Source organism: Rhea pennata, chromosome 1 (genome assembly GCF_028389875.1).
Source record: "Rhea pennata isolate bPtePen1 chromosome 1, bPtePen1.pri, whole genome shotgun sequence".
Taxonomy (NCBI): Eukaryota; Metazoa; Chordata; class Aves; order Rheiformes; family Rheidae; genus Rhea; species Rhea pennata.
The window spans coordinates 24,162,742-24,301,105 of record NC_084663.1 but is presented as its reverse complement, the minus strand read 5'-3'; the positions used below and the strand labels follow the sequence as shown (position 1 = coordinate 24,301,105).

General features: G+C 36.8%; 4 protein-coding genes across 7 annotated transcripts in view; all 4 read right to left on the bottom strand.

Annotated features, from left to right (window-relative positions):
- The window catches only part of SLC13A1 (solute carrier family 13 member 1), a 27,156-nt gene extending 10,631 nt beyond the window's left edge, over positions 1–16,525 (bottom strand). Inside the window, exons 1-8 of one of the 2 annotated variants that reach the window (XM_062601686.1) lie at positions 16,427–16,525; positions 11,690–11,818; positions 10,830–10,966; positions 7,564–7,751; positions 6,906–6,963; positions 6,756–6,816; positions 6,024–6,187; positions 756–875 (exon numbers count right to left, since the gene is read on the bottom strand). In XM_062601686.1, coding sequence (XP_062457670.1) covers positions 756–875; positions 6,024–6,187; positions 6,756–6,816; positions 6,906–6,963; positions 7,564–7,751; positions 10,830–10,966; positions 11,690–11,818; positions 16,427–16,525 — 956 coding nt within the window. The remainder of the gene's footprint in view (positions 1–755; positions 876–6,023; positions 6,188–6,755; positions 6,817–6,905; positions 6,964–7,563; positions 7,752–10,829; positions 10,967–11,689; positions 11,819–16,426) is intronic. The other variant, XM_062601695.1, reaches the window with a different exon arrangement.
- A 31,264-nt stretch (positions 16,526–47,789) lies between these two features.
- On the bottom strand, positions 47,790–96,632 carry LOC134154982 (V-type proton ATPase subunit S1-like). The gene is made up of 10 exons (XM_062601674.1): positions 96,520–96,632; positions 88,801–88,927; positions 88,627–88,695; positions 83,684–83,877; positions 82,367–82,410; positions 77,834–77,919; positions 60,934–61,175; positions 60,330–60,383; positions 52,916–53,153; positions 47,790–47,999 (listed from the first exon to the last, which is right to left on the bottom strand). Exons 1-10 carry the CDS (start codon positions 96,630–96,632, stop codon positions 47,790–47,792), a joined length of 1,377 nt encoding a protein of 458 aa, XP_062457658.1.
- Positions 96,633–98,990: 2,358 nt separating this feature from the next.
- IQUB (IQ motif and ubiquitin domain containing) lies at positions 98,991–127,173 on the bottom strand. 3 transcript variants are annotated; one of them, XM_062601645.1, is made up of 13 exons: positions 127,056–127,173; positions 126,172–126,671; positions 124,818–124,979; positions 124,556–124,731; positions 124,163–124,318; positions 121,875–122,085; positions 114,947–115,122; positions 109,893–110,063; positions 108,008–108,184; positions 106,129–106,377; positions 104,820–104,852; positions 102,564–102,749; positions 98,991–99,824 (listed from the first exon to the last, which is right to left on the bottom strand). In XM_062601645.1, exons 2-13 carry the CDS (start codon positions 126,635–126,637, stop codon positions 99,657–99,659), a joined length of 2,331 nt encoding a protein of 776 aa, XP_062457629.1. In that variant the 5' UTR covers positions 126,638–126,671; positions 127,056–127,173; the 3' UTR covers positions 98,991–99,656. The 3 variants fall into 3 exon arrangements, with proteins under 3 accessions (XP_062457629.1, XP_062457638.1, XP_062457646.1); XM_062601654.1 differs by lacking the exon at positions 104,820–104,852; XM_062601662.1 differs by lacking the exon at positions 124,163–124,318.
- A 6,417-nt stretch (positions 127,174–133,590) lies between these two features.
- NDUFA5 (NADH:ubiquinone oxidoreductase subunit A5) lies at positions 133,591–137,585 on the bottom strand. Its single transcript, XM_062583222.1, has 5 exons — positions 137,487–137,585; positions 136,965–137,009; positions 135,249–135,365; positions 134,347–134,412; positions 133,591–133,787 (listed from the first exon to the last, which is right to left on the bottom strand). The coding sequence occupies exons 1-5, from the start codon at positions 137,544–137,546 to the stop codon at positions 133,686–133,688; spliced, it is 390 nt and encodes a 129-aa protein (XP_062439206.1). The 5' UTR covers positions 137,547–137,585; the 3' UTR covers positions 133,591–133,685.
- Between the last annotated feature and the right edge of the window lie 779 nt (positions 137,586–138,364).

Genomic DNA, 138,364 nt, shown 5'->3' with positions numbered 1-138,364 from the left:
TTAAACAATAAATGTTCAAATACAGAGTGGTAAGCCTGGGATGCTTCTAAGTCTGCTTAAAAGTAGAACATCTTCTTCATCTCTTACCTCTGAAGTAGCTATCTGATTGTGGAAGACAGGCATCTCCACTACTATCCCTGAAGAGGTTAGTGAATGCATTGAGAGCAAAGAGAGAGTTTCAGAGAATCAGACTGAAAGAACTGCTGTTCTCTCCAAAAATCTTAAAAGTACAAACTCCAAGAAGTAAAAAAAGTATTTAAATTTTAGGAAGTTGAAAATTTTTGCTTTATGTTTATAAATGTAATCATCTAGTTCATAATACAGACACTGGTCAAGAACCTAAATCAAGCCCTAGCTTTAATAAAGAACTGATTATCTTTAATATTTTCAAGACTTGGACGACAAAGCCACAAGTTTGGACCACATGTGCACATATGATTTTGCACACATTCGATTTTGCACATATGCACTGTTTAATGATGATGTGTATATTTTACAGGAATGCATTTTTGATGTGAGCTTTCCACACTGGGCTGAGCAGTAAAGTATCCATATTTAACAGGACTCTTGGCTCACTGTCCAGAGACTCAGTTGTACTCACTCACTGTACTCAGTTTGCATCAAGGATGCAAAATCACCATTGCAGCATTAACTTTCTACTGAGCATATTAAATTTAGATATAATATTTACTGCCTGTACCAACTATTTCTTATATTATCAACCGTTAGTTTTATTGATTCCAATATTTACTTACTCAAATCCAAGGAAAAGCCACTGGAGCCAGACCCAGGAGAGCAGCAGAATAATAACTGTGATGGGGATGGAAAGGATAAACCAGGATCCAAAATTGATGCATTGACAATCTGGGTAACGTCTGGACAAAAGTTAAAAAAAAAAAAACAATTCAGTTAAACTTTAGACAGGAATGAAGTCTTGTCAGAAGTGCCTGAAAGCCCTGCTGCAACAGAGTTATTCAGAATGCTTCTGGTTGGCAGCTTCCTTCAATATTAGTTGCCTCTCCTGTCCTCTCCATCACCTTCCCATCTTGCTCCTAACCGTCGTGACTAAAGCAGCCATCTCTCCAGCTGTGTTATGATTATTTGAGCCTACTACAATGAGTTTGTGGGCCTGCCACCAGGTCTGGATGTCTCTAACCTGAGCTGAGGAGGTAGCAAAGGTCTCTCAGAGCATTAAGGGCCAGTAAGACTACAAAGAAAGAGAAGCGGCAGAAAAGCAATTCTTAGAAAGAAGACTTTAGCACAAGAAAACATACTTGAATAAATAGGCTTCTATAAACTTAGAAATAGAAGATGACTCCTATGGGAAATGGAGAAAGTGCTGTGAGGTATGCATTGTATAAGCTTCATAAGGGATTAATAGCTCATCAGAAACAAAATTATTACTAGTTTCCACAAAAAGCAAATTCATTTGTCAGGTAGATTGTCTCTCAAGTCACACTGTCTCTTTGAGGCTGACTTAATCTACCATCTACAGATGTGAGCCAATCATCTAGATCTGTCCCTGCCATATACATTTAAGGAAAGGAGAAAATTGCTTGGGTTTTCTCAGATAAATTAATTTATTATTGAATGAGACCAGGTAACCAAAAAGGCCAGATAAATGAATATTGTGTTTAGTTTTCCAATTTACTTTATGAATAATTTTTTTCTTCTTTGAGACCTTCCAGCTTTACTGAGAGAGCTTTTAATGATAAATATGAGAACATTCTAGCCTTTTTGAACAGCCTTCTCCCCCAATGAAAAAATAAGATGGAAGGAAAATGATAGTGCTCAGTCAGAGGCTACAATGACTATCTCCAATTATTATCTTTTTTTCCTTTTTATTTCAGGCTTTGCTAAAAGGAAAGGAATTGTGATATCCACATAGGTCTTTGAAGCTGTAAACGTTGATTTTAAATGTTATCTCAAGTGCTATGCTAATTTAAGAATGATCTATATTTATTATAATATTTATATATATTGTAATTAAAGTGCCAGCTGGGACTGAACCAAAATGCTTACCCATATTTTCAGGTGGGTTATCTAAATTGCAACTGTGCATAGTAATGACACAGTGAAACTAGAACAGGAAAAGACATTATGCATGCTATTATATTTAATTTACTGATTATGTGGCTATTTAGCTTTTATTACAAGATTAACCACATCATTTTTTGAATGTACGAATTTCAAGACAGAAAAAAACCCTGACTTCAGCACAGCAATGACTCAGCTTACTAATTTAGTATTTTGTCAACTTGTTATTTATCACCTTCTTTCCTGAAGTATACAGAATAAATTTTTATCAAGCACCAAAGTTCTTGAAAAGTTTATAGCAGAGTTAATTCTGTCATCAGAAGATAATTTTCTGTGGTCAGGTTTTACAATAAGTTAGTACAGGGCTGAATATATACATGAGTATTTCTCTTAATCTTTAATATTAATGTTACCTAATTCTAATTTCCATAGCAAGTACTCTTCTGTAGACTGGATGATCAGTTTAAATGACCCATTACATAGTGCTGCAAGATTATCTTCTACAGTTGGATTATCTATTATAGGTCTGTTCTGCAGCAAAGATAGACAGAAAGAAACAACTAAACTAGCTTTTTTTTTAGATCTATGTTTTGTGGAAGATACGAAAGTGTGATTGACTTCAACAAATCTCTGTACTACATTAACAATAAACTATCTTTCCAAGAACACATTACAAATACCAGCAAAACTTTGTTCATAAAACAGATCCAGACAAAATTATTCCTTTTGCTACTATTAGAAAGTTCCTCAAGTAGAAAATAATTTAATGTTGGCAAAGTTTGGTTCTTCATGTTGGAAGGTCAAACTCAGTTACCAGAATAGGATTCACATAACCTAGGAAACTGTGAGCCTGACTGGAGAACCAAAGGTTTCCCATGCAGGACCTGCCCCTCCTCAGATGTCAGAGAACTTTTTCTCCCCACCACGATGTCCTGCTGTCTGGTAACCCTTTCCCTTCTGTAACCCTCTTTGAGGCCTTCCGTCCACCCCGTAATGTGGCTGCCTGCACCCCCCAGATGAATAGCCCCACTCTGATACAGGCCAGTGATGTCACCTTGGCTGGCGCTGGGTCAGTCATGGGAAAGGGTTGTGAGAAACTCTGTACTGCAGAGCTATGCAAGATAAGAAAAGTAAAATTGCAGAGGTTAGATCACTGACATGGGGATTGATAGCAGACTCAGGGGTCCAAGGAGCAAAATATAAATACAAAATGGTATAAAATTCTAAAGGAAAAAAAAATTAGGGAGTCAAAAGAAGAAGATTCGATGCTATTAATGATCTGCTCCAGGAAGCAGTGAGAGCCAACCCTTCCCATCCTCCCTGACACCTCTTTGGCCAGTGAAGGCTTCTGGTATCTTAAGGGAGATGGTAAACAAACTGATGGTTAGCCTTGTAGTGGGTTAGGTTTAACTCAGTTGGTTAGAGCATAGCGCTAATAATGCCAAAATTGTGGGTTCAATCCCTGTACGGGCCAGTTGTTTCCCTGCTGAGCAGGGGGGGTTGGACTAGACGATCTCCAGAGGTCCCTTCTAACCTTACTGATTCTATGATCTATTAGTCACCTGTGGCTTCTGGTAGTCTTCTGTTATGTTAGCCTTTTTTTTTTTTTTTCTGTTGCATATATCCTGCTTTCAGTTTCTCTTTGCACACAGTAAAATATGGTTGAGGACAACAAACACCAATTCCAGGTACTAAAACCAGGAAGATATGATGAATCTGGAACCTTTCAATGCCATTTTAGCTATCCTGTCATGAATGGTAAACCCAAGAATATGCTGGACGTATACAGTTCTCTTGCCAAATTATCTCCCCATCAGATGCTTACCATGCATGAAGGTAGCCTGCAAACATATTCAACTCATGCTAACAGGTCAATTACCACTTCAGACAGGACATGAATAGAATTAACGCCTCTAAAAAGGAGGGAAGCAAGACACTTAAAAATATTTGCACAATTATGGTGTTGAGAAAGCTTCAGTTAAGGATTAGGCTCAGTGGTTATGTCAAGTTTAAACAAAACCCTGGCCTGATGTAAAACTGGATTACACACACAGTGTTCGGTGCATGCCCCATGTTCCTAGTAGAGGAAGATTCAGGGAGAGAAAAACAATCTGTGCGTGCATTCTTGAAGAGATTGTTAACATCTAAGACAAATTGAAAAATCAGCTGCAAGCCAGTTCTTCAAGTTTCCTACAACTTCAGGGTAATGAACAAACTAACTCTTATCAAGTAATTTTTTGAATTCTTCGAGGCTCCTGAGTAGGAAGCCTGCTGGAGCCAGAAGTTCTTATACATTTAAAAGTTTAAACCTAGCCAGCATAACAATTCCCCTACAAAATGCAAAAGACTGTAACAATTCCCCTACAAAATAAAGAGACTGTAACAGATTTGAAAAGGTCTTTTTTTTTTAGACCTTGGAAGGACAGATTATAATTTCACAGTCTGGCCTATGTAGTTCTTTGGTCCCAATAGCATGGAATCTCTACTATAATTTCTCTATTGCTGTGTTGGAGAAGCAATCTGGACCAGATCTTCTCTTAGCACAGGCTAATTTACAGACTGCACCACTTCAGTACTCTGCACTGTCATGTTGGAGTCAAATTTGATGCAGTCATGGAACATGGATAGAGAAAATCTATCAGTAACTGGTCTTTCAATCTGTTTTGCTGCCTGCAATACAAAAAAAGAAGGCAGAGAAGAATAAAGGGATTATATTTTGTTTTGTTCTATTTTTAAATTAGAGTGTGAATATTTTTGGCAATGAGTAAACTTGCAGAAGAAAAATATGCCAGTAAGACCTATGGGTTTTTCAAAAAAGCTTTGAAAAGAAATCTGCCAATTTCCATTTCAAAATAGTTTGACGTAGGAAAGAAAAGGAATATTAAAGAATATTTTAGTAATTTCAAAACAAAGTGTTTCATTGAATACAGTGTTTCAGATTGGTTTGAAATGACTTGCTTTTTCGTTGATTAACAGACTTAAATTTTACATTTCAACAATGCACCAAACACAGCCTATTGAAAGCACATATGCTAGTAAAGACACTCTTTGCTAAGTGGACCTGTATGCCTGCCTGCTACAAGTATTACAGAAATTTATGATAGACCGAAAACTACTTTTCTCCTCTCCACCAAATCTTTTTGTGTTTTTTTTTTCTTTTCCATTCTACACTCTACAAAATGGTCTTCAGAAAAGAAATAGACATTTCAGGGCTGCTAGTAAGCAATGTAGATCATATTCAAATATCCATTTATATATGACTTCAAAATAGAATAATATTAAGTTATACGGGAGAAAGATACCTCAGTTAGAACTATACCTGATATCCTATCTGCTGTTTAAAAATCTAAATTTTGTCGTATTTCTTACTGTAAGGGCTCAACTTTCAGTGGTACTAGTTTTTACAAAACACAGGTGGCAGACAGAATATTCCTCGCTCTTACAAATCACATTAGCCCCTTTGAAATATTCAGAACAAAAAATAAATCTGATCATCAATGTTGCTTAAAGAGATGTCAGGTAGTATCTGGAAGATTAAGTGATGCTGTTACAGGTACACTGGAATTAAAGGGAAAATAGAACTTAGCTCCTGCTGTACTTAGAAACGAGTAACAGTCCTTTAAAGCCAGATAGTGTCTCTCATCTTCATGGTAAGCAATATCTTGCTCCTCAGTCAGGCTCATATTTTTCCATGTAGCTATTCAAAGAGTAAAGTACTACTTAATCAAAGTATGTCAGAAATTAATCATCATTTGTATATTTGGAATAATCATGTCTAACCTTTCCCATTGTAAGTCAAATACAACCATATAATTTCATTGTATGTCTTTAACAAAAAATAACCAAAAGAAAGTGATAGAATCAAATACTGTCAAATCAAAGGGTAGGTTCCTCAGGCGTTTCAGGGGAACCATGTGAGAGCACAAGAAAGGACAGTTAAAATTCTGAATAAAAAAGGATACAAATAATTTAATATAGTCTCTTACGTATTGAAGTGCTCAGCAAAAATCAAATTAGTCGATGTTCCTGTGATTGTGGTCAACCCTCCAATGGTAGCAGAATAAGCAATGCATAAGCACATCACTTTGAAAATCCCATTGTATTTGTCCTCTCTGCTTTTTCTCCCTGTTTCAGCAGGTGGTAGGTTCTGCTCAGTAAGAATATACACTGATTAACATGTAAGAAGGCTCATCATCAAGCACAAAAGCAGAATTCAGGAATGTCCCAGAATTTCAGTCAAACAATTTGCTGGCAATATTACCATCTGCAGTATGTTTTGGTTTGCTGTTACAATTAGTCATGTGAAGGGAAAGAAAGGAGAGCCAAATCCTCAAGTCTTTTGCCTAAGTTGCTTCAGTTTTTACACAGGAACTTCCTTTCTCCCCTTCCGTCCCTACTCTGACGCTACTGCTACAGAATAAGATTGAGAAAATCCTGAGAAATTCAGTCTATAGATATTTCAGATTCTGGGAAAATCTGGTATCTACTATTTGTCCTCAGGTGTGATTGTTTAATTTACATGAAATAAATTTGAAGCACAAAACCACCAATGAAATAAGTAATAAGCACACTTTTTGCATACAAATATGCACATATATATCTCACAAGGAACTAGCTTCATAACTAGTAGCACCATGGCAAGTGTTACATGAGAGTGAGATTTAGGTTAAAACTATAATACACACATTAAATGTGTTAAAAAAAGACATTTTAAGTACCTTTTCTTTTTCTTTTTCCTTTTCATTTTCAATTGTGCACACAGTATTACCTGCGCCATATCTGGAAAAATGAAGGTATTTATTTTAATAAAGAGTTGTTCCATTTAGATGAATTCTTCAACCAGATGTTAAGAAATTAATAACTGTTACCCATTAACTTCTTTTGCTTTCTCTTTCCACTCACTGGTTTCACATTCCATAATATTTTCTGGAACACATTAATTGAAAGACAGGTGAGAATTTAGGGGTGCAAGAAAGAATCTTTTCCATGAGTATGTCCTAATCCGTGCAACAGCTTCCCATCATCGCACTAATAGATTTTTAAGAGTCAGTCTTAAAAACAGCTAGATTATGCCCTACTCCTTTGCTATTCCTGTTACCCTAGAATCCCAGGCTTCTCATGATTAGACACCTTTTCCTAATTTACAATGCGTCCAACTGTCTACATAACCTTTTTGGTTTCATTTGTTCTCCCAACATTATCCTGGAGCTTAAAATGCTCCCTCACTAATGTTTAACCTCTGGTGTATTTATACCCTGCAATCATGTTTCCTTTTAGACTTCATTTTACTAGGCTGAACAAGTCAGCCTCTTCTCCTCTTCTCTCATAAAGCTGCCATGTCCTGAACCTGTTCAGTTTTAATTCACCTTTGCAGACATTAGAGGCCTCAAACAGAGCACTGCAAGAGAGGTCTCACCATGAAATGCATGATGGTGGAGGCACTTCCCTACCCAGCCAACCTCATCTCGTGTGGTCTTTGCCTCACTGCGGAGTGTGGGGGGTGTATGAACAGCAGCATATACCTACCGTCAAGCTCCAGGGCCGGGTTGCTGGAGCCGTTAGAATAAGACATCTCCAGTGCATCTACTTCTGCTTCAGCCCTGATGATCTGCTGAGCCACAGCCTCTACAATCGGCATCACCATAGCCGCAGCAGAGGTGTTGCTGAGCCACATAGACAAGAAGCTACAACTAACCATGAAACCCAGAGTAAGCCTGGAATGAGAGAAAAGAGTCTATTACTATTACAGTAGCCCCTCTTTTTTCTTATAAATGGAAAACTTTTTCAACAGAAAGATATAATGTAGAAAACGCTAAATGTTTAGTGCTTATAATTGACTTTGGAGGCAAGTTGTGAATTAAAATGATCTTGATCAAAGATGTTTTCTCACAAAAATCATTATATTTTAGAGTTTTAATGGGCAAATATGTTATTATAAATTGAAACAAGCAATAATGTTTATATACATGCTTTGAACTATTTTTGATTGGAGAAATATTGACATGCATGTCACAAGTTCAAAGAAAAGTTAAAATAGCTGTGCTGCCTAATGTTATTAATCTTTTTATACTGTGCAAGATAGCTCAAAACTCTGGAGTTACTACTTTGACTGTCAGTCCTTTGGATAATAGCGAAGGTGTAATAGGAAGAAATATTAGCAATTCAATAGGTGGCACTTAACGTAGTTCTTAACTAGTGCCCCAAGACAGAGACTATTTATGCTTCAGTAAATTTCATACTTCCTATTAAAGAAGAAAGTAGAAGTCATTACAAAGTTTCGGTCTGGTCTTGGCACAACTTATGTTAGGTTTACTACAAATAAGAACTATATCAACCTTACTAGAATCACTTTAGTTTTACACTTAAAACACAAATTTTCCGTGTCACATCTGGTAAAGTTACATTTAGACTACAGAATGCATTATCATTTTTAATGCATCTGTTGGAGTTGTAAATGAGAATATTTTGCAAATGAGAGTATTTTCCTCACTTGCTGTTGCAAGGTGTTGACAGTGTCATTAAACACCTGGCATGCATCACCACACACACACAGAGAGAGAGAGAGAGAGAGAGAGAAGCAGTGAGGGAAGAGACCACAGTGCATTTCATTTTCTGAGTTCTTTGTGCAGTTCTCAAAGCTCTTTGGCTAACTTCTAGGTAAACAACCTTACACGAAATGTAAGAATAACTCAGCACATCAAGACAAGATTTTTGTATAAAAATAGTGTATTCCAGAAGCCTCTAACAGCCTTTCAATTCAGCTAACGGTGATAACATTTCAAAATTTCAAAAATAGGAGAAATTTTGGTGTAGAAAAGGCTGGTCAGGCCAAGTACATTGAATATGAATATTTACCTTGTAAATAAGTATTATTTTAGTATAATAAAGCAAATAAAACAAATGAAGACATTTGCCAACATCTGTTTCAAAACATTCATCACATTGCCCACATTTGATAGACTTATGTTCAAGGGATCGTTTAATATACTGCAGTGTCCTCTAATGAGTGACTCCAAAATTGATAAAAAAAAAAAAAATAGCAGAATATATCCTAACCTGTTTAGTCTGAATTATTTTCTCTGTCATATTGTCAAAAAAATATTCTGCATGGAACCTTGGAGGTTCATCTACAGTCAACTCTAAAGTCAATCTTTGCTATGCAATGCACAGTCAATGCTTTATTACTCATTCTAGGCTTTGTGGGTTGCATAGGCTTATTCACCTGTTCCTGCTGTGAAATACCTGCAGCTCCTCAGACCAGACCACTCAGATGAAAGGCCACTAAGGACTCCTACCATCAAACTTTCACCACCGTGTCCCCACATCCTCTACCTCAGAAACCTCCTACAATAAAAAGTAAAATCTCTGCCTTGGTCTGGATGTGGTTCCAATATGCAAAGGCTGACTGTGGATTCTTGTTAGCAGAGGCAGAAGGCTCCACACAAACATTTTGCATGAGCAGCAGATGCTGAGAGGTGGGAGGATCCTCTCCTTCACACATCATCTTATCATAGTCTTATCAGCCTCTTATCATAATCAAGAAAGGCGACAGAGCTGAGATAGGAGGGATATTGCCTCCTCAGAGTTTCAAAACTGTGGAATTGCTTTACACATCCTCAGCGGCTGGCTGCAGGTTTCTGTGTCTCTGTCTTCACTGCAAACTCCCCAGCAGCATTCAGCTTCGCACCGTTCACTTTCGTTCTCACTTTCAAGAATTCAGCCAAATGGCAGGGACTTAAGACTGATCAATAAAGAAAAGTTATTTCAACTATTTCAACTAAGTATACAGCTAAAGGCAGTGGAAGACAGTTGAATGTAAAGAACATTTTTTAAAGAATGAAAGCCAAAAGCTATTGAAAGAGATAGGAAAAAAATCAAAATGTGTGTGGTGTATTTAAAATTAGTGACAAAGCACTGAGGAATAGAAATAATCCAGTATTTCCAAAATACTTTATTAGTTAGATTATCCAAGATGCCTCTCATTTTTTCAGACCTAAAGCCTTTATTTTTCTGACTTTTTAGTTCCCATCACCTTTTGCTTCTTCAGAAGAACTCATAAGTGTCTTGTATTCTGGGAAACTAGACACACTCCAGAACATCTCTGCAGTCTTACTGATGTGCTGACAGATGAAACTGCTTGTCTAAAGCTCTCCTGCAAACTTTTCAAGCAAGTAAAGTGTTTTTGCTTCATAAGATACATGCTTATATTGAGTCAGTAAAAGAGTGTGTGATTTTTTTTCCTTCATCACTTCATCCAGCTGGAGAAGTTCCTATTTGTTCAATATTTTCTTTCTCCACAGATAGCCTCATAAGTAGGACATTATGCATATCTTTTTCCTTCTCTACCGCATTTTGTTTTTTATGACTTCTTTTCTATTTATATTGTGAATTCTTGTTGTATACTTGGGACGTGTCCAGCATTTTGCAAACTGTGCTGAAATACAGATTAATAATAAGCATAGTATGGATTTTCAGTTGTAGGCATTGATTATTTAAAGTATTAACCATCATTAAGAAATAAGAACCCTATATTCACAGATTCATCAGCTTCTCTGTTCAGGAGGATGCTTATTGTGAACAGAATCATTGCAGGCAGCTTTCAGTCTGATAATTAGGATTTCAGCAAAACAATAAAGTGTCACCTACAAATCAATCAAACTGTTTCATGTATCTACTTTTTTCAGTAGCAAAGAAAAGCTTGATTTCTACCACAGAATAAACAGGAGGCAATTATTTCTGGTATACCTAGCTTTCCAGAGGCATTAGCATCCTTAAAGACACTTAGCACGTACCATGCAGGGTTCACACCCACTAGCATCACCATTCTCAAAGCCACTCTTTTGTGGAAATTCCATTTTTCTATTGATGCTGCCAAACAAATCACTCCAATTAAAAGCAAATGGAAGTCTTTAAAGTAAGCAGATGCAACCTGAAATGAAAGCAAAAAGGATTTTGTAAACTAAATAGTGACTTTGTATTGGTATTTGCTATTGCCAGTTAAATGAAAAACACTTTCATAAAAATATACACCAAAATGCATACGTAGAAAGATTTTTTGATTAAATTTAGACTGTTCATTTCATTGAAATTGTTAATTTATTTTGACTCAAATGATGCAAGAGTAACTACACTAAAGTTAACAGTGTTAAAAATTAATGAAAAATAAGTCTTGTGGTATAAACAACCTAAGATCATCTGCCATATCTCATATATGAACTAGATCACCAGTGAAAGATTTTTTGTATTAATTTAATCATATATCTAATGGATGAAAGAAAAACTTTAAATGTAGAGACTTAGAATGTGATTGTCTGTGATGTTGTCATCTCTCTAACATCAAGGTGGATACTCAGCATTTTGCAGACGGGATCTTTAGTATGTCACATCTATTATATTGGGGATACTTTATACATGACTAGTGTTTTCCCACTGACTAACATCTAAGCACTGAATCACAATCTAGCAAAAAAATTAATTTAAAGAAATCAGGACGAAGTATGTGAGCAAATCTTGAGACCAGCCTGCTGTGATCAATACTCAGCAAAAACTTTGGATTAACCCATGAAGTTTCAGCCTTATGTGATTCTTTTTCTGGAGAGTTTGTGATTTATCATTGAAAACTATAATATAATTGAGAGAAAGATAAGGTTACCTGCTTGGATGCCATTATACCAAACAACGGGAACATAAAGGCAGGAAGCAAAGCAGAAACAGCCAGTGGCAAAGCTTCTGTGAGCCAAAAGATGGCAACTACAAAAAGCGTGTATGCACATTCTGCTTCCTAGAATACACAAGACATCAATAAAGCATGATTGAATCATCCAGAGAAAACAACAACTACTGTAAAAAAATCCAGCCATGTCAATAAAGAGATTTCCTTCACGTAGTATGAATCTAGGGACCAAGATTTACAGTACTTACTGTGTGATATTGATAATTCTCCTCTAATTTGAAAAGTATTAGGTAAATAATTTTTTTTAGGATAGTAAAATACAATTGTATATTATTATTTAAATTTTAATGCTTATGAAAGAAAAGGGCAGTTGCCTTTTTCTTTTTCAAGCACAATTAATCATATAGTTCATTCTGAGGCCTTCTCTGGCCATGAATTAGCAGCAATCGCAAACATTCTGCACCTGCAAGCAAACCTTTAGAAGCCTCGGAGAAGCTGCAATCAGTAATAGGTCAAATTTTGGCTCTCTTATGATCAATGACATTTTCTCATCAATAAGACAAGCATTTCATCTAATATAGTCAGCACAAGACTGACAAGAAATGCAGTTGTTCTTATGTTGTTCTTAAGTTTTGAAGTTTTAGTGAGTATCTTCTATTCAGAATCCTGGAAAATAAAATTTATGGCAAAGCTACCAGTAAAATGGAGCCACTATGATGCTGATAAAGAACACACCAGAAAAGACCAGGATGAAAGAGGAACAGGGAACAACAACAGAAACAACTGAAGCTACAGCCCAAGTCAGACTCCGGTGGGATGTGGTCTGAAGGTTTGAATTTATAATGAGATTGAGTGATCCTAGTTTAGAAACTAGTTTTGCATAGTTTCCATTTAAATTTCTGCTCTTGGGGAAAGTGATTTAGAAAATGTAATGATGTCGCTTGCTAAGGAATGAAGCTGCTCAACAGCAATAGAAATGGATTCTAGTAGCAGAGGAACAGCTTAATAAAATGGAATGGTGAATCTTTGACAATAAAACAGCAGAGTCCAATCCAAATTACTCTAATATTTAATATCTAATAAATGTTTAATCTCTAATAAATATCTAATATTTATTATTTGAGAAGTTTGTGGTATATATGAAGCGATCTGAGAGTGTCAGTTCAAGTATCATTTAGGAAATGTTCAACTCACCTAAATCCTACCAAATTAAAAATTTGACAGATTCTTAGTGCTCAGAGAGGAATAATGAATCTGTGACATAGGCGGTGTACCCACAATTTAACAGAGAAGCAAGGAATGGAAGTGGACTTTCATCTATTATCATACTCATTCTCCTGAGATTAGATCTGTACCAAACAGAAGCACTAGTAAAAATTTTATATAACTGTCTCATCAACTTGGAATTATTACAAAAGTCATTGAATGCCAGTAGAATGTATTTTGAGTAAAGAAAAACTAGGCTGCCATAGTATTTGCTATATTTAGGAACCAGAGGGAATTTCTTGGATCCTTGATTTCAGTCCCTTGTTATCAGACAACACAACATATGATAAACTTAACAAAATCCATCTTGAAAGTGATTAGGTATTTTGACTCCATTCTTATGTCTGGAAAATGGCTCTGATGTTCAGATGAAAAGTTTGTGTTTGTAAATTGCTTCTGTGAGCTGTAATACAGCTTAATATTGAAATTTGGTAACCTGATTTGAAACATACAAGTCATGTTGTAGCAAAGATCACAGTAACTTTTAAAATCTTTGTTTTACTATCAAGTAGCAGATTAAAGTACATTAAGCATTAGTATTCTATAAAGTTCTATGAAACCTGGTAAAATACTAAGAACTAGCTGCCAGGACATCCTTCACTGACACTGAAAATACTGATTTAGAAAAAAACACATAACACATAGTCCAATCAGTATATTTGGAAAATTATATCCATGCTGTACAAAGAAAAAAAGTTCATACGTTAAAACTCTCTTAAACTTCTTGAACTGAAAAAGAAGCAATCCAGCCTTTAGAGTCCTGATTCACATGTTATTTGAATGTAAATTGACATATACCTGACTACTTGGTGAATATTTCAATTTTTAAAAATTCGTGTATATCTTGCTGAACTTTGTCCTGACAGACATGAAAGGATTAGCACAGAAAGGATTCCGTTCTCCCTGAAAAACCACCATCATGCATTACAGCAGGCACAGCAGTTCAACAATGCAGAGGAATTGGCAGATATTCCTGCTAAATACACTTGCTTTCACTGTTGATCCTTTGAACAGTCTCAGAGTCAACCATTTAGTAAAGAACACAATGACTTTGTTCAGAGATAACGTTTTTTTCAGAGATATTTTATATAAAATCATATAAATTCTGGGAGATTTCACTATTTCACTTCAGATTAGTATATCATTTTTAAATTTTGTTTGCTGCTGGCAAGGATGGAGGCTTTTTTGAAAAATGCTCCTTACCAGTCACAAATAAAGGACTAATTCAAAAGAACAATTATAGATCAGTTGAGGCGACTGTGGAGCTATATCATACATGAAGCTTGGATAAAGTGTGTAGTGCAGAAAGTCTAAAATTCATTGTAATATAAAGTTCTAAGAATTTAATAGTAGTACTAAACTTGAGTTGAAATTTCCAGCACAATTCCTTTTAAAGGCTGCCTAAGATCATGTCTAAGACTCCTTACTGGCCATTACACAAAATTGTTTTTTCTTACTTGTAATTTTACTGAGTTTAACTGTTCAGATGGCAATTTTCCATAATTTTGGCCTGTGTAGAAGAGACTTTGATTTGTAGGGAGATAATAGAAATAATTGTATTTGCAAAGAATAAAGCTTAAATTTCTAAAAGATATTTTACTTCTTTCAGAGCTGAGGGAACAGGTCAGCAACCAACACCAATGTGAGGGGTGAGAATTAGACTTCTAACGTCAGAGACTGCTGCTCAGCAAGTCGATTGGGTCAGCTGTGGTGGAAAATAACACAATGTTTTCGTATGCACTCTTAAGTGCATCAGACAGATTTTAATCAGACAGATGTGCCTGTGACGTGCGAAGAAGATAGCTAGCTGAAAACTTGTTGCTAGAAAACGTTAAGAATCACTGGAGACCAGCCAGATACCTTACGACCTCCACTGCTACTGTTAGCTCACCTGGATGCTGAGGGAGGAAGGCAGGTCAGCCTTGGCCTTCAGCAGGACAAGGCTGCTGGGGCTGTCACTATCACATACTTCTCGTGAGCACTGCTGCTGCACTCCTGATTTTCAGGCAAATTTTGAAAAATTAAGTAAAATCTTGCAATTGATGCTGACAGAGTCAAAAGAATATTCATAATTTAAGTAAGGGCTATTTTTGTTTTACGTTGTATTCACAACTTCGAGTCTGAAATTTTTTTTCCTGGAGCAGATGGTGCCACTTCTATAGGGTAAAAACAATATAAAGTTGTCCAGTTATAATGAGTACTGGGTTGAATGTTTTTCTCACTCACCTAGTCAATCTATAACTGAGGGAAAGATCTTTTCACTATCATTAGTAGTGACTTTTAATAAATACCTTGTTTTGATAGGAACTAGAAAGCTACTATCCACAGTATACTGCATTAGCAATTTTTTATCCGTAAGGGACAAATTTAGTTTCATCTCAAGATGCAAAATCTATTTATTGTTTTTTATGCAAAACTGTCGAAGTCAATGCAAATCCTTTCTATTATTATATAATAAAAGTTAGTTATTAATAGTTACTAATAAATCTATAAATACACGTGTGTTGTATATGCATAAAAGTACTCCTTTCAGACTTTTCTGAAAATATTTATTCCGAATATCCTCTGAAAGTTTGAGGTAGACAGTGGAAGTGTAAGAGGGCAGAAAGTCATGGAAGTATAGGAAAAGATGAGAAATCTGCCACTTGTGATTTTAGAGTGCCTAGTTTTAAAACCTTCATTTATCCTTTATTGCTTGCTACAGGAGACAGGAAGGTAAGAGAAGGAAAGAGAGGGTACATTCCTTACATGTGTCCCAGGGTCATGATGTAAACAGAGCTCTGTGAACCTGATGAAGATGCATGCTCTCCTGCAGACTTTGTGCAATATCTTAGAATTGTCTTTTACTTTGAGGAGCAAAGTCATTATATTGTTTTTCCTATCTACTATATATCCTCATTGAGGGTAAAAACGCAACTCTTTTTCTTCAGTGTCTCCATCCTGCAAACAGGTCACCAGATGACACTTTTTTCCATGAGAAAGAAGAGAGACTCTCTTCTGTTTCAAAAATCTCTCTTCTTTAAAAATAGAAACGATACTAATTTTCTTTATACATCTTAAAACAACAAGGAAATTGCATCTTCCTTCCTTCCTTTTTTTCCTTCCATCTATATTATAAAACATACAGAAGAGCTCTTTAAAGCTGGCCAAAATGTCTCTGTAAGGACAGTATTTTCAAGGTAGTCTCAGTAATCTCTATGTTTAAATACCAGTGTTAAATATGAAAAATATTTTCTAAATAAGGAATAAAATATATTCAGGACTTGATGCAATCAGCACTGAAATTCACACTAAAACCATTTTCTTCTATCCATTTCCATGAAAATACTTTTAAGTTGACCAGAAAGAATCCCCACAATGAACACACACTGAAGTCATTCTGAAGAGATCAGGAAACTTACACTGGACATACAGGTGCGAAACAATTACCTCTCCCAGCAGGTCACTTACTTTGGTTCTGATGATAAGTGGTAGTGGAAGTAAAAGCACTGGGGTGAGGACAATGAGCAGGAACCTTCGGTAGACCAGGAGATAACTAAGAATCTTCATGACTGGTGGCTGGTGGTTGAACTTTCCTGAAGAAACTGAAAGAAAACGGGTCTGACTTTAAATAGTTTACTCTGATTAATATTTTCCCAAACTATCACCTTTAGCCATTGCTAAAGCAAGCCAGTAAACCAAGTTAAAATTAAATCTTGGTCTTTATTGTTTTAGTGACTTTATTAACAGTAGGGTGATAAGATAAGTGTTCACCATAAACCAAGGCAAGATGTCTGCCTCTTCATGACTTTCTCCCCCTGCCCTTTCTCATGACAAGTTTATGTAATCAGAATAGGTTTTAGGCACCCAGATAACCAAACATCTCAGGTATTCTCTCAGTCAGTGTTGGCTTCAGTAGAAAATTAAAACATCTAATCTACATAGAATATATATTTCAAGACCAATTACTATGTGAAAACATATGCAAGTTCATTTTACTGGACAGAAGGAAAAACTTCTTCACAATGAGGATGGATGAGAACTGAAACAGGCTGTTCATGAGGTTGTGGCATCTCCATCCTTGGAGATATTTGTTTGAGAAAGTTTGAGAAAAGAAGGCATGGAGCAACCTGATGTAGCTACACTTTCCTCTTAACTTAAACTTTCCTCTGCTTTGAGCAAGAGGTTGAATGAGATGATCTCCAGAGGCCTTGATCTTTCTATGCTCCTATCCTTCAAGAATTTGAAATATACGGGAAAAATAATTTTTCTCCCTCTTGCCTGGCAAGAAGTGTACATAGTTCCTCTTTTCTTCTCATGCAGAAATAGGGAAAGATATTCCAAACATGTCCACATATAGCCTTGATGACTGAGAATGGGAGAGCTTTTGAGACAAAAGCAAAGAAAAGATGAAATATTTTACCTACTTTTTCCTGTGTTCACTAAAAGAGAACTCTGTAGAGTCTTTGCAATATAACAGAACAGCATCAAAATAAGACAGAGAGGTAGGAAAGAATTTTGTTCACTATCTGAAGATAAAAGGGGAAAGAACATTCTGTTTCATGATCAGGATTTTATATGAAGCAGTAAATCAGAAGAGCAGACAGATGCAGGATTCTTTGAGCTATCATTACAAGCAACAAAGGTCAGGTAATAAGGTAGATTTTTACTATCTATAAAAGTTGTAGATATCAGGATACATACAAACCAAGTTCTCAGATTGCCTGTGTTGGGAATAGACTTTTGATTTTGGAAGGTGGACTTTGATTTTACTAGGAAAGTAGTATTTCAAATGTAACTGACAGGAAGTAATTGACAGAAACCCAGAGATAGAAGATAATTTGGGGTGAAAGTAATGATGAAATAACAGCCTTTGCTACTGGACAGGAAGAAAGAATAGGGAAAATAGCTTTGAGATAAGTCAGGAAACTGAGACTGAGATCTCCTGAGACGCTAATGTAAGGGATAAAGATATTAAGTGAACTGGAAGTTTTTGAAAGAGACTGTATTAAACATATAATAGTAAACTATTCTTGTCTGCAGGAGAGACAGCTTAGAGAGAAACTATGGCATCTGCAGCAGGAGAGCTTCAAGGATCTGAAAATGAAAAACGAATTGTATAAGACCTGGTAACAATGGCATGTGACTAGGGATTGCTATAAAGGAATAACACATATATGAAGGAATAAATTCAAAGATATTATGATGTGAAATATATTTCAGTTGGGAACATCAATAAAAATTTCTATTAAAATAGAATAAAAGTTTGTTCTCTTCAGAAGTAGAAGAGAACAAAGAAGAGCAAGAGGGATACAACAAACATACAGGGAAAGCAAGTTACAGACAATGCTGGAGTATCCAACACTTTCTTTTCTTGAGTCTTCACAAAGGTAAATGGCAATCAATTCTCTAATGAAAAAAAAATAACATGCTAAAAGGAATGCATATGGGCACTATGCTGGTAGCAGTGCTTAATATTTTGATTTAGCATATGCATTCAAGTCAACTGCCAGATTACATTATCCCATAATTAACAGGTATGAAATTAGTCTGAGAATGATCTTAGAATATACTTGAAAATATTCTGATATATATTTTAAAAACTGTGGAGCAGTAGGAGTTCCTAGAAAATTGATGATGTATATATGGAAATAAATATTGGCTAATATGTGTCATGTGAACTTAGTCTAATTTTCTTCTTTTATGGGGCAACTGTCACCCTCACAGTGAAGAAATTCCCCCTCACGTTCAGGCAGAGCTTCCTGTGCTTCAATTTCTGCCCATTGCCTCTCACATGGGACAACTGAAAAGAGTTTGTCCCCATCCCCTTGACACCCTCTCTTCAGGTACTTGTACACGTTGATCAGATCCCCCCTCAGTCTTCTCTTCCCCAGGCTGAAGAGGCCCAGCTCTCGCAGACGTTCCTCATAGGGCAGGTGCTCTAGCCCTCTGACCATCTTTGTAGCCCTACGCTGGACTCTCTCCAGTAGCTCCATGTCTCTCTTGTAGTGGGGAGCCCAGAACTGGACATAGTACTCGAGATGAGGCCTCCCCAGGGCTGAGTAGAGGGGCAGGATCACCTCCCTCCACCTGCTGGCAACACTCTTCCCAATGCTCCTCAGGAGACCACTGGCCTTCTTGGCCACAAGGGCCCATTGCTGGCTCATGGTCAGCTTGTCATCCACCAGCACTCCCAGGTCCTTCTCTGCAGAGCTGCTCTCCAGCAGGTCAGCCCCCAGCTTGTACTGGTGTCTGGGGTTATTTTTCCCTACGTGCAGGACTCTGCACTAGCCCTTGTTGAACCTCAGGAGGTTCATCTCTGCCCAGCTCTCCAGCCTGTCCAGGTCTCTCTGAATGGCAGCACAGCCCTCTGGTGTACCAGCCACTCCTCCCAGCTTAGGATCATCAGCAAACTTGCTGAGGAGGCACTCCGTCCCCTCATCCAGGTCATTGATGAAGAAGTTAAACAGGACTGGACCCAGTACTGGGGGGATGCCACTAGCCACAGGTCTCCATTCCTGATGAAGCTGCAGAAATTCCCATCAGAATAGAATCTGAAATCAAGACCTTCTGCAGATCCACCTTCTGCAGATCCCTGCTATGAAATTTGCAGTCAGCCACCAGAGATGGCGAGGATGAAAACCAGGCGCTAAAATGAGAAAGAAGGATGTTTCCTCTCAAGTTGGTGCTATTATGTGTTTCTGGAACAGTCGAGCCTTAACAGATAACCTAAGAATGGATCAACAGACAGATGCTCCACTAGACAGAAAATTTGTAGATCAGGTTTAGTGGAGGGAGGCTGAAAGCTTTCTACGAGACCTCAAACTTGAAATGGCACAAACTTGGATCTTTCCTTGTTGCTAAGGACCAGGAGCGACAAGCAATGGTGTTGAAAACTGATTACAAGGATCTTAAGCTCTGCAGGTGGAAAGGAAAGGGATTTTAATCTAGTTTTAAGACATCACTGAATGAATAGGGAAAAAAAAAAGATCAATTCAGTTTGCAAAAAATGTGTTGTCAACAATAAAAAAAACATAAAAGAGGAAAAATTTACAGGGAGAAAGACTATTCTCATTATACTATCCACTATTAGCTGATCTGGTTTAGTATTGATCTTTAACTCTGTAGCTTTCTCGATATGTTTTATTAATATTTTTTATGTCTTCAGTTAACTGTGGACATCTCCCAGGTATTTCTCCACAGCCAGTCTGAGTATTGTAGTTCATGTGCCCAGATTTCAAGAAAGCCTGCGGAGCTGATCCTTTCATCCTTGAAGCTTTGTGCTGTTAACTGTATCTGTTATTTAGCTGAGGAACACTGTTGCTGTTTCATACTTGACAAAGGGCTTGTGTACTCAGAAGTTTATCAATCTTTTCCTTGTGAGTGGCTTTATAATTTAGATTACTACTCTCTACCTTACCTTGCTTTTATCTTCTGACTGTTATAGGTATAATGGCAATACTATTGCATGAAACTAAGAGGAATAGTTCCTTTAAGTGACAATACCGGGGAAAAGTTCAGACGGTATTGTAAATGGCCAGCAAAATTCATTCTCCAGTTAAAATAGTGGATGAGAGAATTCCCAGCTGAACATGCATATTCAGAGACAAAAGGGTCAGCAAAGCACATATTTTTTCCTTCTGGGCAATGGAGTCATAGTAAGGGACTCAGCCCTGGTGAGGCCTCATCTCGAGTACTGTGTCCAGTTCTGGGCTCCCCACTACAAGAGAGACATGGAGCTACTGGAGAGAGTCCAGCGTAGGGCTACAAAGATGGTCAGAGGGCTAGAGCACCTGCCCTCTGAGGTACGGCTGCGAGAGCTGGGCCTCTTCAGCCTGGGGAAGAGAAGACTGAGGGGGGATCTTATCAATGTGTATAAGTACCTGAAGGGAGGGTGTCAAGGGGATGGAGACAAACTCTTTTCAGTTGTCCCATGTGACAGGACAAGAGGCAATGGGCAGAAATTGAAGCACAGGAAGTTCTGCCTGAACGTGAGGGGGAATTTCTTCATTGTGAGAGTGACGGAGCACTGGAACAGGTTGTCCAGAGAGGTTGTGGAGTCTCCTTCTCTGGAGATGTTCAAGGCCCACCTGGATGCAACCCTGTCTAACATGCTGTAGGTGACCCTGCTGAGCAAGGGATGTTTAGCTACTTTTTGACGGGACTGGAAAACAGCAGAGCTCATTTATATTGGTTAAAACCAAAACAAAAATTAAAGCAGACAAGCTAAAAAAAAAAAAAAAGCTTGGAAATGATGACCCAAAATGGAATCAGTTAATTATGTCAAATATAAATAATTTTAGAAGTGTCATTATGCCTAGTCTATTCCTTTTAGCTTTTTGAATAGTTATCATATCATACAGTCCAAAGACCATCATTTCTGAACAGTCACCAGTGTCCTCCTTTAGATTCATTTGGCAGTGTATTCTCCTAAAAGTGGACATGGAAAATTCCTTGATATTGCATGCAGGATGTCATATATTCATGTATAAAAGTAGATTATTTTTAACATTTCCCAGTCCCATTGGTTTATATTTTCTTTGCTTGCTCTAATTTTCCTTTTTTTCTTTTTTATTATTTTTTTGGTTGTAAAAATGCTGAGCAAATTATTGAAGTACTGCTCCCAAGAGAATTACTAATGTGATTTCAGAAGCATGTTAAGGTCTAGTGTAGCATTCAACTGGGCAGAATCATTGGAAATGTGGAGTTAGAAAACAGGAAAAAAATCAATATTTCCTTACCAAAGCTTTACACGTAATTAATAGGACACTTTTATAGAACAAGATAAGGTGCATTTTAGACTGGTATATCTAATCTAGCAGTAAGGTATTTGTTACACTAATACATGACTAATTATTATAATGGAAAGGGTGTGTATCACTGCAAGAACTGCAAGGCAGGACAAGATTCTGGCTAAAGGGAAGACATCAGTGGAAGAATAAGTGAGGTAAAGGAACACATTATAAAATAAGATTCTAAAAGATTTTGGGGGTATTATACTTTTTAAAAATGTCATTAATGAGTCCCAAAATGTCACTCATTGATGACAAAATTGATAAACATTATCACCAAGCTGAAATTCTTTAAATAAGAACCATGACAGCTTAAATACTGAAGTCATAGAAACACATAATGTGCAAAGAAGAAAGCTTCAGAAGTGGCCCAAGTGAGCACTGTGATGGGGTTGACTTCTAATTTTACACATCCGTACTTAAACTAGTTCCAGTAATCTTTTTTTCACAACCTACAGAGAGCAATAAACTACTTTCAAAGTGGATCCATCCTGCTTATCTGAGATGACTGTTGTAAAACGAAGTGAACTGCTCTCTAAAAATGACAGTTTCTCCTCACTAACTACAAAAATCCCCAGGCAACTGAGTTAGACCAAGACACCTAACTTCTAGATGCCAACTTAGGACAGATGTGTCCTGTCCTCTGCCTATTTGAGGGAAAAAAATAGAAAGCTGTCAAGACTAAGAGACTTGGGGCACTGAGCAAAGAAACAATTCCTGCTGTTAGGGTTTGTGAGTTCAAGGAAACAAAACGTCGTATGTACCCATCAATAAAAAAGCTGCATCAGAATAATTAACTTCATTATTACTGAATAATTAACTTTCAAACTTTCCTCATCATTGCAACAATTAGAAAACACCTCCAATTTTATTTGTATTTATCAGTGGCTGGAATCAAAAAGTTTCTCTATTGCCAGAGAAAAATTAAGTATCTTTAGTGTGAGCACAACACTGATTGCCACCTTTTGAAAGGTTGAGAATAAATGGGAAAGCAAGGAAATTAAATTGCAAGCACTATTTCCTTAAGATCTCACATATTCTGCAAGGCTTATATCCAGCTCAGGAAATTTTTGCCGCATTGTTTCCCATTTTTAATGCTCATTATTTTTCCTCAAAAGCATAATGACTTTGGGGACTGAAAATTCAATTTACAACCCCAGAAAGCACATTTCAAGAGAATGAAGCTCTCCCTCTCCCTTCCCTTCTCCTTGTTATAGACATGAAAGCAGGGAAGTAAAACCACACTTCAGAGCTACAACGAGGATCAGCGGGAGAACTGGCTGTGGAGCCACAGGTGTCTCTCACCAGAGACATAGGGTCTCCCATCAAATCAGTGGTGAAGTAAAAATATGAATGTGCTGGGCCTTGATCAAGATTCGCTTCTCTAAAAAACACAAGGGAGTCAAAGCAACAGATGTTTGGAAAATGTAACAGCACCTCTAGGATTTAGCACTTAGGGTTGGTGACAAGATGAAATCACATCCTAAAGTGCTCATATTTCTAAGTACATATCCAATACGATGCCAGACAACTGCTCCAACAACTCTTTGAATATAGTTAGTATATCCTTATGGAAATGCTATCTGATGCATTTTAAACTTCTTCTACTTCTTCCTTTTTTTTTTTTTTTTTCATTTTCTCACTCATCTTCTTTTTTTAAACTTCCTCCTAAGGATCAGCCACTTCTAAGTTAAGGTTGCTATCTGGAGAATGAAATTCATTTGGAAAAGAAGGAAAAACAAGATGCAGAGCACTCAGAAAAAAAGTATCTTTCTGAAACATTAATAAAATGAGACTTAAGAATCTGGACAATACAAGCAAGTTTTATCTCCAGCTGGGAGATATGATCTTGGCCTGAGTTGTCAAACAGTGTTCCGTTCACAGAATTAAATTAATGTTTAATCTGTTTTCATGATGTGATAAGAGGAGAAGAAACACATTACATACCTATATTCAACTTGTATTTCTGAATGGATGGAATTTGATATTTGCTGAATACATTTCCAGCATCCTTATGGCATTTAAAAAAGAAAAAAGAAAGATTTGAGACAATTTTGTATTTAAAATTTTTAAGAGGAAATATAAAGTTCAGTTCTGTTGGCCTATTCATTGTAAGCATATTACAGAAAAGAAAGCACCTTAAAGAACTCCTTTTAATTTTGGACAGAAACCCATTATGCCTGAAGGACATCAGTACCATGATTTTTTAAGATGACCTGTACTTACTTTTTCTTTGAATCAATTCAAGTGCTTTCCTCTTCAGCAACTGCTATACAATCTTCCATCATTCTGAAGCAGAATCCTCATGTCCAATGATACTAAATAACATACAGATCCTTCATTATATTCATTATTCATCCTGGATAAACTCCATTCCTGTGGGTCTCCCCACTGGAATCATTCACTAGTGGTAAATACGATATCACAAAGCAGTATTTCCAATTTGTAATTTACATGCAAACTACATATATTGTTTGGAGAATGTAAGATATGAATGAATAATGGGATTTTAAAACAATAAAGAACCCTTAACCTAGTCTCTAATAGCTGAAGCATGTCATGGAAGATTAGAAAGGCCCAATTACTTCAGATTCTTTAAACTAAGTCTGTCTCTATATCAATCTGCATCTCACAAATAACTCTTTAGTAACATTTCTCTCCATTCCTGAACTAGCTGCAAACAAGTTAGTTCCAGAACTGGTAACAATTTAGCTTCATCAATGCAACAAAGGTAAATTAATTCTCCTCAGAGTGTCATCTTGATGGAGCATGACACTAACCAAGTGAAACAGATTGCATGGCCCCCAAGAGCATCTTTATGTGGCACTGCACAACATCCCGTCAACTTGATCATCCCATTCAGAACAATGCCAGATGTTTACGTGGGCAGATACTTCTTTAATTTCTTTTTTGTCTGTTGACTCCATCCTGGCCAGAAGCTACTAGACTATAGTAAATATTTCTAATTACCTACATAAACATTTTCATTGATAAAGTCAGATCAGTATGCCCCATTATTATGCTTTAGTTCTACTTGTTTCATAATTATAGTAATTAGAGACCATGGAAACATATTTACTGCATATGCTATTATCCTTTTACAATAGTGTGCAATTAAGACACCGATAAACCTGTATTTACATTTCTTCAAAGTTTTGCATCATATACTTAATATTTCTCCTCCCATGTCATTATTGAAGTGCAGTATATAGATACCTTTTGCCCTGAGCCAACTGTCATGTCTCTCTGACTTAGTTCACACTTCACTAACTGCATTCTTTGCATAAATAATTAAAAAATTGGAAACACCATATTTATCTTTCTCCAAACTTCATTTAGCTTTGTGAGTTTGTGGAATGCTTCATACTGTCATGAGCAAATGTGGACATGGATGCACATGTTCTTTCACTCCTTTATCTAGGGCTACTTTTGCTTTAAAAATGTTATTTGCTTTGCTCGCATTCTGCAGAGTTGTGACCTTGTCTGGCACTAGCATGCCTGGCCTGGCACCTGGCATGTGACGTCTTGACCCCCAGTTTCCAACCAGCTTGAATGTTTTCAGCACCTCTAGTTAATATTCTCCATCCTAGAAACCTGCCTGGAGAAGCTGCCATCCAGCTTCCACACATAAGCTATTTTCTTGTCCAGGACCTCTTCAGGAGCTCTTGATGAAGAAATCGCCATACTTCCCCTTCAGGCAATATTTTCCTTTACCTTCAATCCAGAGACTTCACGTAATCTTTCAGCCTTGTATACAGCATTGTATACATAATACAATGTATATTGCATAGCTTAATGTCCTCCTTTCAAGGAGAAGAGTCGTTCTGCCTTTGGACCACTTATATTTGTGCTCCTAAATCCTGGCAAACTTCCCTTGCCATTTATTAGCATGATTCTGATGTATAACCCCCACCTTTCTGGCTTCCTGTGTTCCTTTCTTGCTGACTGAACAGGCAGCCTCTGGACTGAAATCACACAACTCAACCACAAAACCAAAACACAACCTCAAATCATTTATGGGCCCAATTTAAAAACATCTAACTTTTTTTTTGTCTCTCTAAAACATGTTTTTTTTCTTGCTGAATGGTGGCCGTATAGTTAGTGCTGTGTGAATTCAAGACTGCTGTGTTTACCAAAACATTTAACCAATAGCGGATCTGCATCGAAGAGTCTTTAAACTGGTAAAGATACCCTCAAAAGTCTAGGAGAGGCTGTACGCACTCTGGAGTGCCTATATTGGTAGATCCATTTGCCACTCACAGACTAATCCCTCAAGGGATTTTAGCACAGGATTCAGACTTCTACCCACTGTTAGATGTACATTCTCCATAGAACAAGGTGGTAGAGGCTACGCCAGAGTAAACATAAATTTTCAAGCCTCTTCATCTCATGAAGTGTTAATTATGCTCTTCTAACTTACAAAACACAAGCTTAGCAGGATATTTCAAAATGTATTTGTAAACATACTATGTGATTTTTCAGCAAATAATCTTAGCTACAGAAATTCAGGTGCTGCCTGATTAAGCAGCATATCCTGCTTTTGTCTTTTATCATTTCAGAGGAGGAATTTTGCTTTAAAATTAATTCCACGACATGACTCCTAGATTAGGATTTTCTTTCCCTAGAAGACTACTTGTGTACTCTCATACAGCATGCACGCCCTTCAAATTGGTCTGCAGTCTGATGGTAGAGTTGCAGGAAAAAGAAATCTGCTTAGAATGGCACTGTTGGCTCTAAAATATTGTTTTGTTTGCTTTCTTTCATGACAGCAAAATTTATCTTACATGGTAATCCATGAACTAAAATTTGAGTCGATGGGCTTGCAATATAATGTCTGTCAGGAAGTAACATGGAAAGGGAAAATATTTAAAGCATTTCTTCAGTTGTTTGCTAGCTTAGAGCTCTACAGATTAATTATTTCAAATGATGAAATGCTAGTGGGAAGTGGTATAACTACACTTTCTGCAATTGAGGTCGTCTGTGTGTTGCCTGATGACATGCTAATGTCATCAACCATGCTGACTTTTGTCTGAGACATTTGATCAGTTCATGTTATTGTCAAGGAAAGATATCAATCAGATAAAAAACATTATCTGGTATCTTTGATTTCTACTAAGATCATTGTCCAACTTCTGCTCCCTTGGAAGTCACTGAGGATAAATTACTGCAAAGAAGAGTACTACAGTTATTCTAGTGAAACAGAAATTGAATAGTTTGTCAAAAATATATAATAAGTTTTAATTGATAATGTCACTATGAGATTTCTTGGTGGAGTAATTATCCTAAATTGATCATTCCTAAATTTGGGGAATTATTATTTTACACTCATTAATAACATTAACAGTTTGCTGTCTCTCTGTTGTTCATCTTTTGCCTCATTTTAGCAAGTAATTTAAAAGCCCTTAAATTTATTTAATATTCTTCCATCATGTTTAACCTTGTGGAGGGGGAAAAAAAAAAAAAAAAAAAAAACGCACTTCTTTTTCCAGAGACAATTAGTTGGTCGATTTTCTGTCATATTAACTCTATATCCCATACATTCAAGTTATGGGATCATCATTGCATGTACTCTTTTTGGTGCAGACTTTCTGAAAATCTTTGTTAGATCTTATTCTGCCTCAGCCAAAAACTTCACATTAATACTTTATTTTCCAAAATAGTGTCTGCTGTTTCATAAATGTCCACATCTTAAAACATATAAAACAATATGTGTAAAGTTTGTGCTTCATATTACTTTTGTGTTTGGAAGTATATATTTTCTGTCAATATTCTTATGCACTTGTCATTATTATCAAGTTTATCAGACTGCCAGAAGAACTCATCCAAAGCTTCTCACAGAAAGGAATACATGAGCTGATCTTAATTCCCATTTTCTGTCCCTTCCTTCAATCATCCTTCATCTTTGTTTCAGTGATTAGGTTATCATCAACAACAAAATTATGGCAATCATTTAAATTTATACTGTCCTGAGATTTTTTTCTTTCGTTAATCTCATATCCAGATCAAAGCCAGGTTTTATCTCAGGCAAGATTTTGCTTTCTAATCTTTCACTGATTTTCAAACAATAAACACACAGACTCAAAGATGTCAAATTCTGTATTTGTAACCTGGACTCCCAGAAAAAACTTCTATAAAATCTGCTATCGAAACAAGTCTCACGAGTACTCCCATCACTGCAGCAGACTGACTAGGCTTCCCCTAAAATTTGTTTGTGAAGTCTTTGAAATAGGTTAATGCATTCCTCTTTTTACTGAGGCAGTGGAAATAATCAACACCTTGTAAAACCTGAGCAGGCTCGATATGGCAGAGCCTCCTGTGCTGCCTGAAAGCTGAGGGCTCGGCAAGTCGTAAATTAAGACCTGCAGTGTGCCCCAAGTCAGGGAGTCCTAGTGAAGGCAGCCAGAGTAATGAAGCAAGCCATAGCTTGAAGGAGGGAGTAAGGGACTAGCACACGTGCCACGTTACCAGCCCCATTCAGCCTGGACAAGGAATTTTTCTGTTAGTGAAGTTTAAAGTCCAGGCCGGAACTGCAAGGGTAATAAGAGGCTCTAGTTGCAGACCTTCTCACTGGAGACCTTCTCCTCACTCGAGTGAGGAGAAGTGGATGGCTGAAAAATCTCAGCTTTTGTGTTTATGCCCATGTCCACATGTACTTATTTTATTACAAAGTGAAATTAATCATAGAAAATTAAGATAACTATATTTTTAATAATGTGTCTTAGGAATAGTCCAAGTTCCAATGGGAGCTGTCTGCTGTCTACATTGCATTCGCTCAGTGTTTGTACTCTGCCTGCAGTCACAGCAAAACCCACCACTGTCACAATAGTTAAAAAAGAAGTCAACTATGAAAAGTAAACTCCACTTGCTAAAAATATATTTTCCTAGGTTATGTTTTCAGCATTCTCACAGGGATTGTCTGAAGGAGCAATGGAATGGTAGGAAAAAATCCTCTGAGAACTAGTTTTTAAAATGACTAATGCTTCTGTGATGAAAACAGATCAAGTGTAATTTATCTTACATCCTCAGAATTAATCTATGCCAATTAACAAGTCTTAGATAAACAAAGAGTTTACAACTTATATCCTACAAGAAGTTTCACTGAGTTTGGGAACAACTCCTTTAATGCATCATGAGAGAGGCAACACGAGATTTCCTGTGCCATGCTGCAAATGTTCTTTCTTTCAAGAAAAGTATTCCTTGTGGCATATAAGTGCAGTGAACTAAAGAACAAATCTGTATCAATATCCAAGGAAAGGAGTATATTTCAAAGGCTAATGTTAAAGACTACTATCCAGGTGTAAAATCACACCAGGAATCTCCTTTGAACCTTGTTAACGTACTTATTAAAGTAATAAAACAAAGATCCAGCAGAGAAAAATATTAATCAGTAGTTGCTTAAGTGATTAATATTTATCTTTTAAAATGAACCAAGTTCAGAAATCAGGATCAGAGTTGCACTAAACCAGATTTCAAGGGTCTTCAAAAATGTTACTTATATCACTTGAATTTGGATCAATATTGGATTCTAGCAGCCTGAAAGATCAGGCATTGCTAGACATGAGGTTTGCTTAGCACCATTCCCTTCTCCCTTACTCTGAAATAATTACTTATTTCTGATTCAAAGCAAGCCGTAAATTAATATTATAGGTCCATGTCATTTCTGAAGAAAGATTCAGAATTCTTCTTAACTATACCTAAGAGGATATGTAAAAATCACAGGAAGATGCCATTACTTTGTTATTAGAAGTACCTCTGAGCCTGTATTTAGGGTCTTAAGCTATTTGAAGAGGATTTTTTCCCTGCTCATACATTTCTCATCTTCAGCTCATTCAGTTCTTTCGGAGTCTATTGCTGTCATCCTTTGAAGTCAACAGGAGTTCTGAGTATAGAGTAGACACCTAAAAAATAACCAATCATCTGTTCAGTCATACTGCAGACATGGGGGATATTACAGTCCCTCAGGAGCTCACCATGAGGGAGGGAAGGATAGGATGATTCTCCATGGAGATGGCTAAGTGTAACAAATGCTGCAGGAGCAGGGCTAGGACCTTTGAAATGTTCTGCTTCTTTGGAAAGACCCCACACAAAGTCCTTGAAGCGTTCTTCAGAAGCCTCTCAGATCTGCTAATGAACTTTCATGAGTCTTCAGCAGATTCTGCAGAAATTGGTGTCCCAGCAGAGCCCGGGAGCGCTTGGGCTCCCAGGCCAGTCCTGTCGTGCAGGACATGTCAGCCTCCTGAGCCAATGGACTCTCACAAATTTACACCATTTGTGGCCAAGGCTTCTCTAATAATTAGTTTTAAGGAAGCTCAAGAGATGGATTTACAGCATGACACTTATGCAGTACAGCATATGCAGCAGATAGACGTGGGAATGACCTACTGTTTCTTTACATAAGGGAGGTGTGTACTCTAGAGCAATCATTGCAGCATCAATAACAGTGACTCCTAGCAACTTGTTCAGGCAGCCTGGCCAAATTTCCAGCAGCAGCTGTCAATGTCAATGCTAGCTGGACAACATAATTTCAGAAATACTTCCTGTTTTTTTTAAAAAATGGGACTTTCCCTCGCTTTAATTTCTAACCTGCAAGATTTTTCTTTTAATCTAGGGCCATTCTGATTCAGAACAAAAGTAAGTGTTAACATCACCATCTCCCATGAACTAAAAACACCATGCGTTGGCCAGTTTTGCAGATCCCCTCCAATGACCTGCCTGCCTGCAGGATCTGTTTGGCCAGGGAAGTCAAATCGCCATATCCTGTAAGGGTAAGTCCAGACAGAAGCGACATGAAGTATACTTTATGTTACTTCATAGCAGAAACTAAAAATGTCTTTTATATTTTAAAAACTAAATAGTACTTCTTTATTTTTATATGAAAGATTTTATTAGCCATATATTTCAAATTCCCCCCAAAATATGAAGGAGAAGGGTAAGAGATATACAGCTCCAAAAATATTGGAAGTAACACAATCTGGAGTATCTTACTGAAAGTAGTTATGAAAAGTCGTTAATCACTGTACTCTCTAACTTGGCTTGAGGTCACTACCTTTACTCTTGATCTTTGCAAACATTAACATTCAGCCAACTCACCTATATAGCTCTGTAAAAGTTTTACAGATTCAGATAGTAGGAATGAGCTCCAGACATCTCTGCAAGCTCCCTGTCTTTCTGATTCTTCCAAATTAAATTCTGCAGTATGTTCTCTATTCTTTTTTTAAAAAAATTATTCCAGACATAGTGGAATAAATAATACTTAATAAAGTTATTAGTAAGACTCTTTATAGAATTGGTTCATTTTATCTAAAATCCATCCTGGGTGATTATTACTGTACTGATGAAGAAGGGAGAGGCAAGTATTTCTGTGTGCTGCTGTGCAGCGAGACACAGCAGCTCCAGGCTCTCAAGGGTTGGATTCCCGCAAAGCTAACTAAATAGCATTAATTTAAATGAAGGTCTTGAACAACTGTTGGGTATATTTTAAACCAATTGTCAGCATCTCAATGAAATTAACCCCTTCTTCCCTTCCCTAGTTTGTGATCCAGTCAGTCACAAAAAAACCACCAACAAACAAAAACCCTTTGTTAACTTTTCATATTCTGAAAACCAGTGTCCTGCCAGACTCAACATTTTCAAAATCTTACTGTAACAACCCTCCCTTTTAAATACAAAAAATACTCCTTGAAAACAAGATTTATATTCTTGGCTCTGATACTGCAAGATTGACACTGCTCAGGCTCACTAAGCTTTTATCCCCCACGAGGGAAATATATCTCCCTTTTTACATCTCCTCTATTCAGATAGGCAAAGCCCAACAGGTATCCCACACACTGGCTCCTTCCTACGGGACATATCCACCTGCCAGTGGGGTAGAGATGTGGAGACCAGCCTCTGGCGCTGCAGACAGGCTTGGAGGAGGGATGGCAGCCTGAACTGTGGTTTCAGAGCCAGATCCATCTCTTTTGACTGATGAGGCCTAGACAGTGTGTAATAGAGCACCTTCTGCCTCATGTGTGTCAACAGAATTCACCAAACAGGCCCAAATTTCATTTAGGGCCTTTATGTTCACTCTAGCAACATATGAATGATGCTGCTGACACACTACAGGGAGGGTGATGATAGTTATATATGCAGTGTGTGTATATGCAGACACGCACCCATTTCCCATTTCCAAGGTATTCTGAAAAACGGTAATGGGATTTATGAGAGTTTGTGTTAGAATCTGGAAACTCTCTTCTCGCTATCCAAGTGATTTGTCAACCCCTCTGTCATAAGGTTCAGTGCCTCTGCATTCCTGTACAAAGTGCCAGGACAAGCTAGCAACAGCACACCTGCTGCAGATAGCTGCAGAACAACTAAAGAGGGAAATTCTTGGTATTATGTCAATCTGATCTTCAGATAGATTCAAGTATAGCCATATAAAAACATCTTGCAGCCTCATAGCTATTTGTCTTGCTGACCAAAAGCTTTGAAGTTCCTGCCAAATCATTTCCTTATTGTAGGTTTCCCCCAAGGCAAACAAGTGGCTTTAAAATACATGGCTCTCCCTCTGCTTACTCAGTCCTTTATTTTAGGCTTGATTTAAATAATTTTGTGACTTTCTGATCTTAGCAAATTCTGCACAGACTCCAGTGATCTGAAGAAGTTTCCTTTCTGGCCCCACTGAGGACTTGCCAGCTGCTCCTTGTTCCCCTCCACCGTTCCTCACTCAGGGTTTGGGCTGCTGGTTCCCAGCTTTGGCCCTTCTACTATGCTACCTATCCCAGAAAGAACTTGGCCATTCCTGCTCCATAAGCACACTCACTTGGCAGCAATTTCCTCTGTCTTTTTTCTTTCCTGTTTGCCCCTGGCCTAGTTTCTATTTTAAAAAATAGGATTTCAGGATGGAATCAGTTAGACCCAGAAAAGCAGCCCTGCTACTCAGCCTTGGAAGCAGAAGGTACTGCTGCTGCGAGCAGCCCAGACCCCTTCCCCGTTAATGCCTCCTTCATCCAGCTCCTTTCTTAGCAGGCTGAATAGCAGAGCTGGATCCCTGGGACACCGCAGAGCTGGCAATGGCACCAAAGCTGCCCTCCCGTTGCCACAGCTCCCTGTGGCAGCCACCACTTGGACCCTGGCCACTTTCTCCAAGGCTGGGGCTGGCTCTTCAGAGCCCAAAGTAGCCAGCAGCAGCATGAGCCCATGACACAAGCATCTGCTGGCTGCCCAGACCCGAGTGCGTGGGCAAAGAGCACAGGACTCCCTGTGCGTGTGTCCACTGCGCACATGGGGGTGACCTGCTTTGGCCCTGTCCCTGTGAGCAAACTCCACCAGGGCTGGTGCTCTATCCGAATCAAAATCCTGAGTCAGAGCAGCATTCCCGAACTGTGAGGAAGTCAGCTGCAGACCTGCACAGTCAGTCATGGGAAATGTGGATGTGAATTGCAACATTGCTATTTAGGCCCATCCCCCCAAAAATAAGGAAAAACAAGACCATAACAGCTGAAGCTGCAAAACAACATTCTTATTAAGTCTATGCCCTCTGTTACAGATCTGCAAGCATAATGGAAGCAATGCAACTATAATTGTTGGGTATAGGAAGTAAGAACCTTGCCTAACATGAATTAACGTTGGCTAATCTCTCTAGTTGAATTTGGTTTACAGCTAGCAACCACTGTGTTGCAACACCGGACATTTCAAATTCAGACAGTGTAGTGGTTATAGCTGAACACAAGTGAATACACACAATGAGTTCTTAGCAAATTTTCAGAATTCTGCATGCAGGATTCCCAAATGCAAATACTAATTAACTTTTCTTTTTTACTTATTTAGCATTTGCTTCAATTTTTGCCAAGGTTATTCTTGCAGAGATTGTTGCTCTGCAGATTATTGCTGCTATAGCATGCTTTGGCAAATATTTCTTAAGCGATAGATCAACAGGCTGTGGATACAATATAGTAAATCAATATTTCAGAGAAATACATACAGCACGTGCTGTATTCTTAATTTAAGCAACTACACAGATCATAGTCACAACACAGCAACATAAACACTATTTTTAATACCCTAGCAAAACTGTCTCATTAACTCTACTGTTATGAAAGCCAATAGAATTTGAATGCTAATAAAGTTTTGAACCTTCATGAGTTGAAAATATTTAAAGCACTTAAGGCGAGGTTTGATAAGATTGCATATGAACTACTGTATGGCATCAGTAGCTAATGAAAGATTTTTTGTTTTGAGGATGGTTTTTTGTTGTTCACTAATGTTCACAAATGACCCAGCGTGTTCAATTCCTTAAAAATCCTAGAGAACTTCAACAAGTAATGAAATGGAGTGTTTTGAAAGGCTAGTTTTGAAAAATCTCTCCTCTCCTCCTGAAGTAATGCTCTTTGCCTGACTATGGCACAAACCTACACTGCAGTGAAAAGAATTCAGCTGAAAGGGCTCGTCCTGTTAAGTAAAGAAGGAAAACATTTTTAATTGTGATTTTACTGCAGGCCAGCCTGTAGTAGACACTTTTCGATGTCTTGTTATACCCAAAAGGAAGAAAGAAAGGAATTTTAGTAAAAACCTATACCCTGTATTTATTTATGTTTCTTTTGTTAAAGATTCTGAAAAATTAGTACTTTAATAACAAAGCCATACACACACTCAAACTCTCTTCATTAATCAACTGATAATTACCCTCTGTATCACTGGTAGACTTACTCACTAGAATAGTCTTCAAGAGCATACAAAAAAGATAGCTCAAACATAGTCTTAGTAAATCCATTCATGTTACTCATTCAACTTTGGTTGTTTCATACATTCAGCTTTCCTTCTTCTGGTCAGCGGAACTGAGTCTCTCCTATTAACAGTGCTTTGTTCACAGTATCTGAAGTAGCTTTGTCAGAGAAGGAATGAATTTTCCTAGATTTTTTCTTTGATTGCCACTCCTCTTTTCATCTGAATTTTGGTTCATCTTATCTTTTCTTTCTCTGTCCTCTATCTTTCCTTTCTATCTATTCTGCAGTGGACTAACTGACAGGCTGGCCTGCAGTAAAATCACAATTAAAAATGTTTTCCTTCTTTACTTAACAGGACGAGCCCTTTCAGCTGAATTCTTTTCACTGCAGTGTAGGTTTGTGCCATAATCAGGCAAAGAGTATTACTTCAGGAGGAGAGGAGAGATTTTTCAAAACTAGCTTTTCAAAACACTCCATTTCATTTCTTGTTGAAGTTCTCTGGGTTTTATAAGGAATTGAACATGCTGGGTCATTTGTTTCTAAAGTATGCACAAAAAGCCCCTCTTAACTTTCATGTATTCCTTAGATAATGAAAATTAGTATCACATTCCTATGGGTCTAATTATTTCAGAAGGATACATTTTTTCCCTAAGTTTGAAGGGTAGCTTTCTTCTCAAAGGGCAGTTGAAAGAGAAGGACAGACTTCTCCTGCAGGAATAGCAAGAGATTAAACGTGCCAAAGTTTTCTTTGACTCAGAGGTTTTAAAATCTTTTCCATAAAAGACTGTTTACAATAAAAGACTGTTCACAGATATTCTTCTCTTTTTTTTTTTAGTTCATACCTAATTAATAAGTTTGAATATCCCTCTCCCTTCAGCAAATTATAAGGAACTAAGGTACTTGAAATATCTGAGGATCTGGTTATTGGTAATTACTGAATGTAGGGGTCAGTTAAAGCAGGAAAGAAAATCAGGGTGAAAGAGTTGAAGAAATGAAAACATCGCTACTACCTGACATGATGAAAAATGCTCCTAATACCACAACCAATTAGATAATAGAGTAGATGGTCAAGAAAGTTCAGAGGGGTGCAAGGTGGAAGCAGAAGAAACAATTACCCAAGGACTGAAGACAGTCTAAAAGATTATGCAGATTCCTTATAAAGGATGGTGACTCAATGAACAGCTGTTGTGTCTCAGTGTGCAGTTGGGGATAGCAAAGGCAAAGCAGCGGCCTCTGGTTGGTTGCCAGGGCAATATCTCCAATTTTCTCTAGTAACATCAAGGTATGTGGCTTTGTTGAGCCAATAGCTTCTATAGCAGTATCTAAGTTCCCAGAATTTCAGCAAAATAGGCTGCATGTTTAATGGAATAAATATGATTTGACAGTCTAATTTTCACAACCCTTTATTTTGAGTCCAAACACCATGATTTCATGCAATTTACTTATAAAAAAGAGGAGCCAGTCTCCTTAAGAGGACTACAGCTTAGTACCTTGTTTTTCCTACTAAAAAATCACATTCCTTTTTAGTTCTCAACATTAATTGTACTCAGAAAACTGTTGAAAAATTGTCTGAAAGTTTAGCACTCGTTACATATTGTAGATTATTGGTAGATTAAGTCACAGTCAGAAAAATTGGGTTTTCCCAGGTCTAACCTCTAGGTTACATTGCCTCCCTATTCCATAGCTTTCTGATGGCCTCTGTTTGAGGAATTACTTTTAGAAGCTTATTTTTTTCAGACCTAAAGAAAACTAGGAATTAAACATTTTGTCCAAAGCATCTACTTCATACCAAGTAAATTAGAAAAACAAAATAATAACGTAAAGTCATGAACATAAAACCACCCTGATGTATGAATATCTGTCAGTGACACCTACCTTCATGCTAGACCACCACTATATTGCACTACAGATCTCTGCGATTTCCAGCAATGGAAATGGGTTTAAAGCTTGCGTTGTTTCCTCATTGTGTCTCCTATGGTATGAACTAAGGCTGCTCAAGACAAAGAAAAAAAAATCCTTACAAAATGGAAAAAAAAAAAAAAGAGGAGCAGCAAGTTCTTTTCTTTATCCCTAAAGTTGCCCTAGAAATAGATTCTAGCAGGCTCATGGGGCAAATATCAGGCCATGCAAGGACTCCATAGGAGAATATGGAGCAGTATAATTCATAAGGCTGAAATGTCTCACTATCTACTCTTTCTATTGGTGTGCAGCCACTGAATGAGAGAAAAAATGAATATGACTCAGCTAAGATGGCTGATGAAGGACATTTCACTCATTTCTGCCTTCAGGTTCAAAAATCAAAAGTCACACTGAAATCTGACAGCCTCCATTTAATTTGCTGAAAAATGACCGGGTCTCACTCACTACATGTTCTCCTCAGGGTGAAGGTTATGCTGGCAAAGATATGACAGGAATTAGAGAAATTAATTTATCTAAGTAGCACATTTCTAGCAATAGACTTAATTAAAGTTTTAAAAGCTCAGGATTCACTCATAAAGCTACTTAACCACTTGCTAGAATCATAATTAACTCATTAACTGCTATTTGAAGTTAAAAAATAAACTCATCCTATTTTCTTTTGTGCATTTTTTTGCACATCATATTGCAGCAGCAATTTCTACTTCATTTACTGGAAATGCATGAGATAAGGGTTTATTAATATAACAACATTCATTTGTTTCTATGTCAGTATTTTCATTTAACACCTCTCCTTTTTGTTGCAGTATGTGAAAGCCTAATAATAAGCCATTTGATATATACGTGCTATAGCCCTATTTTGCTCTACCTGCATGAGCAAGTCAAAGAAATGGAACAAGTGGTACATATAGCCAAAGAGCCTGAGGTGTAAATAAGTCTCTTTCTCTCCCTGCCTGTGGTGAGAAGAATAAAATCTCAGTGAATAGATGTTAAGGAGTTTGCCCTTAAACACAGGAAGGTTCAAAAGTGTATCCCTCAACTCTACGTTTTGCAACCTGTTACTCAGTCTACTATGCTGTATTTCTAAGGTAAGGTCTGATCTGAAGGCTGTGGAAGGAGATGGAAAAATTCCTGATAATTCCAATGCCTTTGAACTAGATCTTCATTTCAAAGTAATTCTACTCCTTAAATATAGTTATCATTGCAAGGCATCTACTGGAAATTATGACTCATCTTTGGACAGTGCAACATGCTAGGAAGGAGAGAGGGACATTGCACTATGCTTGCGCATTCTGTCCTTACAGAAACAAGGAATGCCTGAAAACTGAAATAAATCAAAGCCAATTTGTTCATAACTGCTCACCACCGCACTTGCTTAATTGATTAAATTATCAGTTAACATAGGTAAAATACAAGAGTTAAATAAAACTTCATATTGTTGTTGTGCTAAATTTCTGTATTCATTTTTAAGTAATTATATGATCTGGTGAAGTCCTGCTTTGTTCTCTCAGAGTCTGTTGCCATGGAATTGACTGAAATATCACAAGTTAAGCATTATAACCTCTATTTCCTAAACAAATAAGCAGCTTTTCCCTCTGCAAAGGACTGCAAATGGCACTTATGCTGCTCTCAGATATGCATTGCGCTTGCCAAATGCTTTTAAGCATTGTGCTGGGCTCTAAGCAATTGGGTCACCCAACAGGAAGGACCAGCTAGAAGGTGCAGCCTTGTTTGCGGGAAGCAGGGGGTTGTTTTGGAGTTACAGACTTCACAGTGTTTCCAAACCCAATTCAGTCACCCCTTGCTTATGCTGCGACTGACAAAACAAGCCCATGAGCAAGAGTGGAAGATCAAAAGTCTTCACCACTTCTGCCTGTCAGGGAGCATGATGATACTTTCTTCTTCTGGGGAAGAGGGCTCACATCACTTGATGTGTTTTTTAAGAATACTCCCAAGCTGAGGAGCGCACAGGTACAGCTGCTGTGCCCAGAGCTTGCAGAGGTGGACAAGGGAGGGATGGACACTGCTTCTCCCGTTTGTAAAGAGCAATGTCCAGCAGGCCAGCTCTTGTGCCTCCAGGGGCTGCATCTACATGGCACAACACGGTGTTTGTTTTTACAGCTTAACAAGTTCTGAGTAAGCTAACAGGGGAACTGGAAGCTGTCTAACACTGCAGATACTCCCCTGGAGTCTGTTTTCAGAGAACAAATATAGCACTATTTCTGTACAAGCAGATCTTTCCTCAAAATAAAAGCTTAACTCAGAAAAAAAAAGCTGTTTGCATGTTGTTTTTCACAGCATATCCATTCCTTCAGAACTAAGTTTATGATGATAGAAACATTCTTGATGTTTTAAAACAGCTGCTGTGTTTTCCCCATTATTTATTTATGTATTATCCCTTACAGAAAGGGAACTGGGAAGAAGTTAGGAATTACAGCTTTTACTTGATAGGTATCTTATTTAAATGTTTGCAGGATTTCATATATTCCTACAGAAGCCGTCCATTCTCATTCATCCCATATCCTGTGCAGGTATTCCAATCTTATTTTAGAGCTCCTGAGTATAAGAATATATGTACTCATGTGAGTGTGTGTGTGTGCGTGCGTGTGTGTTTGTGTATCTTCCTCCGTCTTCTAAATAAGTTGGAATTTATTTATATGTGAGCAAATAGAGATTTTTTTCATCAAAAAACCTGTGAGTTGGTCCATGTCTACGGATTCTTTCAGCTTTTTGATTAGATTGTTGCCAAGCAGGTAGAAGTTCCGGATTCCTTGTGCTTGTGACAGGTTTACAAAAATTGAACTTTAGAAAAATTAGGCAATGACTCATGATCTCCAGTCCTAACCACCTTGGCTAGGATTAAACAAGCTAAGCAAGGTCAGACTCAGTCAATGAGATCAACAGAAAGCAGCTGTTGCTGGGAGCTGCACTGGTGAGCAGCACTGGAGTGGCAGTGTTTCTAGAAGGTGGCGGGAGTACCACACTGCAGAGGGAGACATAAAACTAAGGAAGCTTAATATTATCCAGTCAGGATTTGAGGGGAAAAAATGCTAATTTTAGTGTCTTGGCCAAATTATATGATTATACAATGAGTGTTATCTCAGATGTATGTTGTGCTCTTTGCTTAGTTCTTGCACGGTTTCATGCAGCTTTTCTTAGTGCTGTAGCACAATAGTAAATGAAGGCTATGTTCTGTCAAAAAGCTGCTGTCTTTCAGTGCAGATTTCCATACATGGAGACCCTTTCTAGATGAGAGATGTGACACATATCACTACCAGGTATGAGATGCAAACCACCACTAGTAGATCAAAATCACAAAGGTCTTTAATAGCATTAGGGGTAACTAACAAGCAATTGCATAACACTGAACTTGATGTTTAAAGTGAAAAGATCATCTTCCTTTCAGACCTAATAATAATAAATGACAACAATAAAATTATTTTAGTCAGAGCACAAATACACAGATATACCTTCCTCTGTTACAAGTGCCCTTTAGTCTTCCTTCCATACAAAGTTTATAAAGGGCAGGATTATATTGCAATTGAAGCTCTGTGAAGCTCTATGATAATACTTTTTGACAGGAGGCCCAATATAGTACAGTATCAACGGAGAAGAACATACGAGTCATAATTTTGATCACTATGTAATTTCCAGCTAGGTCAACAGTCTCACTATAAGCAGCTTTTAGAGTGAGAGCCCATCGCACAAAAGCAGAGTCCGGTCCTGGATTTGCAGCAGACACATACACTGCTGATTAGACAAGATGTAGATTTTACTTAATGAGTAACGTGTAATCTTACTAAATCTTTGAAGTGAAACCTTTGCCTATTCCAGCTGAAGACAATGACCCAGCTGGAGGAGTCCTTCACCTTTCCGATAAGGTAAGATGGTAGAAGTAACTAGCTCACGTGTTAACCAAAGGTTTCATAACAAACTGTGGTCATTCATTAGGCAAAATCTTATGTCCCTTTAAAGTCTTATACATCAATTTAATGCAGGCAAAAGTTTCAGATATTATAGTTTAGAAAACTGACTGCTATTCTTTAGCTCATTTATCTGTTGCTAGAAGTATTGCTAGAAGCTCAGCCTAACAATCTATGCCTACTAATCTTTTTTGCCCCCATGAGCTTCAGAGTGCCATAATACGATTATAGCAGAACTGGATTTGAATAATATCAGAACATGAACGAACTTTCATTTCCCTGACATATCCAGTAAAGAGATTTTTGTGCTATTTAAGACAAATAGAAAAACACATCTAGTCTTACTCCATTTAGCAGTCCAGGCGCTGCTATTGGGCCACCAAAGCTGGTGGCAGTAAGCCATTAAGCTGTAAATTCTACCTTCAGAAACAGCCAGTACACCTCACCAAAAACCTAGGAAAATGCAACTCAATGAAATCTGATGAAATTGTTCCACTCATGCTGTATAAGCACACATTCACAAAAGCCATAAAAGCAAAAACAGGCCATCTCTTCTGTAATTGTAATACTAGTTGGTTATAAAAAAGATATTTGAAGCCTCACATTTTTCCATTCATAACTCAATTGCCTGTTTAAAATACTTTGAGGTCCAACTGTGTTGTTCTTGGTTGATGTCAGGCAAATGCTGTGTAGTCCATGAAGAGTTCCCTTCTCCTGCTACTTCAGCATTGGAGGTACAGCTGAGGGGGCTCCTGCCGCAGTTTGCAGGGTGCACAACACAGAGCTCTGGGAGCACTAGAAATTTCACAGTGGTGAAAGCTGAAGACTTGAGGGGCCTTCCAAGACAGCCCAGCACTGTACAAGTGTGCACATCCAGACCTGGGTGGTGAGGCTCTTTGATGCCACCTTTGCTTCACTACTGGGGTATAGGACTCTGGCTGTCACTCAGAAAGAAAGGCAAGGACTCCCAGTCTGCCTCTTGAAGAAGACAGAATTACTCATATTGCCCCTCCTCTTCCATATCTTCTTTTCCTCTTTCTCACTAAGCCATTGGAGGGTGGGACATCTTGGTTCAATTGCAATCTGAAGATACAGAGTGGGAAAAGGCTACAGCTGGATCGTGGTGGCCTCTAAGTATCTTCTGCTGTGGACAGCCTTTAGGGGTCATCGTAGCAGACTTAAACTGGAACAATCCTGAGATTACCCTAATATATATGTTGTTAGCTGAACTGTGTTCAGGTATTCAGAGACAGAAAATGCACTCAGCTCAAAGTGGAGCTGAGTCCTGCCTCTCCAGCTGTCAGCAATGTGGTCTTTGACCCTGGCAAGTCACATGGACATTTGCATACTTCACTTTCCTCACCTGACATCTGTGGCAAAAATCCTTCCCCAAGATCTCTGTAATGTGTTAAGACCTCTGTGTCAGCAGTTATCATCTGTTTTGCTCCTCTGCCAAGGCTTTACTACCCAGCCGCGGGAAGGGCAGAACCAGACAAGCACCCGTACCTCAGCTACTCCAGTGCAAAATCTGATGTAGTTCATCCATGGTGGAGAAAGAGAGCACAGCTGTGTGCAGTGAACACATAGCAGAGGCACACGCACACATGAATGAAAGGCAGGGTAGATAGGGATAGTAAGATCTCAGACTGTCCCAGTATGCTTCAGCAAAAGATATCTGTTAAATAGCTTAATTGATCACTCTGCTATCCATTCAAGAAAAAGCAACATACACAGGATGCATAGATACATGCAGGATAAATAGAGTACAGAAAATTACAATTTTAATTTTACAAAAGTGCTTCAGCTATCCTGCCTCCAAAAGTACTTTTATGGAAGTGTTTGTTTTATGCTGCAAAAAATACTCTTATACAGTTTACATTGACTAAGGAAAGCTGCATATCAAGGTTACTATATATCATTCACTCTATGCTGCTTCTAGACAACCGGTTAAAGGAGTATGAGGACAGACTGCAGATAGATTTCACAGTCTTCCACTGGACACCCACACTGCCATTTGCAAAGCAGAAAAGAGATGATGATTCTGTAAGCTATTTTCTGCCATGGCAATAATGAATGATATACAAGATATAAGTTCATTTATAATAATTCAAGAACATACCCGATCCAGGGATTATACAGAAATCCAGCCAATCTAGAGCAGCGAACCTGTGTTCAAACAGGAATCATACAAAAAGCTGTGGTGAAGAATGGGAAGTCACTTCGTTTGTGGGACATCAATAGCAGATGATCTACTTTTGGACTTGGGCTCAGTCACTGTCGTAAGTCTCCCTTCCACCCACACAGGCAGAAAGACTAAGAAAGACACTGGCCCACACAGTGGAAGTGAGAGACTACTTACTTGTCAAAGGAGCAGGGAGGGAACCACCCCTTGGCAAGATCCTGTTTCTTTTTTCTTTTTTTTTTTCCCCTGCACTTCAATATTTTTTTCAGCTCTGAAGAAACAGTGCTTTCCTCCTAGATTTTACATTGATTTTGATAGGGAACAGACTGGTCTGAGAAAAGAAACTTTATTAGCAAACAAAAGAAGACCAGATTCCTTTCCTGGAAGTTTATTACACATCACAGTTTTTTTCTGCACTGAACAGAATTTTAAAGTTTGAACACTCTCCTTCCTTCTTCTTTTCCTCTGAATAGATCTCTCAAAATACTGCTCCTACTTTTTCCACTCTGCTGCATTCTTCAGCCCTTTCAAGAAGTGTTTCAGGAAAAAATAATCCATTCCACGTTGTAACCCAACACACTGCAGGATGCTGCAGGGCCTGTTGTGACAGTCAGTCCCTCATTGCTTGTGTTCCCTTTATCACAGCTTCAGAGACAGACAGAATAGAAAGACGAGGCTCTGGAGGCACCAGCCCTTGCTGTCTGAGAGAGCCGCAGGAGACTGACAGCGCTTTTCTGCCTGAAATCAAAGGACAGGGAATGAGCAGTTTTTAATAACACTGCAGGATAGAGTAAGACAAGGAGAACAATCTTCAAATAATCCTATAAACTTCCTGGCCGCCCTGTATTGCAGCTGCACTATCCCCTTGTCCATTCATTTGTGACTTTCCTATTGGACATCCCACAATGTTGCCAGACATTGATGTCACCTTCACCTTGGTTCTTTTGGCTTTTGAAAGCCCCAGAAGAATGAAACTTGAGAGGAGAAATAGTCATGGATCCTGTTTCTTGTCCTTTCTTCTATCACATATCCAGACAGCATATGATTGAGCAACACACACTAGCTCCCTGGCAGGCTTCAGAAAGCAATGTTCCTTCAAAGGAAAGTTCTTTTGAAGGATCCTCCTTCAAAGTCTCCCCTTCTTGACTTTTCCTTTTAAGTTTCCAATGCTTTGATCATCAGCCCTATAGTTAGTTGGTTTCCTCATTCAGTGCCCTTCTCAGGAGCACATTTCATTTCTTTTCACTGTGGGAGTCCAACAGGAAAAATAGCCAGCAGGAGAAGGCTCCCTGTCTCCCTTCCCGTTCTTGTGTGGGTGTGGATCATCTGCTACCCAATCTAATGAAAGAAAATTCCCATTACATTTGCTCCCACCACCATCACTACCTGCTCAGACTGCTGCTAGCTATTTTGCCAGCAATGACCAGCATCCAAATCAGGCTTCATCTCCATCTTAGGAGTTTGCTTTTTCTTGCCACCCCTTCTTTTCAACATCTCTATCTCCCTTTCATAAATGGAACCTTCTAAAGCCTGGACACTGCCTAATAATCTAGTTGGTTGATTTAGATTTGTGTATTAATTATCTATCAGGCTATGCTGAAGGAAAGGAGGAACCACTTACTTCAGTGAGTCTACCCTTGACATTTGTATGGCATGACATCTTCCTTTACTATCTACATAAAAATACTAGTTTTCATTACAGTTCTGTTCCATTACAAGTCATTGATGGGTTTCCACGTGGTTTGTGAATGAGGTCATTTCACAAGTGGAAAAATAAATACACCAGGACACAAACCAAAGCTGTGTGAGTAGAGGCAAGAGAAGTCAGATGTTTCAGATTCTAGCTCCATCTCTGCTCTCCCCTCCAACAAAGTGATCATTACTGCGTGGTTAGGAAATACCTTAAATACGTTAAGGGTTCAGGGCATTTTTGTTTCGGTTTGCTTTTTCTCTAGTTTTAATCCTCTTGATTTTTCATATTTAATTTGATATTTTTCAAGTTGTGCCATAATTTCAATAGTAGCTGCCATTTTTTTCTAATTAAACATTATTTACATATTTGAAAGAAAAAGAAGACTACCTTTTCAACTGTTGCTCCTTCCCATCATCCCTCGCCCTACTCTTTATTAAATTATTTTGTACTTTGTTGAGCTATAAGCTAGCACTCACTGAAGTAAGAAGCAATATCTGGATGACTTCAGCAGGCCTCAGAGAAAGACCTAAAGGCTCACACCTTCCAGGCAGAGCTAATATTTTTGTTGGAACAACTCCCAAAACAGGCATGTTTTAACAAGTATACCTGTGATTAAACTGCATTATAAAAACAGAAGTACACTGATCTAGGAGGCCCCTGACGGGTTTCTAACTTTATTCAGTAAACAAAAATAGACAGATTCAGCATCCTGCTAGAACTGCTTGAGGGCCAGCCCTGTTTAAAAGGCAAGAACCTAGCTGAAATCAATAACAAGCTGTTCATGTCTTTGGCGGTAGGGCAATGCAGCGCACAGCGGCAGGGGCTGACAAAAGCATTTGGACTCAGGCAGTGCACACAGCCCTGACCTAGAGAACCAGCCAGTGCACCCACTTGTAACAGGGACAGGCCGTGGTCCCCAGAGCCCTGGCCAGCCCCCAGCATGGAGTGGGACAGCTGCAGGCACAGTGACCTTCCTTTTCTACTCTTTCTCCCAGAACAACTCCCCACCCCCACCCCGAGTAATGCAACAGCATCCAGGGCTATGGTGCATGGTTTGAGCCACAGCACTAAAGGGTTCACACTACAGCCCTAAAGGCGGCAGGGATATCCCAACTTGCTATAGAAATAGACTATACACCTCCCACCCCCTGCAGGCTATTACAATTTGTCAAAGCATTCATATTATCACTCTCATGAAAGGCTAGAAGTAAAAAAGCTTCTACCTTCTGCAGACCACCTTCCCTTGCAGTATCAAACACAGCAGATTCAGTCTGGCCCTTTCCTGTGGGCTTCACTTTTACTGCATCAACAAAAAATTGTCCAACAAACATCTGTTCCATCTGACTTGGTATCTCATGAAATAGGCCAATATCTTTCCTATGGCACAGCCTTTCTGAAACCTTGTTTCCTCTTCCCCTTCTCAAAGGCCCAGTCCAGTTAAGAAAGGGAATGTACATGTATCCCCAGGGCTATTCAACAGTCAAGACATTGTGAGCTCTAGAAGAGTACACAGGCTCCAGGGGAGGCTAGAAAAATTCATTGAAAATAAATCCACCCAGAGTTACTAAATGCAGACACTACGTCTGGCTGAGGAAGTCTGTGAGCTTCAGTCATGTAGGCATGTGGTCTGCAGGAAGTATTGTTAGACACTTGCTGTACTCATGCTGCTGCTACAGACAGGATACTGAGCTCAGTAACGTTTTCATGGTACAGTAGTTCTTCAGTTCCTCTATATCATCGCTACTGAAAAAAATCTGTTCCAAATTTTGCTGATTCTAGATAAAGTCATAAGAAAGCTGTCTTCTACAAACCAAGACCTTTTTTAATCTCCTTCCTCTCTTCTAGCTATCAGTTACACTACCATTATTTCAATTTTCAATTAAGTCACATTCACATGACTTACTTTGAAAAGGGAATTAATAAAATAAGTCTTGTTGTCTCCCTTGGCAACTAATTTTTGCAAAGAAAAGGTGCCTTTCTAACACAACATTCTTGTGTAGCTCAACCTACGTTATTCCTCAAGATTTTGAATAATCTCTAGGAAAAATATTAAAGTACTGGAGTTACCTATCCTACTTTCATGCCAGTGTCCCTTTTGTTTTTCAGGTCAGGACAGAGCAATAGGTCAGGAGGAATAGCTTCAGCCAACATTTAATTTACTTTCCCTGCATATTAAAAATATGACCTCCAGGAATGATAGATGGAGATTAGTATTGGTTTAGTTAGTTCGTTGGTTCTATCCATCATTGCTCTGTATCATTGTCCTATGACACTGATCAAGATCACAAAAGTTAGGATTTTTTTCATGTGACCAATTTCATGTATCTCTTTATTCTGTTAGCAACTATTAGTAAAAGTACATTTATAGTAAAACATTACAGAAGAAAGAATGAAAATTATATTTTATTATTTCACATATCTTCTTATATCTTTCAAATAATAATTGTCATTGAAAATATTTTCTATTTTTTTCTAAATCAAAAATTAACATGACAAAAATCAAAAAATCATTTTAGCTCAAAATATGACTTGAGCGATAACATGTTTGATAGACATTGACTTGAATATTTTAATTCTGTGACAGTAAACAGTTCTTCATAATATTTAGTAATTCACTCTGTAGTCAGATTGCCCTGTGAGAAGACATGGTGTCATTGTTAATTGTCAAAGAATTCAGCAAACTCTGAATGTGTTCAGGCTTCTGAAATCATTGGGATCACCATAAACATGCTCAGATTTTATCAGCACATTAGCAGTGTTTCTTCTAATGACTTCACACACACGCACATACGCAAACACACATACCCAGAAAAGGAGGAATATTACAAAAATTATCTCTTTTAAGGTACTACCTTCAGTGGAACTGATTATGAGCTTGAAGAGTTGCATTAATTATCACAATGTTAAATACAATTTGTGATCAGTGTGGACAGGGACCTATCCTGATTAGTAACTCCATCACCTGTCCGTGGCTAAAACACACATATCACTGCCAGTGTTACTCAATATAATTCTTGGAGGCATAAACTGACTTTAGAGAGAAGATGAGCCTTAGTCTACTCCTTCTCTTTTGTGATACCATCTGAATAATGTGATATATTTTGAAAAAACTTTCCAAGATCATTTAGTTTAGTGACTTGTACTTTATTAGTTCTCTATATTTACGGATGATTTTTTTCAGGAGAAAACCTGACAAGAAGACACAGCTCAGGCTTCTTAAGTTGTAGCATTAACATGCTATGCTTATTAAAGACCACTTAAAGAGACTTTGGTGGCTGGACTATATGGTCTTTCTGAATAAAAAATTTATAAATGCTTCCAGTGTATCTCTGTTGTGATATCCTTTCTTTGACAGTAATATTTAACCTGACAGAAGTTCTTACTGGATAGAGTAATAACTTCTATGATCTCATCTCAGACCTTTAACAAAGGTAACTGTTAACAAACTGAGGTAATAGCACACAGAACTATTGTTGTTGCCAAACAAAAGGATCCTTTTATCTAGTTATTATCCCTTTCTGCTATGGTATCTCTTTAGGTTACATTTATTATAAAGTAGAAAAGTTATAAAACTATAAATGTCAGATCAGGAAGAGCTGAACAGGTATTAACTCAATCCACTCCTATTCTGTCTGAGGAACTGACAGAGCTGGACATTTGGGATCGTCAAATCTACTGTTTGTTGTGAGCTGCATGATCATGTGGATTCCATAGGCCAGGATCCACAGCAGAACCACAGAGGTCACCAAGCCCATCCAGATTCCGGGAGTGAAGAAACATGTACAGTCACTTGCATAGGAAAATTGGTTGTTTTGAATGTTGAAGCCTTGAATCTGAGAATGAAAAAAAAAAAATGCAGATAAATGTACAGCACAGACACGACTTTTAGGATATCATTACAAAACTTGCACCTCTGAATTACCACTCACACTCAGCCTGTTAAAAAAGACTCAGAATCAAATCCTTTGCATAGTGATTTTCCAGTGCCCCTTTCCTGCATGAGGAAAAGATGCATGAGTTACTTGTGCAGAGCACAGGAGCAAAGTTGTGTTTCCCACTTCAGGAATTTGGGCTACTTTTAAAAGTAAAGTTCCAAATGGGATGTGAAATCAGATTAGCTCAATGAACCACTTCAGAATCAGAAAACTCAAAGCACTCAAAAATATGTCAGTTAAGGATTCCTAAACCATGAAATTTGTTGAAATACCCTGAGATTTTTAAGTAGCAGATTTTTAACAGTAGAACTCCTGAAGCCTACTTTAAAATGTATTTAATGATTGATGACTTGTTTGTCTGAGTTCATCTAATCCTAGATATGGTTTTGAGCTTTTCCTAAATCACTTTAAAATAAAAATGAAGGCTGGTATTCTTATGTATTTACAGATTCTTTGAAATGTGAGTTCAAGGAAAGCACCAAACATCATACATCTATTAGTAAACCTTAAAACTGACTGTTTTCTATAAAATTGTTCTGTTTAAATCACTCCCCTCACCAAGCAACAAGTGATGAAGCAGATCATGTATTTCTTCTTTTATATGTTCCTACAGCCTGATTATTCCATGTTTTATGATGAATAAACTGGATAGCTTTGTGGCAATAAAACAGAATCTGTATTTCCAATGAAAAGTGTTGGTGCAAACAATGAAGAAATTAGTCTTTGGCTTGTATGCAAAGCCATATCATTAAGCACTTCAGGTCTGAGTTCACTTGCGGCTCAGGCACCTTAAAGTCAATGTGTATGCAATACACATTAAGAGTGATATCTTTATTCCCTCTAAAATGACGATTAGCACAACTATTGTCATATGCAGAACTACTCTCTGAGGATATGCAGGCACTATGGTGAAGATAAGTTTATAAACATACAGGTAAAGATATTTTTAGCAATACGAGCTTTCCTGAGCTTCTTGCAAGAATCTCTCCAAATCTTGTCATGTAGTTAACTGGTGCATATGGTCTGTTTTCCACTACAGGAAATCATAGAGTTCTGATTAAAGCAGGATTACAGAAAATAAACTTTGGGGTTAAATAACTATTTGCACACAGTTTTAGAGAGTACAGGTGATTACCAAGGCTTGTTAAGCCACTATTTAGCTAACAGAGGAGAACATGAATAGGAGTCATGAAATGTAATCTGAAAGACTTATTGAACGAAAAACAAAGAAAGCTGGTGATGATTTATGTCATTTTGGTCCACAGAAAAGAGTGACGTTCTGAAAAACAATATACTTTTGTTACCACGTTTACGAGAACTCTCTGAGGCACTTAGCAAGCATATTTGGTTTAGCAAGGCTTTACCACTTCTGATTTAGAGCCAGAAATACTGGGGTTCTTTTATTCAATCCTTTTCTTTTTTTTTTCTTTCTTTTTTTTTACTTTTTTTTTTTCTTTTTTTTTTCTTTTTTTTCCAAGTAGGATTATGCTTATTGAATCTTTCAGGCAAAAGCTTTAATTGCACATTCTTAAAATGCTATGTCTACTTTTCAGGAATGGGATGAAATATATTAAGGGTTCTTTTATTGTTTTTCTGAAGCTTTATCATTTCTGTGGAGGTGTTAGATCCCAGCTGGGAGATAAAAATGTGACTTATAGCAGTATTTCTACCTATGGAAAGTTAAAAATACTTAAATGTGATTCTTTAATTTTTGTGCTTATAAAAGTTTTGATAAAGACTGTCCTGTGTCCTGTCCAAAATTTTAATGTTTGGAATAGTGTCATTTGTTTTGGTTATAGTAGTCTACATTTCCTGTTCATTTAGAGAGTTTTTTTTATGGGATTTTCCTCAGCACTTGACCTTTTATAAAACCTTCAAGTAAAATCTCTGTTGTTTCATTGCCCTTAAAAGTACACTACATCTAATTACTGAAACTAGAGGTATTTAAGCCTCAACAAAATCTAAAATTTTTGGCTTCAAAGTTTTGGGCAGTTTCTTTTAAGAACAAAGGGGTTTCTAAACAAGTATCAAACAATCACAGCACCACAGAATGGTTGAGGTTGGAAGGGACCTCTAGAGATCATCCGGTCCAGCTGTCCTGCTTGAGCAGGGTCACCTAGTGCAGACCACCCAGGACTATGTCCAGGAGGCTTTTGAATATCTTCAGGATTGGAGATTCCACAACTTCTCTGGAAAACCTACTCCAGTATTCAATCATCCTCACAGTAAAGACAGAACTTTCTGTATTTCAGTTTGTGCCCAGTGCCTCTTGTCCTGTTACTGGGCACCACAGAGAAGAGTCTGGCTCTGTCCTCCTTCACACCCTCCCTTATGATATTTATACACATTTATAAGATCTTTCCCTCTTTAGTATGACACATACTAAAGAAAAGCAGTGCCTGATGGTAGCTTCTTCTTTAACTTCGTAGACTGCTCTGGGATCCTCAAAGAGATAGATGGTATCATTGCAGAACATTCATTCTCTCACAGCAAAACACAGAAGTATTGGTACTGTCCACAGCCGTGAGTGGTGACATCCTAGCCAAGGGCATACCTACAGAGCATCCTATAGATGTTCCTTCAGTGGCAGTGAGCAAGCTGAAATAAAGCTAATGGCTACATCAGTTCAGTCTAGTCCTGGAATAAGTTATGCAGGGCTTAGCTGTGCAGGTGCTATGTCCTTCTAATATAGCGATATTGTTTTCCGGACCCAAGTTAGTAAAGTGCAATTGTGCAAGCCAGGTTGGCACTGGAACCTGGTTTCTGATTCATTGCTTAACGTTGTCATGAAAAGCATTTTCCTATCAGAGTTGGTTCACAGAAAAGAATGAAGTTCTGAAAAACAATATATTCTTGTTACCACATTTACAAGAGCTCTCTGAGGCACTTAGCAAGCATATTTGGTTTAGCAGGCCTTTACCACTTCTGTTTTAGAGCCAGAAATACTGAGTTCTGTGTTGCCTACAGGTCTGTACTCATTGAGTACATCTCATGTACTTTCCTTTATCTTGCAGTAGAGCTTGGGGGTTTCCAAACTTTGTTCCAGGACAAAAACTGATATCTCAGCTGATTGAGTTGAGATAATTTGGATTTAACTGTGTATCAGTGGAAGGAATCTGGAAAGGCAGGCTCTGATTCAGATAAAGCTTAAATGTGGCCCCAGATGCTGAATTTCCAGTTTTACTAAGGTCATACATCAGCAATGATCAGAACAGGACTTTTCCGACTGTGTTTCATGGTTAGGATTTAGTGTGAGAAAAAGGCCTTCCTCTCAGTTCCAAGAGCAGTGAAAGAAACTGCTGCTCCAAAACAGTAAGGAAGCTGGGAATCCTGTTAATTCTGCTCTTGATCTAGACCCCAGTGAAAGGATGTCTGCTTAAGATGGAGGCCTCCATCTAAGCTTTGAGAAGATAACATATCAATGTATGCAGAAATTCTGAAGAAAGAATAGATTGTTGCAAGTGGCCACTTCATAGCCCCTGTAGCTGTGAAGGCTTTGCTTCACATTTCAAGGAGTTTACTAGGCAAAGTACAGTTACATGGACTCAGGTTTTCTTCAGGCCTTGCCATAAAAAATAACATCAGGAAGAACCTTCAAAACATTGGTGCCTACTGCTGTGTAGTTTCTCAAAAACAATGGGACTTGATCTTGGAATATGTGGATTTCTGTAAAGGAGACAAAAAGTAATGATTCCTAAGAAAGGCTGCCAGAGATACTTAGGTCTGGTGTTTTTATGTGACTTAATAATGATTAAAGATACTCAACTTGCAGCTATTTCAATTCTTCATTGTTTTTGTATTCTATCTTCTGTTAGATTCTGATTCTGGAAGGCGAGTAAGCAGTTATGTATGGGGGGGAGATGATGCCAGCACCAGTGCTGATTCTTTGCGATTTCCATTGTTTAAGCAGAAATGCCAAATACGGACTTAGATCACCGAGATTCTGTTTGGTATCCAAATCCTAAATAAAATTGTATTAGTATTTGTATATACTTAGCATGGCGTTCAGATTATCTCTGATAAATAGAGTCTGGCTTGGAATTATTTCTGTCATTTCTGTGATCTCTTTAATCAAAGAAATCCCTTGGTGTGTTTTAAGATACAGATGCTGATGTACTCCTCCTAAATAAAGATCAATGCTCAAAATAATAAAAAAGTAATCTGCACTTCACATATGTGGTCTACACTATTGCATTACATATACAGCACCTCATTCAAGGAAGAGCAAACTGTTTTCCCTCTGGGCCATGTAGGACCTAATATTGCAACCAATCGAAGTCAATGGCAAACCTTCCATTAAATCTAATTGCACTGGGCTTTGTTTCTGTCTGTAGGAGTTCAGATATTCTATGTTACTGAAAACCATAACAACGCTAAGCTGTACTTTCCTAGTAAACAAAGTGCAAAGAAATCAAATAAAAACAAAGTAAGCAGCATAAAGCCACACACTTAAGAGGTCCATGTTTCCAACAGCAGCCCAATTCATTAAGCACGCATGGGACTTAGTCATTCTTTGCCTGATTAAGCCCACTTGGTTTTATTGTTATTTTTTTTCCTGTGGACAGCTTCATAGTTGTTTTTTTTGTTGTTGTTTATTTGTTTTTCACAGTTGTGCTTTCACATTCTTACTGTTCAACAACTGCTTTCTCTTTTCCCCCCTTATTGAATAGCTCACCTAGGGGGAACGGCTTTTCTTTTACGTTTTCTTTCAGGCTGAAATGAAAGTAAGAGTATTGTGAATATATGCCATTTAGCACCTACAATAGCAAATAATAGTTCCTGGAATTATCTCTTAAATGGCAACATGTACTCACTTGAAACCTAGAAATGAAAACATCCCAGTTTTTTCCTTCATTGTTGGACGGAATCAGCCTTGCAGGATAGAGATTGCTTGTTCCCACCAGCTGACAATGAAATGAATACTCTGCAGGAGCAGAGACGACAGAAACATTAAACTTAGCAAACTTTTTGTCATCTTGTACAATCTCAACTGACTCTAAAGTGGACCAGTTTCTAGATGAGCCTCCGTAGAACATGTTGGTCATTAAAAATCTAGAAAGAAAACAGAACAAAAAAGTTAAAATGACAGAAGGAAAAAGTTAATATTCATTCGATAAAGTACAGGTGGCAGACAAAGATTCACTGTTACTAGCTGCATATATCACAATTGACATTTTGGCTTCCCATATCCTTAGGACAGTTCATAAATGAAGAGACTCTGTGAATGTGATTTTTATGACTTCTTAGAGTTTCATCTCATAAGCATCATTTTCCACAGCTGAGGCAGGCAAAGAGCAAGCAAATATGTTTTCATTTTTCAAAGGTCTCCACCAATACACTATTTCATCAGTTACCCATAGTTTATAATCAGTGGAGCAGAACCTAAGATACTTCAGTAGGCTTGCAGTAGCTCTCAATAAACATTTTATGGGACTTTTTAAAAATTATTTTTATGAAAGATATAGGCATGATAAACATTTTGATTTATTCTTTCAATTTTTGCTTGGCTTAGATGCCTAAATTGCCATTTGCCTTTGCAAATGTCTAGATTTACAATGGAAGACAGAGTTTTCTCTCACTAGGGACATGTGTGTGTGCATTGCCAGCCCTAATTTCCTAATTTTGTAGTAGGATAGGCATAAATAAATATAATATCTTTTTTACGAAGTTCTGTATGTATGTGTGATATTGCATTAGTTTCAAATGTCTTATAAACATGAGGTTTATATATATATGTTGCTATCAGTTCAATATGAGCACCTATCAAATACTCTGACAGAAATAATTGAGGAAACAATCTTTTCTCCTTATTGTATGCTGCTTAGCACTTTTTTACTCTATTTGATTTATTTATTTATTGCTCTATTGTTTACTGAAGATTTTTTTGGAAATACACACTAAATATGTAGTACAGGAATCTTTTCAGCAATAGCTGAGACTTTCTACAAAGAAAAAAAATGATCTAATATGTCTATCCACTATGGGTAGCACTACATGTGAATTTTAAAATTTGGGGTAGTATTTAAATGCAATTATAATAAGTTTAGAAATAGAACAATGACTATAAATGCTGCACAATATAGAATATTGCATGTTCTATAAGATATATATATATATAAAATAGTCTATATGATATAATATTGCTTGTTCATTTAAATCATTTGCTTTCAGTAGCACATCATCCATATCATAGAGTCTAAGCTCAACACAGACAATGCTCATCAGAAGTGACATCAAAATTTGGCAGGTTAGGTTATGTACAGTAATTGATCCATTTTTTAATATATGTTTAATATATGCTTTTGGTTCATATAACTTCATAATTCTCAAGAGTTTCAAAATCCTCAGAAACCTAGAACTAAAATGTCATGCAGGTGAGAGAAGGATTTTTTTCATAGCATTCCTGATTTGTTGATTCTAAACAGTTCATTTCATATAACATTCAGCAGTAAACATTCATCACAAACAAAAAAGAACCCCTTAAATTATATCTAATGCACATTCATCAATATTCATGAGAAAATATTCTATTGCTATAATGCTAAAGTTATATAAATTGAAACATATAGTAGCCTCTATATTAGCTGTTAGAAGAAAGGCCTCTCTCCTGAGGTACAGTATTATCTGAACCAAATTTCTATGGTGTCTAAGTAGCAGTATTATAGGCACTAGTTGAATGTCTTTGACCTTACGATAATGCCAGTTATAAAAATAAAAAAAAATACTTAAATGTTTTTGCCAACCATGGATGCTGGGTGTGTTCTGTACTCTTGCCAAGAAGATAAGCAAAATGGTAAACAAGGAAATTCTCCGGAGATTTGTTATATGAACAAACAAGTTTTATAGCTATGGATGTGAAGTATGGTCAAAAGTAACCTTCATAAAAATGCTGTCTCTCCACATTGTACCTAAGAATTAGACTTACACTTTGTTATTTACAGATTTATGAGAATTAAGATTCTAAGCAGTGAATAAGTTGAGTAAGATTAATATAACATTCCAGGCTTTTATTCTTAGTATTTTATCCAAATAATTGATAGTGAAGAGTCTCTAGCAAGCACAAGCTTAATCAGTCATAACTAATAATTGATATACCTATAATTCATTAAATTACAAATAAGATATTAAAATTGCAAGGGTTAATATGAATACTTAATTTAATTTAATATTCTTAGGTGAGTAGATAGCAAATAGAAGGAATACAGTTTAGCAAATGAGTGATAAAGGGAGGAGAGATGACAAAGATTTTATCTGAAGAACTGAAAATACCTCTAATTTTTTGCAGGAAATGTTGTGTTCATATTAAATACTAAAGCCAATACAGGAAACAAACTGCCACATAGCAATTGTTTACTTTATGTATCGTGGCACAAACTATTCCTGGACATAGGCCAGACTCACTTTGTACTAAGTACTACGTGAACTCTAAATACCACATATCAGTCATCATTTCATGTGGCTATTCATTATAAGCTGAGAAGTTATCAAGAAGGAAGCTAGCTGGAAACCCTCCTGTTTCAAAGGTCCAAAGAGGAACACAACTATTAAGTAAAAGACTTTATAATACAATTCTTGGATTAATTCTATTCAATTCTCTATAGGCTACAAGGAATACTAACAGTCAAGTACTGTTCGTAATTGGGAAAAAATGCTCCAGCACTTCATCTACTTTGACACCTTTTCCCAGAGCAGAGGCCAGACATTTGAACAGCTGGTTGTCATCAGCTGCCGGCTAGAGAGCTGAGATAGAGCTTCTTCCAGCAAAAGCAAAAGCTACTGTCCTCTGCTCCCATCCGTGCCTGCAGCATTCATCTACCTTTCTGAAAGTGGCACAAAGACCCTATTCCTACTCCCTGTGGTAATGACAGCCTACCACTCTATGGCAAATACAGGAGAGTGAATTTGGACAACCATTCTTGCTAGAGGGAAGAAGAGGGAGACGGCAGCTATTTACGTAAGATGAAATTGCTATTGTTGCTGCTGGCAGGAGGTGGGTTATGACTAGTTGCTCAGTGTAACGTGGTAGACTAGCAGTGGTAAGGGCAAGCTCTGGATGCTCAGAAGCAGCTCATGCTCCTGAGGTTAAAGTCACATTTATTAAGGAATGAATTGAACATGACATTTGAACGTGGTCCTGCCTGACATCACTTTATATCTTCAAGAAACGCTCTCTTACACCTAAAGCAAATAGTCAGTTCTGCTGGCCTATGCAAGAAAGAAATTTACAGTCATGGCTCTATTCTCTGTTCCTTCCCACCTTTTTGCCCTTTGTACTGCTTGCACCCTGTTTACTGAGGCAGACTGCAATCCTACTAAGGATTTAGTAGGATAACTCCTACTAAGCAGTTACCTTGAACAAGAAATATGGTTAAAATGAAGAAGAAGGGGAAACAGAGGCTGAACTGAGTATCAGGGTTTTAGAAGAAGCTTTTGAGAATTCACATTGTTGGAAGAAGGAAAGTGAATAAAGTGTTCCTTAATCATGAAAAGATCAATGAATTGTTCTGTTTCTGTTGAGTATATCTTATTAGTTTCATTATATGCTATGTAATATCATGGTGACTAATAGAAGACTAAAATGGCACTGGAACTGCTCAGACAACACCTTGTAAGACAGTCATGATTGTCTCTAAAAAGAAGAGACGATTCAACATAAAACAACACAAATAACAGGGTGTATCGTTAGCATGGAAGGTGATCATCTTTTTAAAGCTTTCTTTAAAGCATTGATATATTCAATTCCTTTTATTCTTGAGATAAATTTTTTTTTATAAAGTCTTTTGAGAATACCTGGCAAATTAACACAAACATTTCCATCCATATGAGCACAGACAGCTGTAGAAAATTTTTATGAAGAAACAGCCAATGGATGGTGAAAGACAATAATAATTTTGATATCTGATTCAGGGGTTCCAGTAACTTTGAAACAATCATTTAAAATTTGACTTTAAAGTACAGGGTTCTTCTTCTCTTCTTCCACCTGTGATTTCAGATAAAATCTTTGTGAAGTCTTTTCTAACTACAGGTTTTAAAAACTCTGCCAAAGATGCATCAGGTTGAGCCCTTTCCTTTGGACATCATCAGCTAGTTAGTTATAGAGATTATTCAGGTCAAATTACATACTTACTAACATTACATAAGTAAATTATAATAAATACAAATAATATATTAAATATAATATATTTATAAATATATTAATAATATATATATATTATTATATATATATAATAAATTAAAACTAAAAAAGGAAAAAAGAGTAAATTATAATAGGTTAGTAAATTACATAAGAGGTAATTAAATGAGAAATTTAGTTTATATACGAAATTTTTGTCTTTGTGAGGCTTAAAAAAATATACTGCAATGTTTGGCACTGAAATGTTTTGAATGCTTGCAAACAGCAAGGACAACTAATGCTAGATTAGTGACAGACACTGTTTGCAGTATTGGTTTGAGAACAGACCCATACTTCAACCTGTAAATACATCAATGCATCTTCTTTCCTTTTCTGTCTTTGACAAGACAGAACTGGCATCTGGCTCTTTTATAATCTTAGATTAGTACTTAGTACTTCCTCTGTCACCTACACCACTAAATTTCTCCCAGATTATCCCTTATCACTTGTGGTGTGGATATCAAATTATAAAAGGACTTCCAAAATTATCTTCTCTTTCTATTGGCTATCCCTTTGCTACATGGTGTCATGATTTTGTGCCAAAGGCTGATCAAAAGGCAGTACTGTTTTTCTTACTTGCTGCTTTGAGCCATTTCTCCATTACATTAACAGCTCTTAGAGTTTCAGTGACAGAAGGAATAAACATTGTCATTAATAATATATCTTCCAATCTTATTTCCAACCAACTTTAGATGAATGGACTATTACATATACTACCATTAGCTACCACCTAATCATTTCTATTTTGCTTTCAGTGATTTACTCTATTGAATTTCCCCTTTATTGTACAACTCACCTTATATCTTGTATCCTAACCGAATGTCATATAAGCTATGTATTTATTTACATTACAACAGTTTAAGATGAAAGTCCATCCTTAGCTATTTGTATTCATTGGGTGTTACAACCTTCCAGGTAGTACCTTCAGTCTATGCTTCATTTCTCTCTTGCCAGAGAGTCAGCCTCTACTGCCAACATTCCTACAAGGAGCAGAGAGAGAAAGCAGGCGGACTTTGGCTGGCAAGGTGGAGAAGGGCAGCTTGGCAAATTCAAAAAACAGCTCACAGATCCTCTCTGCAGAAACTCCATGTGCACATGTCTTCATCGAAGCAGTGCAGGAGTATAGTTGGGGAGAAGCCAATTGGAGATACCATGCCCATTATGAGAACTGCTGAGTGTCTATCTGATTCCACTAATTCTCATATCTGAAGACAAAGAATGATGTGAAAACGATGGTGTTCCACAGTTCATTCCCCTGCTGTGTAGGAGGGCTTAATATATAAGTGGATAGAGTCAGTTCTGCCTACAGATGTTTAGGATGTGCAGCAAGTTTCTAGTCAGTGAAAGAGAAAACACAGTCTTGTAAGGAGCTAGAGGGAAAAAATTCTATCAAAAGAGGTTTTAATGACATTCAGAGGATTTTTCTCTCTTTGTAGAGCTACCAAATAATTGATAGTTACTGGTTTTACTGAAGGCTGGTAACCTGAGTTGGAATCTTCAGATACTACATCAAATTCCAAAATGACTTAAGTGCTTAAATTTCACTAATTGCTTACATCTGATAGAGAAAGCACTTTGCCTAAGTGCTTAAGCAGCTCAAATCCATAATGTCCTGATGTTTACCGGGTGCCTAAAGTCCAGCTTACACTTATAGCTCCCACCATCTTGATGGGGCCAGGACACTCAACACCTGTGTCACATATAAATCAAATAAAAATATTCAACTCAAGCATTTTTGTGCCCAAATTTCCCCTAGAGGCTAACCTAGAGTCTGTCCACAGAGTTTCTTCAAATTTCTTCTCTCCAGATGGATCTCAGATTCAGGATCATATTAAAGTTTTCTCCAAACAGTTAATCAAAGTGATGAGATTTTAACAAATAGATGATTAAAATAAATCAGAATAATATCTGTAAGTCCATATAAGTACATGATTGTGACTAAGGTCACATTTGATCTTATTCCTGCTGCAGCTATCAAAATCTAAGGTAACTTTTGAAAACTTAGAAGTATTTTGTTTCCATAGTAGCATCTTAAGATTTTGAATTTGCTGTTGTATAGTCAAACACAACTTTAATGAAAACAACCCCTTTATGATCTTAATTAATTCACAAACTAATTTTGTAACAGTGTCATGCTCCATAGGATTTTCAAGTGCTTTATAGCATAGTATTTTCTTAGAATTGTAATTTTACTAGAAAGCATGTTATTATGATGGAGATGGTCAGTGGAGGATAACCACTCAAGACAAATGTAGAACGTAACCAGATTCGTTCACACAGCAAGATATGTGAAACAATAGGAATTACTGCCTGAAAAAAAGATAACAGGAGAGCAGTTAAGACCTGGATCAGTATGAGCAAAGAAGTAGAATGAGAATCCACTGCACAGTTGTGGTGAATTTGTGTCAGGCATGTTCACAAAGCTATGAAGATGGTGATAAAAGCTAAGATTTGATTTGATTGTTATTTTTGTTACTATTGAGAGATGCTGTCCCCATACATAGATTCCACTATCAGAGTGACAGCAGCAAGTTCCCCCTTTGGCTTTTCATTTAGGTTTTTCTTCTTTTTTCCTCCCTCTTCTTATGACAGAAGAAGTCTGGTCTTGCCATCATCCATAGAATTGAAAAATTATGAGTTTTTCAATGCCTTGTTAGATACAAGCTAGCTCCAGTAGAGTACGCAGGTAATCCACAACAGTGGATACAACCCCGGCCATACAAGCAGAGTTCAGCTACTAGAATTATTTACAAATCACAGTTACATTTCCCTTGAGATAGGATTATGGTCTGATCGTATTAGCAACAACAGCAACAAGATGTTTCATATGCCAGTATCTCAGATGGCTATTTAGCTATATCACTTGTGAAAAAGTTTACCTGAGCATATTTATATCTATATAAAAACTGCATCATTGTTTTATTGCATAGTAAGTCCTCAGCACAGAAACAAAATAATAATTTTGAAAATATTTTCACTTGTATCCTCCCTCCTTTTGTCCTAATTTACAAACAGACTTTGTATATCATAAAGATTTATTTAAGAAGTTACGTTACCTTATCTCCAGGCTGTTGATTCCATTCACTGGGTTTGTGTATTTTAAGGACAGTCTAAGAGAAAGAAATACATTTTTAATGTTAATCAGCTTTAATTATATTATCGTAGCATTTCAATCAAATGTAATATTCTAAATCGATAGGCAATTTCTACAGATTTTTTTTTTTCACACAGGAGCACGTTCTTCAAAATAGTGGAAAACAGTGACCATGTTTCATTCATCTACTTCCAGCTGAATTACTGTCTGGGAACTGGCTCCACTTCAAGAGACTTCTACAATGAAATCATCATCTTCCCTAAAGCTAGTGGAGATTTGCACGACTGTAAGATAGAGCACAGAGAAACCTATGTGAGCCAAATGCCTGCTTATAAACAAGCAGGGAACTCAGAAATGTAAAATGAAAAAAGTTATCAAAACAGAGGCTTCATCTGCACAATTTTTGTATCCTTGCCTCATATCTTGTCTGCTAAGATATTCAATATAGTATTTTATTCTGTATGTTTAGAAGAAAATAATTAAATTAGTATTGTTACCCCTGCACCATTTCTGATTAGCTTTCAGAATCACATGTGTTGTGATGTGAATTTTCTTGTTCTACGCACGTTGTGTTGGTGTCTGAGCACTCAGAGGAGGAAACATCCACATTCTGGTTTACAAATGTTGTATTTGTCAAATCTATAAAAAGTGAATCGTTGGCCTTGAGGCTGAAATTGCTAGCATAAAAAAGGATGCATGTATAATTTCCATTGGTCACATTCAGTGGAGGATATGATAAACTGTCTTCTTCCTCAGTGGCCATTAATTGTCGTCTTAATTTCCATGCCACATCAGTTCTTCTAGAAATCTGGAATAACAGCACATTAAAAATTCATTGTCTTTGCAAGAGATGATATTGGTAATTGAACACAGAGCTTTACAAGTCTATATTATCAGCTAAAATCCTTCTTCAATCTGCAAATGACACCAATATTTATTATTCTCTATCCAATGGAAGGTATGGAGGGACGTTGGATGGTGTTAACCTGGTTCCCATAGTCAGGTGTCTGCGTGGTATCCACTACTAACATGAGGCAAAGGAGTGTAAAACTATGTTAACATTGCCTTGGGATAGCGGTGCCCGTTAGTTTTGATATGGAATAAAGCTGGAATAAACTTTTTTTCTTTTTAACAGAGGAACATACTGAAAAAAATGTTTATTCTTTCATTGTAAAATTACAAGAAATCTTCATCTTGCCAGTTCAATGACCACCCTTATCAACAACATTAATAGTTTTGGCACTCTTCATTTTAACAAGCATGAAGGCAGGCAGGTTATTGAACTATAACAGTTTTATATTTAGGCTTACTCTTCTGATAGCTTCTGGAAAAAGATCATGGTCATTTGGCCAATATGATGAGGCTTCGTTGCACATATACTTGTTATCAAGAGGCTTCCAGGAACTCCCTTTAATGCCTTCTTATAAAAGCACTCAGAGCATCCTTGGTAAAAACTATCCCACTGATACCAGTGGTAAAAGTTAGATGACCTGATTGGGCAATAACTTTGTCCTGTTGTTCATATAATACTCTACCTGATATAGGCTATTCCATCTATTTTAATACCATGTCAGCTATACAACTTTGTAATCTATGAGTGACTTCTGCCTTTGGGTAACTTTGGGATGCAAGGAATGAGAGGCATCACAGGAGTTACTGGAACTATAATTATGAGGATCTATTGCTTGAAACCACTTACAGAAGGTTTAAAGATAGTCAAGAACCATTTATACAGGCAAGAGTCTGTTGGCTTGAACAGAGGCTATAACATAGCTTTATAACCTGTCTGTGGAGAGGAGCCCCATAAGATTTTGTCACTTTAACTGCTGCTCCATTTGTTATTTACGATATTACAATATGGCTTTACAGATCTCATTCTAGATATAAAGAAAAATGGGTTGAGTTAAAAACCTTTGACTAAATACTCAGGTGAAGATTATCATCTTCCTTTCACATACATACACAGCTTTGAATTTCTTTTTAGTTCAGAGTAGGGTTCTTTCATCAGAACACATATTATTTTAAATGAATCCCATTTTCTTTAAAAGAAGAATGTACAACAAAAGAAACTTTTGATATAAAACTTTTAATCTTCCCTTAGGCTCTCCTGCAATGTAATCATTTTATTTCAAACAGAGAAGTGCTGAAGTCTAAATTATATCCTGTCTAACAATTGACTTCATGATGTGGGCCTGGCATATCATCCAAAGAGGGCTCTAAAAACCACATGCTAACAGCTAAAAACAATGCTACATCAGAGACTGCAATTGGGCTAACCTTCAGGATTAGTTTTAAATATGTTAAAACAAAAAGAAAACTATTAGAATATATTCAAAAGACTATGACACTAGCTGGCTCTTCTGCCAGTATTTTACCATGAAGCTCTCACAGAAAGATTCCTGTCAGTCTCTGAGAAAACATATTAACCCAGAGCATTTACCTGTAAAGAAGGAGTGCCAGAGATGATCAAAAAATTTATTTGTTTCTCCTGACTAAACCTGTTTTAGCAAATTTACCCATGCTGAAGAAGGGAAACAACAGAGATTGGCAAATACATTCCTACAGCAGCTTTTGTTTCAAACACTCATATTTGTGACGTAAAATATGGAAGGTCGTAGATTGCGCAGTGCAGCCTTTCCTTTCTTGCATAACTATGGGCAGGCAGGACAAATATGTCAGATCAGAGCCTGAAAGTATCACCACTCTTGAGAAATGCCTCCAAAGACTTCCTGGCCTATATATTCACCACTTTATCCTACAGGTGCATTTTTATAAGCCTCAGAAATGTTACCGGTGGCTGAGATGATTTAGCACATTCAAAATATGCTTTGAGACTAGGAGGAGGATATGAAAAGCACCACAGCCTGGCACCTACCGGAGAACTGAGGGTGGCAATCAAGCCTTCTGGCTGAGCTGGAGTTCAAAGCTGAAAGCTCCTCCAGTACATTCCTGCCTCTCTCTGTTTCAGACACGTACAGAAAGTAATGAAATTTACATTGTCTTAGATCAGAATTGGACACTATGGTTACTAGCTGGACCTGCAATAGAAGTAGCCTGGACAAAATTCTTCCCTTTGATTTGTTTTTCAAGCCTCTTAATTCAAAATTGTCTGTTTTGGAAAGGAGAAAGACAGCTGATCTGGCAACATTTTTATGCATCAACATACTGGTCTTTCGCAAAGGAAACAGACCTTGGAGCCAGAAATGTTGATTTGTTTTGTTGTTGCTGCTGTTTTTGTCGGTTGTTCCAAAATAAAATGGCTAGGACAAGAAAAAAAGATATAGGGGTATTTTATATATTTGAATTTACAAACAAATAGAAACTGAATGGTTGCAAACACATATGTGAAGATACAAAATGCTGTAAAAATAAAAATTTCACTGATTGTGAATGATTCAAAAATTTCATTATGAGTGGTAATGAATCATAGAAATAAGCTATGTTTCCCACTAGATCCAAAGTTGGATTTTTAGATATTAGTTCAGCAGATGGTCATGCCTCTTGTCTCAATCTTACATGTTCTTGTCTTTTTTATTGCCGTGTTTAAGCGTGCATATCAATAGGAAAGGTGTCCTGATGGTGCTCATTGCTTCTTCCCATTTCAATGAGTAACCACATCCCCTCTGTGCAGTCACTGCTCTTACTGTAACAAATAGAGCAAGAGGAAGGTCCTTCTGTACTTTTAGGGAGGTGAGGGTAGAGATGCTCCAGTCCTCTGATCATCTTCGTAGCCTCTTTTCCTTCTTTTCCTCTTCTTTATTAATATTCTAATAAGCCACTATTCTCATCCTTCTTCTGGATATATCATTCTAGCTAAAACATTGGTTTTTTTCAAGTAAATGTGTTAGAGGGAAACGAGGAGAAGAAAAGAATGCAGAGAAATGAGATACATCCTATCATTAGCAATCATTTATTAAGAATGATTACTAATGCTATAGCACCCTGCAGGATATATAGCCAAGACTACTAGCTGACATTATCATTAGATTGCTCCCTTTTCTAATAACACATACTTCTATCATCAAGCAAAATTACTCAGGAATTGTGACACTCAGCCAGTTTGGCATTCTACATTTCATCTTCCAGATTTTTTCACAGAAGTGAAACTGGGACGCTTATGTTAGAGTTAAAATATAAGTTCCACTGTAAGAGATAATGATAGGCTCTTTTTTTAACTCATAGTGATTAGTGGAGGCTACCCAAGTCATCAGAAAGCATTTGGAGATCCTCACTTAGAAAAGCCAAAAACCCAGCAATATTTATGATATGGCTACATTTTAGTGGTCTGTATAAATACGATCTCTGGTTTTAGCTCATATGTTTATGTTTAGGAGTTTTCTTCACAGTTGGGTCCTTTTGTAACACTAAACTGTATAAGTGATCTCCGAACTTTGGTTTATAGAGAATATGAGGGAATACGCTGTGCAATTCTATATGGTACAAAGGCAAATGAGCAAGAGGGACCATGTGAGGGCCAGAACCCAGAGCAGAGGAGCTGTACTGCTGTGATAAGCTAATTATTCCACTTAAAAGATCTTATCAAGATGCAAGGGATTTTTGCATATACGGGACATCCACAAGTGACACAATAGTGCCAACTTTCTGAAGAAAATTATGATATTTCCTTCTATTTTCTCACTGCAACTTTTAAATGATGCTTATATCAAACTTTTTCAGCAGTGGGAGGACCTGCTTCAAATTCTTCAAATGAAATTTCACTTAGGACAAACACCCCAAATACAATTATTCTAATGAAAAAAATGTTTTGGTTGTCTGCTAGATTTTTAAAACTCATTTTCAGGTTAATCAGATTTTCTAAATTAATATTTTTTAAAAAAAGAAATAAGAGTTTACACTGTAAAAAAGAACTACCTCTGAAATGAGTGTACCAGATGTATCATTCAAAAAATATTCTCTGATGCCAGTCTTCCCAGTTTTAACATTAGATTTTGGGCCCTGTTTCAGACAACTCTGCCATGATGATAAAGGAAGCTTTACATATTTTACATCACTTTTTAGACTGCAAAGGGGAATACCCCACTCCAACTGGCTGTTTTCCTCACTTCCATATGTCTTTATGTGGAATCCAAGTTGCCAAGGGAGATGTGAAAAAAGATGAGGAACCTTTTCTGCAGTAAGAAAAAACAGATATGTAGTGATGGTGGGCTGAGGTTAGACAGGAGTCTGGTAGGTTACATAACCGGCATATGCAGGCCAGGGCCAAAATGTGTTACTCAAAGTGCTGGGAGAGTTGCCAGCACTGTTTGTCCCAGATGCAGACTAGTCACTGAAGGATTAAGAACCCGAATCCATTAAAAATTCTCCTCCCCATATTTAATATTTTAATCCTGCAGCACCTTGGGGGACTAATCTGCAAAACTGGAGCGCCTTCCTCCCAATTCTTGAAGAGAAGCTTGAAGAGAGAAGAGATGGACAGTATTACATATTACACTTAAAATTTAGTACAGTAATAATTTAAGGAAAGCAATTTGGAACTTTAAAAAGTTACACATAATGCTTACAGTTCTTTGGGTGAATGTATGAATGAATAAATGAATAGTAAATGATGGTACTAGTATGTTATTCAGTACCTACTGGTCAGATTCTCTCCATAAAAATATTGTTCAATGAGACAATGCCATTCTTTGCTTTCAGTATCTCCATTTCTGACAAATCTTTCAGGGAAAACAGAGAAAGACAGAACTTACACTAAAGAAACTTATGAGGGAAATTGGACTCTGTCTTTTTAGCCTGATGAATCACAAGGCAAAGGCCAGTAATACTGGCAAACTGGATTCCCTGGATAGGGAGTTAATTAAAACAAGTATTTTCAATTTAAAAAAAATCTTTTACTTTGCTTTGTTGCTCACAGTAATCCACTTATTTTTTTATGACCGTAGTGTATGTAAGATAGAATGTACACATATAAACAAAAACCATATCAGAAAGTCTAGACAAAGTTAATCTTAGAACTAACAGCAAATACCTTCTGGAAGGAGATTACCACTGTTTCTTTCTTCTTGGTAAACACTTTTCCCCTTCCAAGTTTGTATCAAAATGACCATATTTTCACTGAAGCTTCCAGACACATCTCAGTCAACGTCATCAGTCTCAGTTTAGTAATTTGCTTCCTGTCCTGTGAGTTTCTAACCTGCCAGTTCAAGTGAGTCCAAAACGTACAGCCTTTGCCAGCAGCTGGGTAGAACTGCCACTCCTGTAGCCTGTAACTATTGACCCTTGTCATGACACTTTGGCATTAAACTTTAGAAATCTGAACCTTATCAGGTGATTGGTATTAGAAAACAAAGACTGGACTTGTTTTAACACATCTATGGGATTGATTGTGTGCTTGATCCCCAACTTGATGCTTACTGCTGTTCTCACCCCATAGCCAAGCTTCTCTCTCCAGGTAACAGGCAAGCCTGGCTTGGGGGTGGATTCAGCCACAAGCAATTGCTCCTGCTGGCAGCACACACCCTGACAAAAATTTTGGAGCAATAGCAAGGAAGATTGTTAAGGTCACGAGGAAAGCATATATTGGGGAGAAGGAGTTTTCAAGAGTAAGGAGGCAAAATGAAATTTAAGATTCACCTTGCAAGAGTTCTGCTCAATGAAAAGGCAAGAAATCCCCTTTATCCTACAAGCTATTGCCAGCGATTTGGCTGAAAGTGCCAGAGGCAGATATCTAGGTGCTAGAATACTTGAGGCTTGTCTTACATACTGTAGTGAACTAAAATGTATATTGATACTGTTTAAATTTATGACTTATTAAATATTTTTCTATGAACTCATTCAGTCATTTGGGTTAAAACAGAAACAACTACAGTTGCAATGCTGCATTAAAATGGTAAACATTGAGGCTTTTGTAGAATGATGAGGACAGAACAAGGACAAAATATGACATGTAATATAAAATTGGATATCAGGCACCACTTTATAGTTTAACTTGTAAGTCTGGATTTTACAGCAAAAATTCAAACAAATTACATAAGAGACCTGTGGTGTTTTGTCAGGAAAAGGATGGGTTTCTTACCGTATTTACCCTGGGTGTGTCTACTAGTGACACTGAGGATATATGTCACACTACAGCTCCATATTAGAGATTCCCGTGCTGGTTTGTAAGCCTATGTGAATCTGTAGAGTGCGGTGATACTAGGCTGGGTGCCAGAAGGCGTAGAGTCTTGTCAGCCTGGTGCTGGGCTAATTTGCCTCTTCTCTTGCAGCATCCCAGGCTCTCGAAAGGGCTAAGGGTCTGCTGGCCCGCTTGGCAAGTCTTTCCACTGCCTCTGGCTCTGCGGTAGTGGCTGCTGCTAGCTCAGGTGACAGTACATCATTGCACTGCTCTGAGTTAAGGGATCTGCCAGCACAGGGCTAATTTCCCCAAAAGATACTAGCTCCACAAGTTTCTGTAATCAGCTGACTTTCTAATTTGACAAAATTTTCTAAGTCCGAATGGTAAAAGATATCATATATTTGCTGAGTGAAATCTATAGAATTTAAACTTGTCAGCTACAAGGGATGGGGTAACATGGTCCTTGGGAAGAAGCAGAATCTGCATTTTAATATGCAAATACTTCAAAAACAATCTGTCAACACTGTGGTAGCACTCCGGCCTCATTATTAGCTTTGTCTACTGAAGTTCTAGAGTGCAATCCTTACGAAAAGAAAATGTGAATAGCTTGCATGCAAGTCCAAGTTATTAGTTTTTTTATAGAAAAGCCTCTAGTATTTAATAATGGTAAGTTTTAGAGAGAACATTTAAGTAGAACTACCCATCATTACCAAAAAGATATATTTCTTTATTTTTTTGTTAAAGTCTTGAAAGTGCTTGAAATGCTTGAAAATTACACAAAAGATTATCATCCTCTGTTCTAATTTTAGAGGCGTGTATGCTGTGTTATGAACATAATGCCTGTGTATGCACAGTAGCAATCTATGAATAACAGCGGCACCTCTTTCCTGCTGCATATAGCAGCAGTTCATTAGCTAACGGCTTTGAATAGGGGTCTAATACTTCAATGGATCTCAGACAAGGTAACAGAAAGTAGAGAAAAGCACAACCATTGCATGCACAAATCTGGTAGATCTAGATCTGTCCAACAAAATGTCTTCCTACCAGAAAATATTGAATTTTTAAAATAGAAAATTTCTGTGGGACTATATAAAATGACTGAATTATTTTCTAAAATAAAAATAAAGCTAGAATATAGAATAGCAGCTGAAACTAAAATGAAATAATACAGATGCCTTCTAATTAGTCTTAACTACGTTACAGAATGGATGCACTTAAACTTAGGTGTTTTTATTATACTGCCTCTAGCCCTTAGATCACCCATACACTTCCCAGAATCAGAAATACTCCTAAAGAATCTGATGATTGGCAAATTTTTCAGTAATTTGGTGGTAAAGTGTTTCTTTGTTCCTCTCATAGCTATTTCTTTAGCACAGATGAGAGACTGAACTAGAAATCAAATGGTGCAGGATTTAAGTGCTTTTTCACGGGGCAACCCTGTGGTTGTACCAGAAGGATATTTTTCCAGCTTTGTTTATTTAATTCATACAGTGAAAAAGAAGACAAGAAAGTACTGCAGGTAGGTGCTTAGGGCAAGGCTGCTCTGAACACATGCATAAGCTACCCAGCTAGAGTCAGAGATCTTTGCACTTCCTCCTTAGGATGAGGAGGAAACCAGTACGCTGTGACCTTCTGCATGGGTGAAAAGGTTTCCTATTTCTAAGCCCTTCTTTCTCCAAAAGAGGAACAGGCATCCACCTCTTAGGTGGGAAGGGATTCAGAGCTCTCAGGGGCAACTTAGAGGGATCCTTAGAGAGATCTTGAAAAATCTGATCCATTTCATTACACTGAAAATAAGGAAAATTAGACCAGGCTTGAGGCACTGCCAACTTGATTTCCAGCTGACTAGCCATTTTTTTATGGATACTCTGACTGCCAACAGAACAGTGATTTGTGTACAGCAGTTTAATGTGACCATTATTTTCATATTTTAAAAGCTGCAGTTCTACAGCAACCTAATAAGAAACAATGAACGGGAAAGTCCATAAGCTTCCTTTACTGGAGCTTTCTTTAAACTGCTAGCTGCTTCTTCTAGCTCATGGCCTTTAGTTTAAAAAGTTACATATTACCATTTACATTCCTATTACAGAGAAATGCTATGTAAATATTCCAACCTTCCACTGCCAAATTAATACATAAGACTAGTAAAAAACTGTCAGACCAAAGGTCCATCTAGCTCACTGTCACTGCTGCAGACAGCAACTAGCAGAATAAAAATAAGAAAAGGGTAAATAAAAACAATATTTGTCCCAGAATACTCCCTTTCATTCCTGTAATCTTGGGGTTAGAGACCTTCAGAGCTGAACACTGTATTCAAATTAACATATGTAACAGCCTCTGATATATCTTTCTTCTGTTAGTTTACCAAATCAGTGAATTCCATGTACTTTTATCATCATTCAAAACTGTGTAAAGTGAAAAATAGTTAATTTTGTTTGTTTCAAGGAATTTGGTGCTCTTAGGTTCCTGTGTGTGGTCATAATAGTGAACAGCATCCAGAAACGGTGAATAATTATTTGCCATTTAGCCTGTCCATGCTACTGGAGTTTTTATTTATCACTTTATTATCTCCCTCTTTCATCCTGTTGTTCTACCGTATCCCTTTGTAGATAGAGTGGCAAGAATTGCACACAGTGCTCCAGCTGCAGACTTGCAGTCACTAAGGATTTACACAGCGAAATAATTGAAGCTTTTGGTTTTGCCTTTTTCCTTTCTGAATAATTACTAACATTTTGCTTGCTATTCATGCTGCTCTTGAGTGCTGTGATGTTCTACGAAATCTACCCACAATCACACCATAATGTCTTTTCTGAGAAGTAACAGCCACTCACCACAATGTAATATGCATATTTAAGGTTTTCCTTACATGTGTTGCTTTCCATTATGCTGAATTTCACCTGCCATTTTATTACCCAGTAACTCAGTGTTGTGAGTTGTTTCTCCAGCTTGTCAGTAATCAACAAACTATAGCACCTTTAGACTTCAGCCCCTTTTCCCTACTACTAATGATTGTGCTGAACAGCACGTGTATCAACGTAAGTCCCCATTGATTTTCACTAATAATTACACTGCACTGTAAATATTGATCCCCTTTTTTTAACCTGTGACTTCTATCTTCTTTTTACTTATGCACAAGATAATCCCACCTCTTTTACCAATGAGAAAATTAATTTCTTTAGTAGCTTTTAGAAAGGTATGCTGTCAAAACCTTAAAAAATGTAATCAGACTGTAACAACAGGATCATTTTTACCTGCATACTCTATGACTCTGTTACAAAAAAAGAACATGATCTGTCAGCTTAAAGTACACTGAAGCTATGTAATATTTTCTCCATCTATCTACATTTTTTCTAGTTTGATTTCAGTCAATTTGGCCAGTATTGCTTCCTGGTTATACTTCCTCAGAAACATGTGACTTCTTTTCAAATCTTTTGTCACACTCGCCACCTGTCCTCTGCGATTAAGGCCAAATTAATGTATAAAATATTTGCACACAAACACACACACACACACACACACACACACACACACATATAATTTATGCACTGTACATCATAAATCACAAAATTGATATTTTTGCAGTTTATTATTTTATTTTCTTTAAAACTCTTAGGTGAAAATTGTGTGCTCTTGGTGGTATATTAGTATTCATTTTATTGATTTGTTCTGAAATGACTTCTATGATCATCTCAGTAACAGCAAAAATTTTTGAAGCTTGATGGTTACTAAAAAAGTAATTGATGTGAGAACTTCTTTATGTTCCACCACAAAGATCATCAATGCAAATACTCATTTGGTTTTGTGTTGTCACATATTTTTCTGAGTTCTTTTTGATTAGATCCAACGCTCTGCAAACGACTTCCTGTCTAATGTGTTTTTCATTATTTTTTATATCTTTTGCACATTATTCCTCAGAATCTCTTTAGTCTGCCTTCACTTAACTTGCAAGAATTTATATTCCTTTTCATTTTCTTTATGTGTACAGGACTTTGATTTTTTGAAGCATGGCTTTTTTACTTCTATTAGCCTCACCACTTTCACTCTGTTGTTTATCATGTAAGACTTCGGGAGGTTTCCTTAAGGGTAGGAGTGAAAAAGTAGTCTTTCGAAAACAGATTTACATATAGTTTGAACTTTTAACATATTCTCTTTAAATGGCTTCTTCTCTATGAACATAGAGTATATAACAGTTCTAATATATAGTTCTAATCTATAAACATTTTACTCTTTTAGCTGATGAATTTAATTTCCTTCCTATAAGCTTGGTTTTCTGTATAGTTCTTCTTTTTAAAAATTAAATATTTCTATGGTGAATATTCTGTACTTCCTTTCTTCGTGCTTAGGCACCTAATGGTAACTAATACAGAATGGGTACTGACCTCGATCTTGAACAATTCTTGGACACGACTCAGGACTAAAGGTTGCTTCTTCTCTTGTAGGATTTCTGAGAAGTTGTTTCAACACTCATTTACTTAGAATCTCAAAATATAACCTCTGCATGATATTCTGCCCCACCTTCATGAAGTCTCTCTCTAAGAATTATTACACCTGCTTTCTCTGCAGCCTCTTGCCTCCTGTAGCATTTCCGAGAGCAGCTACTATTTCACTTGTGTGAACACAGTATAATGCAAAACTTCTTCTATTTAGACATGTAGGTAGAATTCTCTTGACTAAACTTTAAATGTCTACGATATAGGTGTCTTCTTGTCTGCTTGTGCTTAGGCTACCATTTTGGTCCGTTAAGTCAGTCAACATAATAGAGGACAATTCACCAAGTCACAAGTACATGTCTACGGCTTCTTCAGGCTAAAGCCAGATCCATATAGTATCAGTCTTCCAAGACTCTCTCGATAGCTATTCCTCGAATAGCTGTCTTTCTCACCCTGAATCCAAATTACCTTCAAGATACAGCAGCACTCCTTTACTGGTCTACTCCATTCCTATACAATTTTTATCCTGTTATTTTCCTTCAAGAAAGTTTTAAATATTTTATCAATATCATTGTTTACAGTTAGGCATTCCATATATTTTATCTTATTTTTAGGTTTATACCTTAATTTTGATCTGACTGCTTATTTTTATGATGTCTATCTGCATAAAAATAGATATTTAAGAATATTCTTTGCAGCTTTTATATCTGCATTTTGTCAATTCCTGTCTTTTCTTTTTTTTCTAAGATAGAGCTTTTATGAACATATCACCTTCACCTGTATCTCTTCTCACCTCCACCGCCCTGCCAGCTTTCCAAGTCTTCAGTTTTAAACTCTTTTGTAACTCTCCAGTTTGGTTTATATAGAAATCTATTCAGTGTTCTATATGCAAGCAACTGAAAATATTAAAAAAAATGTTCTGACCAAATAAACATAAATAGTTTAGTTCTGTTTTTCCCTCCATTTCCCAGGGAAGTCAATAAGCACATATAAAATATAAATACAATATATTTAACTTAAGGAAATGATAAACTTACCAAAATGATTAAGTTAAGTGAATCTTTATGTCTAGAAAAGAGTAGTGCAAAGTCTAGGGTTAAAGGTAAAACATTAGCTTGTAGTTATTTCCTTGAATTCCACACTAATACATGGAATGAATCAGAAAGAATTGTCAGTAAGCATTTCTCACCTCCTCAACATTCAATTTCCAAGATAATTTGACTGTTATGTTCATTCTTTTTCCCTCTAGAGTGACAGGGAACTGGCTTCAACTAGCCTCAAACAGTTCTTCTGTAATTATTTAAAATGACTCTAGCTCTAATCAGGAGAAAAATCTACGTTATCTGTGAAATAATTAAGTGCATATTCCTCACCTACTAGTTAAAGGGGTTTTTTATTATTATTATTATAATGGAACTCTTTAAGCTGGAGGGAGAAGACGAAGGGTTGAGCAATTCCAGTGGTTTCTTCTTGTAGTTTTGAAGCACTGATGCCTTATTATACTACTTCAAACTGTAATTTTTCCTTCAAATGTTAAGAATACAGAAGTAAATTAATAAGGCAATTCTCATACTCAAGGATGCACGAGGACACCCACCCTACAATTCCAACTCTAGCGAACAGAATTATCACCGTTTTGCTAACATTTGATTCATAGGAAAGTTCCCATTATAATGTCTGATTATTTTAAACAGTTAAAAACATCTCCTTAATCAGAATTTCATATAATTCAGGATGCTGGCTCTGAGTGGGATCAAAGATTCAACAAAAAGGTCCAAAAGAAGCTACCTGAAGTAGGCATCTTGAAAAATGAAGAATGAATTAGTTAAAAGACTAATGTATTTGAAATTACCTGGAAATGTGAAGGCAGAGGAGAGAGTTTAAACAGCACTTCACAATGCATCTGTAAAAAGTGGAATCAGAAAAATGAGTATCAACTAGGAGACGGCCATAAATCTCCTTTTTGCAATATGTGGTTCTTCCGCATGGTGATTTTAATAGCATTCAGCTAAACCAGGAAAAGACATCAACTATAAAGCTGCCTTACAGAAGTCTGAGGAGCAAACTTGTAAAAATGTGACATGCACACTAAGAGAACCTGAAGCGTGGGAAACACAATGAGATTTATGATTGACTCAAGGCATGTCTGTCTTTCAGGCACTGCAGCGTTTTTACCCCCTCCAAACGAAGACTTATGATGCAGTCTTACAATGACAGGCAAAATTATGCATTACAGCCACAAGACCCATGCTTGAGAAGGAGGTATGACTTCAATCACAGTCTCCAGGAACAAGAAAAATCATATAATCCTGAGAACTCAATGTCAGCTGAAACCGATCACAGTCCATTTCTGAGAGTTGCATGAGGAGCTTCTGAGCATTCACCAGAGAACACAGAAGTTATTTCCCCAGCAACTAATGTGAGTGAGATCTGGCTGGTGACAAAACAGCAGAGAAGACTCACATAACATCGTTTGGTTAGACTGAATCCTTGTTCTTCACATCAGCCACCCCTACTAGGCTTTGGGAGTTCCTGAACTTGAGAAGATACTCTGCTCAGAGAGGAGGCAGCAGGGCACAGCAGTTTGGGCCATTGCCTCTCCTTGTCTCATTCATTAGGCCTGAGAGCACTCCTTCATCCTCAAGGTCTCAGTCTAAGGAGACTAAGGAAGACAGTAAATATTCCCTCTGGAAGGAAAACTACTTCCAGATGCAAGAGATAAACAAGGACTGCAGAATGTTTTGATTCTCCTAAACAAAAAAGCTATCAAATGAATTTCGAGGAGTAGAAGAGATTGCTCAAGTCTTGAGAGGAATTAGAAAACCTCCTCAAGTTTTTTTAATAGATAGGAAAATGAGAAATGTTGTGTGAGAGTTGCCTGAATAATGTAGAGAGCTGATGTAAGTATGTGGACTGCCTTTACAGTTTTCAGAGAGAAATCAGATTTCTGATTTCTGAAGGGTGAGTTTTGCCTCATCCTGCAGCAGACAACTACAAAATAGGTCCGAGGAATCACACTTTAAAAACACCTGTTTCTCTCCACTGATTGTAAGGAAAGCCTTAGCTGATGACTTCAGATGTCCAAAATTATCTGACACAAATCACTCTCTCAGTGTCAGAGCAACTCAGCCAGACCACAAAGGCAGAGAGTCACGAGAACTGGCAGCAGCCCTGTTGGAGAAAGGCAGCTCTTTTATGACGGAATGAGATATCCGGAGGAATCATCAACAGGTTCATGAAACCATTTCATGTAGGTCAGTAAATATCCTGTTTCCAGGTATTAAATTCTACCTACCAACTTCAAATCTTGACACTGGAACAGAACAGGAACTAGCCTGAATAAATCTCCATCTTGCACTGTGGTTACTGATGACTATTATAACCCAAACTACACTAACTAAACTAAATATCTCTTCCTCAACAAGTCAGCAATGGGACTCAATCACAGGAGAGTTTGGCTTCCTATCCCATTAATTCACTTTCTGAGGCAAATTCCAGTCTGAAATATTGTTCAATATACACATGCCTCACAGCTGTTTTCTCTCAGAGATCACGGAAAGATGAATGGATATAACAAGATGCTCTGAAGCTGTTAACTGTCCATCGGTAAGGAGACAGAGCTATCCAGAGAGAAATAACCTCTTAGCTCTAGTGTTTGGAAGCTTCACTGCATTTAATGAATTTACCTGATCAGACGAGCTGTCTTTTTTTGAAAAAAAAGTATGTCATGTTTAAAATTCATTTCTTTCACCAGTAGGGAAAAAAAACCCCACTTAGTAAATGCAAATCTTTCATACTAAGTAGCTTCAAGTGTACTGAGTAATGTAAAATCTCTTCCCATATGATCAAAGTCTTTGCTTCTTATATATAATGATCTCTTGGTTGTCACTGAGGAGTGACCCTGTAACTCCTAGATCATAGAATATGGTCTTTATAGCCTGAGCAGAAGGAATCTATCCTTTAGCTTATGGTTACAAAACAATTCACATCTACAGTAGTTTAAGCACAGGGCAAGATACTCAATATATACTGAGAAGAGGTTATATGTAAATATATAGGTAGATCAGCTACTCAAAGGTAGCTGTCATTTTGTTTTGCCTCTCCTAGCTCTATACAGAAGCAGATAACCTTAAATGTGTTGCAATAACTTAAAATTATTGTGAAAAAAAAAACCTTCTTAATGGTTTTATATGGGCTTGAATTTACAGAATTAAGAAAAGTTTAAAATAGATTCATTTCTAAAATGCAGAATATTTTAAAATAGATTGCTTTAATTATTTAAAAGTGTTCCAATTTCTCAAATTAAGTTACTTTAATTTAAAAAGCCTGTTGAAATATGTGTGGATTTCAAAATTCAAAAGACTTTTTAAATTGCTACAAAAATTTCTGCTCTTGACTCCAATTCTTGCATTAATTAAAAATATTTTTCATTCCAATTGTTCCAAATGCATATTTGCAGCTAAGAATGACCATTACCCTTTCATTTCAAACAGTAAAAACCCGTAATAATTATTTTTTTAAGGGGGGAGATCTTCATAAAACATTAATGCCATATTTATGAGAAAAGCAGGTCAGAAGTCCTGGAGACTCAAGTCTTCTGCTTTACCACAAGAAATATACAGCACTGAGAATAACAATATGAGCTTCCTTCCACTCTGCCTTTGTGCTCTAATTCTCATCTTGAAAATCTTTGTCTGGAAACAAGATTCATAAGGTCAATTATCGAAAAAAATTCTTGTTTTCCTCCAGTGAAACCAGCCTGCTGCCTTGGGTCTGAAAGGGCCATTCTAATCACCTTGATGGACAGCCAGAGGTTCAAGAGTCTACTCTCCTGCAAAGAGCCAGATCATTTCTGGTTGAACACAGAACACCTTTGAGGGAGCCATTCATTTTTCGTTTAAAGAAAACTTATAAACAGAAGTCAAGTTGACTTTTACTTTTCTTTTGGATAAACTAAATAAGTTTCACTCCATATCCCTTTAAAGTAGGTTTTCCAGGCCTTGAACTGTTCTTAACATTCACCTCCTGAAATCTCTCCAGCTTTTCAAGATCCTGTCTGCAGTGCTCACATTCACACTAAACAAAGAATTCCGGTAAAGATTTTCTTGTTGTCTAAGACAAGGAAATCATAATTTTTGTATTCTCTGTTTGTGTTATTCTGAGTCTAAATTCAAAACTCAAATTAAATGAAGCATTGTCTTGGGAGCTCAGATGTGTCATCCACTAGAACAGACAAGTTCCTTTCAGAGTCACTGCTCTTTAGAATATAATCCATCCCTTCTATGACTCTCTTCAGCAGGAGCTGCACTCTGTTTTCCTCAAGGCATGACTGTCTTCCATTTAATTGTATTAAAATATAAATATTGCTTGATTACATCAAGTATCTCATACAAAACAGAGAATTCTGCATAAATAAATTTCTCCTATTGCTGCTTATTGCTAACATGATTTGATGTCAGCTATAAACATTGTTCTGACTATCAGCAAGGTTCAAGTTATGAATTTTGGGTTCCAGTTGTAAATATCAAACATTGACTAAAAGGAATGAAACCAGGAATTAATTTAAGCTGTCAGTTAATTAACAGCACTCACTCTTCACTGGCCTGATCTAGACATGAATCAGCTGCACCGAGAGAAGCCTAGCAAGTCATCCAAGTCTCCACATAGAACATATTGCACAACCATTAGAGTTAAATGGGGGGAAAAATCTAACATCTTCCTTAATAAGTTCTAAAGACAACTACAGATGTAGCATATTCATAGTCTTTTAGACTGTTAGACTTCACCTGTTTTGCGATAGAGCTATTGCACATGAAAATTCAAGCAATCATTTCTGGTCAAAACCTCATACAATATAGATTGCTTGGTTGTGTAATCTTGAAAATCATGTACAGTATTGCTCAGTAAATATTAAGTTGTTAGATGCAAAAAAATTGGCAGGTCTGGGCACTGAACATTACTCACCCTTGAAGGTCTCACTGCAGTATAAATTACTGAAAAATGAGTCCCTCGGTCCTGTAGACCCATGGTCAGTCTTCCAATTATTTTATCTATAAAAAGAAACTTGTGTAATTTAACACACACTGCCAATTGAGAAAAAAAAATCCTACAGTTGTTGGATGTAACAAGCTAGATGTTTAATCTTATTTACTTTATACAGTCTAGTTGCTGGTACCATTTATATGACAACTTCTGCAAACGGGCTAAGACGTGTTCAGTGTCTTCAGAAATTCACAGTTCCAATTGCACAAGATAAAGCAAACATATTACAGCAGTTCGGACAAAGGCGTGATTTTGAAGCCAACAAACACAGTAGAAAAATACCTGAAAGACTGAACTTTTTAAAATTAAAAGCAGGAGCATGAGAAATCAATTAACAAATGAGAGCAGCATACCTAAACTGTTTGTCAAGTGACTAGTTAATAAATAATAATGCTGAAGTAGTATTAGTTTGTGAATTACAAAGTACACAGAACAAATGATCTCTGAGAAACCAAACTCAAGAAACTTGTAGAGACAGGTAAAGCCTGACTCTTTACCCTCAGCAGCGTATGGAAAATATTGCTACACTGTAAGATTATGCTGGAATATTTCTGAAAAATGAAGGAAAGGTCAAGTCCTGAAGCGAAGGTTCCAATTTGGCTTTTATATTTAGAAGAAATACAGAAAATGCTTGAGTTTCCAACTTTTTCTCTTGCCAGACTTTTCTAGAATTTTCAATAAGGTCCAAAGAACTCTCTACAGATGATTCTCTTTTAGTTCTGCAACTACAGGTAGTTATGACAAATACTTATGATTCATAAATGTTTTCAAACTGTATACAGAAATATTAAGATCCACTTATGATAAGGAGCATAATAGTTGTGAATCAAGAATGATTATTAGTGTTGGGACTGATAATTGATAACATTGGGACTGATAAATAAGCCATTAGACCAACATTCACTTTATCAGTGTTTTCCCACTTCTCATCCACAAACGTCTAATGAATGGGTATTTTATAACCCAGACAAACAAGCTGTTCAGATTTCAAAGGTATACTTTACACCAGTTGTATTTCATTTTCTTGTATTAGTAGTAAATCTTACTTTTTTAACCCTTTTTAAAGTGTTACGCTTATAGCAATTATGGTATCCTAACTAAGAAAAATGCCTAATTTTTGTATAAGTGTAAATATTTTTTCTATGAGTTTTTTATCAAATTGATTTCCTTATTTTAGTCGAGAATCACAGCTATGCAAAGTTCACTTTTAAAAAATTATTATTAAAAAGTGTCTGCTATGAGAAACAGAGTAATTGCTAATTACTAGTGTAATTATTTTGGGACCAAGGATTTAAGGAATTACACAATGTAAATTTCATGTTCCGTATGCACAGAGAACAAGTTATTTTTAAAAATATCGGGAGCCTCAGTTAAAATTTGTGGAAGGAATACTACTACAGAGGTAAATTCACAGGTTTTGTCTGTTTTTCCTTTCATTGAAACAACTGATTGTATTCTGAAATCACACATCATTTCCATTTCACTTCAATAATGAATTATGTGTAACTATAGTTACCAGTAAAATCTATGATTCTTGCCTTTCAGAACATTCTAGAGGCAACACATTCATTCAGAGAGGCTGCTGCAAGCATATTTATGACCATAAAGTTGACCATAACATTCCTCCAAGCCACATAATCTATGTTACTTGTGAAGTATTTGCAAGTTCTTCAAGGCAAAGGGCCTAGATTTGTCCACCCTATCGTAAAGCATCTAAACGACATGCCTACATTAGTTATCCTAGAGTCTCTCTGTAGCAGAAAAGGAGTCGTCTCCAGATGGTAATTTTGACATTAGAGTAACTTTACAGTGAACCTAATGCAAGTTCTATTTTAGATACGATGAATGAAGGAAACACTATGTAGATCTATGAATGTAAAAGGTTTGTCCAGAATGACACCATCTAGTTAGTAGGTCTAATTCTCTGCTTCTGTGTCCTCATGGAAGGATTAAACCTTTCTCACTTACTGGAGACACATCTCTTGAACGTCACCAGGGAACTGTAGGATTAGTGCTATTATTAATTTCTAGTCTATTATAATTTCTTTGTGTGATTTTATACATAAAGGGTGGGAAGAAAGAAACTGAGAAGAAATGTTCTGGAAGGATAAAAGTCAAGAGAAAGAGAGAGTATAAACTATGAACAAGAGAGAAAGAACAGAAAAGAGCCCTATGAAAAGGGGAAGAATATTGGACAGGAGAAGAGGAAGAGGATGACTAGATTGAGAATCAGAGGGAAAGAGGGATAGATGCAAAAGCAATCAAAGAACTTCACGTTACGCAAGTGGAGTCATACGCAGCTTTGTCATTGATTTGGAGGTACGCTGAATTCATAAGGCCAACATGACAGAAGGCAGAAGAACCTTCTCTTGAGAAGAGAAACATTTAGAAAAACTGGCAAAAAACCTTGTACAAAAGAAAGAAAGAAAAAAATAATGAACAGAGATATAAAGAAAAATGAAGAGAGGTAAAAGAAGACGAAAAAAATGTCCTTTGGTTGTATGAAGGCTAAGAAAGGGAGGAGCTGCTCCCCCCCAAAGCTTACTACAAAAAAGAGAGTGTACAGGTGAATATTTGTGGCAACAGTTTTATAAAAATTACCTCATGCCTGTCTATCCATAAAAATAGGGAGGGAGAGACTGGAAATAAGCCCGAATCCCTTGAATCATGAGCAGGGGGATTCAAACAAGTCCTGTTTGGATTTCATGGTGTATCTCATTTTAATAATGTGCGTAGAAAAACCTGTCTTTCTTCAGCTTGTAGACAGTTCAGAACAGTACTTTTCCTTGGGGCAGAATCTGGGTCTATTTGCTTCATCTTACAGAGTTTGCTCTCTGTAGGGAGTGAAACAGTAGGAGAGATTTCTCCAATGTTTGGTTACATCAGATTTTAAATCATCTACAGTGAAAAGGAAAGAATTTGCAGTGGCAAACATAAAAGGGTTTGGGAAATGCTAGGCAGCTTCATACAGTTCTGCAGTGCTTTTCGGTGCTTTTACTGTTGATACTGTAAAAAAAATCACAAGTACTATTTATGGGCTAACAATTCACTTGTCATATTACAGATATTGTGACAAATGATATTTTTTGTTGCTTATCCAGATAGGATGTAACAGGAGTCACTCCATAACAAATACCAATAACTAATGACCTTGCAAATAGTTATGACCTTGAAGAGTCTCCTAATACCAATATTTGGCAAAGTGACTGTGGTGATGCTGCAAACAAAACATAGACCTGATAAAGATCAGAACACATGATTTGAAAGCTGTATTTGGGACTCTCTACTACTACATTTGAAGCGATTCTTCTGGGATTCAGTCCCATCAGCTGCAAAGACTTTCAGTGGGCTACTTTAAAGGAACAGGGTCTCAATAACTTTGGTTTGAATTAAAACTTCTTGCTGATAATATTTGCAGGATTTATTCAGCAATGTATTCAGTGGCTGCTTTGGCAAAAGTACCAGAAGGTGAGGATTTCGCCCACATTTCTGCTTTTCTAGAGTACAGCTGTGACTCGGAATACTAAGTCAAAATTTTGCACTTAGCCATACAAAGTGGCATGTCTTCCCAGATCCACACATATCTTTCCTGATAACAGCTAGTTCACACTAACCAGAAAGTTAGTATAGATTGTTCTTCCATCATCCCACAGTTCTCCTGTTAACTTATGCTTGAGTTTGTGCAGCTAATGACAAACATATAAATGCCCATTAAAGCAGCTCATGTTTAGAGCAGTCAAGGATATTTTGTATCTAATAATTCCTGGGAACAAGAAGGGAAAACTGCTTAATTGTTTCCCTTATCTACTGCACAATGTCTGTCACTGAAACTACCACTACAGTGATTTGCAGACTTTATAACATGGTCTCTACTTTAGAGTAGTAAGTAAACACCCTACAAGAAGTTAGAGTTCTCTCAGTGTATGGTAACTCTTTTTCAGCCAGATACCAGGTAAGAAAAGGTTTATTATAGAATTGTACAGAGAGATTCATCCTCACTGAGCTGTATATAATACCTGCAAAACCAATAAACAATTCTAAAATCAATCACCTAGTCTCTGTTTGAAGACTGAGACCTCAGAACCACTAGATGAACCTGACATCTCCAAAAAATTGTGCAAAGGAAAGATCCAAAGAGTAAGTCTAAGCCGCTCTTGAGATGTAGGGTTCATATTCTGAACTGGGAGGATCTCAGGCTCTGTGTAAAGGCCCATCACTGAAGCAAGGGTACGTTATAACTGCGAATCAGGTCTGGTACAGAGCTGTATTCCTTTCAGTGGATTTTGAATCAGCCATTCAGTTAAGCACTGTGCTAACTGACTACTTATAAGTGCTATATAGGGGGGAAAAAAAAGAAAAAAAAAAGAAAGGGAACTCTAGAGATTACAATCTGTTCAAGCAAAAATAGAGACTTAATCGATGAAATGTTAGTAATATCTTGGTCACATTGCTTACCATTTTCAGCAATTGCTTCCAGGGTGGAAACATCATTTAAGTTACTACAAAAAAAGTGAGAGAAAGATAATTAAAAATCTTTTACAGAGAAGAACAATGTTACCTAGAAGTGTATATAGGTATGAACAGAGGTACATAGGTATCACTTTAAGTGCCAGATTACAAAGTCCCTCCACTGTTCTCTTTTCTATTCACAAGCTTTTCCTTCTGCAAACTCAGTTAGAAATTAGCAATAGAGGACACATCTTCAGATGATTCCTCGGAAACATCAAACTTCCCTAGCTGCAGAAAAGCCAGGTTATTCATATTATTTTGGTTATCCTTTCCCCAGCCTTCCTTGCATTTGATGCCTTCCTTCTTCCCTGGTCTAACATTTGTACATGAGCTCTTTAGAATGGCTGCCAAGTGTGGATATCATTTATGAAGTGACACGATAGCTACGATTGTGTTTTCTTAAGGTCCGTTTATACATGGGCCATATACTAACATGTACTGATGCCCAAGTAGCAATTAAGGAAGAGAGAAGACCAGTACAAGATAGGCAGATGGACTCAATATATTCACATTTAGTATTTCCTCAATGTGCCATTGCCATCACTTGTACTCAGTATGAATGCATAGGAACTGCACAGCTTTCTGCTGAACTGATTACAATAGCTGCCATCCCAGATTAGGTCAGTGACCCACATCCAGTATCTGCACCAGTATCCACGAGTGATCTGCACCAGACAATCCACAGAGCTCCGAAAGCCCTAGAAGTAGCTAATAGTCACCTGAAGGAATAATCTGTCTCTACCTCCATTAGATAATGGTTGTCATAGGTTTGGACACATGAAGAATTATAGCCTTCTTATTCCTTCTAGTGTGCTGGAAACTAGTCTCATTATTGACATTAACTTTTAGTTTGTTTGTATATTTGTTTGGCTGCTTATTTATCCTGACAGTTTTTTGACTCCTGGAATGACTTCTGGCAATTAATTCTGCAGGTTAATCATGCATTGCATAAAGCAATTCAACTTTTCTGCTATAAATGTTTTGCTGCTTAATTTTATTAGTTGTCCTTTTGTTTTCGTATAATGAGGTAAGTGAAAGAGGAATGCCTGATTGATTTTCTCAACACAGTTCAGCTATTATACCTGGTAACCTCATCAGAAAACATAAAAAGTAATTGAAAGTACACTTACAAGAAAATTAACTTTAATGATCCTGTAAACTTCCACTTTGATATTTAAATTTCCTGAATATTACAGATATTTTCAAAAAGCTTTAAAAATCTTGCATATATTTGGGTCAACTTTAATTATGACAAATTCCTACCTGATAAACGGTTGTAGTTGTACTACAAATAAGTTTGGTTTAGATGTATTCACTTCTAGCAGAGAGACATCAGGATTAGTTATGTTTGTTAACTTCCAGTCTGCTGACTCCTGAAGAAAGCCCAAAAGATAACGGGTAGCTTTGCAGTCAACAGCAGGCAAAACTAAAGATGAAGGAGAAGACTGAAGAATGTCCTGCAATAAATTTATAGAGAGCTTATTTACTTGCTTAATAATTAAACACAAACCATTTCTTCTATATGCTTAATTTAATATTTAAGGTGAGGAATCATCACGGTAAACATTAAGTGAGTTCACATCAGCATAACGCTGACCACAGGCTGCTCAAGTGGCCCCTGCTACGGCTCTTATTCATGCACTGCTGGGGGGCAAGCTTAAGGCACTAAGTGACATCAAATTCTTACTGCTCTTTCAACATGTGTGGCGGAAGAGGAGAGGTAGTTGAAGTTCTCAGGTTGAGAAAGGGGAAGGTGGACAAGGCATTGGGGATGATGGAGAGAAAGGAAAAAAGAAGCAAAGATCATCAAAAGGATCAGTATAGGAGAGCACGAGTTCCACCATCTCAGTGCAGTACAGAGTATAGCAAATACCTTGCTTTTGTATATATCCTAGTAGTGCAGTTCACAATACAGATAAGTGTTAGATTTGTAACTATTAATTAAAGAATGCTACCTGTTTTAGGATCTACAAAGCCTCCAGACACAAACTTAATGTATTTTATGTACTTTCTGTCTTCCCACTTAAAATACAAAATGTAAAATTCAGGCTGAACTGGTTCATATAATCAAGCATCAGAGTATCTGTTTCTTTATTTTTAATACTCATATCTGAGTTTCTGATGAAAATACTCGAGTGAAATGGATTTTAAAACATTCTCATTCTGTAAAAATTGAAGCCTGAATAATTGAAAAACATCTTTCCAAGGATTTTTCTTGATGATAAAGTTCACTTGAAATACTCAAGGAAAGAAAATGCAAGATGGAGACTTGAGAATGATCAAAACTAATCTGCTAAAAATTTAACGTGAACATTTGAAGATTTTTTTGAGTTCCAGTTTCTCTTAACTCTCTTAACTTCTCTTTTGCATTTCAACACTTCAGTCAAATTGTCACTTGATCTAACATCCAGCTATCCAACGTGTGATAGACTCTTTCTCTCCAACTGGTGCAAGTGTTGTGGTGTTGCTAACACTCTTCTCCTCCTACTCTTTTTCCTTTTTGTATGTTCTGTGATTGCCTACCACTTTCTGACCTTTTCTGATTCTTTCTAATTGCTCATATTGTTCTCCCGTGGTTTATATTTTCTCTCAGTGTTGATTTCAAAAGGAGGGAACTCTAGGCAAAGGCTAGTTATTTTCACATTTCTATAGATGCTCGTAAGTGAGGATTACGTACTAATGTCTGAATTGACAGACTAATAGAAAATGTAACTGCAAAAATTAAAACAGAGTAGAAAATACTGATCTGGTTCATAAGCCTTTGAGTAGTGTTTTTAGCACCTTCTGGTAGAAAAGGATGATACATTCCCTTCTAGTTTTGCATAAATGATTACAGGGGTAAAATCTGAACAATAGTCGATTATTTTGTTTTGATTTAGCTATTTTAATTCCTCTCTCCCTAGCAGCAGTCAAAATGGCAGTAGCCAATTCTTCTAAGGATATATATTAGGCAGATTACTCATTTATTGTAGCAAAAGATATAAAATGCATCATTACTGAGTAATATTTGAATCTGAATCTTTGCTCCTAACCAATACTGCACTGCCATCTGTCTCAGCCACTGGTATTCAACTGTTTTCCATTTGAAGGGCAGGCATAGCCAGGTTTCCTGACTGACTTTATAATAAGAAAAGAAGAATCAAAGGAAAGTGCTGCACTATTTGAGTTTTATTATAATTACAGATATCATTAAAATGAAAAAAAAAACAGATACAGAAAATTACCTAAGTTATCAAAATATGTTATCTTGAATGGATAGACAAAATGAGTAGCCTAAACAATGTACAGTTCTAACATGGAAACAGCAATATCATCATGTTTTTATCAGTAGAACATATTCCTGTTAAGCAATTTCTTATCAAAAGCAGATTATATGATGCTGTTTAGCCAGCTGATTATGAAAAGAATATCGTTTACTATCAATATGATGTTATCAATATTGATGATATCAATACTATAATGATGTCTAGTCCTGGTATGGCAAAATCAATTATACAGGTTATCATACAGTATCTATGCACCTCTAATTCTAGAATAGTAGATGGGCAGAACTATACCACATAGGACTAGCAAAAAGTTTTGATTTACAGTAATAATTATGTAACTTCACAGTTAGCAACTAGTAGGAGTGCTTTACCATACACTGCAGTTTTAAGGAAATGACTCTTAGCTTGGGAAAGTGAAAGCTAACATTAAAGAACAGTAGTTTGTAGGATAGGTGACTGCTTGACAGAAAAAATCCCCAAATGCTAATCTTCATGTTTTATTATTTAATTAAAAAGTTATTTGAATGTTTAAGGTACCTGATCTACCTATAAGACCTCTTTTTGTAATAACTGGAAATAGCATTCTTTCTTTTTTTACATACAGAACTATTGATCCCAAAAGCTCCAAACAGTTGCTAACGTAGCTGAACAAATCTAATATCTGCAAATGTCTCTGTGGTTTACAAGCCTATAACTCTTTAGCAAATAACACTTTCTTCTTGTAGTACACATGCTGCTACATGCACATATACATAGTAAATGAGATCTTCAGTATAAGTCTGTGAATAAATTTGCATTGCTGAGTTCAAAAAGAGGCTACTTGAGTGACATGGAACATCTATTACAGCTTAATGAATCACTTGTATAACAAAGAGTGTGAAGGTATAAAAATTTGTGATTATGCAACATCAAAGATTTTAGTTTCCCCAGTGAGAAAATTCAGGTCTGACCTTCACTCTGTCCTGTATTCTGTAGAGTCTTTCACACTGTGATTAAGAAAAGATTTCTTTCACAAAGTGACTGAAGTGGGATGGAATTGATGTGAGAGCAACTAGGCAAATTTCTGTGGCCTCTGTTATACTGAAGATGAAACTGGATGATTAGAAGGAGGCTTTCTGGCACTAAAAGCTATGAGTCTGTGCATATATTGTCAAAATTCTCCATATGTGCACCTAAATGAAAAAGAAATATTTAGTTTATACATCCCATTCCCTTTCGTCTATGTTACAGCATGTCACCCCCACAAAACTATACTAGAAAAATATTAACATTACCAAGTTCAATACATAAAAACTAGGAAGTGCTAGAGTTAAGGTTACCAATTTATCAAAAGAAACTTTTTGGTTTTGAAAAAATTGTAATCAGAAAAAGATTTTCAGTTCCAGGACAGAGTGGGAGCAGAGGCAAGACCAGAAAGCAAAATAAACTTCCCGTTACTGACATTTATTCAGTTTGTTGAAAACCTGAGTCAAATCTTTGCCCTACCAGACACAGACCATGAACAGACTTAGTTAAATGTGATCCTTTATCTGAGGACCTCCTTACTAGCTCTCTAGAGGACTCCAATCCATTCAGTATACATCTCCAGATTTTTAGACCCATCAGTCCCCAGGCTCATTTCTAGTATTTGGCTCTAAGCTCCAGCATGTTGATGGAGTCCCAGTTACAAGGCAAAAGATGTAAAGTTGTAAAGGCTTTCAAATCTCTCGTCTTAAGCATTCAGGGGCCTACTTAAATAAGACCACTATATCACCAGGAGGTTGCAGCAGTAATGTACTTCACACAGCATCTGAATTATAAAATCAAATCAGTTTTTCAGTCATGGAAGCAAGAGGGAAATTTGCTCCAGATGCAACCTTGCATAGATCCTAAATCCAAAGAAGAAAGGGCATACCAGAGACATATCAACATATCTGGCTGTGGATGCAATCACTGATATATATGAGCAGTACTCAGAGCAAACCATTTACACACTCTGAATTGTTACTTTTGTTCCAGCATCAGTGTCAATACGTTTTCAGATGGCAGCAAGATGAAGGGTTCTCCAGTCTTGGTGATACAAGGAAGATATGAGGTTCTTAGAGCACAGATGCAAAGATAGGCAATATGTGGATATTTATGTATTTAATTACGCATGAGCTTGCTGCGCGGTGCTTAGAAATTTATGCTTCCTCATGTGCTCTGGTGTTAGCGATGTTACTAACAGCTCTGGTCATCCAGGACTGCGTTTATGACTTCCCTGTGTGAACACTTCTTTTTTTTCAACAGTTCGGTAAATTGTAACATCAGTGTAAGCAGAGATGCTGTGCACAAAATCTATAAACTTCCCTAATGAGGAAGACAAGGACGGAAATTAAAGTTGCTTGGTAGCTCAGGAGGACTCAGTCTTAATGTCTGTGTCTGTAGTTCGTTTCAAATTACTGCAGTAGAATAACTTTTTTTCCATGTAGATTAAAGCAATGCAGTATGTAGGCACATGTTAACTATATTTAAATATAAAACTATTGCATGGGTTGAGACAACTTCACTTTGCATGAAAATAAAACTGGTTTTCAATTTTGAAAAAACAGAATAAACAGTTGACTCCTATAACTATTTTTTTTTTACTGTGGCTTCAAAACTGTATTTTGTGTTGCTGATATGGGAGTTTGTATTGTTTTCTACAATATAAAATTGCAGCTTAGAAAAAAAATTGTCAGTCAAGATAAATTCTGAGAACTTGATTTTCAGAAATAAAATAGCTACAAAAAGATACAAAAGATATTTCTGCAAACTAAATTGATTTACTTTAATTCATCTACTTAAATAATCTCAATAAATAAGCTAATAGGAAAACTGTTGCAATTCATTTTTATTCTCCCAATTATTGTCTGTTTGCATCTTACGTAATTTTTAATCTCAAACATTCCATATAAAGAAATAAAAGAGAAAAACGCTTGCCTGAAGATTTTGAAATGGCTTCTTGTTACCATAGAGTTCACTGTAATATGTGAAATCATCTATGCTTAGCTGAAAAACAAAGAGATTAGATTGGTAAGAAAGAATCATGTCATCTCATTTACACACAGATCTGCATTCAACACTGGTAAGATAAAAAGAATTAATGTTACATACCGTATCTTGAACAAACAAGACTAAATTTTTGGAATTCTGGGTAAAAAAAGGTTGCAGGAGTACAGCCAGCTCCTGTGTTGAGACAATGTGTCCTTCATGCAGAGTAGTATCTGGATTCCACTGTGATCTACAAAGAAAATTATTTTTCCTGTAAAACTTGTTGCCAGTGGTGATTCTCTTCTTTCATTCAACTATACAGAAGAAGACAGTGATATCATCTTTAGATTAAGATCAGGTTTACAGTTCAGTTTACTTTCATTCAAGAGGAGAAAGGATTTGTTCGTCTGTGTCCACAAGAAATTAACAGTGTTACAGCAGGAATGAAATTGGTCCAGTCTGCATTTATCTATTATTAGCTTTTCTTGTTTGTGTACGATAACACAGCCGTATCTTTTCAAAAATTAACTACTAAATTGAATGAATATGGTGAAAACCTTCACAGAGTATTCCCAGCTGGAATCTCAACTCCTGAAAAAGTTTCTAATGGTGTCAGACATCTTGGTGGCAGAGAGCAATAGAATTCAAGTCAGACCACAAGCTAGCATGATATACATTTTTTTTCCATAAACCTTTTTTTTAAAGTTAAAGTAGTTTTTAAATATTTTATAAAGAAATGTGGTCTCTCCTAAAGTTTTTAGTGTTGAATCAACCTTTCCGCAGAAGTAGCACAGAAAAAAACACCTTTTCAGAAGCATGAACTCTTCTGAACAGAATGGCAAAAGACTCTAAGAAAAACTTATAATTCTTTTGCCAATCTGTCAAGAGGAGTTGATAGAAAAGTAGACAATTTATTTAGTTTTATCACTAGAAAGTACAATTATGGGCAAAACTAAGTGTGGCATTATTCTTTTAAAACTTGACTGAGATTTTTGTAAAAGCAAGAGTAACTTATCATGCACCTTTAACAGTATGTTACACGGATCTATTTGGATGGAATTTATTACAAAAATTTTGGTCCTAAGTGGCATGTCTAAGATAATATTGTCATTCTGTAGATTGAAGAGCTTGAAGCTTAATCATCCATTTTCCACAAACACACATTGGCCACTAAGGCCTGAGAAATCAGGTATTCTAATCTATTTAAATGGTTGTAATTGCAAAGAATAGAACATACAAAATGATAGCACTAGCTGTTATATGACTGCAGTTTGGTGAAGCTGAGATGCTGATTAGATTTTCTAAAGCAAATTGCAAGAACAACCCTTTTCAGATGCAGCTTCTATGAATAAAAATGGTCTTTGCAATCTCCTAAGATGGAGACACAGCAGGGGTAATGAACAGGCAGGAAGTTAGAGTGATAGTATTTCCCAGACAAGCAAAACTTATATTTCACTTCCCAGTGAGACTTCCCAGTAATTCCAATGAAGATTGCGTGGAGTGAACCAAAAGTTTTCAACCACAGCTACAGCAGAGCTAAAAGTGCAATCATGCAATATTAGATCCCTAGCTCACTGTAGATTTTGGGTTAGAGCAAACAATACTTGTGGGAGACTCTCCCAGGACAAGGTACCAGAAATGTTAAAATTAAATTCTGGTAACCTTTAGCCTGTCACCTTTTCAAGCTTTGAAAGTAAACTCTGCTGTACAGGAAGGTAGTTCTTTTTCTTCTGTGACAGAAGTTGGCATTTGACATTTTCTTAATTGTAGTCAGCATCTTCACTTCCTTGTTCATTTGCGCTTGGAAATCAACATAATATTTATAAAGCCCAACAACTTAGAAATTACTACAGATCTTCCTCAACTTTTGAGGAAAGGCAAACTCTATGGTCTCAAAGATTTAAGTATTGTCTTTAAAAATAAGGAATTAAAAAAATAACCAACCAAAAAAAAGCCTCTCAAAGATTCAGAAACTTTTCAGGAATCAACTTTCATACTGGCTCTATGAATTTGCTATATTTTCATGGCCACATTAAAATGCTAATGATATTAAAGGAAAAGAAGACAGATTAAATTAAGAGACATTAAAGAATGGCTAGTGTGAAGGGAAATGATAATGAATATTTTGTTATGTTTATCAGCAAATCAGCTGATCAATCAAATCTATTTAATGCCAAATATGAGAAAGACTGTAGATTTCGAGAGCTTTTTTTTTAAAGCTGGAAATAAAAAATAACACATGAAACAGAACGAAGTTATTTATAGCAGCACAATGTCAAAAGTTTTTGTCTTGAACTCAGAAATGTCACACTTAAAGGTTTTAGAAATATAATGATCCCATTTTAAAACATGATTGCTTCCAAGTTATTGCCTGTGCCTTGAAGCAGCTCTTGCTGGCTTTCTAACCTGGCAAACCGCCCTTTGCAAAACTTTTTAGCTTCCAAGTAGTTAACTTTGATAACATCAGCATTAGAAAAATAAACCTACATCAGTTAGCTCATAATTCTACATGCATCCTACTGTTTCATTTTATTGTCTGTATGTTCTGTTGGAGTGCCTATATTTTGCAGTTTAGTCTGTCTAAATAAACAAAACAAAATAACTGTAGATTGAAACCCTGTAAGGACCAATAGAAGACGGCAGAACTCTCTGAACTCAGAGATTAAAATTATTCAATATTTTAATGTAGTGTTTGCATAGCAGCCACAGTTCCCATATTATGGTTACATTTATTTTGCTTCTCTTACTTAGTTTGCTGAGTATTGCATGTCTCAATATGTAAGATAACACGCTATGTGGAATGAGTTGGTAGTAAATGCAACAAAATTCTGTCCATGGTTCAGATGGGAAGTGTCTGTATGTTTTTCTAGGTATTTTGCTGTGAACTGCAAAGTAAAACAATAATATGTGACTGCTACAGGCAGCGCATGGTGGATAAGCTGAAGGTATGCTTCACTGAATGCAATGAAGTGGTCCAATCCTTTGAACTCTTCACCTTGAGCAGGGAGCAAAGGATCAGTTATGGATGGCGGAGATCTTTCAAAGCCCTTGGCCAGAAGTGTGTCAGGTAGAGGATGAAATAGGCAGTAAGCCAACACAAGCTTTGATTGCTACTACAAATTTTATGGCCAAAGATGCACAACCTCGTGCATCTGTATGCCAAGCATACTTAACCTCTCCACTGCAGAACTGTCATAATCAGCCATGGGAGCCTCATACTGATGAGGATCTCTGCTAACATATATGCTTTCTTTCTAGCTAAAAAGGAAGAAGCTTAAAGCTCAACTGCTCTCTTTTCCCTACAGGAGCCAGATGATGCAGTGAAGAAGAAAGGATGGACAGCTAAGCTTACTCTTGCTTCTCTCTCCCCACTAGCTGCTCTGGCATTATAACAAATCTAAGCATACGGATTATTGCAAAGTTGAGATAATATCTTCTCTAAATTGTGTTTTTTTCTAGCTATTTTAACAGTTCTGGGTATTTGGACAGTTATTTTTGATGGAAGTGAAGATTTCAAGATTTCTTGTATCTGGACCCATGGGAAAAATAGCCTCTTAGTTAAGAACTTTTACATCTTTCAGCTTGTGATCCTACATAATTGTTTTGTAGCTGGCTTCTGGAATCTCTCCCCAAAGTTATTTTTTCAGTTGTCTCTTTCAGTCAGTACCTGAATATCTTATAGCAAATAATATTTTCTCCTACACAGCAGAAGCAAACAGGGCCTTTAAATACAACTCCTAAACACTAAGTTCACATGTCATCATTAAGAGTAGCAGCAATAGAATGAAAACTGGTGACTATATGACAAAAAATTTAAAAAGCTACTCAAGCACTACAGCACAAAATATATCCATGGAATTTTATTTTAGCAGCGTTATAGCTAAAATAATTCTCGACTTTCGCTATACCACTTCTACATTCCATCTCTTTCTAGTGATTTTTCAGAAAACTTCTTACAGTTTTAGGAAACACTGCAACCGTATTATTGGTACTCAAAATACTTATAATCTGAATTTTCCATAAAATATCTTCCAATATAAGGAGAAAATAAATGAAGGTAGTGTTATATGATATATGATATATTAAGTATTCTTAAAACAGACACATGAGGGGGCAATTACAAAGGCTAATTTTAATCAGAGGCCTCTCTCTAGTCTGTGGTAAGAAAGGGAGATTCCTCTGAATATTGATTCAAAATAGCTAAATCAAGTTCCTGCTTGGAATCATGTGCAAGAGGAGCAAAGAGATCAAAGGATATTAGCTTAAGGCTTATTTAAGTCGAAGGCTAATTTTCCAGGCTAAAGTTATGTTGGAGAACGTTCCGATTGCTATTGCTCCTTTGTGAAAAGTGGGACATTACAGCCTATTGACTTATTCCCATCTCATCTTCCTCCTGAGTTCAATGAAGAAAGGTTGTTGTTTGGTGGAAAATGCTATTTTTTTCTCAAAGTATAGATCTACATTTTTATTTCTGGAGAAAAGAGGTATTTCATTTATTGATATCATTGTAAGGATATATATCGCACTTCTTTTATGCTTTGCACACGGTGCATGCCTGTCAAATACAGGTTTCCTCTATACCTGATACCTAACATTATCTTGAAATAACATGGTTTCAGCACAATAATGCATAAAATAGAGATTTCAACATGTTAAATTCTTCTAATATAGCCCTTCTAAGACACCACTTTACTAACACTGGCTAGTTTAAAAAAATGGCACAATTTATTATCTCTCAACTATTATATGCCATACACCAGTAATTAATCTGGATGCGGGGATGGAGTAGATTGATGAATTTCTACTTCTTTTGACCTATGAATCATATGTTTTATACTGGTGGACATACTCCCACAAAATGAATAGACATCTGTTGATAATCATTGAGCTTATTTAGTTACCCTTTCTAAAACCCTTAATATTAATTTCCAGATTTTATAAGCCTGGAGATAACACACTGACAACTTTGCATCATTATCAAAGTACCAAGTGTAAAGCATGGAGTAAAGGATTATGCAAACGGAAGTTCCTGTTTTTTTATTTTATTAAATAACATAATTCTCTTTGGCAGTTACTTCACTGGTTTTCACCAGAAGTAATTTCTCCCTCAGAAAACTGTAACTTTTAAAAAATACAAAGGTCATAGTAGGAGGAACACTCTTTCTGAAAAAAGTTCTAGTTATGCAAACATGAAACTGGTTTTATCAGTCCACTGTTCTGATTTTCTTGCTCTACTTTTGTATAAACCTGATCAATCCGCAGTAGAGCAAGTTGCAGACTGCACTCCGGCAGAAAGTTTGTGTTTATGACTACCCTGGATTAACTGATAAGGCTTTGCTTATGTTAACAACAGGTGTAATATTTATATAACCTAGGAACTAGGACAAAGGAAACATGATCTTTTCTTCTTGTTGTTACCATAGGGTAACTTCTATCACAAAAAACAACTCTCCCCCACATTTACTTGTTATTAAATACAGAGGTTTAGAAGTCTTTCAGTTTTGCATGTTATTTAAAAGTGAACACATTAAGCATTCTGAATGTAGAAAAATTCCTTGGTGTCGAAATATTTGTTTATTTCTTTCGGGGGTAAAAAAAAAAAAAAAAAGTCAGCTAATCTAACTTTGTCAAAATGGTACACTTGCAGATTCCAATGTGTTGTGGCTCCCCGTGGACCAGAGGTTCATTTTCTGAAAATACTTAAGAGATGAGAAGACTCAAAATGAGATGAGAAGAGTCAAAAATGGTATTAATTACCAATAAGGAATGAATACAATTTCCAGAATACATTTGAAAGAAAAACATTTAAAATCATGCACGTTTGTTTTCAAATGCAGTTTCTCCATGGCCTTGAAGATTAAAGCATGACATATGAAAGACCATAAAAGTACCACATTTCTATAGATGGCACTTTACTCGGAGAAGGATTTACTGAAGAGCTTATTCAGTCTAACTCTTAATGTTCCTAACATTTCCGAATAATTCTATTCTTGTCTTAAAACTGCTGCATTGAGAAGCAACTGCAAATTTACACAAGATCTTAAAAAGATCAAAAAGCATCAAGATTTAGTTCTCAGACTTCAACCTTAATAATCTTCCTTAAAGACTAAACATTTATACAAGGATAAATCAGTTTAGTCTAATTCTTTTCTTAATGAGAGATGGATAATCCATAATGTTTTGAACATGCTGAAGAATGGATTAAAAGTTTCAAGAAAGGTATACTGAATCCAGCCCAACTGCCTAAAAGGACAATCGTCTCCCAAGAAACCACTGCTTTGATTCCCTTTCTACTTTACAGAAGAGCAGATCATAAGTAACATTTTGGGAGTTAATGAAGTAATAAAGGTACAAAAGAATCAAGCCTCATGAATCCAGGCCTGACAAGAGTTGACAATGACCAGAGGAGTTAGGAAACAGAACTACCCCCTGTCCAGGATCACCCAAACAGTCATGCGAACAAGGGGACCTGGCAGGAATCCTCACCCTTCTATTTATTCATACAGCCAAAGTGCGGGATGACTTATGCTGCAAGGCTGTTCATGATACAGGAAAGCATTTTATGCTTATGAAGTCACCTGGCTGGATTATAACAATTCCAAATACTGCTAATGTTAAGGACTATTTATACTACAGAAATTAACAGATAGCCAGTTGAGATCAGGCAACCTGTTGAACTAAGTATAATACATAAGCACTTCCAGAGCTATGAGATAAACTCTCCACTAGAGGTTTTACATTTTAGGCAATTTAGATAAACCAGGTTAAGAATGTGGAGGCAAAAATAAGGGAGAGATTTGAGTGATTTACACAAGGCAAAGGACACATGGCAAACCTGAGGTACAGCAAGTCTGTTACCTTCTCATCCAGAGCAGGATCATTTTGCCTTTAGCCCTTCCAATCACTTCTGTGACCCTATAAGTCTTTTAGGAGCCTTTTCTTTCAAATCTCTGACACAGATTTACCATGGTAAAAACTTGAGTAAAACCTGCTAGACAAAATCTGCAGAAATTACCTTGTGAACAAGCATTGCATAGTCTGCTTACATTTTTACATATCCAGTATTCCACCTGGAGATTCTGCTTTGTCCAAGCTGCTGTCTTCATATAAATCCCAAATAATTATATAAATCCTTAAATTTTATCTGAATAAAACTTTGAGCTGGAAAAAGAGGTCTATGTTTGCTGAAACCAGTCTTGCTCTTTCAAGACAGGTTCAAAGTCCTATTTCATAAGTACACTTTGGTTCTATGTACTCTGATTTTCAGGTATCTCTTTGGATCTTCAAAATTCTGCAGCCCCTCAGTCATTTCTAACAACTGATGTTATTCACTCAGAAATGTATTCTATTAAAACATTCCCTACTTTAAAACATTCCCTACCAACATTAAAGTGAAAAAATCAAAATTTTGGAGTTAGGAAATGCAAGGATTAAAGTTGCCCACACAGTTTTTGGTCAGCTCTTTTTTTTTTTTTTTTTTTTTTTTTTTTTTTTACCTTATGTTATAGCATTTAAATTATGACATTACTAATGGTGGTGGAGCTCAAGGTTGCCTAAGGGTGAAGGGTGAATAAAGTGTATCTACTTCAGATTTGAGGAATATGGGTTTTATTTACTTCTCACAGCTCAGATTAGAACACTAAATTTATAAGCAAATTAGATAAACTCAACAGTCAGGTTGTGTTGCCCAGATATGAGAGATGAGTTTATCAATTTTTTATTTACTACAACTGATTATATTCAATATATTTTATGTATACACACACACACACACACACACACACACACACAGAGAGAGAGAAGTTTTATACAGAGATACTTTTTTTTTATCAGATTTCTTACCTCCAAGTTGACCAAACCAGCATAGGTGCATGCTCCACTGACAGAGTCATTTTGAATAGCACAGTCATGGGCCACAACAGCTGGACTAATGCAGCAGAGTAGAATTGTGTCATGATACCAGTCAAGTTAGTATATAACTGGCTAGCTGCAAAGAAAAGTCTGAGCGTATGTTGAAACAAGCTGCATTTTCCACTTCAATTGATGTGATCTGGATCCAGCCAGCCTACTGGGTGAGGTTGCTCTATAACAACAGTGTGAATTTTCAAAACATGGAATTCCTTAATTCCAAGTTTACAACTATAAATATTTTTAATAACTTTCAGTTGCATAGTTTAAGTGGCCCTTAAAACTGTCTGCAGTGTAAGCACAGATACTTCTCTGAAAAAATAATATTCTAGTACATGGGATATTTGTGAAGTTCAAATACCTGTTCTGTTTTCTAACACTTTGATAACTATCGACTTGCTCAGCTTAACAATGGAATTTCCAGAAAAGTTTTCTGATTTGTACAAAATACTTTCTGCATAACTTCCCCTGCTATATATTATCATGTTCCTCAACTTAGCTCTTTAGTATGTATTGACAGCTGATATTATCCATTTGGTGGGTTTGAAATATACGCTAAGTCTATTCATTGCAGCTTCCAGCAAGAAGGAAGAGAGTGAGAAAACGGTAAGTTTGAAATGTATTCACCAAAATATGGAACTGTTCAACTATCTTTCACATGGAGAGGTATCGATAAATCAAAAATATCGTAAGTCGTAAGCAAATTAGAATCACTTCAGAACCTGACATGTCTTCAGAACTTCATGAGTCTCATGCAAGATCAAAATAGTCATACAGAATTTCTTCATATCAGGAAATAAATTCCTGTGGTATATATGTTTTTATCCCTGTCAAGCTCTGAGCTGCTTCCATAGCATGTGACTACACTATGTCATGTTTGTCACCAGGCATGGAAGCTTCTTTATAATCAGAACAAGATATAAGGTCAATACATAAAAGAAATTGATAGCTATTTTATAACAAGTTGTGATAAGTAGGAAATAAGGAAGCACGATAAACACTCTCAGAAAATATGTAAAGGAAGAACAGGATGCATACTCACTTCTGAATCTGAGCACAAGTAACTTGATTCATGAAGTTCTTTTGTCTTAATTCACAGTATATTGTTATACCTCTGTTGTCTAATATAAGACAATTATTTCATCATTCCTGATTGAAATCAGTTTTCTGAGCCCTAGTAAATATAATAAATTTGAGGAAAGTAATAAAGTCAACCCCCGACATGAGTCTTTTCTTCTTGCTGTTACCACTATGTAACACTAAAGTCAACACTTCAATTGAACTTTCCCTCTTCTCAGAAATGTTTTAAAAACATTCATCCACCTCTCTTTTCTCAAGCGACTGTGTTTTGGTTTAAGGGAACATACAGATTAAACCACAATCTAGAGCATAAGGGACAGAGGGTAGAACTGGAATGATCTAATGAGCATTAATTGGAATAAATTAGTCAGTGCAAGCAAAGTTGTTTATCAGTTCTAGAAATGGTCTGACTTCTCTATGGTCATATTCCAGAAAATGAGAGATCTAGTTTCTCACATAACCATCCAGAATACTCTTGACAGATTTTGCATGCACCTTCTGTCCATAAAGTGTGCTCTAACCCTTCCCATCTACTGCTTATAATTACTCTTCATAAAAAAAGAAAAATTTGTGAGGAAATTATTGAGAAGATGCAGCCAGGCTATTTACAGTGGTGCATGGTAAGAGGATGAGAGACAACAGACTACATTGGGAGAAAGGAGCTCATAGTTTATCATTCTTGGAGCTGGTGTTTGGAGTCCTGTAGTCCCTTCTGATTCTATGAATTCCAAACAAACAAACAAAAAAAAAAAAAAAAAAAAAAAGATGACAAGTGTAGAGGTAGGCTATTACCTACATGATCCTTGCTTTCCTGCTTGCCAGTCAGCCCATACATTTCTTCAAAAATCTTTTCATTACTTTGGTAGAAGCCCAGTCTTAGCAGTCACTCTTACCTTAAGGCTCAAATCATGGGAAACATATAAAGTCAACTGGATTGTCCTTGTGTTTGAAGTTCTGGATGTACTGAACTAAAATCAAGGAGCTGAATTCCATTGAAGACAACAAAAAGTCTTCCATTGAAATTAGCATGGATAGTTCGATACCATAACTATGGTTCACAAACTATTGAGGAATCCAATACAATTCCTGGGTGTTTGCTGCTAAATATATGTTTCTTTCTGGTTTTAGAGGCCACTGCTTTTTCCTAGACAGTTATATTTCTTGGAGCTAGAGATTTTGCCCTGGGTCAAAGTAGTGTCTAGAATCGAAGTTTCAAGCAGTCAACAAAACTCTGCAATTTTCTGTAGGAGTTTATTGAATGTATAATACTTTTTATATAATGTAATACTTTTCTCTGTAACTATAACCAAACATAAACATAACTAAATATTTTTAAAGAGAAAACTGACTTCTGCTGCAATGACACAAGCTCTTCAAGAAATTAACAAGTTCCAAACAATCTGTATTGTGTATTTCAATAATGACCTTGATTAACAATAATTTCAAGGTCTTAGATTCAATAATTACATGCTGGCAGTTCCATTATGACCAACAGGATCAGCCAAAAAGGTACATTTATTCTTTTGCACAATTTTTTGTAAGGTAAGGCAACTACATTTGGAAGGGCATATCAATTCTGCTGTTCTGTAGCAATTTAGAGTTTGAGGGTTTTTTGGCTTCATAGGCTTAAAAACAGCAAAATGGACTAAAAATACATTGTATTAATTTTCTAATGAAAAAAAATTGACACAAAATTAGCTACATTCCTTTAGCAGGAGTATTTATACTGCAGACAAAATCATCCAAGCAACACAGGCATATGCAGAAAGATAGTCACTGCACTAAAAATTATTTGGAATTTAAAAAGCCCATCAACAATATTTTACTTTTTAAATAATGAAGTTATGAAACATGAAATGCAGTTATATTGACTGGTCAGGATCAAACTATTTTATCCTCAGAAGTTTATTTTTATCTATGTAAATGATTCAGGCAAAAAAGAACATTTCTTTAAAATCACTAATCAATAATGCAGTCAACTATCTTATGAGTTATGCTTTTGTACCAGTAGGAATAGGCTTAGCTATTAAAAATTCATTAGTATTAGTCAGATCACCACTCTTATGCAAAAATGATGCCATCGTTGGAATCTGAGCAAAGTATTTTTTTGCTCGGATATGCTTATGATTTATTCTGTGAATAAATGCTGCTTCATAAGCCTGAAAGAAAAAAAATACAAATTACATTAAATACAATTAAAATAGCTAGCAATCTATATGCTGCTTTATATTTTACAGTATAAATAGTGACCATTTAATGAATTATGCTATGTAATATATTCATAAAAAATACATAAGAAAATTAAATATTTAGCAGCTCTATACTGCTACCTTATGGTGCAGTTCTAGACACTACTGACTACTCCTTGTGAAGTATTAACCACCTTTAAAAAATAAAAAAAATCCAGCAGTTTTTACTCGTTCAAGATAAGACTCATTTGCATCTCTTCATATAAGATCATTTTTACTTACCTTTGAAAATTAAAAAGACAAGACTTAAATGATAGTATTTGTAAGGTGATGAATATAGGAAATTTTCTTGATAATAATTGAGTGATTATTTACAAATTATCACAGCAGCAAGCATTTTTCAGCATTTCAGTTTGTCTGTGCTTTCCACAGTGATGTAATTTCCTAAATTTCTAGTTATCATTAGTAACTCAGACTACCTTATAAATAAACAGAATATTTAGTTGAAAAAACTCTTTGTTATCTCTATTGCCATCATTATTAGTAAGAATCTCTATTATAGAAAGCCATTCAGAGGCCATTTTTTAAAAAAATGTCAAAGAATGAAAGGCAATGATCCAACTTACAACATTGCATAGACATGACATTTTGTCTCATTTTTTGCTTATTTGATATTTGTTTCTTAGAACTAAGTATTGGCCATTACCAGTGAAGGGAGATAACTCCTTGCTATATGTGGCCTATTCTTTTGTAGAAAGAAGTAAATGGAAATAACTTAGGGCTTTCAAGTAGGCTTGCATAGCTTGTTGCTTTTCTGGCCTTACATCTCCACTGAAGTATGCTAAAAGTACTGAGGCAGGACGTGCAGACATCTTTTGCTATTAACCTTCAACTACTCTGCACTGATCATACAGAAACTGCTATAAAAAGCTGTTGTTGAAGACTGTGTATAATGAGATAGAGAGGGTATAAATGTGTTTTAAATAAAAAAATGTGTTTTAAAATGTGTTAAATAAAAAGCTTAAATGTGTTTTAAATAAAAAGCATAAATGTGGATTATTTTAGCAGATGAAATTCAAGATTTAGTTTACTTGAAATCAGAGGAAGTTTGTTCACTTTTTGCTTTACACTGTAGTTCGATAATGTAAGAGCTGAAAAAAAATTCACATTTTTCCTTCTGTAGTTTAAGTTTCATTATTTGAGAAGAATCCAATGATTGAAAAAGTTTAAATCTAATCAGAAAATATTTCTATTGCAGTTAAGTAAAAATGATGAAAAACAATTTACCAGAAGTTGTCATTCATATTAAAAATAGAAGTGTAAATTCTGAACCTAATAAAGTTAATGGCATCTCTTTGACTATGACATCCGAAGTTATTAAGCTAAGTCAGATAAGTGATTAATCAGACCCTTTGCCTGCCAAAGAAGTTCTTCCCTTCACAATACCAGTAACATAAATGTGTGCATGCACAGACATGTTACTAGGTTCACATTGACTGAAGAGCTTTGTTGAGTAAAAGTGAGGATTACTAAAGGAATTTCCAGCTTTATGTAATTTTACCTTTTAAATGTAATGCTCACAAAAATGCAGTAAGTGTCTACTTGAAAATACAATTTGGGTGCACACCTGAAATATATCCTGGATGTCAGAATTCCATTTATTTTTAGAATTCTCTGACTAAATTATTTTATTCTCAAAGTGAACTTTTCATTGACAGAGTAATCCATTTTTTCTGTCTGTTTAGTTCTCATATATTCTCTCAAGACTTCCAAAAAGATGGGCAACTAATGACAACAGAAATTACATGTGTAATACACACATATCCTGTTAAAAGTTGAATTAAGAACATCCTGAACAAAAGACACTACACAACAATGACCTCAGATCACTACTTAGATACAGCAACCTAGAGGAGAAAGGTTTAGCAATCTCTTATTAATTGCAGCACAAATGCAGTTCACAGGATTCACTTGAGCATTAAAAAACAGATATTCTACCATATGATATCCATTAGAGTGAGGCATTTACTGTCTAGATAGAGGACTTTATTAAATTCTTCAGTCATTCCAACTTGGAACAGCATTTGTTTTCACTGTCTAACTACGAATTGTAAGATTAAACCTTCCTTTAAATGACATCTCTGTAAGAAAGTAAACTTAGACAAATTTTATTATTACAAATGCTTAAATGCTAGACAAAGAGCTATATATAATCACTCTGTTATTTAACGTTAAATTTATACTAGTAAACTAAATGTAGACAGAATATGTGTAAGATCACAGGCATACAGCTATCATATAATTTATGGCTAATCCTTGCTATGTTTTTCATCCAGGGCATCTACTTCTGAGAACAGTTGAGGGAACAGCATAGGCATGAGACTTTCCTCAGTGAGCAGCAGCACAGGTGAGGCCGCTTAGCTTTTTGCATTTGGGAGGAAAGAATCAGGACAAGACAGATTTTAGGAACACGCATATGAGTTGTACTGTGCCAGCTGCCCTCTGAATTTGGTGTCTGTTTTATTCAACTGTGCAGATGTAATCTTTAAATGGTCACAGTAGGCCAATTGGTCACAACAGGTCAAAATAGGCCAATAAATATGGGTGGGTGTAAGGAATCTATAATCTGGTCAAATACCATTAGTCACAGGGTTCACTGGAAAGATAATATCAATATTGAAATTTTTTTTCTAAAACATCAAATTTTACCTCCTGAAGGTTGCATAGTTTCAGATGTGCATCTGCCTCGTCTTTAGTGAGGAGAATGGTGTTCCATGGAGACCATTCATGATGCTTATCCCATCTGACCATAACCAAATCATAGAGGTCATCATAGGCACTAAGAGCTGACTGACAACCCCATATATTCTCAACCATGTATTGAAGATCTCGTTGCTGAAATTGAAAACAGTGTTGAGAAAGAAGCATGCTTAATTCTACAAGAAATTCCTGTAACCGTGTAAGCAACCAAAAAAAGCTTGGAGTAAAAGACTGTTCTATGCCTATGCCATATAATCACTTGGTTAAAAAACCTCTAGATATATAGCACATTTTGCTTTAATGTGGTCTGTCACTTATATAATCAGTTTCATGTTATTCAATAAATTAGTTATTACTGTGCTAAATTACTTGAATAATTTGGTCTGAAAAACATGGTAAATTAGGACAACAAAACCACTGACCTCTGAATGACTCTAAATCACTGCCTACTTTGTTCCTTTCCTCTCCCTCTGCCTATAAACAGTTTATTGTGTATATGATACTGTTAGGCATTTTACCAAATTAAGTTATAACATCAGGTAGCTATGATACGAGATAAACAAACAAAAATAGTGGAAGGTTTGTTTGTAAAGGTTCTCTAGTGCAGAAAGGTCTTTAAATGTATTTTCCACGTGTTTAAGGTTAATCTACATCACTCTTGTTTAATTTACTACTACATATCTGAAATCACTACTAATTCTCAATAAAAAATAGCCTCTTGCATGGAAAAAAATATTTTGAGTCATGAGCTATCACCAAACTTTGGTAAGCTTTTCTGTTGCTCTCCATTAATGCTTCTCCATATTAGTCATGGAAAAATTATTAGAGGATTTAATCTATAGGAGACTCTGCAACACCATACTTCTGAATATGTTTTCCTCCAAGCTACCCATCTGAAGTAAGCTCATTCTTCTAAAAATAAATCTTGACTTATGCAATTATATAATGGTATTTAGTTGTTACATAGTGAATTCCTGACAAAGGATTAACGAAGGCATACTAACACAAAGCTTTTGATGAAATATAACCTTCATCTATTTTCATCCATCTTGCTTCCAAAAGCCAGTAGCCCACTTAAATTCTTGCCAGAGAGAAAAGCAAAATCAAAGCTATTCTCCTGCTTTCAGTGTGTCAGGCTTAGAACCTCCATTGGTAATATATGTGTGCCTACTAATCCCAGAAATGTAGGACCTTATTGAAATCTGGTTTTATAGACCTTTCTTTTTAGCTTTCACTAATTGTTTTATGTTTTCAATGTTTCTTCCTTTTCACAGAATTTCTGGTTTAGAAGTCAGAAATTTGCAACCATAGATACTAGCAAATACTACTGTTTTTGTGCTAAGCTGCACATCTCAAGTTTCCAGAAGTTGCTAGCGTCCAAGACAAATCCATGCACTGAAGTACATATGGGCTCCTGTAAATAAGACTCTGCCTTTTTCATGGATTACAAGTTCTTTCTGTGTGAAATAAATTTTAACTTCGGTAAAACTATGGTAAAATTTTTCTAGTTATGGTGGAAAGTTTGGACTAAGAGATCTCTTCTGTACTTTCCAAGGTAGGCATGCATTTCATTGTGAAATTTCACAGTTAATTCATCTCAAAAGATGCTTTGCCTCATCTCAAATAGTTTGTTCTGGGATCACAAAGGATAGAAACAACTTTCAAGCATTGTTATTTGACATCATTAAATGCTCTGCAGCTGAGATTGGGAAATGAGCGTAAGCAAGGAATTGGATAAAAGATTTATACATATTCCTAACTTTGAATGAATACCAAAGTCCCATCAAGAAAATCAAGTCCACAATGTGTTCCATTGATTCCAAGAAGCACAACACAATTGAACTCTCTGCAAGGTGGGGGGGGAGGTAGCCTCAAGACTTATCTTGACACATTTGCTGAACTGTTTCATTTTAATACCAAAGGGCACAACTTTCGCTACAGTAAGCTAAATTTAGTGGCGTCACCATAACATATACCGATTGCTTTTTTGCCTGTTGAATCCTATTAGCATTTAAGTAGGTGTTCGGCCTCAGCACAGTTAGAATCCACATGCAAAAGATCTGAAGAAAAATCTCTTAAATTCTTACCACAAGAATGTAAACAACTTGCATCTGTCCACAGATTATACAGTCAAAGCCAGCTACTGTACTGCACTGGGTAACAAATGCAACTATCATAGCTGTTATAAAAGACTTACAGTTATACCTGAGGCATTTCCAGGTGCCTCATAGGTGTCTTCTAGATATAAGTGAAGACAAAAAGGTTGGTGGGAAGGGAAGAAAAAAAAAATCCAGAAGTTATGTGATGAAAGTAGGGTCCCAAACAGTTTGGAAGATGTCTACATATTAAGACAAACTGAGTTAGACAGACAGACAAAAAGCTTTAGCTTAATTGGAAAACAATATGAACAAACAATAGCTTTAAAAATGAAGTTCTTTCATAATGTTTCTTAACACAGATATGACAATTAAAGAATCCCAATATTCCTTTTGGCAGCTGTCTGTGGTAAAGTGCTGAACTTTATGGACTGCTTTAGTGGCAATAGAGTGTTGCTGTTTGACTTTTGTTTGTTTGCTTTTTTGTTGCTTTACATATACTGACAATACAGTTCAAAAAGTGTACAATGAATGTTAACTGTAAAGTTTATTGCCAGATCTCTGAAACAGTTCAAACAAATCTGGATTGCTGGATATTTTTAATAAGTAACACTCTGTAATTACCTCAGAATTTAAAACTTTCCCAGTGGATACTGGATGTCAAATTGTTCTGTTGACAAAATAAGTTATAAATTAAAGAGAACTAAAGAAAATTTGCTGAAGATAGAGGCAAGAAGTTCTTTGAACTGAGATGTTGTTCCAGTAATGATTATTAAGAAACATTAGCTACTTAGTAACAATGCATAAGATTACAGATGAATACAGATGATGGTAAATGATTTAGAGAATTAAAATACTTAATGACTCTCACTCCTAATGAATGCAAAATACCAGAATCAGCAAACATACAAATACTTTACTAACATTGAACAAAAATGTCAAAATCTCAGCTTCTTCATTTTTGCCTTCTGAAAACATAAAACAATGCAGTCTCTTTACTAAAACAAATTCTTACCAATGGTCTATAAATGCATTAAAGTATGGTCTATAAATGCATCTTTTGAATGGTATTATAGCTATGAAAACATTACTGTTGCTTTAATGATGATGCCAGTATTTTTAAGCAATAGGATGGCTACTGCAGAAGCAGAAGAAGAATTTTTATCATCTGATTCTCTGACTTGTCAGCTAGACTTTTACTTTCTTTTACTGCATTGCTTGTAATCACTTCTGGAAGTATGGCTATACTTCCAGAACTTAAGAATTTCTTTATGGTATGGAGCATACCATATCACAAGAAGAAGGTTTTGTACTTTTTAGGTGATCTCTCTTCTTATGAAGAACATACACAAAATAAAAGAAAAATTATAGTCAAAGCCACTAATTTTCATTACTAGCTATGTTCTTTCAGACAGTACCTGAACTAAGTAAACAATTTTAGCGTCATCCTGATAATCAGCTTCAGACTCTCTGAGATTTTTTAGTATAAGTCTGTACTTCAAAAACGCTTCTCGCTGCCGAGCCTCATTATCGATCTTACAACATAAACGACATCTGCCAATGGTGCGTGAATTAGCAGGAACAGAGAACTCAGTAGATGGCAAGTAATTTTTGCAGCTACGACAGAAGTTAACGTTTTTATAAAACTTTAAGGGATCTGGTGGAACCTAAAAGATTAAAAAAAAAAGAAAAGATGAATTTATCACGGAGTATCTGGCCATTAGTAGTGTGTAACCCTAAGAGCATCAGGAATACATTTTACATATATTTTTCCAAATAGTCTAATATCTTAAAGTTATCAATATTTATTTTAAAGTATCTAATAGTTTTTTTTAATAAAAGACTAAAAGCTATTCTATCTTCTTATTGTACTTGTCAAAAACAGTCAGATAAATCAGTCCCCTTATTCCTGAACTATATAAAGACCTCAAACATTAGGATCCAATGCTGTTGCTGGCACTTTTATGTATGCAGATAATCAGCCACTTTGAAAAGATAACAATATAGAGAAAACAGAAAGTAATTTTTCAGCATTTAATTTTTCATTTAGAATCAGTCCTTTATATCAAAAATGAAACACTGAGATTATGGGTAGATTGATATTTGGGCATAAGAATGTAAAAATAGTAGCAGCATGTCACAAAAAAATGAGGGGAAGGTAATAACCTAAACCCGGTAATAACCTCCTCACTCTCCTCTTGCTTCATGGAGTCTGTGGGGAATACAAAGTAGCCTGTGAGGAGGGCCCGCACCATTAATGGTCAGTCTGACAATTCAGCCACCCATTGTGGTCATTTGCCCTTTCTGAAAGTGCCCTGGAGCTGCTGTCCCCTTGCTGTCTGTCAATAAACTGCCATTTTTTAAATTTTTTTGTCAGTACAGATGGTTTGTAGAAGGTTACTGGATTCAAATACAGATATAGGTGCAATTCAACCCTAAATTTAAGGTGCAGTTAGTCAACAGATACAGAAGACAAAGTCTCCATTGCGACTCATCTAAGTCACACTGTACCTAAATCCAGGTAATATGAAATAATTGTTGGTTGGTTCCAAATCCTGCTGTCACTTACTATGCCACTATTCCTGAGACGCCAAACACAGTAAGAGGAATCCTCTGCTTACGAATGCAGAATAATGATGCCTAAAGCAGCCATAGCAAATCATATTTTTCCTGCTGTTTGTAGTCAGAGAAGAGAAAAACCCATGTAATTTTAAAGAGTTGTCCACTACTATCTCTACCTCCTACCCACGTCTGCTTTTTATGAGGTAGCAATGGGCTGCACAATAGAAGCTTGTAACAACACCACCTGCTTAGGTGTAAGTTCATTACATATCACTAACAACGGCAATGAACTCTCATCTCTGAACTCATAGGGTGCTGCCCTCCTTCCAACAGGGAAAAACAAAAGTGTTGCTTTTTGATTATATCACTTTAATTAAATCTCTCTATCGGCTCACACCTTGCAGTTCACTGTTATCACCTTGTAAGCCCTATCCATTTATAATTCTCAAATTTGCTATTTCATACCTACAGTTCCTGGGCTCCATTAGCACTACCACAGGGGACAGCCATTTGTCAGGTTCTTATAACCATGTCTATGCCACATGCTCCCTAAACAAGTAGGTCTCTGTGCAAGAACTGTGTTCTTTCAACATTTTACTTCTTGAAGAACTCTTTCTACAATTCTACAGAAAAACTTATAGGAAGTAAAATTAAAAAGCATTGACTGCTTCCTATTCCCCTTCTCCAGCTTTAGCTTGCTGGTTCCTTTGACAGACTGCATAATAGGAATAATACCTTAAGTATTTTAGCAACTTCAGGGTTAAAGTTTGGAGTTTTAATATACTGTAGAAATAATGTACAAATTCTTTTCCTCAGTCCTTCTAAGTTGCATTCTTTCACGTCTCTCAAGATAAGATCGACTTCCCTGTCAATTAATTCCACTATTTCCTGTGTTAATTTACATTGATGTTCCTGAAAGTATAGAAAGAAAAAGAAAAAAAGAAAAAAAGAAAAAAGAACATCAATAAGAAATCATAATCCCCCCCCCAAATCTAACAGAGATACAAAAAAAACTATGGATTCTATGCCATTCATCTTTCATACCTCTCTATGTTCACAAACAAAAAACCCAAAACACACACAGCAAAAAGACTCCTCAGTGTCTTAGAAATGTTACACTTCATGTCCAAAACAGGATAATTTTAGACTTCTACTGAAATTTCATATGTGGCTATTCTATCTAGTCTAATAAAAACAGGATCTTATTACCTTACGAATTGATACATTTTTCTAAATAGTTCCAGTCCTCTTGGAGAAGCAATATTAAATATCTAAGGAACCAGAACTTACTAATGATTTTCCTGTCATCACATTGTAAATGTGTCATTTAATGCTTCCATAAAAAAAAAAAAAAAAAAAAAAAAAAAAAAAACCACTTAATATTCACTTTTTTAAACTCTGAAAACAAAAATCACCATAGAAAAGTGAACAAAACACAAGCCAGTCTGGAGGCACTAAAGAAGGCTCAGTATCTGAGATGAGATACAGGGCACATGCAAAATTTTCAGACTCCAGTAGCTCCAGAAGTATCTCCCTAAGGAGCTTCAGCTGGGTATGCAATAGGAGGTGTAATGTATATACATAGCAGGTAGTTAAAAAAAAAAAAAAAAAGAAAAGAAAAAAAGAAAGAAAAAATAATACCCATGAGAGACTTGATGATTATGTTTGTGAATGAATGGCTTCCATATTTCAAATGCTTATAGAGAGATTCTCCAGAGACAGGTGATGACAGAAAAATGACAATGAGCTCAATGTTTCTTTACTTAAAATAGAATACTAATTTATAGAAATTCCAAAATTTGCTCACTGTAATAATATTCACTTTTATCAAGAAGGGTAAAAGTTCATTAACTAGTAACATTCCCATTGTTGTACTGACTTTAGATTGAATTATTACCAAAGTATTACCAAAACCAACAGCCAGGTATTCATGTGTTTCAATAAGACTAGGAAGCAGCATTCTATTTTATTTTGATGCCAACAGCATCCTGAAAGTATTTTAAATCTCATCATATTCTTATTTTTGTACATGAATAAAAAACAAAAACAAAACATTAGAAGATATGCTACCAGCTACTATTTCACAGAAATGTTAGTAGTAACAGTAGAGGTAGGGGAGTGTGTGGCATGGTAGAGGGCATCAGTACTTGCCAGCTGTAACAATGACAAAACAAACCACTGAGGTCTAAAAAGTTTTCTCAACATTTCAAAGTGTTGAGAAAAATAACAAAAAAAATATAGTCATTAAAATCCCTGTCATAATTTTTATTAAGTTGTAATGGATATTAAATTAAACTTTATATTGAAATTATTATATATCAATACTCAAAAAAGGTTAAAACAATGGGGTTATAATTTTAACACAACTTGAAGAAAATAATCAGTGCACATCACATGAAGTGCAACATGAATTTAGAACATATCTGGCATGTAACAGATACTCTCTCATGCCAGCTGGTATGCTAGGCTTTCTCACTTGCTGCCAATTGATCATTCTGGTATCTGTTTGCCAGGAGAAGCACTGCTTATATGTTAACATAATTAAGTGACTGTACCTCTGGCTATAGAAAGTACAGCTTCAACTTTCTTGTGCAACAACAAACAGAAAAACAAAACATACCTTCACTGTACATCTGAGTGTTAACAGTACATCTATTCTCTCATCTTTCGGGATTTCTTTCATGCTTATGCTGCGGTAGATTTCAAGTAGTTCTCTGGCACGGAGTGTGTACTGTGTATCCATTTCAGTGATTTTTCCATCAAATGCTTTCCAACTCTTAGGCTGTGCACACTTCAGAAATAATTTGTATCACTCTGAGTTACTGTAATGTGATCACCAGCTGAACAAGTGCATTATGTTACACCAAGTTTCACCAGAGCAAACAAGGACTTAACTCTAATGCTTGGCTAATAAGAAAGGCCAGTTCTACTTTTGATATTTCTACAGTACTTTTTCTACCAGAGCAAGCATTATATTGTATTATATATAGCATTATATTATATTTAAAATTTCAGGTCATGAAAATTTTGGCTTATCATTTATTAAAAATAAATAATATTCTCCTACAGGGATATGCTCTGCTTAAAAATGACCTTAGTAACAGTGTTCACTATTTCATCTTTGAGCCATTAATCATCAAACTATCACTTAATTCAATGGGACTACTGCCTTTGTAAAGACTGTAAACGTAAGTCCTTAAAGCCTACAGTGGTATGAAGTAAATTCATGAAGCTGTTTGATTTGAGATATGTTAGCCATAGAGATGGATAAAATGCCTAAACTTAGTTAAAGCTGACTAAGGTATGGTTTGAGTTTACAGCTTATTAGACACTTCAGCTAGTTCCTTGTTTGCAAGCTTACTACATAGCACATGCCTACTACCTCACTTCTCTTTTTGCACATCATTAACTTCTATACAAAATGAGAAGTTGTCTGGAATATTAGAAATTTAGAAAAGCTATAATTAGTCTATAATAAAGAAAAATGTAGAAATCTGTATTTTAAGAAATATATTATAAAACCAGGTATGCAAAAGACAGACAACAATTGGAAAGAGGATTTAATACTGAATACCTGAAAGTTACATGGTAAATATTAATTGATTATTACATTATCATAGAACATGGAACTATAATTAAATGAGATATGTTAATCAGAGGTCAGAGATCCAGCAATGGATAAAAAGATAAAATAAAGAGTCAATTTTCTCTCTGTCATAAGGAAGGATGCATTCTATTACGCCTTCATGACTTTGTCTCATTACATCTGTACAGCACTAGAAATCTTTTTTAAAAAAAAATGTAATAGCTATATAATTTGTAACTCACCTATGCCCCCTTTTTTAAACAGTAGACAGGCAAAAATCATTCAGAATTTCACATGTTACATCTTAAATTTCTTGAAGTTTCTAGAGGGTACTTATATTCATTATTTATATTTGTTCCTCCTCAAAAAATCATTTATTACAAAACTGAAAAGTCATTTGCTCATGTTAGACAGTCAATGGGCAAAGCTTACCCACGAGTAAATGGATATTAAAGCTAGCTTCCTTTGAAAAATTTACATAACCTATAAATAAGATATCTAAGAGGTCTTAATTTTACATACTGCCGAAAAGCAGTAACATAGACTAATTAAATTATGGTGATACTTAGCGAATTCAAATCATGATATTGTATCTGTCATTTCTGTATTTTTTCCTCACTATCTCATCATAAGTGGGTATCATAGAAGAAAAAAAAAGAAAAGATGCAGCATTTTACTTAAAAAATATTCAAGTCTTATCAATATGAAAACAAAGTTTTCCACTGTTTCAGAAAACCTCAAATTCTCTGATTTCAGGACTATTATCATGCATTCAAAATCGATGTAAGAAATTTAAACCTTTAGATTTTTTTTTCTCCAGCTCTTTCCTGCTTTTCAGTCTGTTGGCAGTGGTACGGAATTTACAATAATCATGTTATCTGTACTGCTCCAGAGAGCAAGAGTGCTATAATTGTACTCTGTTGACAGCACAGGAAAGCAGAAAAAAGCACCAGAGGAAATGCAAGAGCATGGACACAGAAAAAAAGTTAAGAAATGAAGATGAAAAAAATCCATAGGATGGGTGCAGAAATAGAATGGAGCATGAGAGCTATGAAAGCTATGAACTCTTGAGTAATAGTTAATAATTATACAGAAATTTATTTAAAAGAAAATCTATTCGCTGCTTAAAAGAGAATATAATCAAGCTTTTCCCTTTTAAAATACAGAGGCAGAAGAATGAGCTCAACATAAAAAATACTTGGAATGTAATGCACGTATGATCAGTAGCAAACATCCTAAAACACACATACATGGTTAGGGTACATATTAAAAGTTGTAAAGAAGGGAATTATAGTTTAAAATATAAATAAATAAATTATTAGTAAGTGCTCCAGAAATATGCCATGCTGTTGGGAAAGAGATATCATCTCTTCCTTCCCATGTATCTTGGACTCTCCAGCCATCAACTACCATTAGGATTTCTGGTACTGAAGATTTTGATTCCAATTCCTAGACTCCTGAAAATCATACATCACGGAGACTATATACTGGAAGTAATCTAAATCACGTGATATTGAAAAACAGCCCTTTAAAGGAAAAATAAAGACAGAGATGCATTCAAGAGAAAAATATTTGATTTAGAGAGTCCTAGGCTTCTACAAACTGCTGGAGAAGAAATAGTGTATCTCAAAAAAACACGTTTTCCTTTTTTTATTCTGATGGAATAGATATTAAAAAGTAGAAGCAAACATTTAACATAAGAGATTCCTCATTTTTTACACTCTTTAAAATAGCAAATAGAATACAATCACATTACACTAATAAACGCAGTAACAGTTCCATTTCAACAGAATTCAACAGTATTTCAGATCAAGTACTTTGTTTGTAATGAAGAAAGGTTGTAGATTTTAATCAAATTAGTTTTTGATGAGCAATTCCCATACATCAAAAATAAAAAGAATGAATAAAAATATTTGTTGGACAAAAAATTGTCATTTTTACTTTTTATCATTAAAAATTCTAAATGAAAAAATTCAAACATTCAAAAAAAGTTCCGCTGTAGCAGAAATTTCATAATTATTTCACAGATAGATGCAATCAGAGGCAACTGGCTATCCAAGTAGATATCATGCAATGTTATTTCTATTTAAAAGGACTACTTCTGTATTTTACATTAAAGTCTTTAACAAAAACTAGAAATCATTTTATGAACAGAGATGCAGAATCTAGGATACTTCTTTCCTTGGGGATCTTCCCCCTAGTTCTCTCTTGAGCAAGAAGGTGAGGATAGGAGACACAGTCTGTGACCAGCAGAGTCAAACTTGTGATATCTTGTGAAAATACAGGTTAACTAAATTACAAAAGTGCAACTGAAAACATTTTTGTACAGTTGCCCTGCTAGATGTGGATTCAGATCTCGGAAAAGACTGCCATTGACTGACATGAGTGAGAAATTCATTTTGTCTGCTGATGACTACTGGTAGCTTTTTAATACTTAATTCTGCAGTTGAGACAACAAAGAATTATTTTTTAATTTTAATATTGAAATGTACATAATAGCAAAGAATAATAGCAAAGAATTAAGTATACCTATGTTCTATATCCTGTACTGCTGAAGTACTTATCTGACAGGCTGTATTAGTGTAACTTAGGTTTATGGCAATATGTATGTACAGCCTAAAGCAAACATTATGCAAAATATTTTCAGAGAAAAATTACATTTTTTTTCTTATTTTTCTTTTTACTGCCTGAATCCCCAGTATGTCACTATTATATTTCATGTAAATATTTACATCTTTTCCTTTCTTATTTCTTCATTTTGGTGAAGTTCTTTTAAATATCTTCCCTCCCTTAATAGCTTTCTCCTCATCTTAGATTGAAGGGAGCTTAACAGCCTTCACTGCCTTCGTGTAATTCATGCCAAAAAAATCCATTCCTCATTTAAACCAAATTCCAGAGAACACTATTTAGAATACCTCTGATGAATTTTAAGGGGATACCACAGCAACGAAGAGCTGCCAGAGTGCTTGCCAGTTATTTGGACTTTTATTTTTTCCAGCTATGAAAACTAAGGAGTTTTTAAGATATTTCACCTTTAAACTTAAATGTGATTCTAAATCATCTTTATATAAATGTATTCTCATCTTTGTTTTTATAGATGAAAAACTAAAATACACTTTCATCCCTCAAATCATAAAAGAATAAAGTTTCAGGCTAAAGTTCTAGCTTAATTGAAACCAGTCAGTTTAGTCCCTTTGTTTCGTAAGGCAAGATTCAGCCAATGCCCTCTTGACTTTCTATCCTGTACAGGAACACAGAAGTACTGAATGGGGGAATAAATGATGAATCTAGTCCCTGTATCATAACATTTGGTGGAGAACAGCAGGAAATATCAATATATTCTTCAGAGCTAAAATTTAATTTTACAAGCATTTAAAGGCATGCTTAAGTGTTTGCATCAAAAGTCAAAATCCAATAGCAAACTTTTCAGTATACAGAGCAATGAATAGAACACATCTGCAGGTAAGATTATCTAGTCATTTAGTTTTGAATAGTGAAACTGGATAGTTTTGAAAGAGAAGCTAATTAGCAGCTTTTTAAAGTTTAAAAAATAGATTAAGAATGAACATAGTTAATGTTTCATGCATGGATTCCTACATCATTATAATTCACATAATACAAAATGTGTAATGGTAAGTATTATCGTGATGCTTTATACCATCAAACTAGCAATTAGGAATTCTGTTAGAATTTGACCCTTTAACACTGACAACAGTGCCACTAGAATCAATTCTTTCATGCACAATAGTTACATAATGTAAAATTATCCACTTGGTGATAATTTTTATATTAAGTATGTAACTAGTTGCGTCTATGTTAAAATCAGATGACAGCCTTAATGATGCACTTGTTCTTACCTTCCTTCAATAATCTGTCACACAGACAGAAAATTTTCAGCTTAGAAAAATAAATCATTGAGTCATATTGACATGACTAAAACCAAGACAATTAAACTACAGATAAATTTTGCATTCACATGATTAACCGATAAAGCTAAAAGACAGACTTTTGTCAGAGAGTTGGCAGGTGTCTGTTATATTCCTGTTCTTTGGTACTGTTTATGTTCAGCCTAAAATTACTTCACTGACCTTATCCAGAAAGTGTAGTACTGCTTTTTGTCGATTCTCCTCATCTGCATCTACTTTGTATCTCCCAATGGAAGCAATCAGCTGTGCCTCTTGCTCTAGAAGTCCACAAAGGGCTGCCTTTCTTTCAGTTCCAGTAAGAGTTCTGTTAATCCGTTCAATCTCCTCCTGCCTCCACACTATAGATAAAAATATTTTGAGTATTTTTTTTCAAGAAGGTATTTTCAAGTGAAATATCTACTTTAATATTTAAGAAATAATATATTTTATTTTTTATATTAATTAAAAGCCAGCTTGCATGTTAGGAGATTGTTATACGTATTCTCAAGACACACAAAGTGACAGAAATTAAATTTGCAATATACAGACAACTTGTGAGTATGTGTTTGTATACATCAACGTAAACTGTCAAATCATGCTGCAACCTCAGAGATACTTTATGAGAAAAAAATGAACTTGGTATGTGAGATGGAAGAATTTAGTTCTTGGAGATGTGTGATGAAATGATTTCTTCATGATTTTGCATCAGAAACAACTGTTTGAGTTTTAAATTGCTCTAAATGGTATACACAATTATGCTCCTAAAGACAGCTAAAAATGATAGCTAACAAAGATACAAGGAAAGATACCATGAAGATCTCAACTAATTAAGAACAGTATCTTATTGTAGTACCACAAGTATTCAGTGCTTAGAATACTACTGTTTTCCCCTGCATAGAGTAGTAAAATCTCAAGAAGCTTGAAGTCATCTAAAATCGAGATAAAACTTAGTCAAGTTTAGACAGTCAATGTTAGCATTCAAGGTCATAAACTGAGTGTTTCAGATATTCTGAGTCAAGAAACTGAGTGTTTCTTTTGGCATTTAAGATGGACGGAGTTCACGTGTGTTAACCATTAAGACAGTCAGCTTTACTCTCCCTTTTTTCTTCTACTACTAAGTCCTTCAAGTGAAGGAAAGTGCAAGACATGCAAACCATACAATAATAACATCAGCAGCACATGAATCAGTACGTGCTGTTAAGAATCTAGCACTCTGACTGTTATGGTCAAATCACCAAACCATGGGTATCTGCTGCACTTACATATTTAAGCTACTTAATGCTAAAAACATACAGATGTTTTAGCATTTCTTGATTATACTCATTTCTTGATTATAAAAGATAAAACAATTGTGTTTATTGAGTAGTATTTTTCTTTGCATACAATATTACAATTCTTGTTTTTGAGAGCTCTATTTCATTTCAAATGCATTGAGAGTTTCTTTTCTTTAGGAGGGACTGGGGGGAAGTGTGAGAAGGGATTTTGTAAGATCTAAAACTTTTACATTCCTGAATCTTATCTCAAAGTGTCATTATTGTTTCTGAACAGTTACACAAAAACAAAGCACTGTGTAGAGAAAACAAACTGTATGAAATGTACATTTCTGCAAAAATCTCTAATATCCTGTATCAGGAAAGAACAGGGTAGGGCAGGGGACAGTTAGAGGGGGAAACGTTTGTTTTCTGTCTGTGGTTTTCTTATCTGCAATACCTTATGTTTTCCATTTTAAAGTATTTCAGTTCATTTCCTGAAGGCTTTTCAAGCTTTAGTATTAATATGACTGCTGTCTGACAAGTTCTGAGTACCTCAAGATATTTTCAAATAAAAACAGTTTAGCAAACAGTAGCACTGCATAGCATGGATTTACATGAAGCTTTCTATGCTTGAAGAGGGCAGCAATTTCAAAGGCAAAGTTAATAAATACAGTAAGCAATTTTATACTTACACAAATGAAGAGCTCTCAAACACAATTATCATCAATATTTGTCATATTCATCTTGATTGACCATATATGTACAATCAGGTTAGAAATATTCATCTTAGATTGTGTTTTACAGGCATGCAGATTTTATTCATTATATTTTTTATTCCAGTTTTTATGAAGCATATAACAGTTGATGCTTTTAAAAATAAATAATGAGTATCTCTAGATGCAGACACTTTCAATGTACAGATATATCTCATTTACACCATACAGTCAACAGGCAAGTTTTGCGCTTGTACTAGCTGAACCTGTAATAATATCCCCCTGTTGCGGTCAGCGGTAATACCCTTCACAGCTCTCTAGAGGACAATAATCTCATTCTATTAACGTCACAGTGATTTAGCTTGTGTAGACTGTTGACACTATAAGAATGTAAAAGCAGTTTTCAGCTGCAGGTAGAAAAAAAAAGTTCATAGAATCACTAAGCTCCATTATAATAAAGAGTGTGACTACAAATGTCCCTATAGAGAAGCAACTGGTCAACTACAGCAAAGAAAAACAATGATTGAGATCAGATCATTATTTACAACAAAATGTGAAAAAGATTTCAAACACTGGAGTTTGTTCTTTCTCATCTTTTGAACTGGCACATGCTTCTCAGGTTGTCACCTAGATAATAAATTTCTGAACATGCAAAGGAATTCATGAATTCATGAATCCAATGGTATTTAACTAAGCAAAAGAAACATTTATAAAACCACAAGTTTCAAATTAAAAATATCAGGAATGTCAGGTTCATTCACAAGTTCAGCTGTGAGCTTTGTTGTTTCTACTTCAAATAAGATTCTACACACACACACACACACACACACACACACACACGAAAGTGGATCACGTAGTCAACAGAACATTAACCAGAGAAGAGTTTCCTAAACAAAACACTGGAAGAAATTCGATTCCAAACAATAGGACTTGCAACAAATAGAGAGGAAAAAATGGTGATCTGAGTATGCTGGCTTTTGATTACCTAATCAGATACATTTGCAAAAGAATTAGATTCTTAAGAAGTGAAAAGCTAGACATCTCTCAAAGAAAAATGAAAAAAGCACACAGAAAAGAGGGAAAAGAGGGAAAAGAGGGAAAAGAGGGAAAAGAGGGAAACAGAAAAGGAAAAAAAGAGAAAAAAGTAAACCTCATGAAGAGACTGTTCCAAAACACAGAAGTTCAAGCCAATAAAAATGTTTAAATTTTTCATAAAGAAGAGCACTACTTTTAAGTTATTTATAATTTCTAACACTTGAAGTGATTTATTCAAGGCCACACAGAAAACGCAACAGAATTAAAAGATTAGGATATAGCTTCGGAATTCTTGAATGACGATCCTAAGGCCTCTCTCAGTGAGAAACTGCTGCCTCCACCTCAGCACACACCACCAAATTTATAGTCAGTTTACCATGGAAAAAACAGCTTTAACAGTCCATGTAATGAAGCAGGTGATCCATTCTGCCAGCTGTGCAACAGGCACAGTAATCTCTAACAGAAGTATAGTAACAACTGCTTTAAACAAGCACTGCTGCCTTAGGTAACATGCTCTGTTACAAGTCACAATGCAAGTACCTTGCTTAACAGAGACATTTTAAAAGAACACTTGTAGTTTTATTATACGCTGGTGTAAGTCCATTGCTTTCTACTCATTTTCATTTTTGCTTTTCCAAAAAGGATTATATTGTTTTTTATTTTATTTGCAATGCCAGTCTCCTATAAGCTCTTATGTCAATTAATGCTGCCATGGATGGTTATGTGCTTTTTAGGAGAGACAGGCCAGGACAGCGAGGTGGTGGAGTTGCTCTTTATGTGAGAGCCCAGCTGGAATGCATCGAGCTCTGCCTAGGCAGGGAGGAGGAGGAAGAGGCAGTTGAGAGCTTATGGGTAAAGATCAAAGGGCAGGCCAACGTGGGGGACACTTGTGGGTGTCTACTACAGGACACCTGACCAGGAAGAGAAAGTTGATGAGGCCTTCTACAGACAGCTGGAGGTAGCCTCAAGATCACAGGCCCTGGTTCTCATGGGGGACTTCAACCACCCTGACATCTGCTGGAGGGACAACACAGCAAGGCACGAACAGTCCAGGAGGCTCCTACAATGCATTGGGGATAACTTCTTGTCACAAATAGTGGAGGAGCCTGTGAGGAAGGGTGTCCTGCTGGACCTTGTCCTTACCAACAGAGAGGGACTGGCTAGAGATGTGAAGGTTGGGGGCAGCCTTGGCTGCAGTGACCACGAGATGGTGGAGTTCAGGATCCGGCAGGAAGGAACTAAGGCAACAAGCAGGATTGCAACCCTGGACTTCAGGAGAGCAGACTTTGGGCTCTACAGAGACCTAATTGGCAGAGTCTCATGGGTTAAGGCCCTAAAGGGAAGGGGGGTCCAGGAGAGCTGGCTAGTATTCAAGCATCACTTTCTCCAAGCTCAAGAGCGGGGCATCCCTATGAGCAAGAAGTGCAGCAAAAGGGGCAGGAGACCTGCACGGGTGAGCAAGGAGCTCTTGGCCAAATACAGACAGAAGAAGAAAGTACACAGACTGTGGAAGAGGGAACAGGCGACTTGGGAGAATTATAGGAATACAGTCAGAGTATGTGGAGATGCAGCGAGGAAGGCTAAGGCCCAGTTGGAATTGAGTCTGGCAGGGGATGTTAAGGACAACAGGAAGGGCTTCTTCAAAGACATCAGCAGCAAGAGGAGGACCAGGGAAAATGTGGGCCCGCTACTGAATGGGGCAGGGGCCCTGGTGACAAGGGATACAGAGAAGGCAGAATTACTGAATGCCTTCTTTGCTTCAGTCCTCACTGCTGAGGGCAGCCCTCATGATTCCTGCAGCCTGGACGTGAGGGAGAAAGTCTGGAGAAGGGAAGACTTTCCTTTGGTTGGGGGGGATAGCATTAGAGACCTTCTGGGCAGGCTAGACATCCACAAATCCATGACCCCAGATGGGATGCACCCACGGGTCCTGAGGGAGCTGGTGGATGTTGTTGCCAGGCTGCTCTCTATCATCTTTGAAAGGTCCTGGAGAACTGGAGAGGTGCGTGAGGACTGGAAGAAAGCCAGTGTCACTCCAGCCTTCAAGAAGGGCAAGAAGGAGGACCCAGGCGCCTTCAAGAAGGGCAAGAAGGAGGACCCAGGCAACTCTAGGCCAGTCAGCCTCACCTCCATCCCTGGAAAGGTGATGGGACAGCTCCTTCTGGATGTCATCTCCAGGCATATGGAGGAAAAGAAGGTGATCAGGAGTAGCCAGCATGGATTCACCAAGGGGAAATCCTGCTTAACCTATCTGATAGCCTTCTCTGATGGAATGACTGGCTGGGCAGATGACGGCAGAGCAGTGGACGTTGTGTACCTTGGCTTCAGCAAGGCTTTTGATGCTGTCTCCCATAACATCCTCCTAGAGAAGCTCTGGAAGTGTGGGTTAGACGAGTGGACAGCGAGGTGGATTGAGAACTGGGTGAAAGGCAGAGCTCAGTGGGTCGTCATCAGTGGTGTGGAGACTAGTTGGAGGCCTGTGGCTAGTGGCGTCCCCCAGGGCTCAGTCCTGGCTCTCATCCTGTTCAACTTCTTCATCAATGACCTGGATGAGGGGACAGAGTGCCTCCTCAGCAAGTTTGCTGATGATACCAAGCTGGGAGGAGTGGCTGATGCACCTGAGGGCTGTGCTGCCATTCAGAGAGACCTGGACAGGCTGGAGGGTTGGGCGGAGAGGAACCTCCTGAGGTTCAACAAGGGCAAGTGCAGAGTCCTGCACGTAGGGAAAAATAACCCTAGGCACCGGTACAAGCTGGGGGCTGACCTGCTGGAGAGCAGCTCTGCAGAGAAGGACCTGGGAGTGCTGGTGGATGACAAGTTGACCATGAGCCAGCAATGTGCCCTTGTGGCCAAGAAGGCCAATGGTCTCCTGGGCTGCATTGGGAAGAGTGTTGCCAGCAGGTGGAGGGAGGTGATCCTGGCCCTCTACTCAGGGCTGTGGAGGCTACTGTGTCCAGTTCTGGGCTTCCTAGTCCAAGAGAGACATGGAGCTGCTGGAGAGAGTCCAGTGTAGGGCTACAAAGATGATCAGAGGGCTGGAGCACCTGCCCTATGAGGAACGTCTGCGAGAGCTGGGCCTCTTCAGCCTGGGGAAGAGAAGACTGAGGGGGGATCTCATCAATGTCTGTAAGTACCTGAAGGGAGGGTGTCAAGGGGACAGGGACAAACTCTTTTCAGTTGTCCCATGTGACAGGACAAGAGGCAATGGACAGAAATTGAAACACAGGAAGTTCCGCCTGAACGTGAAGGGGAATTTCTTCCCTGTGAGAGTGACGGAGCACTGGCACAGGTTGCCCAGAGAGGTTGTGGAGTCTCCTTCTGTGGAGATCTTCAATGCCTGTCTGGATTCAACCCTGTCTAACATGCTGTGGGTGACCCTGCTGAGTAGGGAGGTTGGACTAGATGATCTCCAGAGGTTCCTTCCAACCTTACTGATTCTATGATCTGCAGTATTTATTTTACTTTGCCAGCAAAGGTCAGAGGTGCTTTTCGATATTATACACATTTCAGTCCACTAAGAGAAGTAAGTCTTTGAGAATGGCCTGTAGGACTGACCACAGTTTAGTGAACTACGAAATAGAGAGGGAAAAAAAAAAAAAAAAAGTAGTAAAGAACACAGACAAAAGAGCCTCAGTTATCTTTTGTAAAATTGTGGGTAAGAGCTGAATCCACTATAAGAACAGTATATAATAAATTATGAATGATGGACCTTATCATTTTTTACAGCATTATTTTCAACTACTTAAATATGTCAGAGTTCTTTTAATGTTATTACTCTAAAAAAAAAAAAAAAAAACACACACACACAAAAACAGGTCCTTCTCTTCTAACTGGCCTTAACACTAGAGATGACTGAAGAAAGTAATACAACTGCCAAATAGCCCAACTATCTGCATTACTCTATAAGCTGATTATTTCCTAACAAGCTAACAAGGCTTCAAGAAATATATGAACATTAAATGATTATTTAAAAATGAAATTCCACTGTAAGTCAAAAACATTCAAGGAAGAAGCTACAGAATTATAAAAGCAGGAAAGCTTTTTTTAAACAAAATATACTGTTTTAAACAAAGTATTGCTGAACTGAGAGCACCTCTAAGAAAAACTTACATTCTAAAGCATGATAAAGTAGCTCATAGTCTTCTTTTGTTTTAGGATTCAACCTCCGCTTGTGCTCACTTCTTAGTTTTTCTTCTTTCTCTTTTTTTTTGTTTAACTCCTCTTGTGTCTCCCATTCCAGCCTTAACCTCTTTTTTTCCCTCAGGTTTTGTACTAGATTTATAGCATGCCAACGACGAAAATAGGTCTGTAACACTATTACCTACATGTGATACAATACAGAAGAATCATCAATTTAAAACACAACAACAATTATGAATAAAACAGTACACTATTCCTACTATTTTTATAGCTAATCAACTACATTTTCTAAAATTTGTCTTGTACTCAAACATATTTTTCTGTTACAAAAACAGTCACATACCATTAGTTTAAGCACTAGCATGCTTATTTCTTAGGTAACTACAGGAGTGCACTCAGTAGGTACAGCGGATAAAGTAGGTTCAAAATATCAAAATTGAACTGTAAGCTGCAATAACAAAATTCATTTTTCTTTTTCAAATATCTTCTTAAAAACTGTCTCTTGCCACTTACTGTTATTATTCTTTTCCTGACAGCTTTGTGGGCAGAGATCCTCATTTTACTACTAATGTGCACACTGTTTAGCTCACGATTTGGTCTTCTAGAAGTCATAGACATACAAATGAAACTGTGTAATTACAAGTTGAATGAAAATCTAGATACACACTTGCAATTTTTTTTCTAAATCTCTAAATAAAGATCAATACATATACACAAGAAATTAACTGTATTTTTTTTGCAAACAAATAACAAATGTGACACAAACAAGGCTGTTATGATAGCACTTAAAAGGCAAACAAACAAACAAAAACACCTTCCAAAGCTGTGGCTATTAAAGACTACAGAAATGTCTATACTACACTAGGGAGAACAATGCCAAGGCCTAAGCTGCCACCAGCTAAGTCAGCATCTGAACCACAAGCGGTTTAGCTAAACGGTGCTAATACAGTTATACTGTTCCTAGAGGTATATTAACCTAACATTTCTCTTGAGCATGTTCCAGTTAATACTTCAACATGGAAGCACACTGCACTGTACAAATCCATCAACTTGGATCAATATCAAGCTGATGTCTCTGTGTTGTGCTGTACATCTTGACATAGATACATTGTAACAAGTAAGTTTAGAATGCTACATATCAACAATCAAGACTTATTCCTGCATTTGTTTCTACAATGAAGAAATAAATACAGAAGACTTCACAGTAGAGATGACATTAAAACCTGAAAGCAGAGCCTGGTTTTACAAGACCACGGTGATGAGAAGAAGTATTTTAGAATCTGTTTACAAAATGTTTGATTTTCAAGTGAAAACTAAAGAAAAAAAAACACTGTAGTGACATTAAAGCATTAATGATTTCAGTAAGTGGCACTAATGATCATACTAAAGCACTTACCTATTCAGGTCTATTTGTACAAGATGCTTATTGCTGTCAGACGATGTTAACCAAGTAATTAAGAATATCTAGTTCTTACAGAAAGCTTTTAATCAAGAGATGTCAAAGCACCTTGCCAACCACATCAATACAATTATCCCACTTCAACTGTTGAGGAAACCAATGCACAGACAGCTAGATTCAGACTGCCTATTTTAAGCATCCAAATTAAGAACTAGAATATTTAAGATGCAGGTGCAAAGTCTAACATGGTGATAAGAAGTACTTAAGTTACATGTGAAGTCACTGAATAGAAAGTTATCAAAGAGCAATTCAGAACAGAACGCCTACATGGTGACCTCTGCACCCTGACTATACAGGGAGCCTGCATGAAGTGGTTCAAAGCCCCAGAAAACTCTCAATCAAAAAACCCACAGAGTGGGTTCTACCCACTACAGGGAGGTTCTACCTTAATGCCAAAGCTTGCACACCAGCAGAAGAACTAGTTTGCCTAATGTTACCTACCAGGCCTATTAAAAAAAACACTCAGGAGTTGAATCCAAGTCTCCTAAATGTTCATCTAATGAGGTCTATCTCAGGCTCTATCTATATGAGGTCATTCATGGCATTAAGCATGCTTGGGCTAGGAACAAGTTTACCTTTTAAATCCCTAATGTTGTATACAGAAATTTACGTTTAAATTCAGAATTCTTAATATTTAAAAATGTACAATTCCCAAATGTTGCTAAAAACATTATTAATGTTGTAAATGAGCTGACACATGCCTCCTACACATCACAGCAAAAAAGAAATGCGAAGATTAAGCAGCTATTTTAAACTTTAAGCAGGCTTTACTGATAGTTTCAAACACGTAAAAACTTACTGCTTCAAGTCTACGCTTATGATATTCATCTGCTGTAACATACTTTCCAGGTCTTATTAATTTGTCAGTCATGTTTGACACATAAAGGCCAATTTTAGTCATCTGTGTGGACGTAGTGTTTTTTGTTTGTTGGAGCTTATTTTTTTCAAAAACGGTCTGGAAAAAAATGTATGTTAAATAATAACAAAACATGCAGAGATTTTTATCATTACAATAAGCGGTAAAATTAACTATTTATAACAAAAATCACAAACGCTAATGATATTCACTAATTAAATACATTCAAGTGCATACTTATTTCTCATTTATTGTTTCATTCCTATTTGAAATAATAATGTTGACATTCTGTTCAGTTAGCAAAAACATTCTAATGAAACACTATAAACAGATTACCTGTGTTTCCCTACAAAATACTTTGATCTCTTTGTCAGGTCGTTTTTTGGGTACTGTTTGTGAACCTGCATTATGAAATTCCACTCCAGTTATCCTATGTTTAAATCCACCCAGAAATGGTTTATGACAGGTAGGTCTTTCTACTTTTACAGATATATCTTGGAATGAATCAAAATCTGTTAAAATGGAAGATCAAATATTATTTTTTAAAGTAACAAGCTGAAATAATATGTATTAGTACACACTTTAAAATACCATTTACCTGTTTGTACTTTGACAGTTATTACATCAGGCATGTGGTACTCCTGCTGAATTGCTTTCCTAAAAAAATGGTCTGGATCAAGACATAACACCCCAGACTGGATAGTTTCAGGAGACTTTGTCCCAGTCCCTGTAGCATTTTCATTACCCTCAATCACGCTTCCTTAAAAAAAAAAAAAAAAATAAGTTAATTTCTGATGTTCTTCTCAAAACAAATAAATAACAATTTCAAATTTACCTACCTTGAGATGATTTTATTGAAACACTGCAATACAGTATAATCATGGATTTTTGAGCTGAGAAGAGTTTACACAAAAACTGACACATTATTATCACACACTTTTTTTAAAGTGATGCCTAATGTAATACTGTCACTACATAAAGTCATTCATATTATATCAAACATAAAATATTTACTTATTGTATTTGCAAATAAAGATTTTTAAATCAAAGTTATTCAATTATATACTCAATATTTTTCGAAAATCTGACCTAAACCTGTTCCAGTTTAGACGTGATCAGATGGCTGAATGAAAGCGCTCTTGTATGTGATACTTGACTTTGTGGGGCTTATTCAAAGACAACATTCTGCACTAGAAGACTTGAAGCTTCAAAAGTTACTTCTTTTTGATTTACGGACAGGACATTCATTTGATATCTGTTCCTTTTAATTTGTGTATTTCCTAGGAAGTGATTACTGACCACTCAAAATAAGAGCATCTCAATGCAAACCAGCTAAGGGTATGGTATGGAGTTCACAATCAGCAGCTCCATAATATGAAGGCTCAGTCAGTGCCCTCTCATGCTTAATAGGATATGCTACCCTTCACCTCCAAAGTCATTAGAAAGAGGCATTGATCTGAAAAGAAGTAATGCAGAACACCCAAAACAGAGAGAAACAAAATGCAGGAAATACTGAAGTGTTTAAGGGACTAATGGTAGAAGGCATGGAAAATAGAAAGGTGTCAGGTAAATTGCAGGAGCAGCTAGAGATGTAAAATGGTAAAATGTTTGCTATGATCCAGTCTAAATTGTCTCATGTACTCATATGAGCTATTTTTAAAATACATGTACAAAACACACACACATACTCATGTACACTTTCAGAAACAAGGATCACTATAAAATCTCATTCTTTAGTCCATAAATTGCTTTCACAACTTGAGGTAAATATATTCCTCACCTTCTCAGGCACTATTTTAAATGGCAATTTTAAAAGTCACTTTAAGGTCTACGTAAAATATACAAACTTGGACTGAATTGCAAGGGCGAAAGTATGCGAGAAACCATAGTCAAGCTGAAAAAACACCCATCTTTTTAAAGTAGTTAGGTTCAGTGTTCAACAAATTCTTTACCTGTCACAGTGGCACTTGCTGTATCTTCCGTCAGTACTAAGTTTTGAGACATTTGTTGCTCCATTTCTAAATTTCTTAATTCGGGTAAAGCAGTATATTTTTTAATTATAACAGGAGATGCATTATCAGATGATGTGATGCTCAAGGCATCTGTCTCAAATTCACCTTGCTCAATATTCTCTATCAGTTCTTCTCCATTATCTAGTCCTTCTGCAGGTAGTTCCCGCTGCACTATACTTGACCGCTCCTGTTCCTCCAGATCTGGCTGCTCCAAAGCAGACTGCTGCTCACATTCCTCATTTGATTGCACTGTGTCTGTAGCTTTTTCTGAAAGCAAAGATTTCTCTGCTGGGTCCACATCATTAGTGTCAGCAAACTCTTCTCTTTGGGGGAATGCAGTAGGCTGGTCTGTATCTGATGTTTCAGTTTTATCTACCTTGCTGCAGCTATCTGACATATCCTCCATTTTCTAAATCACAGGTTGCACATTCCTAAACTTTCTGCAAGAATAAGTACAGTATTTATTTTATCATTTATTATTACTTAAGATGCATGCTAGTACATCTTTACTCCCAAGCATACGCATCACAGTCTCCAGAGACATTTTTTTAGATCAGTTCCCATCTATTTAGAATAGTCTGAGGTCTTACTTTCCAGCAAATGCAAAACACTTACCACCACCTTCTCACCAGTGTGTAGCAAGCAAAACAGCCCATGGTAGTCACCATAATAGGGGTGTGTGCGTGTGGATAAATTTACTGAGCAATCACTTCGTATTTTCTGCTCTGCAACTAAAATGACGCGGACTGAATCTAAATCTCGTACTTAAAACAGAAAACAGGAAGTCCCTCGTAACACGAGGAGCACAGCTAAGGCAAACGCACCGTCCGCTGCAGGCAGCCCGTTCCACGCGGCTTCGAGCCCAGGCGGTAACAGAGCTGTCACCAGTGGCGCGGGTAGGCAACATTCGCCGCCCGCCCCACTTCGCGCAGCGGCGCGCAAGGCTCCCCGCAGCCCGCCCCGTCGGCGCGGCGCGGCGCTCCGCGGCGCCCCGCGCGGGAGGCCGAAGGCGAAGCCGGGGGGCGCCCGCGGGGCCTCGCCCAGGCGACACACGGTGGCGGCAGAGGCCTGCTCCGGGCCGCGGCGGCGGCAGGGACCCCCCGCACAGCGCGGCGGCCCGCGGCGTACCGGAGGGGCCCGGCGGCGGGTCGCCCCTCGGCGCAGCCGCGGCCAGGCCGCCCGCCGCGCCGCGCCGCGCTCCTCTCCGCTCCCGGCGACTCTGCGGAGCGGCCGCGCCCGCCGCGGCGGCGGTTGCTATAGCAACCCGCGGCCTCGCAGCGTCTCGCGGAGCCCGCGGCAGCCAGGGCGGCGGCGGCGGCGGCGGCGCGCGCGTGCGCACTGAGCGCCCGGGCAGCCACCGCCCGCCGGGGCGCCGCGGAGCGCCGGGGGGGGCGCGGGTCGCTCCCTCGCTCTTGACCTGCCTGCTTGGGTTAAGGTTACTGTCGGCGCCCGGCGCTATCCAGCCCCTGCCCCCGACACCTGGCGTTGTAATTACGGGGAGGTGAAAGTGAACTCTTAGCAAGCTCCGGCCGTTGGCGCTTTTTGAGCTCAGTAGGTGTGTTATATTGCACATACTAGCTGGAATTGCACCTGCAGCGTCAATGCCTGCAACTCTTTAGTGGTTATTACAGAGTATGCTTTCAGTTTTGAAGGAATGGCGATACCCCGTGCTGTAAACCCCATCATCCTCTAGCGTACTTCAGCACTTAGTTACGCCTAGTGCGTCCGGCCCAACACAGTGTTCCGCCGCCTTGCGAAGTCTGCAGACCTGGCGTGCGGGTTGAGACTGCTGAGCGGCAGATCTGAAAATGAATTTCCTGGGGTTTGATGTGTGATTTCTGAGACAACTCCTGTGAGCATTTCAGCATGCAACAAGAAAATTGAGACTCAGCTGACTTCACAACCAACCATTTTAGAGGCAAAACACAGAGCTGTGTGTCACCAGACTCTGGGAGGAATCTGAAAAAAAAAGTTGTATGTTTAAAGTCTTGAAATTACATCCCCATGCCATGTAATAGCATCATCATAAGGACAGAAATGGTTCTAAGACCTGGCTTGAACTTGCACTCGAGCAGAACAGGACCACTGTACCAGCAGTAACTCTATAGAAAGCTGTCTGCTCTGTCACTAGCATATTATCAACTTGATTATATATTCCAACTCACTTTCAGTTTGGAAAAGTGAATTTTCATTTCCTTGTAAATAAATAATTATATACTGTAAATAGAAAGAAGCCTTCATTTCATCTTCCTTCCAATACAAATCATCGGAAACTCTCATGTCAAAGATGAAAACGATGTCCTGTTCAGAACACAATTCAGGTACTAGCAACAGTAAATTAAGAGTAATAAAAAGAGTAAAAAAAGAGAATAACAAATTGCCAGTTACATGGCAATCTGAAGTTGTTTTTTTGGCTTAACAAGCTCCATCTCTTGTATTATTAGGTCTTATCCTAGAGATATGCTCTTTTTTATTCATATAATGAGTTTAATTGGAAGATCTCAATGTGTTTTAAATTTTAACTCTAGGGTTTGTAGTGATTTACCTTATAGCAGATAATCATAATCTTCTCCTTCATCACATACTTCCAGTATGGTTGATAGAGAAAAGTCAAGCAAAATCATTACAATCAGTGTCTAAATTATGCCTTGCCGCCATATTCATCTTAAAATAAATTACTTGCAACATAGTACTCCTAATATAGATTCTCTCTTGCCTGTAAAATATGTGTGTACTGTTCCTTGCTACTGCGTGGATTTAAGTATCAGATATATAGTTACAGAGTTAACAGACATAGTAAAAATTACTTCGTTTCCTTTCTTGGCAAAGATATATTTTTAACTTAGCCAGGAACAAGGGTGAAACATTTTACAAAGGCTATACACTGATATTATCTCAAAACTTTTATCTATTGTCTTTTATCCCTTCAGTCTCAGTGACTATTCAATATTGATGCTACAACATAAAATCAATTATTAAATTAGTAATCTTATGTAGCAGATGTGATGAACTTATGCTTTCTAAGATAATTAAAACAAATAGCAATTTAGCCAATAATAATGAAAATAAAACATAATGCATTAAGAATTTGATAAAAAGCTCAGAAAGCTGAAAAATTGCAATTCCTAGAGTTTGCATTTGGTAGGACCTTTTGAAAACTCAAGTTGATTCCTAAATCAAAACATTTTTGTAGGCTAATGCAGCATGTTCTGGATAGAAAGGTTTATAAAATTATCCTATTTTGGGGTCATATGGAAGAAACATTTTTAGACAAGAGAAATTGCTGAGAATACAAATTAGATAATACACTTACAAAAAAATGCCTTCAGGATAGCTTCAGGATAACTTTGTATCAGACTCTCTAGTGAGGACACATTTGAGAAAAGGAAAAAAAAAAGTGAAAAAGCTTTTGAGCAGTGAAACTCAGTTTTAAAATACCAGATATCAAATTTCAGCAGCAATGGGCCAAGAAAAAAAAAAAAGATCTTTTCCCTTGCAATATAACTCACAAACTTACAGGACAACTGTTAAGTCATATGACAAATACTGCTTTAGAAATGGAGAAAATGGAAAAAATATGGAAAAATGGAGCAAGAACAAAGTTCAGCTAATATTTCAGTTATGAAAGAGTAGAAAGAATCCCAACAGTTTTTACCATACTTTGAGAGCTTTCTTTTTCTCAAGTATTATATGCCAATATAATTCATGCTAGACTTCATATTTTTGTTTGCTTCTTCTCACATCAACTCAGTATTTGTTACCTACAACCATTCATCTTCATCTCTCATTTGACATCATTCGCTTTCATCTAAGCTTATAATCCTTTAATATTTCTCATTTGAAAAATTGTATTTGTTAATTTTTGTCCTCCTCTGGAATGCCATCTAGTGGCCTCATCTTGGAAGAGGCCAGCTTTTACCTTTGTCAAGGCTGAAAAAAGTCTATCTGAAATTTTCAAAAGTTTAAGAGTTTTGTAATTACAGTAATAATATCAGTCAGAAAAAAAAGCTAAAGAATGCTGTGAAAATAGTTGCTAGAGGAATATATCAATAAAAGCAACTGGTAACTTAAACTAGTTATAATTTCAGGGGTTAGGTTTAGCTCAGTTGGTTAGAGCATGGTGCTAATAACACCCAGCTCGTGGGTTCAATCCCTGTATGGGCCAGTCGTTTCCCTGCAGAGCAGGCAGGTTGGACTAGATGATCTCCAGAGGTCCCTTCCAACCCTACTGATTCTATGATCTATTAGCCACCTGCGGCTTCTGGTAGAATGATAGTACTGAGTTTTCTTTGCAATAACTCTATGATTCTATGATCTATTTTCTGCTGTCTTACTCCTCTAATGCCTTGATTATATAAAATATCATATAAAGATGCAATTAATCATTAATATTAATGATACCACAGGTAAACCAATAGCCGTTACAACACAAGACAAAAAAAATCATAAATCTTTTAAATTAACTTGCTACTAAACTCAGTCTGGAAGGAGTCTATGTCTAGTTGTCAATACATATACTAATAAAATAAAATTTTATTTTAATGTTGAAAAGATGTAAGTCCAATATATCAATCATTAAAGACTGTCCCCTTCATCTTGACACTTATAATATTTGGGAGGCTCTTATTTTTAAATAATTTACAAAATTTCCTGAAAATGCATAACAATTATGCAAAGTTAGCTACCTGTACCTGAGAATACTATTGTAATACACATGCACTGGGTGCACAGCTAAGGCTGCCCTAAGCAGGGAACACTGCCTTGAGTATTTCATTAACATGAATGTCTTAAAATACAAGAAGGTAACACAGGTTTTCTCTAGAAAAATTGAATTCTTCACAGAAAGGTTAAAACTTTTCAATATAGAAGATTTCTTTTTCTCTTATGTTTTTTGAATCTGTGTGAGCAATCCCATGAATTAAGTCAAATTTCACTGTTCTACATACAGACATATTTGACCCTGCTTTCTTGAATGTTGCAAGACAGATATCCTCTGATGCCTACCAAATATAAATCACAACTCCAACCAAAAGAGGCCTCCCAATTGCTCCTGCCTTTTGCTTTAATAAGAACAAACCAGCAACTGCTTAATGCACTGGAGAGAACTAATAAAGATGATCATCTTACAAGAACCATAACAAAATAGCTTTAAAGCTACAAGGTTATAGTTTGTCCTTTTGTCAACCTATCAGATAAATCAAAGTCAATGAGGACTACCTTCTAGCAATATTCAGGGTCATCATTCAAATGAGGAAGAATCCTCACATTTGGAATTTAAGTCCTGATATAGGAAACGTTTATATGCTCTTACATATTCACACTGTTTGTATCTGAGCAACTAAGATGAGATAAAAAAATAAACAATGACTTTTTCAAATTATAACATTTGATGTGCCATCACAAATGCCAGATACCAAGTTTCTAATGAAATAGTAACATGGAAGGTAACTACCAGTAACATGTCACAAGTTCCTTAAGTACAAGGAAGATTATCAAATCCTCAGAACTACTGTATTAGTATCTGTCTATAAGCAATTATATTGAAACTAAAAAAAAAAAAAAACCGTTTTAGCTACCACAGCTGTTTTACTTTTCTAATTGTTTAGTAGATGCAAAAAAGGACCAAACTAGCAGTATGATAATTTTAATAGTAACTCCTAACTTTTGGCTTTAGTACTCTGTTAAGCATAGCATTAATGCTAAATGCTTCATTTTAAACAAGTCAGTTCAGCAAATGAAGTCTTAATATTGCATTAACTACAAAGGGAGAGGTTTACCATAATCACAACATGCATGAAGAAATACCTCATTTTAACGTATTCCCTGGCCAGCATCAGTTTTCTTATCAGATCAGGCATCCTTGGTACTCATTAATGAAAGACAAAACATATTTTAGAATGTCCTCATTTGTGGTATCTTTGTTTAAAAAAGCTTGTTGTTTTTTAAACAAATTTCAGTTGATACCCACATATACTTTAATTTCCTTCAAACAGATTCACTTTTTGAAAGCCTGCAGATTGGCTTTGAAAAATGCCAAAAAAGTACAAAACTTTCCTGGTTAAACAGCAGTAAGAAGTCAGAATAATATTTCCTAGGTAACTTATTCAGCTTTATAGCTTCATTGCTTCTGCAAAGGTAAATTCTCATTTTCATTTGGTCTATATTAAGTCCTAACCTACAACAAAAAATAGCTATTACCAAAAATGTTACATAGTTAAGTGTAGTGGCACTTTGCTAACCTTTAACACACTCTATATAGATTTTTCTCATACAGATACATTTTTATTATCTTTAAAATTTGCAAAAACAACTTTATTGATGGCACTGAAAAATATGAACAAAGGCAAATTGCACACTATTCTTAGCTCTGCTTTGAATATTTTTAATCAGTGCCTGTAAGTTTAGATTTGTAAACAAAAGTTTTCAGAGGAGGGATATATACTGTTTTTGTTTAAATGTTTAAAAGAAGAACCTAGCCAGATGTGCCAAATAAGATCTACTTTTCCCCTTCTTATTAGAAGGTAATATTTCAGCTCAAAGATCCATGATACACAAATAAATCTAGAAAAATGCATGTTTATATACCAATTCTTTATAAAATCAAATTCTATACATATAAAAGGATAGCAGCACTTAGGCTTGTGCCATATTACACTAATTGTGGTAGCCTACTTGCTGATCAAGAAATCTCTATCCCTGCTGTCACCTAAAGAGTTAGTCCCTCCCTCTTTCATACTGGGTCTTCTTCCTACTTTCCCTCTGCCAGAATTAGTGTTTAAATTAGTGTTATATGGCCAGTGAAGTCAGCCACATCAAGGAAGTGATCCAGTTGAAAACTAAAAGATATTGTTATTTTTGGTAAGATTCACATCAGAAACCTGAGCCTAGTGGCTGCATGGTCACAGAGACACTATACTAGCTGTATGAAGTTGACATACACAAGCAGAGGTATGAGAAAAGGACAGGATCACATCTTTCTACAACTCTGATTTCCAATCATCTATCATATCTATATTTGTTAACATGCAAATACAGATTATAAGAATAACTGTCAATTGAGACACTTTTCATCTCTTAAAATGCCCAATGATACTACAGTCTAGTCATATGATAGTTGACATTGTACAGTGATTTTAAAACATTAAAAATGTTTTGCAAAACCATTTTTGTTCTGTTGAAGAGACAAGAAAAGTTGTGCAGCTCAGAATTAGGTACAAATAGCCTGTAAATCAGGAAGTGACAAAAGGAAACAAAGTAATGGTTGTAGAACAGCTGAAAAGAATATTCTTAAAACATTTTTGCAAGATACTGGAAGCAGTCTTGAGACTGCTAAATATAAGTGAATATTAAGACAAAGCATTTTAATTAAGTTATTTAATTTAAAGATAATTGTCAGTAACATAAGATCACATTTAATTTTTTTTCAATTTCAAGAAGTTGCACCATTTTGAGTATTATATTGGCCATCTCCACTGGTCAGAAGGAGGTTCATCAACTAGAGGCTCCCATGGTTTCCACTGTATCATTTTTCTTGCCAAGGAAAGCTCGTTTTCAGCCTGTCAATAAATACCATACACAAGTTCTTTAACACTATATATCACTCAAAGTATTAAATTATTTCAGTTCATCACATTAGTGATATGCCACCACGATATGCCACCACCTACCACAGTCAGTGACTAATTCAAATTTTATCCTAAAAATGAACAAACAAACAAGCCCAGATCCCTTTGATTTTTAACATATCAGGTGACCCTCAGATGCTCACATGGACAGTCTAGTCATTCCCAATGACTGCTTCACAATAAACCTCTTCACCCCTGATATTTTCCCAGTCTATCTAGATTATCATCTAATATCATTCAATCATCTGCCCCTTCCATTAAGTGTAAGCAAGTTAAGAATATATTTTTTACTAATATGGTAAACATTAATTGTGTTAGTTTTCAACATGATCATCCCTTTCACAGTTAATTTTCAGCTTCTTCAGAAATATTTTTGTTTGTTTTATAGAAAAGTAAGGTAGGGTAAACTGCCAATTTTCTAGTTAGCCAAAGCAACACTGGAAAACGCTTGTACCCACTTGTGCCTAATCTTAAGTTTCCCCAGTTTTACCTGCACAATGACTTCTTCTATATGACCACTGTTCAGTTTGTCTTGTAGTTTTTGCACATCAGTTTCCTGTGTATTCAAATACAGGCATTTAGTTTTACTTAGAAGTAGAAAGCACAGATACAGCATGAAAGAAACCATTTAAATAGATCACACTCTAGTCTTCCTAAAAACTACCAAACTAGCTGGCTTCTGTCATTTTACATCATCATCAAAATTTCACACACTTTTCTTAGCATAAACAAAATGTCAAATTTTCTCAACTATAAATACTGAAAAGCAGTACAATTCAATGACATTTTCAGGGCAGGTTTAGCTCAGTTGGTTAGAGCATGGTGCTGCTAATGCCAAGGTTGTGTGTTCAATCCCCATATGGGCTATGCTAAGGATTGGACTAGATGATCTCCAGAGGTCCGAGGTCCCTTCCAACCTTCCAATTCTATGATTCCTAAAGGAACAGCGAAGAGCTGCAGTATGCATCTTGAAAGATTTTTTTTTTTTAATCTTTTGGGGAGAATGATATGCAACCTTCCAGTAATCACCTTAAATACAACACTAGTATTACATAGCTTACTGTACCCAATAAGCATTTAAAAATGTCAAATGTGCAGATTGTGCTAACAGCACATGGATTTTCTGGTACAAGCGTGTGGAAACACCACTATTCTACAAATCTTCAGAAAATGTTTTCTTCTAATTTTCACAGAAAGTGTCAGTTATCAGAAAATATATTTTTAAATATACCATCAAAAATATTCTATTCAATAACAAAAATATATTGGGGCCTGAATTGATACTTTAAAGTTGCTTATACCCCTGGAAAACAGACAGTCATTTCAGAAGTCACTCTTCACATGCTAAAATCTTTTCACGTATAGTATTTTATGAAATAGTACTGTACTTACTGTTTGCACCAAATTAATTCGCTGATTTACAATCTGCTCGGTGTATTTCCTGTATGCTGCATCTTTGGGAATGTTTTGAAGGACAGCAAGAATTTTTGTGTACAGTATTCGCAGGCGCTAAAGCGATCACAGGATATGGTTAAAATATGAAACCGGACTTATTTAATTACCTCACCTACTTAACCTACTTAAATATCTATACGCAAAATATAAAGTACTGAAGGTATTCAGATCTGAAATGTGTGAAATAACACAGTAAACAAGTCTGAATCATACAGCTCTTGTGCTGGACTGGGATTTATCAGGAGTGAGAAGTTATCACTGCAGCTTCCTCAAAAAATAAAATGGTATTGTAATTTGAAGTATATCTGATACAAAATTGAAACTGTAAATCTTTATTTCTAGTATTAACCATACTTTCCACAAATGGAACAAATTCAACTCCGAACAATTAGTTTGAGAAAAATTACGTGGGAAGGTAAAAAGATGCACATAAAATCAAAGTATAACTATATTTTTTTGGTGGATTTTTTTTCCTGGTGCTAGTGCGAGGTTCAAAGTTCACAAATATAACTAAAATCTGAACTCATTTTATTGCTGTATTTAAATGCAATGATAAAGGACATATCAAGATCAAGATGAAATTGCAGTTTTTGGGACATCCGTTGGCTTAGTAACAGTTATCTAACTGAAAAGGAATGGAATTCCTATAAGAAGGATAAGAAACAGAAGCAGAATACTGCAGTAAAGAGAAATATAAACAATAGGAAATGAAATGATGATTTCCTTACTCAGGACCCTAAAACCCTGAAAAAAACAAAAGTTTAGCAAGTTCACTCAGGCATCTAACAAGCCTACAGACTAAACCAGAATCATTTATAGAGAACAGTAACAGTTTTTATAATAGTACCTTCTGGCACTATTTCTAAAAATCGGTGGTAGAAGTGTACTTTAAATAAAATTGTTGCATAGCCTGAAATTTCAAAGCAAAAAGAAAACAAAAAAAATGCAGAAGTCCTTCCAAAGTTCATATCTCCTATATGAACAAGTAAGATGTGGCTAACATATTTGTCCCAAGAAGGCAATAAGAAAGTAACAAAATTGCTTATGAACCAACTAATGTAGTCCCCAAGAACTGATGGGATATTCCAGTCTCACCAGTGCTTACCATCACAGGGCCTAGATTTGACTTTCCATTAAACGGCTAACCTCTGAGTAACGTGTCTATCGCGTAAAATTACTCCATCCCCTTAGATGAGATTTAACTTATTTAAGTACTTACTGGAAAAAAAAATAGTGAGGTAGGGAAAAAAATGTATGCTTGTGTATATTTATACACAATGATATTTATAAGTAATGATATTTATAAAGGACTGGATTCAAAGATTTATTTATTGTGTTTGAATTGGAGGACTATAAAAGATGTTTAAAAAACAGACATAGCAAATCAGAAAAGAACTTACAGAAAGTGAGGTTTTTGAAGTGAGCATATGCAACAAAAATACGTATTTGAAATAATGCCCTGCAATCTGAATTAAAACTTTAAGAATTGTTTTTTTTCCTTTCTTTATCCTTTTGGATCACTTTTACAACCTGTCATTTAATTTGTCATCTTTTTAAGGGACTCAGTGTACCTGCATACACAACAACAACAACAAAACAACCTTTTGCTTTGCCCCTCAGTTTCAGTTAAATACAGAATAATTTGCAACATACCTCGTGAGGATTTTCAGCCACAGCTAATCCTACAAGCCCAGTAGTCTGTACAGAGAGCATAAAAAGGAGCGTTTAATATACCAAAGCAGCTATTTTCGTGCTATTTGATTCTTTCGGCTTGGCTCCCCCTCGTACCCGCCTCACAACTTCCTGCGAAAAGAGTGCCTCTATCGCCACGCACCTTTAACTCCCTAAGCTTGTGGTGTTTCGTGTCACGCACAGGAAGGGAAAGGAGAGGGCGAAGAGAGGGCCAGCTCCCGTTACCGAGCAGCTAGACAAGGCCTCTGGTGACGTGACCGCGGGCCCCCTCACCTCGCTCCCCCAACCCCACACGCCCGCTAACGGTCGGGGCCTGCCGGGGTGAGCTCGGGCTGCTGCAGCTCGCCAAGGCCATCACGGGAACCCGGCCCTGCGCGCCCCACCGGCCACCGGCTCCGCCCGAGAAGCGGGGGAAACTGCCCGCAGGACGAGGCGGCAGCAGCAGGCTGCCTGGCACACGGACCCCGCGGCGCGGCGCCTCACCTTCCTCAGAGCCCCCGCCATGGCTGCGCTGCGCCGCACACCGCCGGCGGCCGCGCGCATGCGCCGCGCCGGGCACCTGTGCTCGCCGGCTGGAGGACATGGCGAAGGACGGCAGACTGCGCATGCGCCGCAGCAGCACCAGCTCTTGCCTCCTCCGGGCGGCGAGCAAAGCGGCAGGCCCGTTGGCTCGGAGGTGCGCACGCGCGCCAGGATACACGGGATTAAACATCAGCGCATGCGCTGTGCGCACGCGGTAGTCTGTGCGCACGCGCAGAGTTGTGAGAGGGGAGGGGAGGGGGATGCGGCGCGGGCGGTTCGCATCGGGCGCCGCACTGCTCCGCGGTGCCCAGCGCGGCGGCTCCCTTCGGCACAGGGCGGGGGCTCCTGTGCGAACAAAACTGCCTCGCTGTGGAGAGGGCAGGCGCCTAGGCGCTTTGTGCGAAGCCGCGGGGCGAGGAGGGTGCGTGGGGGCGGGAGCGGGAGGCGACCGTCCGGGCAGGGGCTCTGGCCTGGCCTGGCCTGGCGTGGCCGTGGCCGTGGCCGCAGGCAGGGTCCTGCTCTGCGTGTGGGGGGAGGTTGGCAGACTTGCTCTCCCAGAGCCACGGCCCGAAAGGCAGTCAGGGCTCGGGAGGCATCCGGTTTGAAGGCAGCCCGAGTTCTCAGACCCAGCGCTTTTAAAGGGGGGAGGGTTACAGTACCGCGTTATGTTGTGTAGGTGTTGCAGTTCCACAGCACTTTGCAATGTACTTCAAGTGGAAACAAGTTTTCACATTAACGAAGATACCTACATGAAGTTGCTAGATGTGAAACTCAGGATCAGCAAAATTTGGCAGAGCACCTTTTGAGTGAGGGCTATTTTGTTGAAGGCTGTGTTACTA

Bases quoted from the DNA above. Each gene is read 5' to 3' on its own strand.
- LOC134154982 (XM_062601674.1), bottom strand. From the start codon at position 96,632: ATGACACAATTCTACTCTGCTGCATTAGTCCAGCTGTTGTGGCCCATG. The intron at 83,878-88,626 runs GCAAGCGTTTTT...AATTTATTGCAG, and splicing joins AGCCATTTCAAAATCTTCAG to GACATTCTTCAGTCTTCTCC. The intron at 48,000-52,915 runs GTGAGTACATGT...TTTCATTCTCAG, and splicing joins TTTTCATTTCTAGGTTTCAA to ATTCAAGGCTTCAACATTCA.
- IQUB (XM_062601645.1), bottom strand. From the start codon at position 126,637: ATGGAGGATATGTCAGATAGCTGCAGCAAGGTAGATAAAACTGAAACA. The intron at 115,123-121,874 runs GTAAGTTTTTCT...TTTTATCTATAG, and splicing joins ACTTTATCATGCTTTAGAAT to TGTGGAGGCAGGAGGAGATT. The intron at 104,853-106,128 runs GTACTGTCTGAA...ACTTATATCTAG, and splicing joins AAATTGTTTACTTAGTTCAG to AAGACACCTATGAGGCACCT.
- NDUFA5 (XM_062583222.1), bottom strand. From the start codon at position 137,546: ATGCGCGCGGCCGCCGGCGGTGTGCGGCGCAGCGCAGCCATGGCGGGG. The intron at 137,010-137,486 runs GTGAGGCGCCGC...CTCTCTGTACAG, and splicing joins TGGCGGGGGCTCTGAGGAAG to ACTACTGGGCTTGTAGGATT. The intron at 133,788-134,346 runs GTAAAACTGGGG...ATTTATTGACAG, and splicing joins TAGAAGAAGTCATTGTGCAG to GCTGAAAACGAGCTTTCCTT.